The sequence below is a fragment of the Rhinolophus ferrumequinum genome, chromosome 6 (assembly GCF_004115265.2).
Source record: "Rhinolophus ferrumequinum isolate MPI-CBG mRhiFer1 chromosome 6, mRhiFer1_v1.p, whole genome shotgun sequence".
Taxonomy (NCBI): domain Eukaryota; kingdom Metazoa; phylum Chordata; class Mammalia; order Chiroptera; family Rhinolophidae; genus Rhinolophus; species Rhinolophus ferrumequinum.
The window spans coordinates 71,532,742-71,671,611 of record NC_046289.1 but is presented as its reverse complement, the minus strand read 5'-3'; the positions used below and the strand labels follow the sequence as shown (position 1 = coordinate 71,671,611).

At 44.3% G+C, this 138,870-nt stretch overlaps 9 protein-coding genes, 1 long non-coding RNA gene and 1 pseudogene across 18 annotated transcripts; 6 read left to right on the top strand and 5 right to left on the bottom strand.

Moving 5' to 3' along the window:
• Positions 1-645: 645 nt before the first annotated feature.
• On the bottom strand, positions 646-1,293 carry RNASE10 (ribonuclease A family member 10 (inactive)). Its single transcript, XM_033106900.1, has one exon. It carries the CDS (start codon positions 1,291-1,293, stop codon positions 646-648), a length of 648 nt encoding a protein of 215 aa, XP_032962791.1.
• Positions 1,294-3,418: 2,125 nt separating this feature from the next.
• On the top strand, positions 3,419-3,985 carry LOC117024005 (cytochrome b5-like; annotated as a pseudogene).
• An 18,685-nt stretch (positions 3,986-22,670) lies between these two features.
• Positions 22,671-28,723, bottom strand: LOC117023342 (purine nucleoside phosphorylase). Of its 2 annotated transcripts, none has more exons than XM_033107931.1 (6): positions 28,566-28,723; positions 26,528-26,697; positions 24,586-24,689; positions 24,216-24,391; positions 23,913-24,103; positions 22,671-23,341 (listed from the first exon to the last, which is right to left on the bottom strand). In XM_033107931.1, exons 1-6 carry the CDS (start codon positions 28,574-28,576, stop codon positions 23,130-23,132), a joined length of 864 nt encoding a protein of 287 aa, XP_032963822.1. In that variant the 5' UTR covers positions 28,577-28,723; the 3' UTR covers positions 22,671-23,129. The 2 variants fall into 2 exon arrangements, with proteins under 2 accessions (XP_032963822.1, XP_032963823.1); XM_033107932.1 differs by lacking the exon at positions 28,566-28,723 and adding an exon at positions 28,391-28,528.
• Positions 28,724-33,305: 4,582 nt separating this feature from the next.
• LOC117023343 (purine nucleoside phosphorylase) lies at positions 33,306-39,132 on the bottom strand. The gene is made up of 6 exons (XM_033107933.1): positions 38,997-39,132; positions 36,978-37,147; positions 35,020-35,123; positions 34,650-34,825; positions 34,347-34,537; positions 33,306-33,775 (listed from the first exon to the last, which is right to left on the bottom strand). The coding sequence occupies exons 1-6, from the start codon at positions 39,005-39,007 to the stop codon at positions 33,564-33,566; spliced, it is 864 nt and encodes a 287-aa protein (XP_032963824.1). The 5' UTR covers positions 39,008-39,132; the 3' UTR covers positions 33,306-33,563.
• On the top strand, positions 37,622-41,921 carry LOC117023344 (uncharacterized). Of its 2 annotated transcripts, XR_004423194.1 has the most exons (4): positions 37,622-38,107; positions 38,959-39,377; positions 41,018-41,128; positions 41,813-41,921. It is a non-coding gene; the product is annotated as an uncharacterized LOC117023344 (long non-coding RNA). The 2 variants fall into 2 exon arrangements; XR_004423193.1 differs by having other exon boundaries at positions 41,018-41,921.
• Positions 41,922-46,825: 4,904 nt separating this feature from the next.
• PIP4P1 (phosphatidylinositol-4,5-bisphosphate 4-phosphatase 1) lies at positions 46,826-50,531 on the top strand. 3 transcript variants are annotated; one of them, XM_033108168.1, is made up of 7 exons: positions 46,826-47,241; positions 47,564-47,754; positions 48,124-48,230; positions 48,664-48,769; positions 48,967-49,019; positions 49,124-49,214; positions 49,690-50,531. In XM_033108168.1, exons 1-7 carry the CDS (start codon positions 47,079-47,081, stop codon positions 49,831-49,833), a joined length of 855 nt encoding a protein of 284 aa, XP_032964059.1. In that variant the 5' UTR covers positions 46,826-47,078; the 3' UTR covers positions 49,834-50,531. The 3 variants fall into 3 exon arrangements, with proteins under 3 accessions (XP_032964059.1, XP_032964061.1, XP_032964060.1); XM_033108170.1 differs by having other exon boundaries at positions 46,826-47,220; positions 49,690-50,526; XM_033108169.1 differs by lacking the exon at positions 48,967-49,019 and having other exon boundaries at positions 46,940-47,241; positions 49,690-50,516.
• Positions 50,532-50,605: 74 nt separating this feature from the next.
• Positions 50,606-53,375, bottom strand: APEX1 (apurinic/apyrimidinic endodeoxyribonuclease 1). Of its 4 annotated transcripts, none has more exons than XM_033108164.1 (5): positions 53,219-53,375; positions 52,784-52,903; positions 52,401-52,585; positions 51,553-51,745; positions 50,606-51,406 (listed from the first exon to the last, which is right to left on the bottom strand). In XM_033108164.1, exons 2-5 carry the CDS (start codon positions 52,839-52,841, stop codon positions 50,889-50,891), a joined length of 954 nt encoding a protein of 317 aa, XP_032964055.1. In that variant the 5' UTR covers positions 52,842-52,903; positions 53,219-53,375; the 3' UTR covers positions 50,606-50,888. The 4 variants fall into 4 exon arrangements, with proteins under 4 accessions (XP_032964055.1, XP_032964057.1, XP_032964058.1 ...); XM_033108166.1 differs by having other exon boundaries at positions 53,192-53,245; XM_033108167.1 differs by having other exon boundaries at positions 53,188-53,234.
• A 195-nt stretch (positions 53,376-53,570) lies between these two features.
• On the top strand, positions 53,571-60,260 carry OSGEP (O-sialoglycoprotein endopeptidase). The gene is made up of 11 exons (XM_033108163.1): positions 53,571-53,940; positions 55,865-55,984; positions 56,168-56,343; positions 58,049-58,144; positions 58,282-58,331; positions 58,475-58,553; positions 59,126-59,191; positions 59,336-59,426; positions 59,656-59,731; positions 59,830-59,928; positions 60,075-60,260. The coding sequence occupies exons 1-11, from the start codon at positions 53,826-53,828 to the stop codon at positions 60,112-60,114; spliced, it is 1,008 nt and encodes a 335-aa protein (XP_032964054.1). The 5' UTR covers positions 53,571-53,825; the 3' UTR covers positions 60,115-60,260.
• Positions 60,261-68,474: 8,214 nt separating this feature from the next.
• On the top strand, positions 68,475-76,999 carry KLHL33 (kelch like family member 33). Of its 2 annotated transcripts, none has more exons than XM_033109349.1 (5): positions 68,475-68,659; positions 68,994-69,764; positions 73,195-74,119; positions 74,217-74,384; positions 74,501-76,999. In XM_033109349.1, exons 2-5 carry the CDS (start codon positions 69,014-69,016, stop codon positions 75,051-75,053), a joined length of 2,397 nt encoding a protein of 798 aa, XP_032965240.1. In that variant the 5' UTR covers positions 68,475-68,659; positions 68,994-69,013; the 3' UTR covers positions 75,054-76,999. The 2 variants fall into 2 exon arrangements, with proteins under 2 accessions (XP_032965240.1, XP_032965239.1); XM_033109348.1 differs by having other exon boundaries at positions 68,475-68,667.
• A 7,886-nt stretch (positions 77,000-84,885) lies between these two features.
• Positions 84,886-121,137, top strand: TEP1 (telomerase associated protein 1). The gene is given in 58 exon segments (XM_033108989.1): positions 84,886-85,017; positions 88,450-89,039; positions 90,161-90,343; positions 90,649-90,783; positions 91,527-91,688; positions 92,102-92,266; positions 92,576-92,653; positions 93,806-93,847; positions 93,849-93,905; positions 93,907-93,932; positions 94,151-94,308; positions 96,831-96,893; positions 96,896-96,939; positions 97,471-97,561; positions 97,790-97,979; positions 100,537-100,705; positions 101,198-101,356; positions 101,527-101,604; positions 102,386-102,516; positions 102,841-102,900; positions 103,790-103,948; positions 104,627-104,803; positions 105,016-105,136; positions 105,704-105,828; positions 106,108-106,221; positions 106,305-106,422; positions 106,555-106,749; positions 106,877-107,052; positions 107,152-107,308; positions 107,424-107,603; positions 108,067-108,159; positions 108,454-108,586; positions 108,741-108,891; positions 109,147-109,280; positions 109,489-109,577; positions 109,831-109,945; positions 110,367-110,607; positions 110,803-110,926; positions 111,807-111,931; positions 112,057-112,156; positions 112,359-112,514; positions 112,660-112,872; positions 113,122-113,275; positions 113,383-113,595; positions 114,226-114,386; positions 114,656-114,769; positions 115,822-115,929; positions 116,293-116,425; positions 116,519-116,595; positions 116,688-116,820; positions 116,965-117,101; positions 117,270-117,394; positions 118,672-118,818; positions 118,969-119,065; positions 119,998-120,103; positions 120,210-120,415; positions 120,543-120,647; positions 120,908-121,137. Coding segments are annotated over 57 exon segments (7,893 nt in total). The 5' UTR covers positions 84,886-85,017; positions 88,450-88,472; the 3' UTR covers positions 121,031-121,137.
• A 7,587-nt stretch (positions 121,138-128,724) lies between these two features.
• PARP2 (poly(ADP-ribose) polymerase 2) lies at positions 128,725-137,798 on the bottom strand. Its single transcript, XM_033108506.1, has 16 exons — positions 137,651-137,798; positions 136,576-136,737; positions 136,195-136,265; positions 135,550-135,600; positions 134,103-134,199; positions 133,611-133,686; positions 132,903-133,005; positions 132,010-132,172; positions 131,627-131,765; positions 130,720-130,783; positions 130,505-130,639; positions 130,105-130,232; positions 129,850-129,949; positions 129,416-129,514; positions 129,053-129,177; positions 128,725-128,934 (listed from the first exon to the last, which is right to left on the bottom strand). The coding sequence occupies exons 1-16, from the start codon at positions 137,694-137,696 to the stop codon at positions 128,775-128,777; spliced, it is 1,719 nt and encodes a 572-aa protein (XP_032964397.1). The 5' UTR covers positions 137,697-137,798; the 3' UTR covers positions 128,725-128,774.
• Between the last annotated feature and the right edge of the window lie 1,072 nt (positions 137,799-138,870).

Below are 138,870 nucleotides of genomic sequence, written 5' to 3'. Positions count from 1 at the left end.
AAGAAGCAAAGTGAAGAGCAGGTAGTAAAAGATGAGATGAAAGAGAAAAGAGTACAGAAGGATCAAGAAAAAGAGGGTTGTCCTTGCCCCGACACAAGTTCTATCTTGGTCTGTACCACTAGAGAACCTTACCAGCTGACCCCTAAATCTAGACCCTATATTTTTTCAGACTCAAGAAACCCGTTCTGCAGGTGCAGTCACAGATGCAATCACTTTAATTTGCATCTGCAGTGGAGAAGCGCTGTGTGCAAAGTCCAGGAGGCTTACGTAATTGTCCTAGACTCTCATGATGGGTAGCAGGGAAGAATATGGGTAAAAGAACCATTAAACTCTTGTAATCTACACCCAAAGAACAAACTGATGACCAAGACCACAGGAGAGCCGTTCTTCATTTATCTCTTCAAAGGGCAGGAGATAGGGTCCAGAAAGGAAGAACCTAGAGAATCTAGATATCATTAACCTATTTTGCCACCTTTAATCTCAGGAACAACAGGCAAGTTAGGTGAACCCTCAGGCAAAGAAGAATTAAATTTTCAGGGGAGAATGATAAAGAATAAACCAGCTTCTCTTCCCAGAACCTTCTTTGCAGAATGAGAAAGAGGAAGTGGAAAGAAAGAAAGAAGGTTAAGACGATAAGTTGCTTCATTATCCAGACGTTACCTGGACTTTCATGTCATTACAGGATATAATAACGAACTTTTCAAAAATGAAAGTTACGTAATGGCAGTGAGGAGTGACTTGGCCTGGTTTGGATAACTTGCAGAATGTCAAATCAAAAGGACGGGAGCTTTTGTGACATTTGCCTCCTTTGAGATCACAGGCAACAACAGGACTTTTACAGACAGCTTTGACTGCATCTAGCTCCTCATGGATGAATGTGTACTGGGTTATGCATGTGTGGTTGTGCTCCTTCATCTTGTGTGCCATCATGGCATTGCATTCCCGGGCCATCAGGTCCAGCCTGGGATAGTCTTTGTTGCTCTGAAAGAGAGCCTCAGCTCTGAGCATCTTGTTTCCTCCAACTTCATCTTCATTGAGGATGGTCTCTTCTGGCCAGCCGGGTTGCACCACTCCTTTGTTGCTAAGCAGCAGGATTTCTGTTGTTCGGATGCCCTCTCCCTCCTTAGTGGCCGCAGCCTTGTCCTGTGAGTCACTGGACCAAAACTCATTCAGTGACTGATCACTGTCCTCCAGGACTGCTGCGGCCATCTGAAGCCCCAACCCCAGGCCCACCCCCAGGCCCAGCAACAGCAGCAGCATCATGAAAAAGATCTGCGCCAGAGTCAGCTTCATTTTGCCTGGAGGGGAGGAGGGAAAAGGAAGGACTGATTTGAGATGAAACTTGGAGACTCTAGACTCCTTACACCCTGTCAGCAGAATCTCTGGGGTCTCCTCTCCCTTCTCCACATTACTTTATTCCCCTGAAGACAGAGATCTTTTCTCATTCTTTTCCCATTTCTCCTGTCCCTCTGTCCTTGCCCACCCCTCTGTCCTTCCCTGAGTCTGGGTAATAATGTGTGGATCCTGCAGAACCGGAAAAACCAGGGAAAGCAGTTTTGAAACTTGACCTCAACTGACTCTTAAACAGAAGTTAGTTCCAAGTAACACAAAAGAACAATTGAGAAGATAAACAAGTATAGTGTCAAACTTTCCTTGAGAGAAATTCTTGTAGTCAGCTTTATTCTCAGTAAAGGACTAGAATTACTATAGGAGACCATCTCTATTTTTATCCCAAATTTATTTTGCTCATTCAAGTATTTATTACTTTCCTTGCTAACCACCCTCCCCAAAAACGATCAAAAGGAATAGAAAAAGTACAATAGTCCATTCTCGTTCCTAAAGTGAGGTGAGGCAGGGAAGTGTGTGAGTGTGTGTGTGTGTGTGTGTGTGTGTGTGTCCATTTTCACATCTCAGGACCTTGCTAAAACTACACCTTGTCATGCCACATCTCTTCTATTTACTGAAGGTCTCTTAGCACTTGAGTATTTCCTGCTGATTCCTTTTGTACACTTAGGGGAAAATAGAATGACAATGAAACAGAAGAAAACCAAGCAACTGACCTGCTGGGGTTCCTAAACTAAAAAATACACTAATGAGAGCTGAGAGAAGAGGCACACATTTTTGTCCTGCTAGGCCAGTCTCAGCCCCCATCAAAAAGAGAACTTCCCTACTAGAAAAAAAAAAAAATGCTATAGTTTGTTGAGTGGGTATGAGTATTATATCAATATTTGATATAATGAATTTGAAAATTGTCCTATGATTATTTAAGAGACTATCTTTGTTCTTAGAAAATGAACCCTGAAATACTAAGGAGCAAAGGGTCATGGAGTATGCAAACTATTCTCAAACCTCAAACGGTTCAAAATATAGATTATATGTATGTATGTATATGTGTGTTAAGAGAGAAAGAAAGAAAATGATTTTTAAAAGTGGGAAAACATTTTTTGTTTTTTTAAATAATATATCTGGATAAAGGGTATTCAGGAGTTTCTTGTGCTATTATTGTAACTTTTCTTTAAAGCTGAAAATACTTCAAAAATTTAAAAAAATTTTAAAAGAGAGAATCACTCATGTTGTTCCCCGGGGCACCCAACACTACTGTGACTTACCTATACACCTAAGTAGCTTCGAAGATTCTTGTTTGCGCTTTTTTAAGAAGTTCTTCCCTCCCAGGATTTTCTTCCCTCTGAGAAGTGTCTTAGATGCTAGTCTTCAGAAAAATGGTTATCTCCTTGTGGTCCATGTGCTCTTAAACTCAGATTTTTCCCTAAACCCACCCTCCTCCCACTCCCCAACCCAGCACTAAATAAACACACTCAGCCAATTCTTCTTTCTGCTCCCACAGACACTTTGAAGTAAGGCTATTTGGGCATTGAGATAGACCCAGACACCCAAGACAGGAAATGTCTCAGCCTGGGAAACTGCAGTTTGATTCTGTCAGTAATTTGTTCCACTCTTGAGTTACACCCACTCTCCTAGAGTTCATAGCAGCCTGCTCTTGACCATGAATTTCAAACCAAGTCATTTCCTTATATTTTCCATATGTACTTCCTTTAAGTCTTTCCTGTCATTTTAGGAATGTCAAGATCTTTGGCCTTTATTTGGGTCATCTCTCCAACATGGTTATATTGTTTTTCACATTTTAGAATGGTATCATGACTTCACTTGAAGATTTGGAATATTTGAGTCAGTCATGAATTTTCACATCTTTCCTATGAAGCCCATTCCAACTTTCCACTCTCCACTCCCTCTTTCCAACCCTCAACCAATAACCGCATTCCCTGAAGAATACTCAGATTTATTCTCTGTGGCGCTGGCTGTACAACCCCAGGCGTGAGGCCAGATGCAGTGAATGTCCCTGGCCTGGCTTGTTGAGACTGCTCACTCTGCTCCACCCAGATCTGCTGGTGTCTGCATGGCCTGAGGCTCTCCGGGTTCCAACATGGCTGAACAGTGGGACAAGGACATTAAGTACTTCACCCTGGAAGAGGTCCAGAAGCACAACCACAGCCAAGCACCTGATTGGTGCTGCACCACAAGGTGTATGATTTGACCAAATTTTTGGAGGAGCATACTGGTAGGTAAGAAGTCTTAAGGGAACAAGCTGGAGGTGATACTACTGAAAACTTTGAGGATGTTGGGTACTCTAAGATGCTAGAGAATTGTCCAAAACATAAATCATTGGGGAGCTTCATCCAGATGCTTGATCAAAGATAACCAAGCCTTCAGAAATTCTTATTACTACTATTGACTCTAATTCCAGCTAGTGGACCAATTGGGTGATCCCAGCCACACAGCACTGGTCGTAGCCCTGATGTATCATCTCTACACAGTGGAAGACTAAATACATCCTCAGAAGCCAATGAAAGAAAAAACTGCTTTGGATCAAGGAAAAAGAAGCCAATGTAACTGCTCCCACTGACAGAAAACTTCACCTGAAAAGTAATTGTAATACACCTCTTTTCCTTTCCTACTATGTTAGAAACAAAACGAACCGAAAAAGAACTTATGTTCTCTCTACTCTTGAACTTCTGCGGTGTGCCTTTTTATTCATCAGCTTTATTTTGATGTTCCATGACTACATAACTTACTTATCATAGGCATGAACTTTTAAAAATATATCTGGCTTAAAAAAGAACAAAATACCCAGATTTTGCAAACCTGATAATTTACCTCTAGATAAGAGAATATCCAAAGCAGCAGCATCATTATCAGTCCATATAGCCTGGGAGAGTAAAACTGGAAGGGTTACAATGTTGACTCTAGTCACTTCTTTAGCTAAAAGTGCCATCATGATATAATATTTTTTAAAACACTCTGGAAATCATTAAAGCACTGTAAAAACCCTCTCTAAACATAAGCAAGCCCTTTATAGGAAGATATTTTATTTTGTCATTTAGGCAGAAGTTTTCAAGCGGTGGTCTGGGAGTCACTTCCGTGATCTGCAAAGTCTAGCAGACTGAAATTTTGCAGTGCTGATGTTGAGAAGTTTACAATAATAATAACAACAACTAATCAATATTGAGCGCTTGCTTCACTCTAGGCATTTATTGCATTTTGCCCTCAAAATATGCTTGTGCTATCCCTCTTTGGTGTCCATTTTACCCACTCAGTGTTGTGAGGTCTATTTGCAACAGGAAGAGGGAATAAAGAATCCTCTGCTGAACCTAGGAGCTGCCTAGAGTCAACAGGGATGATATATTCAACTACACACATCACTTGCTTCTTTATACTTGGGGTGTTACTATTAGAAATGATTTTAAATTAACCCTTGATTAAATATGAAGAAAGGACCGAGGTGTGTGGTCTCAGTATAACCTTTAGATTGAACAGGTTTTTATTTTTGTTTTTTCCTCTTCTAGGTTACAATTTTCTCATCTTCTAAATTTGAATAATAATAGCCCTTATCTCATAGGGATGTGGTGAATATTATAGAAGACACTACATGTAAAAAGATAAATGTATTAGCTATTGCTGTTATTGTTATTGCTGGTACATAGCAGTTACCAACACATGCTCATTATTCTAGCAATGCCATTTTCCTATTTAGAAATAACATGCTTAGGACTGCAACTACCGACATTGCTCACTGCTTCTAGAAGAAGTCAATATCCTACAATCTCACAGTAGGAATTAAGTCTTCTATTGACCGACGCTCATTTTATAAATACAGAAAGTGACTCAAAGAAGTTAATGTCTCAGATGCTGTAGATAAATAATGGCAGCTCTGATAGAACTCCTGACTTTTAGTTAAGCAAAATGTATGATGATAGATTAGGTAGGTAGACAGATAGATAGATATAGAGATAAATAGATAGATAGATACAGAGATAGATAGATATAGAGATAGAACAGATACCCTGATTAGAAAATTGACAAATGAATCCACCTAAGACTTATGTTCTAAGCATAAGCACTATTTCCCAGTGTAAATTAATCTGAAATATGAACTTCCACTTGTCGTTGAGATGGAATAACAGTGACTGGAATTTGCTTGCAAAAACTCCTAGATTGGGATTCCAAGGAGGCCGACACAGCTAGTTTACAGGGCAGAGCGCAAGAGGAGACCAGACTGCAGAAGAAGAACTCCAGAGTTCTGCAGTCGGGAGATGTCACTAAACATTCATTAGAATGGCTAACATAAAAAAAAAAAAAAAAGTGACACTATCAAACACTGATAAGGATGCAGAGAAACTGGATCTTTCATACGTTACTGGTGGGAATTTAAAATGGTACAGTCATCCTGGGAAATAATTTGGCAGACTCTTAAAATACTAAATATACACTTATATAACCCAGCAATCACACTCCTGGGCATTTATCTCAGAGAAACAAAAACATGTCCACACAAAAACCTGTACATGGATGTTAACAGCAGTTTTATATAGATTAGTCAAAAACTTGCAACAGCCCAAGTCTCCTTCAATAGGTGAAGGGCTTCACAAAGTGTGGTACATGTAGACCATGGAATATCACATTCAGCAATAAAGAGGAATGAGCTACTGATACAACAGCCCGGATGGATCCCAAGGGCATTATGCTAAATGAAAAATATAATAGTATCAAATGGTCACGTACTGTATGATTTCATTTATGTGATATGGAGAACATAGTAGTGGTCCAGGGATTAGGATGGTGGAGATAGAGATACAGCGGTGACTATAAAGTGGCACCACAGGGAGATCTTTGTGGTGATAAAATAATTTCGTATCTTGATTGCAGTGGTGGTTACGTGAATCTACACATGAAATGAAATGACAGAACTACATACACATGTACACACACACACACACACACACACAAACACACACACGCAATATGCTAATGCCAATTTCCTGCTTTTGTTAGGTAAAATGTAATCACTAGGGCAAACTGGGTGAAGGATACATAGGCCTGTTAGGCAGATTTAGGCCAGGAACAGGAATCTTCTTATCCTAAAAGCCATCTTGTCTTGCTTTGTACTTTGTACTTGGCAGCTGGTTTTTGTCTTAGGACTGGAGAAGCCGCAGGGAATGTAGAAACCATCTTATCCTGTCTTGCTTTGTACTTTGTTTGTCTCCTAGGGGCTTGTGATCAGAGCGGGCCTGGGATGGAGGCCTGGGGGCCAGGGTGTAGGGCCCGAGGGCTTGGTCATGTCCCAAAACCCTTGGTTGCTAGAGACAATGCGACAAAAACCCCCTGAAGCATTGAAGGGAGAGCAACCTCATTTACCCCCCTTCCTATAAAACTCCATACCCGTTTTTGCTCGGGGAGGTTATGGTCTTTTCTAGCCTGACCTCCCACAGCTCAAACACCCCAAATAAATTCTAATAGACCAATTTTGGTCTCTTGCGACTCATTCCTCTGGTTGTGCAACTTCCTCTGAATCAATATATTTCAAAATAAAAAAAAAGTTTTTAAAGTGTTAATGCTCTTTATAGAAGTTTTACATAATGATATAGAGAAACACACACAAGACCCTCATCAAGACTATTATTTATATTTTGGTGTAGTTCCTTTCAGTTTTCTCCCACGCCACTCAACCCTGTGTTGATGTTAAGTTCAACATGCCTACTAAAACCACAAATTGAAATGTCAAATGGCAGTTGAACAGAATGAATATAGGAGTCTGGAGTTCAGAAGATTATGAACTCCAGGTACAAATTTGGACGACATCACCATATGGTGAGGTATCTAAAGTCATGAGATGGAATGAGAGTGAGTGCAAGAGAAGGTTGATTTTTCATTTTGTTGTATTTTTTTCAAGATGAGAAAAATAAAAGCTTGTTTATTGATAATAAAGATCAAATAGAGATGAAAATTTGATAATGCTGGAGAGAATTGTTGGAGCAATGATTTTGTATGTTCAGTCTCTGAAAATGGATTGCCTGGGTTTGTGTGTGTAACTGTGTTATTTTATCTATGAATTACACTCAGGGTACTAAAGGGGACATATAACATGTTTGCTGTAAAAGGTTGGATCTGGTGACATGGTTGAGAAACACTGGTTTAAAAGAATTAGTAGTTTTCTGGCAGCCGCAGCCATGAAGGTCAAGCTGTGCAGTTTCAGCGGGTACAAGATCCACACCTGACACGGGAGGTGCTAAGCCAGGACCAATGGGAAGGTTTTCCAATTTCTTAATGCAAAATGCGAGTCGACATTCCTTTCCAAGAGGAATCCTCGACAGATAAACTGGACTGTCCTCTATAGAAGAAAGCACAAAAAAGGGCAGTTGGGAGAAATTCAGAAGAAAAGAACCCCCCGAGCGGTCAAATTCCAGAGGGCAATCACTGGTGCGTCTCTGGCTGATATAACGGCCAAGAGGAATCAGAAACCTGAAGTTAGGAAGGCTCAAGGAGCACAAGCTCTCAGGGCTGCCAAGGAAGCAAAAAAGGCTAAGCAAGCATCTAAAAAGACAGCAATGGCTGCTGCTAAGGCTCCCACGAAGGCAGCACCTAAGCAAAAGATTGTGAAGCCTGTGAAGGTTTCTGCTCCCCGAGTTGGTGGAAAATGCTAAGTTGGCAGATGAAAATGTTCAATAATGATCTGACTATTAAAAAAAAAGTAACAAACGAAAAAGAAATAGTAGTCAGGGGTCTTGGTACATGAGAGCTTTTCCTTCATCCTGCAGTTGCAGCTACTTCTTCCTAGCGACCGTTGGCTGTCTATGAGAATCCAGCTCAGCTTTGGGCTGAGGCTTTCCAGCTGTGAAGAGTTTCTTAGTGTGGAAGACATGGAAAAAACAGAAAGGAGAGGATGCTGAACAATGTTTTACTAATAAGGAATCTAACTGTGCTGTGGGTCCCAAATAAACCATTGGCTTTTTCTCCCAGGGTTTTTGTCACTTCCATGCCCACCAGATACACAAAAGTCCAGGGTAGGGGCAGCCAGAGGGGGGCGGGATGCATTTTTTCACATATTATTTGAGATGGTGTCTAAATACTGACCTCCATTAGGATCCCAATGTGCTCAATTGTGTGCAGAGCATAGCATCGGTTTACCTTGACCCACCAAAGCAAAGGGATCTAGCCTGTTAAAGATATTCAGTAAACATCTTAACAGTGAACAGCTCTTTATGAAAATATATAGTGTAATTCTTCTTACAGAAACAGTTCTGAGGGTTATGCTCCGCTCAAGCACGGCCAGCCAAGCGGGTAAGTAGAGACTGAAACCTAACTCATGCTCTGCTCACCAAATTATACAAACTGGTACAGAATTGACCTCACCCAGAAAAGGGGCTTTTCCTCCAAATCTATACAAAAGTATTGTTTAGGCTTTCTAGGGACCTATATAGATTGCTTTACATTTTAGTTTATTTTCATGTAAATGACCTCATATGACCCTCACAACTGTCCACCAGGCAAGAACTAGAATTATTTCTTTTGCTTTACCATAAACTTGAGGCCTTGAGATGTTAAGTGACTTGCCTAAGGCCAGAACAGAAATTGGACACTGACCTACTGACTCCCACCGTTGTTCCTTCTCTTACACTGTCTGCTTTGCCCCTGACAGTGTGTTCAGTTGAAGTCATTTCCTCATGGGTCTAGAGAACAATTGGTTACCATTGATGCCAAAAATAATCTTGCTTAATTAAGATGGATATTTTTAGTTATTATTAAGAATCAGAACAATTCACATTTGTAAGATGAACTCACACAAACCCGCTCACAATCCACAGAACCCAGTCCTTCTAACTTCTGCCAGATCTTTCGCTGTTATAATCCTTTTATCCCCTTTACCTGTCCAGGTCCTGCATAGCCTGGTTGATGATCCTCTGGGGGAGTTATCACACTATGTCTTTTTGTTTCTAATTGAGTGATTTTGGCAGCATCGGTAAAGGTAGAGTTTTGTTAATAACATAATGATCAATAAAACAGACCACAACCATCCCACACTGGTGCAACAGGAAGTTCTAGACTCCAACAAAGTCTACAGAAGGAAATTCTCCAAACCACATCTAACCTATGAATCCCTTTTACCAAGTTCTCTGTCGTCTCACAGCCTACACCTTTGCTAGGAAAGATGCCATCTCACTGATCTTCTGGATTGTATCCTCAGTAAAAGTTATGTTCATCCATTTTTATGAATTGGCATAAGTAACATTCATTGACTTCTTTGAAATAGGCTTAATAATTCTCTTTAGAGATATTTTGTCTAAAAATATTTTTGAAATGGCTTAATTCGCTGGTTTTGCATGCCGAAAAAACAAGCAAATTTCCCTGTAAGTTGCATTATTCTTATTATGATTCTTCGTAACCTTTCACATTGGAAAGTTATCAGATATAAATTAAGTACGGGCATTTTAAGGCTCTGTCACCTACACATAGTTTTTGTTTCACTCTAACGTTTGCCTACAGGCTCTGCTATAAACTACAGGCCAGAATTTGTGTCTTCAACAAAGAAGTTCAGTCTCATAGCCTCATGAAAAGACTGTACTAGATACTTGAAACTATTGATGCTTTGAAGCATAGACTCAGCTACATTTGTTAAGTTACAATTATTTCTTTTGCTTAGACTGAGATGAGATAACAAAGGCATCCAGAAAAACCAGATGGCCACCCAGGAAGGGCTTCAGGAGGTAGAAGCAGCACAATTACCCAAGCCACACTGAGTCCTGTTCTCAACTCCACACGTCATTTTGTCTCTGCATCCCAACTCACAGGATGGACTCACACCAATCAATCCCAAAATAATACTGTAAATTTTCAGTAAAGAGCTACATTGAAAATACGTGCATTCGGAAATAAACCTGCCCCACACATTCTTTCCCTGACTTAAGTGGGAGGCCAACCCATGGAGATGTTTTGCCTGCTGAGCAGAGCTGGTGAGTAATGTTCACTTAGGCCAGGATTAGGGTGGGGAAACATTTCTGACTCAGAATTAAGGACCGAGTCAGCATTTTGTCCCTGAACAGTGGTGGTTTATAAGGAAGCAATGCTGAAAATTTAGAATTTCCCTTTCTAATCTCCAAGCTACCCAATCTCCTTCTTAAAATATATTAGCATGCTTGTTGGTTTGTATTCTTTCGTATTCCACCTTGTTCCAAGATAGGATTAAAGGGAGCTTGCAAAACTATCTGTGATAAATGATAACAAATCAAATTAAGGTTAAGAGAAAAGAGTCAGGATACAGTTTGATTAATTGATTTTCAGTTGTGAGGATGCCAGAATCGCTATTCTTCCCTAAGCCTGAATTTTGGTCCCCAAAACTAGGAAGTGTGGGTTCTTTGTGCTCTTCCACTCTGGTGATACATTAGGAGTTTTAGTTAGCATGTTGTAGTCTTATTCAGAGTAAATTTGTGGTTTTCATTAAGATTTCTAAAATGTTAAAATTAACTCAGAGACCTCCAAGTTTACATTCTTACATCTAGGAATAATCTTGAAAGAATAGCCAACAATGGCCTCAAACAAAAATAAATAAACAAAGCTTACATCAAGAAAGTAGACACAGGTGCCCCTCAATCTGCAAATAAGATATTTTCCTGCACAAAAATCATCCCATGGGAGAGAAATTAAGCTAAAATTTTAAGGTATAGGGGCTTGCTTTCTCTTCATGAAACTGTGTCTGGTGCTCTGGTCAGGTAATGATGATAATTAGGGCAACTAGCAGTCTAAGAAGTAGAGCTTTTTTCTCTGTGAGAAGTCCATATTCCCCAGTAAGGTCACCAGATGGACAAGCCAGTCCTATGGACATGATGCTCCTAAAGGCAGGTTACAGAGTCAAGAAAAGGCATCACTCATCAAGGAGAAACTGTCTTTTCTGTACTTTCTTGAGATCAGAGATCAAGTTCACTTGAGTCAGCAGACCCTGGTGCAGAAGTTAGCTTTTTGTGAAGTGCAAATAATATTGATTAGCCCATAGAAGATTTGGTGAAAGAGAGAAGAAGGGAGGAAAGGAGAGCAAGAAGGAGGGAGGGAGGGACTGCAAAACAAAGCACTAGCCCATAGCCAGGAGAGCAGCTGAGATGAGCTCAGGGGAAAGAAAGAATCCTGGACTCTGAGAGAGGCCCTTCTGACAGGCTCCTGCATGCCCACGCTCCTGGCCAGTTTCTTTTTTACCTTCTCCAGTATAGAGTTGCCTTGGTCTAGCTGGCCAGGTAAAATGATTGAGGTTCTGCCTTCAAAGATGAAAGCTGGAGAAATAAGAAAAGAAAAAGTACTTATAATCTGTGGTGAGACATATGCAGATGTTAATGAATTAATATTAATCTTCTTAACTGAGATCATGGTAATGTTATGTAGGAGAATGTCCTTATTCTTAGAGATGCATGCCAATGTATTTAAAAGTGAACTGACATGATGTCTGCAATAACTTACTTTCAAATGACTCAGGAAAAAGAAGGAAGCGTGCATGTGGCAAAATATTAACAATTGATGACTTAGGTAGAAAGTATGTATGAGTTATGATAAAAAAATACGATGAATATTTAAATTTAAAAAAATTGTTACAGTAAAACATACATTGCCATTAATCCCCCTCACTTCAAACACACTTATCCCATTGTTCTTGCCACTTTCTGAAGCAGTTCTGGAAACCCTTTCTCGTGAGTGTCTTTATTTCATCCTCCATCCATGACAACACTCTGTGTCACACATCACTTCTGGTACGGCAATTTCTGTCACATAAAAACATTACAGTGTGTTCTCATCCACTTTATTTACCGGATATGGGACTGTGCGACTTCTGGCTCTTTCCTAAAGTCAAAATGGCCATGAAAGGAAAACATTTTGAATCAATTCAGGACATCGAAGCAGCCATGGCAGTGCAACTAAAGACACTCATGAAAGAGGACTTCCAGAACTGCTTCAGAAAGTGGCAAGAATGGTGGGATACGTGTGTTTGAAGTGAGCGGGAGTATTTTGAGGAGGATTGATGGCAATGTGTCTTTTACTGTAATAATTTTTTAAATTTAAATATTCACCGTATTTGTTGATCACACCTTGTATACTAGTGTTCATCATACTATTCTTTCAACTTTTTTATAAGCTTGAAAATTTTCAAAGTAAAAAGTTGAGGACAAAGCAGACATAAAAAGTTTCCAAAACATATCAAATCCATAGTAAGTACACCAAACTGGTAACAGTGAGGGGACAAAGGCCCTCTTTTTTTTTGTTCTATTTTTGTTGCTGTTCTTTATATTGTCCAATTGTTCTACTTTAATATGTATTGTTTTATAATCATAAGATTTTAATTTAAAATTTATATATATATTTGAATATATGTATAGTTGTTCTTTATATTGTCCAATTGTTCTACTTTAATATGTATTGTTTTATTTTATTTTTATTTTTTATTTTTTTATTGGGGAATATTGGGGAACAGTGTGTTTTTCCAGGACCCATCAGCTCCAAGTCAAGTCGTTGTTTTCACTCTAGTTGTGGAGGGCACAGCTCACTGGTTCATGTGGAAATGGAACCGTCAACCTCGGTGTTATAAGCACTGCACTCCAACCACTGAGCGAACCGGCCACCAAATATGTATTGTTTTCTAATCATAAGATTTTAATTTAAAATTTGTGTATATATATTTGAGTATATATAGTTGTTCTTTATATTGTCCAATTGTTCTACTTTAATATGTATTGTTTTCTAATCATAAGATTTTAATTATATATATGTACATATATGTGTGTGTATGTATATATACATACATATAAAATATACATATATATACATATATACATATAAAAATATATATATATTTGAAAGGCCACAACAAGGACTCTTCCTTTTGCTCCTATGGCCTCTCTCACTGTACAAAACACCTCCCTCATCACCCCACAAAACAAACCCCCTACAAACCGCATTTCTCAACAAGCACTCCTGTGTTTATCACTAGCCCCATGAACTTCTCCCTGACAAACACTTTACTCATAAACTACTGTCCACACAAAACATACTCCTTCTAAACTGCTCTCCCAGAACAAATGGCTTTCACCACCGAATGAATCTCTGGGAAAGGCTTCTAACCATAAACCACTTCTTCCTCAAAGTTCCTGTGTAATCCTTCCCCCTCCCATCCTCTCTGAGACACTGCTTCAGTCTCCTGGTGAATTCCTCCCAGTATGCTGCTGCAGATTTCTCAATTGCTGAACTAAAGGGTTGCCCTTCCTGCTTGTGAATTGCTGCCACTTTTGTCTGGGGTCAGTCATAGTTCCCTACTCTCCCTAACCTAGCCACCCTCCGCCCCCATCCTGCCTCCAACTCCTCCCCTCATTGAGGTTCTGGGAAGGAAGGAGAACGTTCCCTGTAATATCTTTGAAGTGTATATAACAGTCATCATTATCTTGAAGAGACCAATTTGCCAAGCAATTTCTTTATTTCCTAGCTCTGCTACCCTCTGATGGACCACTATCAAGTCAAAGCTAAGCTCCCAATGTGGATTCACTTCCTTTCGTTGTCAAGTGTCCTTATCACACAGCACAGCTGTAACTGAACAATAAGCAAGACTTAGGGTACTTTATCAATATCAATTAAAGTTGTCCCATTTAACTTCCATCTTCTCTCCTCCTTCATATCACACCCAAGTCCTAGCTGGTTCCTTTCCATTTAAAAATGTTTTCCATCAAAAAAGTAAAAATAAATGTCCCTTCCCTTGATTCCACATCCTTCCTCCAGCCACCATTTCCCATGTAGCAAACATTTCTCAAGAGGGTTTTTTGTACATGCTGTCTCTACTTCCTTATCGCTCATTTTTTTGGTGTCCATTCCAATCAAAGTATCATCCTTGTTGCTGCACTGAGACAACTTGTGAAGGTCAGCAAGGACTTTCCAAACTTAGCAGCTGTAAAAGCAAACTCTTGATCATCTGCCAAAACTGCTCCTCCCTTAAGGGTCTCATCTCAGGAAATGGCAACTCCATTCACCTCATATGCCAGGCCAAAAACTTAGGAATATTCTCGATTCTTCTTTTTCCCATACCCTATTTCCAAGTCATATCTGCTATACCTTCAAAATATCTCCAGAATCTGACCTCTTCTCACCACCTCCATCACTACCACTGGTCCAAGCCAAAGCCAACTTTCAACCTGGTCTACTGCAGTGGTCTCCTATTTGATCTCCCTACTTCCATTTTTGCCTCATACTGTTGATTTTCTACAAAGCAGTGAGGCTTTCTTTTTTTGGTTAAGGTAAATCAGTTAAAAATCCTTTCAACGGCCTCCTTTCATGCTCAAAATAAAACTCAATGTTCTTACTATGACCTACAACACCTGCCTACATTGCCAACCTTACGTCCCGCCACTATTCCCGCTCCCTCTACTCTAATAACATTCGTCTTCTTTCTGTTGCTAAATTCCTAAGTTCCTCTCAGAACCTTTATGCTACCTGTACCTTCTGTTTGAACACTCTTCCATAATCATTGCATTGCTCACTCCCTCATTTAGTCAGGCCTCTGTTCAAATGCTAGCTCCTCAGGACAGCCTTCCCTGACAGCCTATTTGAAATCACCCACTCCTTTATTATTTTCTTTTTAATTGCCTTACTGAGGTATATTTTATGTATCATAAAATTCACCTGTTTCAAATGGACAATTCAATGATTTTTAGTAACTTTACTCAGTGTTGCAACAATTACCATAGATCAGTTTGGGAACATTTTCACCCCCCACCCCAAATAAGATCCCTTATGCCCCTTTACATTGATCTCCATTTGCACCCTGAGCCCCTGGAAACCAGTAATCTTCTTTCTATAAGTTTGCTTCTTCTGGACATTTCATATAAATAGAATCATAGGATACACATTCTTTCATATCTAGATTATTTTACTTAGCATGATTTTGAAGTTAAGCCATGACATAGCACGTATCAGTATTTTGTCCCCTTTTGTTGCTGAACAGTATTCCATTGTATGGATATACCTTTGTCTATCCATTCACCAGTTGTTTCCAGTTTGGCATTATTATGAGTAATGTTGCCGTGAACATTTGTGTGTGTATCTTTGTGTGGATATGTTGTGATTTCTCTTGGTAGATACCTAAAAGTGGAATTGCTGGGTCATATAGTAATATTATGCTTCACTTATTGAGAAACCACCAAACTGTTTTCCAAAGTGGCTACACCATTTTACATTCCCACCAGCAATGGGTGTGGGTTCTTATTCCTCTGTGTCCTTGCCAACATTTGTTAATGATTGTTTTATCTGTTATAGACATTCCAGTGAGTGTGAAATGGTATCTCATTGTCGTTTTAACTTGCTTTTCTTTCCTCTATTACTTTCCATTCCTTTACTTTGATTATTTTTTCTTAACACTTATTACCATAGCAGGTTTTTTTTTTACATTTATATTTATTTGTAGTCTGACTCCGTTAATTTAATGTAAACCTTATCATGTAGGGAACCTTACCATGTTATCATGTTCTTCTCTGTATCTCCAATCTCTAGAACAGTTGTTAAGTAAACAGATAAACACAACTTCCTCATGTGTTCATTTCTCTTTGCTCAGCAGCCTAGAAATATACACTTGACAGGTGTCTTATCTGAGACATTGAAAAGCTTCAAGCTTCCTCAAGGTTTCATAGGCAGACAAGAGTTTAAAAGTTGATAATTTTGGTTTTTGCATTGTATATGTATACGCACACCAAATACACACAAAACATCAGCATTTCTATTTAAGTCTTAATATATCTGATTAACAAAAGGACAAAATTCAAAATAAATGGAGAAAAAATGGACAGAGATAATTGCGATGCAAGGTTGTCAAGTAAATGTTATGGCAATCTGAGTGGACACCATATTGAAAACCGTAAATATTAAGTACAGATTGATGGCAACACCTGACATAGACATCACTTGAATAAATCAAACAGGGCTGTTTGTCTGAAAAGGACAGAATAAAGTCAGTTCACTCAGAGAGATGAACAAATTTTCCAATTCACACAGAAATACAAACATCTTGACTCCAACACCTGCATTGTTACTGAAAACTCTAAATAAGTGACAGCCATATTAGACTCCATGCAAATATAACAGTGTCTCTCAGTCTGTCCTAGTTGTACTCATAAGCAAATACAGAGCCCCTCCTTGAGCAGAGGCACCTCACGTGTCTAAGGGTTATACAATGCACAATACTACTGCAGGATACAGTTAGGTTCTCTTAGGCACCTCTTTTATTCTGTCCAGGCTAGTATATTCTGGTCTGGGAACATTACTAAACCCAGTATTGTAGAAACATAACAAAGATCAGTTTCCTAGATCCTTGGGAGTCCTGCTAACAAGTCCGTACACCAGCCATAGAGTAATCCTAAAGTGAAGTGTCAGTAGATAGAAAATATTTTGGAAGCTGGACATCCGGAAAGAATGGAAGATTTAGGGAAAGGGAAAAAAAAAAAAAAAAGAAGATTGGCAGAAAATCACTATTACCACAATCCCATCTTTGTTTTTTGTGTCTTTAAATGAGTGGTTTTTATACATTTGTGAGGAAGGAGGTAGAGTTGGTAGAGTGAGCATCCAAGGAAACCTAATAACTTTCTCCTATCCCTGAAAATTCAGACACACATATACTCTTGTGTTTCAGGGGCTTCACAGGATCCATTGAAGCCCCTGAACATCCTATCTATGAATGTCCAGAGTGAGAACCATCCCAGCTCCAAAACAAACATACCTAAAACAACCACTGTGCCAAATATCAACTTTATCCCCTATGGAAATTAAATTATTTTCATACTTTGATGGATTTGGTGGGATACTAACAATGGTGGTAGCTATATGTTATTATTATTTGGGGGAGGAGGAGGCAGAGCAGTGGGGATTAACACTGTGAACTTGAATTGACCTTAGACAACCTTTGATGGGTAAAACGGACACTTGATAGAACTAGAACAGGTTGGGCTACATGTAAAGTAGTATTATATTCCTACTACTCTTTTATTATAAAATTATAGCAGGAGCTTAGGTAGAAACAGTTCAAAATAAAATAGGAAAAGGAAAGACTAAGGTTGAAATCAAGTAGCTGACAAGAAAACGGCAAAAAAACATGAATAACAGAAGCAGAGAAAGAGAACAAGAAGAAAAGAGACTGGCAAGCACGATAAAGAAAGCTTCCTAAAATGAACAAACTCAGAAGGGAAGTAAAAGTGAAAGCCAGGGGGAACAGTGCAGGTTCTTTGACCTAAAACAAGAGAATAAAAGCAGATTAATCCCAAACAATATCAAATCAAATTTAGTCCAAAATTTTAAATGTGGCAAAAAAAAGTTACAGACAGCAAATTTTTCCTTTTTATTAAAATCCAAATTTACAATGACAGAAAAACCAGGCAGTTAGCCAATGTTTGTTCAAAGGTGTCTCTTAGAAACAAAAAGTAATAATGAAAAGCAGAGGCCTATTTACAAGAAAAAAGGCAATGCAAATCTAAGTCAAATAAATTTAGACAGAAAGCAAAGCACAGAATGAACAGTTCTATTCTCCCCATCTTGCTTTAAAGAGGGCAGCAAGTGACATGATCTCTGTCTCTATTTCTATTAGTAATCAACAAACAAAATGGGAATTGGCTGAAAAATATTTGAAGACCATGTTCTTCCTTTGCTTCTGAAAAATCTGAGGTGACAGACATGTATCCATGTATCCTGGAAAGCATTGATCTAATTCATCAAGAAAGCACACTAATTTATTGATGTGAAAAGATTTCTAAGATATATCAAGATAAAATAAAATAGCAAGATGCAGAACAGTACATATAACATGATAACTTCTGTGTATAATAATAAGAGGAGAAAAAAATAAGAATATGTACTTTTATGTGTTTATATATTTTTAAATCCTAGAAGAACACACAAGAAACTAATGAAAGTGGTTACCAGTGTGGTGGGGAAGAAAAGCAAATGGAAGACAGGATGAAGGCAAAATTTCTCACTGTATACATTTAATGTTGCTTAAGTTTTTAGCTACGTGATTATATCACCTATTCAAAATTTTATCTAAACAAAGAGAAAACTACTAATTTGACTTAAATATATATTTTCACTTCTAAATTCTTTCACTTTTGACTTTACATTTTATTTTATAACAGCATATTCTTTTAAACACTACAAAAGACCTCCACCTGGTTAACAAATAAGTACTTGCCATCAATTATGCTATTGTATACAGATATTTGGGGGTGAAAGTAATTCTACCATCAAAACAAGCCTTCCTACTTCTAGTTAAACTTCAATCCATCAAAACATTACCATCAAAACATAAAAGCCTTCGATGGCTGGCCATCTGGCCTCGAGAATAAGATTCTTACTCTTCAGCCTGGAATCAGAGCCCAAAACAATCTGGTCCCTCTGCACCTTACCTCCCACTGCTCCCATTCATGATTTCTTCAATTTAACCATTTCAATCTTTAAATGATTAAACATTTCCTGAATCTGCCTGCATGTAGTGCCTTCTGCCTCTTCCTCTTCACCTCTCTTTCCTGTAAAACTTAACTCAAGTCTCACCAATCCCTTTCCCACTCCCCATCCTGTGTTGGTTCTCTCCTCTGAATTCCTATAGCACAAGCCATCATTGGCACTTAAGCATATGTGACTTTTCACACATTATTGTAGTCCTTTTCCAAAAAGTCCCTCTTGCAGTTCAGTGGAGAAAGCCAATTCTAAACAATGACAATATAACATATAAAAAGATTAAAAGTAGGCCTAGAGGGCACAACTAATTCAGCCTTGTTTTTCCTTTTATGCATATATCCTGTCTCCCATCTAGATTGCAAGCATTTTGTCTTATTACCAATTTATGGTATGGTTTTTAGGACAGTGTTCTATTCGAAGTACATGATTAATAAACATTATTGATGTTAATAGAGATGACCGTGACAGGGTCAGGGAAGAAAGCCTAACTTGATGGAAAGTGTGTTTTGACACCTATCATGAGATTCAGGAAAAACAATCCATTTTGCAGGCATTCTGCAGGCCCCTCTGGAGAACAGTGTCATCACAGTCTCATCTGGAGAACTAGCCTTCTCTAGGTGGCCCTCCCAGACCTATCTCCCTGGACTTTGTGCTTTTCTTCTCAGGCTCACCTAAACTGATACATTCAGTTTAGGCTGGGTTGCTTGGCACTTTGAAATTGGACATATTTGACAAACAAAATGTGGTGTATCCATACACGGGAATATTATTTGGTCATACAAAGGAAGTACGGATACATGCTACATCTTGGATGAAACTTGAAAACACTATGCTAAGGGAAAGAAACCAGTAACAAAAGTCCACGTGATTCCATGTATTTTTCCATTCATATGAAAGTCCAAAATAATTCAATCTATAGAGACAGAAAGTAGATTAGTGGTTGGTTGGGCTGTTGGGGGAAGCAGAATGACAGCTAAAATGTACAAGATTTCCTTTTGATATGATGAAAATGTTCTAAAATTGACGGTGGTGGTGATTGCACTTATCTGTGAATATACTCAACATCATTGAATTACACACTTTAAATGTGTACATTTTATTATATGTGAATTGTATCTCAGTAAAGCTGTTTTTTGTTTTTTCTTTCTTTATAGTATAGCAAAGCTATTTTTAAAAAGAAACTGCAGACACTTACTGTGTTCAAGTTTTCTCTCCACATTCCATACTCCCTCAAACCTAGGATTCTAGTGAATTAACTTTGAATTAATACTGATCACCTATAATTAAATGACTATTACTTACCCATAGCTACTTTCCTTGTTACGCCTCTTGGTTTGTATTATAAAGAATGTACAATTTTCTTTCATCACCATGGGGGTATATTTAATGCTCTAATATGAATATAGTAATATATACACTTGATATATGTATATACACATAAAGTAGGTAAGTCCTACCTTTTCTACTTTAATTTAGAACCAAGGAAGTAGACTACCGAATTAGGACATCAAAGGCATAATCTCCATGAAGCTACTTGTAGGGTTCTATCATGAAACTCAACACCCTCTGCAAAGGAAATGTGCAAACCCATTTACTAAATCTAAAAATGCCCTTAAATATTCAAGTCCCTGTCCGATGTTTTTCAGGTGGCACCATTCTGATTCCTGATCCATCTCACCAAGAGGCAACTCGGGGGTAAGAAATCGAGGCACCAAATGCAGTCCTCCATTGACCTCCAAATAGCTGTCTGCCCATGTCTCATTGGAACCCTCCATGTCCTCTGTTCTGGTCACACCTGTTGTAACAATGACCCACGAACATGCCTGGTACTTTTCATAGCTCTGTGCTTTTCTCGCCCTGATATGAAACCCTCTTCCTCCCTTCCATCCTTTAAGGCCAAGCGCAAAGTTTTCTATAAAACTTCACCTAAACAACCAATCCTCATGGTCCATGTATACAATCGGTTCGTCCTTTGGGCTCCTATCACATGTGACTTGTACCTATTTTATACCGCATTATACTAATAGATAATGGTTTTACAAATGTTTCTCTCTTAAGATTGCAGGGCACTTGACAAAATACCATGTTTAGACTCTCAGTTCAACATTATTATCTTAGGCAAAGTGTTATATAGACATTCAATAACTTGATTAAAAAGAAATGTCTATAAGCTACCTCATTAGATGAACAAGTTATAGTTGAGTATATATCTAAAAGATGTACGGCACTTTCCTCTACACCAGCTCTCTGAGAGACAAATGACAGGTGTTACAGACTGCCTAAAGGGCCAGGTAGGGTTTTAGAGCTGGGTGGAGGTACAAGAACTCATGAAAGGAAGAGTGGTGACAGGGCCATTCCAGGATGCTTTTTCTGTGTGGTGGGCTCAGCTAACATAGGTCAGTTATCAAGGATGATTTGAAAGATTTCAAAAGCTTTCCATCCAAAATGCCTCTTCCGTATTATACTACTAATAATTGAAATGTCACCTCTCCTAGAGGTTCATCCAGTACTACCCTTTCTACAAAGGCAAATAGGCCTGAGAGGGTAGTGTGGTTTTCAAACATGCCAGCCTGCTGAATGCAAGTTGAGCCCAAATAGTGCAGAAAGCCAAAAAAGGGCCCTGTTGGCTGCTGCATCACAGGGAAGTTCTGACCAAGCAAAAGTGAAAGGAAGACTAGAACCAGAACAGAAGCAACAGGGGGAAAGGAACTGTTCTAAGAGAAGAAGCTTGAGTAGGAGCCAATTACACAGGTTGCTTGGGGTGGCAGGACTCTAGTCAACAGTGAAGTGGCTGGCAGCAGATAAAGGGGTATTGGCCACTGCACTGTCAGGATGGAGTGAAGGAGAGTATAAGTTCTGACAATTAAGTTCAAGAACTTGTTGCAATGATGTTGCTAACTTTTTTTGGTATCAAAGAGATTATTCATTATGAATTTGCACCAACTAGAGAAACAGTTAACCAAGTTTACTATTTGGAAGTGTTGAAAAGACTGCGTGAAAAAGTTAGACAAACTGAATTTTTCACCAGCAATTCATGGCTCTTGCATCACAATACACCAGCTCACACGGCACTGTCTGTGAGGGAGTTTTTAGCCAGTAAATACATAACTGTACTGGAACACGCTCCCTACTCAACTGATCTGGACCCCAATGACTTCTTTCCTTACCTAAAGAAAAAGGAAATATGGAAAGGAAGACATTTTAATGACATTAAGGGCATCAGGGTACTATGATGACAACTCTGATGGTCATCCCAGAAAAAGAGTTCCCATATTGCTTTGAAGAGTGGATTAGGCACAGACGTCGATGCATAGCTACCCAAGGAGAGTACTTAGAAAGTGACCATAGTGATATTCAGCAATGAGGTATGTAGCACTTTTTCTAGGATGAGTTCGCAAATTTAATTGTCAGACCTTGTATAGTTGCCATCAATTATGGAAGACGTTATAGTGGAGAGAGGGAAATCAAGAGGAAATATAATTAGGGCTCAAGAAGGAACTAGCAACAATGGAATAGAAGGAACAGAAATGAAGATCCATGAACTGATTCAGATATTCAGGAGAGAGTAGACAGGGAGCAAAACAATCAGAAGGCAAAGGACAGAGAAAGACAAGACTGGTCTGAGGGAAGCGGCCATCACGTGCCCGAAGTTAGCCCTTCCTTCCTTATCATCTTGTAACATCTGTATCTTTTATCATCTTATCTTTCCTTCATTCTTTCCTGCATTCACACATGACCTCATCTCAGTTCTTAGCTACTTGTCTGGGAAGCAGATAGTCACACAAGACTATGGTCTCGCAGTCTTTTTTGCCAATCACGGCTTATAACCCGGCCTTCACCCAAATAGTAAAAAAATGAAGAAATTATTTCATTTTTCTCTTTATTCTAAAAATACAGGTATGATAATATCAAAGTACAAGAAATATTGGGGTGGTCCTTGTGTGGTTACTTATACTTTGGGGAGGTTGAACTGAACCCCCCGGAATGTGAGAGCATTATCTCAAAAAGCTGGCAGAAACTACTAATGGGTCAAGAACACATCAAATGCTGTGAATATCATGGATGTGAAGTAGGGCTTGGTTTGGGCTCCGGCTCCTGTGAAAGAACGGCAGTGGAAACTGTTTGGAGAAGACAATTGAGCAAGAGGACTCAGCACCAGAAAAGTGTGGTGGGAAAAGTCGGTGGAAGGTGAAGAACAGGAATTTTCCTCTTTTCTGCTACTAGCTGAGGGCAGAGGCACGTGACCGCAGCAAGGGGCCAAAGTAGACAGCAAGCAGCTGCTTGGATCCCATAAAGGAGAGGCCAGACCATCCCAGGGCTGGTTAACAAGCAGGGTCAGGAATGCTAGCCATCAGAATGGAGACAAACTGTTCCAGTTTCTGCGCAGCTTGCTTCCCGGCCTCTAGCACTTCCAAGTGGTTGGCTTTCTCTCGGCTTTCATAATCTGTGACGACCTTGTTAGTGATGAGGGAGAAGCCAAAGACTCGAAGTCCACAGTGCCTTGCCACTATAACTTCTGGTACTGTACTCATGCCTGGTGGGGAGAAAGAGGAAACCAAGGGTCAGCATCCTCAAATGGCTCTTTTCCTCACCCCTTAGCCAATCGCTATTCATCACCTCGTTGACAATTTGGCATCTCAGAAAACAACCAAAGAAGCAGATAAATTAGTGTAGAGCTTAGACTGTTCTATATTGCTTAAAAGAGTAGGGCTTCAGCGGGCCTTACACATTTCCTGTAAATATTACCATTGCCATGCTTTATTTCCATATCTGATTGTGGTAATTTTGAAGTCAGTTCTAATGATGTAGTTCCATTTCCAGCCAGAGGTACAGAAGGTGGCTATGATGTTTGGTAGAATAATCCTTAGACACAGTTATCAAATGATGGATAGGACATCAGCAGGACACCTGTTAAAGTCCTTGACGCTACAACACACCAAACCTCACCACCGTGATATCTTTCTAGAAATAAGTTAATTTAGTCTTCCCTTATGTCCGATCCTCTCTCAACCCCCTATCACGCCGGCAATCTTTTACTCCTTCCATCTCTGTTTTACCAGATCCCTCCCGCTTCAAGCCTCCCTCTGGCACTTTCCCCTTCTCACCGACAGCATCTGCACCCAGCATTTTCAGCATACGACACTCTGCCACAGTCTCAAAGTTGGGGCCTGCCAACACAACGTAGGTGCCTTCCTGTAGCTCTCGCTGCTCCTTCATTTGTTTCCAGACACTGTGAGCCTTCTCCCTCATCTCCCGGTCGTAGGCGTCAGACATGGCAGGAAAACGAACTCCAAACCTAGGTCACAGGTTGGCTTATCTCAGAAGAATCGAATACAATGAGCCCACTCCTAACTCCCAAACAAGCCTTTAAACCCCCCTGTCTATAAACAAAGGAGCAAAACACATACCTCTCATCATTGGGCCCTATCAGAGCGTTCTCACCCCCAAAACCAGGTAGGTTGATGTGATCGCGGATCAACATGATGTCTCCAACCTCAAACTTGGGGTTGAGCCCTCCAGCTGCATTGGTGACCACCAGGGTGTGCACACCCAGAAGGTGGAAAACCCTCACTGGGAAGGTCACCTTAGAAGCAAACGATGAAAGATCAGAAAGTGTTCTTTGAAATTTCACCAGTCCAGCACGCAGATATGCATGATCTGCATCATGAAAGGAGGAGACCAAAAATCTACATAGCCCAGGTAGTTTGGCAATAAAGTAGGAGAGCTCGCTGCCATCCCACTTCTTCCACATGCAACCAGGCTTATGCCCCCATTTACCTTCCAGAGTGGGTAGCCTTCATACATGTGGAACCGGCCCTGCATCATCACACAGACTTTGCCATTCAGGACCCCAAACACCAGTCGACCAGCATGACCTGGCACTGAATACAAAGAAAGAAAGGGAAATAAATGGCATGATGTTTTCATATAACATACACCCATTGAGAACTTACTGTGAGCCAGCTCACTATGCTTAACGTGTGAGGGTGTCATTAGGCAAAAGAAGACATTATTATCTCCACTTTCAGCAAGTTTAAGTCTGGTGGATACAGAAATTTATCATAAACTTACAAGTAAATGTATAAGTACATCCTGAGATTAGAGCGATGGGGGTAAAGATGTTGAAAGTGAACATATATAAAAGGAAGGAAGGAAAGGCTTTCTAAAGTCATTTCAAATGAATGAGAGGCCATACTGCAAGAGCTCAAAGTAAAAAAAGTATGGAGTGAGCGAGTACTAACGAATGCAGTAATTATAGACCCTTTTGCAGACTTTCCAAAATTCTCAAAATGTGTATTCTTATCTATTACCCTAACTAAACTGTATGCGTTCTCACTCCCGAAAGGGAGTTCATGGTCTATTCTGCTTCCTAAAGAGGCTGCTGAACAAGGGAAAGGGGCTGAGTTTGGAGCCATACAAGGCTCCTCCAGTATGACCCACAAAACAGTCCTGTGGGAATACACACCCGAGATGGGGCACGCAGGGGCATGGGAGTGCAACGGTGACTCCCCGCAGACATTACCATCATTACCATTTGTCTTCTCTGGTATTTCTACTCTGAATGACATGGCCAACCTAGCCTGCAAGGAATGGAGGCTCTGGCAAAGGGACCAAGAGGAAGAGCTGAGAGATATTCAGAGACATAGGAATTTATTTAAAATAAAAAATTACTAGTAATAGTAACACAGTTTGGGAACCTAAATAGAGTAAAAACAATAAGTTGATAAAGTGCAAAAAAATTAATTTGCTCTCACTTAGTGTAGAGCCCTTCTCATTGGGGCTACAAGTGCAGGTGCAGCTGATATCACTGCTATCTCCCTTAGAAAATTTGGCTCTCCTTCTCTCTTTTCAGTATTTCCTTCTCCAACCCTCATTCAGCACCTCCCTGCTCTGGCGTCCCAGTCTTGCTTAGAAGAAACTGAAAAAAAACTGAAAAAGTCATAACTCTCCAGGGAAAAGACGAAGGAAAGTAGAAGTCCAAAGATGTATACAATTAACCAAGGGAAGTTTATTATCTGAGAAATTAATAGGTAAAGCAAATAAACTACCCTTGCCACTGTGTCACTGGCCCTTTTCCAAACTTTCTCTGTAGAGCTTTCCAGCTGTTATTGGGATGCTGGATACATCATCCTCAGAGCTCCACTGTGCCTCGGGGTCATCTGCCCTTTGCCCGCTACGAAGGGTCAGTGTACAGGTTTGTGTATTGGTGCATTATCTGCAAGAACATGGTAGTCTGTATGTTCATATGTTGCTGTGCACTAGCGTGGGCCTTATCCTAGGATGGAGCTAGAGCAGGGGAGACTGGAAATGGCAGGAGGACGTAGGTCAGGGGAGGCCCGACTTTGTCATGGGAGGTTACAGACACTGCTTTTTCCTTTAAGCTGCAGAGTCATAGTAATGAGATGGGTGTGTGAGAGTGTAGTGACCCTGGTGTGTATGGGGGAGGCATTATAGAGGTTGAAGGAGCCCTGAGTATTAAAGCATAAGAAATATGATATCAAATAATACCACTGAGGCACACAGGCCCTGTGTATCACTAAATTCTAGAAGGGGAATTTCCTTAAGTCATTTGGTTGGCACTGGTCTTTTTCCCTCTCTTATGACAGTTGTCTTTAATCTAGTGCTACAGAGGATAACCAGGCCTGGGCATAGAAGCTCTGCCCTCCTTCAGAATCCCATCAGTAGCCCTCAGTCCACCCCTCTCCCCTCCTGCCAGTACCTGTACTTTGGGGAAAGTTTGGTATCTCACTGTAGTCAAAGGCTTGCGCCTGAGTTAATTGATTGGTCAGGCCTCCTAACCCAGAACCACAGATCACTGCCACTTGAGGTCGGTGCTTGGTGTGGGACAGGAGCCACTCTGCAGTGTTCTTACAATCTTCATATGTGAATCTAGGAAAAAGAACAGTCACGGTGAGTCTTACTCCCATCCCAAGGGCATCATAGACTAATGACCTTTAGTGCAGACAGGCTGGCAGGTATTCCGAGGTGGCAGGGGATGGAGAAGCTGGCCAACGACCTGCCCCAGAGGGAGGTTCCTCTCTCTCAGGAGAGGCCACACTAAGCTCGCCCACCCACTCCTCTGTCTGAATCAGACCCATTGAAAGTCTGTTATGAAATTCTTTCCAGCTATTCCAAAACCGACAAGGCCTGTATACCTATGAATTGATACTAAACTCAGAACCTCCTTCCCCAAAATATTTATTCCAGAGCCTGACAAAGTTAATGACGTCTATGTTTTCACCACCAGCCCCAACTAGTTCTGCTACCACTGTCAGAGTTGATGGCTGTCCTTATGACAAAGATTTAGAGAGGAAGGGGCCACAGAGTCTACAGAAGTACAGTTGAAATAATCAAAAAAAAGAAGGTAAAGAACCCCCCTATCTTATAGGCTTAGTTTGAAAATTATTTAAAAACTTGCTTCTGCTAAGGTTCAAAGTCCTATGACTCATGGACTTTGATTCATCATGGTTCATTTAGCCCCACAGCTCTTGAGTCTTTCTTTCACTTTCCCCTCTGCTGTGTTCTCCCTGCCTTCTCCCATCTTCCCTTCTCTTCAAGGTTCTTTGCCCTCCAGAGACCTAAGGACGTGCACATGCCCAGAACCTATATATCCCCAAAAAGAAACCTAGAATTTTTCTCACAAGTCCAGACCAATTCTCTCAAACTCATCTGGAAAGACCAAAGATTGAAGGGGGAAAAAATTGAGAACTGCAACTGGAGTTGTGACAGAGCTGAACACAACTACCCAGCCTCCAGAGGAAATCCCCTCTTTCAAAAGCTGAGCTTTTGAAACCAGATGACTCTACAATACAATACAGTGGGTTATCTTCAGGAAACTAGCTGGGTAAGGGACAAGGGTGGGGGCCACAGAGCTGGGGCCACGGGACATGGAGAAGAGAAGCAACAAAGTGGAAAGAAAAGTTAATCAAATATCATCCCCAAAGACGTGCAAAGGAAATGAAAGCAGTGTGAAGCCTTGGACACCGAGCATATCCAGCCACAGCTCATATGACGTCCTCGTTGGCCATCAGTTCCCCCGGAACACCCTGGATCCCTGGGCATGCAAAAGCCAGTGATCCCCACATAGGACACATGGCTGCAATGTCCTGGACCAACGCAGAGAGAAGGGTTTTCAAAACTGTGAAGTGGGGGTGAAGGGGAGGAGTGGGCAGTGTCTGTTGCTCAGTTCACTGAATAAGGATGGATTGCCTTTTCTCCTTGGACACTCCAGCCCAAATTGATTGGACCTCCAATTTGGAGGCGAGAGGTGTTGACCCGGACGTGAGCAACCTCTTTTCTGAAGGAGGGACTCTAGATCTGGGCACCAAAGTACCTCAGGGCTTTACCAAGGCTCTAGAATGGGAATCTGTGAAGAGCTATGGGGTGGGAAGACCCTGTGTGTGTGTGTTGGGGGGGTGGCGTATGTCTCCTGCTACACGCACCCCAAACACGCCCGCGCGAACATACACACATACCGGTTCCTTTTTAGCGTAAGTAGACTACACTGTACTATCCCGTCCCTGTCCTGCTCCGGTGGCGCCACCCCAACTGGATTCCCACTTGCGCCCCTGCCGGCGCTGACCGCACCATTGTCGTGCCGCCTTGTCCCAGACACCGGGCTCCGCGCCAGGCCTTTCTGCATCTTCAGGGCACTCGCTCCCTCACCCGCCCATAACGCCAGGTTTCCAGGTCTCGGTGACAGCCATTTCCGCTCCCCAGGGGCCTCCGGGATTCCCCAACCCTGGAGGCCGCCTCACCGGTTCTCCATGGTCCCGCTGACGCCCTCTCGATGAGCCGGCCCTTCTCCGCGAGGTTCTGCTCGGGTGACTTGAGCTGCTGTCGCCGAGGCTGGTCCGCACCGTTAGAGCGCTATTTGACGAGTGCAATGTCTTTCCCCAGCCCGGGAGTCCCCAGCCAATGGTAGCCGAGCACGCGGGCCCGCCCCATCTCCACAGTGACACACCCCTTTCCCTTCGCGGGAGGCTGGGCTCTAAACCCAATCTGAGTTCTTGCCAGCGCCAGGTCCTTTCCCGTATCCCACACACCAACCCCGACACAGGCACGGGTAAGGAGGGCATCCAGCATTTCTTCCCTGCACCCATTCCGGTCCACAGATCCCGGTTTTCAGGCAAGGAAGCCTCTGTGGGAAGAGGACTAGAAGTGGGAGGGAACCGCCCCCATCTCCACCCATCTGTCTGCAACCCCGTTTCCGGGTTGTGTGTGCAGCAAACCCTGAGGTTTAAAAAGAGAAAATGTTAAACTGTAGATCGTGCAACCCCAGAATAAAATTAAGCCTGTGTCTGAGTTGTTTCCTGGACAAAGGAAACAGGGTCAACCCTCGCAACACTGCTGACCTGGAGGTTACAGGACGGGAGAACATAACGGGTCTAGATCTAGGCCCAGAATGGGGGAAGAAGAAAATGCTCAGGGGCCGGCCTGGTGGTTCAGGCGGTTAGAGCTCCGTGCTCCTAACTCCTAAGGCTGACGGTTGGATTCCCACACATGGGCCAGTGGGCTCTCAACCACAAGGTTGCCAGTTCAATTCCTCGAGTCCCGCAAGGGATGGTGGGCAGCGCCCCCTGCAACTAAGATTGAACACGGCACCTTGAGCTGCCGCTGAGCTGCTGCTGAGCTCCCAGATGGCTCAGTTGGTTGGAGCGTGGGCTCTCAACCGCCAGGTTGCCAGTTCCTCTCCCTCAAGGGATGGTGGGCTGTGCCCCCACAACTAGCAATGGCAACTGGACCTGGAGCTGAGCTGCGCCCTCCATAATTAAGACTGAAACAACAATAACTTGAAGCTGAACAGCACCCTCCACAACTAAGATTGAAAGGACAACAACTTGACTTGGGAAAAAAAAAAGTCCTGGAAGTACACACTGTTCCCCAATTAAGTCCTGTTCCCCTTCCCCAATAAAATCTTTGAAAAAAGAAAAAAGAAAAAAAAGAAAATGCTCAGGCCCATAGAATTTGTGGATTCTCCACACTGACAAGAGGTGGGGATGAGACTGGAAAACACAGACACTCCCTTGTTTTCAATACTGGATCAAAATAATTCCCGGATCCAAGCAATTCCGGTAACCAGAAGGTCTCCAGCCAAGATGAAAATTCCTGGAAACAGAATTACATTATGTGATGTTTTTGTAATAGCTCAGCTATTTCCTCTCCCTGCTTTTACCAGCTTAACCTTTCTGTAACAGAATGACACTGTATAATGTTTTTGTATACATTCAGCTATTACCTCTCCTCACTTTTACAAGTTTAACCAGCCTCACAGTAATATCGCAAATCAATGGCCCTTGGTTAGCTATTGGAATCCTCTACTTGTTTTCATTCTCCTAAACTCTAATTTTCCTGATTGCCATTTTACCCCTTACCATGACCCAACCTCTCTTTCCCAACCTGTTTCTATCTCACTTATGTAAGAAATGTTTATTGAGGATTCACTATGTACCAGAACTGTACTAGTGCGAGGGACATAACAGTAAAGACAGTGTACATAAAGAAAAAAGTAATATATATATATAAAGCACGAAAACCAGTGCCAAATAAATGCTTTATTCTATCATCCATATTGTTATTGTTGATATTATTATTATTACTATCCTTATTCATCCGTATTTGTAGCAAAGATAACAACAGGGTGAACTAAAGTAAATCTTAGTGATCTTGGTAATGAAGACTGTGAACAACTGCAACATCGAAAGCATGATTTTAAGTGATGGGTAAGATCAGTCAGGTAAAAATCAGCCCAAGGAAATACCTAGCCAAATTTATTGCTGAAAGCCTTGTTTTTCTAACACCCCAAATGCAATCCAGTTTACACAAACGTCAACATTAGAACATCATTATATCTAAGAAAGTACAAACAGTTAGTAATTTCAATGGACTGTGTAAAGTAAGTGTATGCAAACCAAAAGAAGATGATCTGCAATATATCTACAAATTATGCGACAGGCAAGGACAGTGTACAGACACTCCCTACCTTAGTCAGGGTGACAAGCTTCAGAACTACAAGGCAGACTTTATTCTGAATTCAAGCTCAGCAGCCAAGGTTCTGCATAATCACGTGAACCCCCAGTCGCTTTAATCTCACCAATGGCCCAGAGAGGAGTCTGTCCTGCCAGGCTCAACAGGCCTCCTCAGACCACAGCATTATCTTGTGATCTGTTCAACAAGAGGGCCCAGGCTCTAGGTTGCATTAAACCCTGCCTGGGGTCCTGTCCTGCCCCTCACCTTGGTTTGTTTACATCGCTTTCTGCTTTCCTCACAGGTTTTGACCTGCAAAGGGTACAGACCCAGGAGCTATGTGTGTGTGCATCTGCTGCACTTGTGAGCACTGGTACACAGCACGTACCTAATGGTCAAAAATATAAAATGTCTAGTAAGTGTGTATTATATCTCTCTGGGTCACGTTAACTTAAAAATAAAAGGCCCAAGTGAGAGGAGACAAACAAGTGTTTGAAACCAAAAAAAAGGAGCTATTCAGGAAGCACTGATTCAGGCAGAAATCCAAATTCAAAATGAAGGGAAGGGATATTTATGAGAAACGGAAGGGGAACAATTACATGAATAGAAAGAATTTCATTAGATGCAGATAAGCTAATATAATGATGCTAATTTAAAAGAATGTTTTAAATTTTCAGTCCTGTAGTCATAATGTATGCTTTCTTGTTATCTTTGGAAACAGTTGTTTGGGATACAATGCTGCCTTAGGCCCAGTCTAAAGGTAATTTTGCCTAGTTTTAAGATTTAAAGGGTTTGAGGAATAAGACATGCAAGGCAGTTCCTCTGGCATGGCAACTCCAATTCTATTTTAAAGTGGCTCCATTTATATTGCTTCTTCCAGCCATCTCAATCCAAGTTCCCATACTCTATTCCTTTATGACCATTTTGATCTTCGATCTGTTTTCAGCGCCCAGTCTAGAGGTTCCCAATTTCTTATAGTATACTTACTATCTCAGCAATTTTTTTACAGCACCCCTAGATCAAAAGAAATACCTAACAGTTTTCCTTTTCAAGTAGTTGGTTCAACTCTTAGCAACTTAGTTAACCATTATTAAAACAATATGTACAAGTTAAAAGAAATTTTTTCTTAAGAAGCCACAAATAGTTACTAATGGAATATATGTGCCTATTGGGCAAAGCAAAAATTCTCAGAATTTGGAATCAAATACTGCTACCCCCATTTCCTATCTGGGTTGATTTTCACAAGGTACTTATTTTTGTTTTTTTTAAGGAGGGTGCAGCTCAGCGTGGCCCATCTGGGAATCGAACTGTCATCTTTAGTGTTATCAGCACCACTCTCTAACCAACTAGTTAATCGGCCACTCCCAGTGCTTACCTTTATATCGCAGGCATCTCCTAAAATCCAGCTTCACAAAGATATTTCAAAATCAAGGAATGTAGCACAATCTAATGTTCAAATTGTGAATTACATCAAGCTAAGCAGTTTTGCATGGTTTAGAAGAAATGTGGACATTGCTGTGTTTCCTTTAAAAGTTTTAAATGTTCCGTGGTGCCTCTGTAAATTTGTACTTTGGCACAGAATTTCGGAACGCAAGCTGATAAGCACCAATAGTGAGGTGAGCCAAAAAAAAGCCATGTTGGATGATGTATCACAGGGAAGTTCTGACTAAGCAAGAGTGAAGAGAAAGGCTAGAACCAAAACAGAAGCAATAGGGGAAAAGGAAGTGCTCCAAGAGAAGAAGCAGAGTAGGAGTCAATTTCACAGGTTGCCTGGGGTTGGCAGGACCCTACTCAGCAGTGAAGTGGCTGGCAGCAGATAAAAGGGTATTTGCCACTGCACTATCAGAGATACAGAACGTGGCTATGATGTTTGGTATAGTTACCATTAATTATAGAAGACGTTACAGTAGTGGAGAGAGGGAAATCAAGAGGAAATATAATTAGGGCTCAAGAAGGAACTAGCAACAATGGAATAGAAGGAACAGAAGTGAAGATCCATGGACTACTTCAGATATTCAGGAGAGAGTAGACAGGGAGCAAAACAATCAGAAGGCAAAGGACAGAGAAAGACAAGACTGGTCTGAGGGAAGCGGCCATCACGTGCCCGAAGTTAGCCCTTCCTTCCTTATCATCTTGTAACATCTGTATCATTTATCATCTTGTCTTTTCTTCATTCTTTCCTCCATTCACACATGACCTCATCTCAGTTCTTAGCTACTTGTCTGGGAAGCAGATAGTTACACAAGACTATGGTCTCGCAGCTTTTCATGCCAATCGAGGCCTATAAGCGGCCTTCTGCCAAATAACACAAAAATGAAGAAATATTTCATCTTTCTCTTTATTCTAAAAATACAAGTATGATAGTATCAAAGTACAAGAAATATTGGGCTGGTCCTTGTATGGTTTCTCATACTTTGGCGGAGGCAGAACTGAGCCACCTGGAATGTGAGAGCATTATCTCAAAAAGCTAACAGAAACTACTAATGTGTCAAGTTCAACAGCACACATGAAATCCTGTGAATATCATGGATGTGAAGTAGGGCTTGGTTTGGGCTCCGGCTCCTGTGAAAGAACGGCAGTGGAAACTGTTTGGAGAAGACAATTGAGCAAGAGGACTCAGCACCAGAAAAGTGTGGTGGGAGAAGTCGGTGGAAGGTGAAGAACAGGAATTTTCCTCTTTTCTGCTACTAGCTGAGGGCAGAGGCACGTGACCGCAGCAAGGGGCCAAAGTAGACAGCAAGCAGCTGCTTGGATCCCATAAAGGAGAGGCCAGACCATCCCAGGGCTGGTTAACAAGCAGGGTCAGGAATGCTAGCCATCAGAATGGAGACAAACTGTTCCAGTTTCTGCGCAGCTTGCTTCCCGGCCTCTAGCACTTCCAAGTGGTTGGCTTTCTCTCGGCTTTCATAATCCGTGACGACCTTGTTAGTGATGAGGGAGAAGCCAAAGACTCGAAGTCCACAGTGCCTTGCCACTATAACTTCTGGTACTGTACTCATGCCTGGTGGGGAGAAAGAGGAAACCAAGGGTCAGCATCCTCAAATGGCTCTTTTCCTCACCCCTTAGCCAATCGCTATTCATCACCTCGTTGACAATTTGGCATCTCAGAAAACAACCAAAGAAGCAGATAAATTAGTGTAGAGCTTAGACTGTTCTATATTGCTTAAAAGAGTAGGGCTTCAGCGGGCCTTACACATTTCCTGTAAATATTACCATTGCCATGCTTTATTTCCATATCTGATTGTGGTAATTTTGAAGTCAGTTCTAATGATGTAGTTCCATTTCCAGCCAGAGGTACAGAAGGTGGCTATGATGTTTGGTAGAACAATCCTTAGACAAAGTTATCAAATGACGGATAGGACATCAGCAGGACACCTGTTAAAGTCCTTGACGCTACAACACACCAAACCTCACCACCGTGATATCTTTCTAGAAATAAGTTAATTTAGTCTTCCCTTATGTCCGATCCTCTCTCAACCCACTATCACGCCGGCAATCTTTTACTCCTTCCATCTCTGTTTTACCAGATCCCTCCCGCTTCAAGCCTCCCTCTGGCACTTTCCCCTTCTCACCGACAGCATCTGCACCCAGCATTTTCAGCATACGACACTCTGCCACAGTCTCAAAGTTGGGGCCTGCCAACACAACGTAGGTGCCTTCCTGTAGCTCTCGCTGCTCCTTCATTTGTTTCCAGACACTGTGAGCCTTCTCCCTCATCTCCCGGTCGTAGGCGTCAGACATGGCAGGAAAACGAACTCCAAACCTAGGTCACAGGTTGGCTTATCTCAGAAGAATCGAATACAATGAGCCCACTCCTAACTCCCAAACAAGCCTTTAAACCCCCCTGTCTATAAACAAAGGAGCAAAACACATACCTCTCATCATTGGGCCCTATCAGAGCGTTCTCACCCCCAAAACCAGGTAGGTTGATGTGATCGCGGATCAACATGATGTCTCCAACCTCAAACTTGGGGTTGAGCCCTCCAGCTGCATTGGTGACCACCAGGGTGTGCACACCCAGAAGGTGGAAAACCCTCACTGGGAAGGTCACCTTAGAAGCAAACGATGAAAGATCAGAAAGTGTTCTTTGAAATTTTACCAATCCACCATGCACACATAGATGATCTGCATCATGAAAGGAGGGGACCAAAAATCTACACAGCCCAGGTAGTTCGGCAATAAAGTAGGAGAGCTCGCTGACCCCTCTCTTCTTCCACATGCAACCAGGCTTATGCCCCCATTTACCTTCCAGAGTGGGTAGCCTTCATACATGTGGAACCGGCCCTGCATCATCACACAGACTTTGCCATTCAGGATCCCAAACACCAGTCGACCAGCGTGACCTGGCACTGAATACAAAGAAAGAAAGGGAAATAAATGGCATGATGTTTTCATATAACATACACCCATTGAGAACTTACTGTGAGCCAGCTCACTATGCTTAACGTGTGAGGGTGTCATTAGGCAAAAGAAGACATTATTATCTCCACTTTCAGCAAGTTTAAGTCTGGTGGAAACAGAAATTTATCATAAACTTACAAGTAAGTTTATAAGTACATCCTGAGATTAGAGCGATGGGGGTAGATGTTGAAAGTGAACATATATAAAAGGAAGGAAGGAAAGGCTTTCTAAAGTCATTTCAAATGAATGAGAGGCCATACTGCAAGAGCTCAAAGTAAAAAAAGTATGGAGTGAGCGAGTATTAACGAATGCAGTAATTATAGACCCTTTTGCAGACTTTCCAAAATTCTCAAAATGTGTATTCTTATCTATTACCCTAACTAAACTGTATGCGTTCTCACTCCCGAAAGGGAGTTCATGGTCTATTCTGCTTCCTAAAGAGGCTGCTGAACAAGGGAAAGGGGCTGAGTTTGGAGCCATACAAGGCTCCTCCAGTATGACCCACAAAACAGTCCTGTGGGAATACACACCCGAGATGGGGCACGCAGGGGCATGGGAGTGCAACGGTGACTCCCCGCAGACATTACCATCATTACCATTTGTCTTCTCTGGTATTTCTACTCTGAATGACATGGCCAACCTAGCCTGCAAGGAATGGAGGCTCTGGCAAAGGGACCAAGAGGAAGAGCTGAGAGATACTCAGAGATAGAGGAGTTTATTTAAAATAAAAAATTACCAGTAATAGAGCAGAGGTGACACAGTTTGGCAACCTAAATAGAGTACAAATAATAAGTTGATAAAGCTTAAAAAAATTAATTTGCTATCACTTAGTGTAGAGTCCTTCTCATCGGGGGTACAAGTGGTAGGTGGAGCTGATATCACTGTTATCTCCCTTAGAAAATTTGGCTCTCCCTCTCTCTTTTCAGTATTTCCTTCTCCATCCCCTATTCCACCTCCCTGCTCTGGCCTCCCAATCTTTCTTCGAAGAAAATAAAAAAACTGTGGAAAGTCATAACACTCCAGGGAAAAGAGGAAGGAATGTAGAAGTCCAAAGATGTATAAAATTAACCAAGGTAAGTTTATTATCTGAGAAATTAATAAGTAATCCAAATAAACTACCCTTGTCCTTTACTTGTCCATGTGTCACTGGCCCTTTTCCAAACTTTAAATGTAGAGCTTTCCAGCTGCTATTGGGATGCTGGATACATCATCCTCAGAGCTCCACTGTGCCTTGGGGACATCTGCCCTTTACCCGCTACGAAGGGTCAGTGTATCAGGTTTGTGTATTCGTGCGTTATCTGCAAGAACATGGTAGTCTGTATGTTCATATGTTGCTGTGCACTAGCGTGGGCCTTATCCTAAGATGGAACTAGAGCAGGGGAGATTGGAAATGGCAGGAGGACGTAGGTCAGGGGAGGCCCGACTTTGTCATGGGAGGTTACAGACACTGCTTTTTCCTTTAAGCTGCAGAGTCATAGTAATGAGATGGGTGTGTGAGAGTGTAGTGACCCTGGTGTGTATGGGGGAGGCATTATAGAGGTTGAAGGAGCCCTGAGTATTAAAGCATAAGAAATATGATATCAAATAATACCACTGAGGCACACAGGCCCTGTGTATCACTAAATTCTAGAAGGGGAATTTCCTTAAGTCATTTGGTTGGCACTGGTCTTTTTCCCTCTCTTATGACAGTTGTCTTTAATCTAGTGCTACAGAGGATAACCAGGCCTGGGCATAGAAGCTCTGCCCTCCTTCAGAATCCCATCAGTAGCCCTCAGTCCACCCCTCTCCCCTCCTGCCAGTACCTGTACTTTGGGGAAAGTTTGGTATCTCACTGTAGTCAAAGGCTTGCGCCTGAGTTAATTGATTAGTCAGGCCTCCTAACCCAGAACCACAGATCACTGCCACTTGAGGTCGGTGCTTGGTGTGGGACAGGAGCCACTCTGCAGTGTTCTTACAATCTTCATATGTGAATCTAGGAAAAAGAACAGTCACGGTGAGTCTTACTCCCATCCCAAGGGCATCATAGACTAATGACCTTTAGTGCAGACAGGCTGGCAGGTATTCCAAGGTGGCAGGGGATGGAGAAGCTGGCCAACGACCTGCCCCAGAGGGGAGGTTCCTCTCTCTCAGGAGAGGCCACACTAAGCTCGCCCATCCACTCCTCTGTCTGAATCAGACCCATTGAAAGTCTGTTATGAAATTCTTTCCAGCTATTCCAAAACATCACTGACAAGGCCTGTATACCTATGAATTGATACTAAACTCAGAACCTCCTTCCCCAAAATATTTATTCCAGAGCCTGACAAAGTTAATGACGTCTATGTTTCCACCACCAGCCCCAACTAGTTCTGCTACCACTGTCAGAGTTGATAGCTGTCCTTATGACAAAGATTTAGAGAGGAAGGGGCCACAGAGTCTACAGAAGTACAGTTGAAATAATCAAAAAAAGAAGGTAAAGAGCCCCCCTATCTTATAGGCTTAGTTTGAAAATTATTTAAAAACTTGCTTCTGCTAAGGTTCAAAGTCCTATGACTCATGGACTTTGATTCATCATGGTTCATTTAGCCCCACAGCTCTTGAGTCTTTCTTTCACTTTCCCCTCTGCTGTGTTCTCCCTGCCTTCTCCCATCTTCCCTTCTCTTCAAGGTTCTTTGCCCTCCAGAGACCTAAGGACGTGCACATGCCCAGAACCTATATATCCCCAAAAAGAAACCTAGACTTTTTCTCACAAGTCCAGACCAATTCTCTCAAACTCATCTGGAAAGACCAAAGATTGAAGTGGGAAAAAATTGAGAACTGCAACTGGAGTTGTGACAGAGCTGAACTCAACTACCCAGCCTCCAGAGGAAATCTTTACCTTCAAAAGCAGAGCTGTTGGAAGGAGATGAGTCTACAGTACAATACAGTGGGCTACCCTCAGGAAACTAGCTGGGTAAGGGACAAGGGTGGGGCCACGGGACATGGAGAAGAGAAGCAATAAAGTGGTAAGAAAAGTTAATCAAATAGCATCCCCAAAGATGTGCAAAGGAAATGAAAGCAGTGTGAAGCCCTGGACACCGAGCACATCTAGTCACAGTCCCCGGGGAAAACCCTGGATCCCCGGGCATGCAAAAGCTAGTGATCCCCAAGGCAGAGAGTTGGACTGAGATTTCCAGGACAAACGCAGAGAGAAGGGTTTTCAAAGCTGTGAGGTAAGGGCGGGTTGCGGGAGGGCGGGTAGGAGTGGGCCGGGTTTTTGCTCAACTCACTGAATAAGGATTTCCTTGTCTCCTTGGACACTCCAGCCCAAGTTTATTGGACTTCCAATTTGGAGGGAAGGATGGTGTTGCCCGGGACGTGAACAATCTCTTTTCTGAAGGAGGGACTCCAGTTTGGGCACCAAAGTACCTCATGGCTTTACCAAGATTCTAGAATGGGAATCTGTGACCAGCTATAGGGTGGGAAAACCCTGTTTATGTTGGGGAGTGGGGGGAAGAATTTGCCTCTCTCTACACACTTAACACCGGAAACGCGCGTGCGCGTACATACGCACAGATCGGCTCCTTTTTCGAGTAGACTACACTGTACTATCCCGTCCCTGTCCTGCTCCGGTGGCGCCACCCCAACTGGATTCCCACTTGCGCCCCTGCAGGCGCTGGCCACCCCATTGCTATGCCGCCTTGTTCCAGACACTGGGCACTGTGCCAGGTTTCTGCATCTCCAGGGCACTGGCTCCCTCTCCCGGCCCGTTCGTGGCCGAGTGCCTGGCTTCCAGGTCTCGGTGACAGCTATTTCCCCTGCCAGGTGCCTCCGGGATTCCCCGAGTCTGGTGCCTGGCTCACCGGTTCTCCATGGTCCCGCCGACGCCCTCTCGATGAGCCGGCCCTTCTCAGCTCGTTTCTGCTCGGAGGAGTTGAACTGCCGTCGCCGGGGCTGGTCCGCACGGTTAGTGCCTTCTGTGTTGAGTGCTGGCTTATATCCCCGTCCCGGGAGTCCCCAGCCAGTGGCAGCCGAGCACACAGGCCCGCCCCATCTCCATGGCGACAAATCCTTTTTCAATAATCGCCGAGGCTGGGCTGTAAACCTAATCTGAGTTCTTCGGAGCGCAGGATCCTTTCCCACGTCCCACACACTACTCCAGACCCGCGGGTGGAGGGGGTGGTAAGGAGGGCATCCGGCATTTCTTTCCTGAACCCATTCCCGTCCGCAGATCCGGTTTTCAGGTAAGGAAACCTATGTGGGAAGAGGGCTAGAATCCAGGAGGCGCCCCCCCATCTATCTGCAACCCCCTTTCCGGGTTGTGTCTGCTGCAAACCCTGAGAGATTTAAAAACAGAAAATTTTAAACCTTAGATCGTGCAACCCCAGAATTAAATTAAGCCTGTGTGTGTCTGAATTGCTTCCTGGACAAAGGAAACAGAGTCGATCCTAGCAACGCTCCTGACCTGGAGGTTACAGGACTGGGGAGAACATAACGGGTCTAGATCTAGGCCCAGATGGGGAGAAGAAAGAAATTCTAGGTGAGAGAATTACTGGATCCCCCACACAGACAAGGGGGTGGGGATAAGACTGGAAAATGCAGACACTCCCTTGGTTTATGCAATATTGGATCCAAGCAATAATGGTAAAGCGTGAAGGACTCCTCTCAGGATGATAGTTTTGGAAACAGAATTACAAAATGTGATGTTTTTATAAGAATTCAGCTATTTCCTCTTACCACTTTTACAAGTTTAAAATTCCTGTAACAGAAATATACAATATAACATTTTTGTAAAAATTCAGCTATTTCTTCTCCCTACTTTTACAAGTTAACCAGCCTCACATAAAATCACAAATCGGTGGCCCTTGCTTAGCTATTGGAATCCTCCAGCTGTTTTCATTCTCCTAAACTCTAATTTTCCTGATTGCATTTTACCCCTTACCATGGCCCCAAGCCACCCTTTCCCAACCTGTTCTATCTCATTTATGTAAGAAATGTTTATTGAGGATCAACTATGTACCAGAGCTGTTCTAGTGCAAGGGACCTAAGAGTAAAGAGGTGTACATAAAGAAAAAAGATATATATATATATATATATATATATATATATATATATACACACATGCAAAGATAACAGGGTGAACTAAAGTAAATCTTAGTGATCTTGGTAATGAAGACTGTGAACAACTGCAACATCAAAAGCATGATTTTAAGTGATGGGTAAGATCAGTCATAGGTAAAAATCAGCTCAAGGAAATATCTAGCCAAGTTGATTGCTGAAAGCCTTATTTTTCTAACACCCCAAATGCAATCCAGTTTACACAAACGTCAACATTAGAACATCATTATATCTAAGAAAGTGCAAACAGTTAGTAATTTCAATGGACTGTGTAAAGTAAGCATATGCAAACCAAATATGCAAACCAAAAGAAGATGAGCTGCAATATATCTACAAAATGAAAATTGGGCGACAGACTCAATCTTCTGTAGTATTTCTCCAGCACCATATGGGGAAGAGTCTGCAGTATATATAAACATTCCTGTCACCAAAGAAATGTACTGTTATGCGACAGGCAAGGACAGTTTACAGATTCTCCCTATCTTTGGGTGACAAGCTTCAGAACTACAAGGCAGACTTTATTCTGAATTCAAGCTCAGCAGCCAAGGTTCTGCATAATCACGTGAACCCCCAGTCGCTTTAATCTCACCAATGGCCCAGAGAGGAGTCTGTCCTGCCAGGCTCAACAGGCCTCCTCAGACCACAACATTATCTTGTGATCTGTTCAACAAGAGGGCCCAGGCTCTAGGTTGCATTAAACCCTGCCTGGGGTCCTGTCCTGCCCCTCACCTTGGTTTGTTTACATCGCTTTCTGCTTTCCTCACAGGTTTTGACCTGCAAAGAGTACAGACCCAGGAGCTATGTGTGTGTGCATCTGCTGCACTTGTGAGCACTGGTACACAGCACGTACCTAATGGTCAAAAATATAAAATGTCTAGTAAGTGAGTATTATATCTCTCTGGGTCACGTTAACCTATACATAAAAGGCCAAAGTGAGAGGAGACAAACAAGTGTTTGAAACCCAAAAGAAGAGATATTCAGGAAGCACTGAACAAGGAGAAATCCAAATAGGAGGTGCTGATTTTCACACAGTACTTACTTTTTTATCAGAGGGATTCCCCTATAACCCAGCTTCACAAAGATATTTTGAAATCAAAAGGAATGTAGCACAATTTAATGTTCAATTAGCTTGCATTGTATACAGTAAATGTTGTCTATTGCTGTGTTTCATTTAAAAATTTTAAATAACCCACGGTACCTCTGTGAATTTGACTCTTGGCACAGAATTTGGGAAGTATGACCCTATCTCTCCATGCTACCTGGTTATCTTGAATCTGTGCAGTGTAAATAAGTGGACTCTGTAATCAAACTATCTGTGTATGAATTCTATCTCCACCCCTTACTTGCCAGCTGTGTGAACCAAGGCAAGTCAATTTCTCACTATGCCTCAGTTTTCTCAGTTGTAAAATTTTGATAATAATAGGTTTTACTGTTGTTTCAAGGATTATGCTAAATGCTTGTTAAGTATTTAGATAAATTCCTGGAATTACAGTAAACATACAGTAAATTTTGGCTCTTATTATCATTCCCCATTGTCCTTTTTACTTTTTGATTTCTCTAGATCCACCTAACCATGAATTGGATCAGAAGAAAAACTAGAGCCCATCAACACCGTTTCTTATCCTGTACTGATTATAGCCCATTACCGCCTTAGTACCATTTCTTCTATTTTCTGAGTTAACTCTCTCTGCATATTACCAAAAACATTCTTTACTCTGGATGTGGAGTAAGGGACTGTATTGTTTTTACACAGGTGGTAAATTACCCCTTATGAAAGGGGAAAGAAAAAATAGGGAATGTGGAAATAAATAAATAAAATTGAGACACCGTGGGTCACATAAGCCAGGCAGATGTTTCCCACCCCATTCTGTGCCCATCCATGCTGCGTGCTGGTTACCACTTAATTGGAAGCCTGAAGAAAAAATGCTTCCAAATCTTTACAGTTTCTTTATATATTCATGTTATGGACTGTCCCCTCAAAATTCATATGATGAAACCCTACCTAACCCCTTAACTGCAATGTGACTATATTTTGGAGATAGGGCCCTTTAAAAGGTAATTCAAGCTAAATAAGTCTTAAGGGGCCCTAATCCAATATGACTGGTGTCCTTATAAAAAGTAGAAGAGACATCAGGGATGTGTGCTCACAGAGAAAAGGCCATATGAGGACACAGAGGAGAAGGCAGCTAACTGCTAGCCAAGGAGAGATGCGTGCTGACCCCTTGACCTTGACTTTAAGCCTCCAGAACTGTGAGAAAATAAATTTCAGTTGTTTAAGCCACCCAGTCTATGGTATTCTTTATGGCAGCACTATCAAACTAATACACCTCCGTGGCCTGATTTTTCTCATTCTAAGTGAGAAGACCTCATTCCATAAATAAGATACCTAATATTGGGGGTAATAATGAAATGATGTATCTATATAATACAAGTACCAACCAATCAAAACCAATGTCAGCCATAAAAAACTGATGCCAGCTGCACTACATTGCCCTGGCTGACTATCCACCCTGCTTGGGACTGCAGCTGACAATATTACTTAGTATACAAATTTACCTCAAGACGGGCCTTAAGTTGATTAGTTGATTCATAGCCATTTATCAAGCAGCTCCTACCTGCCAGGCATTGAGCATAAAATGGCTCCATCCTAAATACCGTACATTCTACCACCTCTGTGCTGCTGCCCTTTTCAGTCTGCCTAGCAGAGGATGTGAGTGCAAAAGCATTAAACCATGGTCAGAAGACTTGAAATTTAGTCCCATTTCAATCTCTCACTTAGCTTAAATGACTCTAACTCACAGAGCCTCAGTTTCCATATCTGTAAAACATAGTCTTATCTTGTCTGTCCACCTCATAGTGGGTTTTGAAATAAATGAATATGGATATAAAAGTGTTTCATAAACTATGAGAAAATTACAGCTATAATCATTACTTTTTGCATTTTTCTACCAATTGGGTTACTTAAGACAGAGCTCAACTCCAAGTTATCATGCATGACAATAGAACAATCCTTCTTAATGTTTTTAAAGTTTTCTCTGGCAGCTCTGGCTAGAAGTGATTTCTTCTTTCCCTGAACCTGTACTATACTGTTTAATTCATTTGTTATGAAGCATGTATTGCATCATGAATTTCTAGTATTGGTTTTTTTCCCCATGTAATAAAAGATTATTAGTGCTGATACTTAATACTGTGAATTTTTACATTATTGTATCTTCCTACTCGGAGTGTAAGTTTCTTAAGGAGTGTCTTTCACAAACAGTAGATATTTAACAAATATTTATAGATATATTATTGATTGCTGAAATTGTACCATTTATAATAGGTTGGAAAACATGGTCACAATATTTTGCAGCTCCTCCCACCAAGATTTGAAGTCCATTTCCCCACACATTGAATCTGTGTAGGTCTTGAGATTTGCTATGACCACTATAATGTGGTAGGAATGAAGGCCTAAAGATGACTTTCAGCTTCTCCTTTCACGCTCTTGGACCATCTCTCTAAGGACCACCTGCTATAAAGAAGCCTAGCCACGCCAACAAATATAACTACCCGACATGTGAGTGAGACCCTCCTGGACCATTCAGTTTTTTTCTAATTACCTCTCACTGCATACTCATGAATGAGCTCAGAGCAGACCAGTAAAAGAACCATCCAGCCAACTCACAGAACCTTGAGAAAAACACATCATTTTTGGGGGGTGTTGTTCATTAGGCAGAAATAGATAACTGAAGACTAGAAGAAGTATTTCTCTCCTCCATGCCGATAGGGTTTTTTTTTTTTTTTCTACCTCTTTTATGGCCCTTCTCACAAATTACCTTGCTTTCTGGGCATGCATCTTCTGACCACTACCAGATTGTAATGTCACTGAGGGTGAGATAGTATTTATTGATCTTAGTTCTCTCTTAAAGTACTGTGTCCAGAACTGTTGGTAGAAAGTGATGAGTGCATTTGCAGAATAAGTAATGGCTCCTTCCAAGGGAGTCTTGGAACTCAAATCCCAAAGGAATTTATTATATTATTTAAATGAATGTATTATTTATTATAAGGCAGTTTCATCATGAGAGCACTTAGGGAGCCATTGTCCTTTCCTTAACCCTGTCCCACACCTATATGGGTGGAGGTTAGTCAGCCATTAAAAAGGGTCTATTACAGGACATATTCAGGGGTTATTCCATCACACTTTTCCTTCAGTGCCTACATACCTGTCAGAGAGAACATTCTTCCCATTGTTAACACTTAATTCTCCATTTACTTCTCTAGCCACATGTCCTTATATTTCACCTATAAGAGCCCAAACTACTAAAAAATATAAGCCATTCTATTAACCTAACCCTACAGGATCCTTGGTACTGCATCCAATTCTCCATCTCTCCCACATTTTTATACAGGTAAAACTAGATTTAAATGAACATCAAATATGGCTTTGGTGAGGGTGGGGAAAGTCACAAAAGGACAGGTTTTGGAATGTATGTGTAACCAAGGTGCAAATAATGAACCTACTCCACCCTAGAGTGAACACTAGAGCATCTGTGTGCCAGAAACAGCAGAAAGAGCAGCAGACTGTCCTGCCCCACTGCAGAGCTACAACCCCTTCCCTATTTTGTATCCAGAGGTTTCTTAGTTCTTTAAGTGTCTATGGAACCTAACTATTGGAAGGATACTGGCTTCTAAGCAGAAGCTGACCGGGGAAAGCTGTGTCTAAAAGTCAGAACCCAGGTAAAGTCTCTAGTCCCTGTAGCAGCCCTAAAGCCTGGGACAGCAACAGTACCTTTATTCTTAAATCTTTGGGGTGGGCTACATTTTCCTCAATGTTAGGCTCAGCGGAGAGGCTTCTAGCTAAACTGGTCATGTACCTTAAAGTTGTTTTTCAATTCCTTGTTGCCTCTCAGATGTAAAGCACTCACAACTTGGGTTGTGACGTGGGGGAAACCTGGTGTGGTTCAAGCTCCCATAAAGGCCACATGAGGTTGGGGAAGGTGGCTGGTGAGGCACTATCCCTAAAGGTTGGGTTCGGAGGTTACTGATAGACTCTCAGGGTTCTGCTTTGGTTTCTGGGAAGGGGTAAGATAGAACTCTCATCTGAGCGGTTCTCCAGAAAAAGGTAGCCATCCCAGCATTACTCTCAGTCAAAGGGCCCCTACACTCAATAGACTTGAAAATATGCCCATTCATAGCAATCAGATATTTTCCAAGAGCTGGAGCTGGAACCATTTTCCTTTGACCTCTTGGTACTCCCTTCTTCTATGACAATAGGGCCCTTCTTATCCTGGACTAACTTAAAAAAATGACTTCAGTAACACTATAACACAAAGATTCTTGAAGGTAACTCACTTTTATTCCATCATTCACCATCAATCCCAGAGCAATAGCCTACTCATCCTACACTTACATACTTAAGGAAATCCTAATATTTTCTCTCTATAACAAGGAACTCTTCACCTTGACTGCTTGTCCCCGCTCTACCCTGAAACACCCAACAAAATTGGAACAACAAAGAAAAAAAAAGTTCCTTTCAGCCAAGGGGGAGGGGTACCTACTCATTTCATCTGCCTGGGTGCCTATTTAGTAGAGCACCTTAGGGTTTGAAAAGAAGTCTTAGTTGCTGTGCAAGTTTAGTATGGACAATTCTGGATGAATAAGGGAGTGGGTAGGTGGATTGGCTGTGTGTTTAACTGCCTGCGCTGCTTAAAATCTTTTCCAATACTTGTCAGAGCAACCTCCATTGCAGTCTCGTGGCTGGAGGCAAAGTTGAGTCTTCAGAAAGTAGACTGTCTCATCTGCCAAACAAGGTAAGACGAAAATATCCTTTGAATTGATTGATTAACTCAATCAAAAAACACATCGTGCGTATGTGTTTAGGATGGGGGGGAGTGTCATAAAAATGAGCACTTGACGTTGAGATCTCCTTGAAGCGGCAGAGACAGATTCATTAAAAAATAATTTCACAATTTAAACAGGGATGGGGGAAGGGTGGAGTCTGCAGTGCCGCTTCCTCGAGAAACCAGTCGTGTTTTGTTCCAGATGTGATTCCAGCAAGAAAGACTGGGGTGATAACCGTAACGTTTTAATCCATTTTCTCTTGCTGCAGCTTTTCCCTGACTTTTCACAGGTATTTCTTTGAGTATCTAAGTGCTGTCAACCGTTCCTCCTCACGCTGCTCAGAACAGCCCAAGCTTCGGGACTGTTTCACTGCCGGCTCCTTGAGCCACGCTTCCCGGATCCTGGCGCTAAGTTCGGGCCAATAAAATTGCGCTCGAAGGATCACAGGACAAGGAAAGGGAATCCTCCAGCCAATAGGAGGCAAATTATAACCGCCAAGAGTGACAAGTCTTATAGTGGTGTCTTTGGACCAATGAGGAGGAAAGACTACGCGCTAGCTCTGGGCGCGTAGCAGAGGACGCCCAGCTTCCTGAAACACGTGACCAGTGAGCCGTAGCAGCCCAGCCCCACCTCCTGATCTGGAGGTAGCGCGATGGCCCACGCTTCCAATGGCTCGCTGAGCCTCTCATCACGTGCAGTTTTTGCAAGCCCAGCGGCCTTCCGGAAGGTTATGTGACAGTTGACGGTATTGCGACACTCCCCAATGGGAAAGAAGAGCTGCCTTCACAGGACCAGGAATTGGTTTCTCTCCACGAATAATAGCCCGGCGGGGGCGGGGATAGCTTGTCACGTGCTGAGGGGCGGACCGGGGCGGGGCAGGCCACTGGTTGCGGGGCGAGCTGGGCGCGAGGCGCGCAGGCGCCCTGGGGACCCGGTAGCGGCGGTGGCTGTGGCTGCGGCGACGGGAACCGGATCCTTGGCCGAAGCTGAAGGCGGTGGGGGCAGCCATGGCGGCCGATGGCGAGCGATCCCCGCTGCTCTCCGAGCCCATCGACGGTGGCGCGGGCGGCAATGGATTAGTGGGGCCAGGTGGGAGTGGAGCTGGGCCCGGGGGAGGCCTGACCCCCTCCGCACCACCGTACGGAGCCGGTAAACATACCCCGCCCCAGGGTAAGCCGGGGCGGGTCCGAAGTGTTCCAGGGGGCACTCTTGAGAGGTGGGAGGGGGCGGAGCCGCGGGCGGAGGCGGGGCCCACGCGCCAGGTGCGCAGCTGTTGCACCTGTGACTGGGTGAGTCTTCCTTTTCTCCGCAATCGCGACCGGAGCTTGAGAACGGAAGGGGGTTCTGAGGAAGCTGATCGAAGCACGGATTATAAGAAGCCCGCCTAGTTTGGTCAAAGGGTTGAGACCCAGAAAGAGTTCCCTGATCCAGTGGAGCATCAGTGGCGGTGTCTGCAAGTGATGCCAGCCCTTCTTTTTACCTTCCTTTCTAGCATTTCCCCCGTTCCCTGAGGGACACCCAGCGGTGTTGCCTGGGGAGGACCCACCCCCCTACTCACCCTTAACCAGCCCGGACAGTGGGAGTGCCCCCATGATCACCTGCCGAGTCTGCCAGTCTCTCATCAACGTGGAAGGCAAGATGCATCAGCATGTAGTCAAATGTGGCGTCTGCAATGAAGCCACTGTGAGTTACACGTATCAATGAAATGGGCCCTGTTTCCTGGATCCTCTTTCTGATTCCTTGATTCTAGACTCCGACCATCAGCTAAGTGCTCATCACGAAACCTGGGTTTCAGGTCCAGGAGTTTCACATAGCCGTTTCCCCAGAAGCCACTCACTAAATAAACCTGATGTTTACCATCCCTCAACTTCATACCTATCTGGGATACCTTAGCCTAGTTTTCATTTGCCAACCTCGTGGTGTATGCCTTTCTTTCATTTCTCTGTCCTCGCTAAAACCTCATCTATCTGATTTCTCCTCAGAGTGTTTTTTGGGGAAATGAAAGGGTTGGGGATTAGAGGTTTGCTTACCAATATCCCTATTATTCTCTAGCCAATCAAGAATGCACCCCCAGGGAAAAAATATGTTCGATGCCCCTGTAACTGTCTCCTTATCTGTAAAGTGACTTCACAGCGGATTGCCTGCCCTCGACCCTACTGGTAAGAGGCATAAGGTGGGGAAGGGCATCAGTGGGGAAAATCGGAAAGCCAGAAAAGGATGACTGTTTATAGTGAATGTCAAGATGAGAGAGCCTGGTGTTTAGAAAGAAAAGGCTAAGGAGTATTATGCATCTCGAATGTTATAGCTATCTTTTTCATCTCTCTGTAAAAAGAATGGGATGAAATGGTGTCCTTTAGGATAATGGAGAGTTTTGGACATTGTATCAATTATCCTGAGATAAAAAGAGACCTATAGTTTAAGGAGTGCTCTTCCTCAAGGAGTCTCTGGGGTAGAGTTGGGGGGGCAGAGTATCTTAAATGTATAGAGAAGTAGAGGAACTGAGTGAGACAGAGGGTGGGGGCTAAGAAGGAGGCACAGTGTAGGGATCCTTAGGATTAAAAACTTTTTAAATATAGTTTTTTCCTTGTACAGCAAAAGAATCATCAACCTGGGGCCTGTGCACCCAGGACCTCTGAGTCCAGAACCACAACCTGTGGGTGTCAGGGTCATCTGTGGACATTGCAAGAATACTTTTCTGGTGAGGAGGGGTTTTGGGAAGCCCTGGGGAAAAAAACCAGGAGGAAAGATAAATATACTTTTTGATTTATGATCATGAATCCTGAACAGGCCTGTTCTAAGAGGACCCATTTCCCACCCTCTCCTGCCCCAGGACTCTCATTGAAGATGACCCTTCTTGTACTATTAGTTGGTTTCTCCCTTTTTCTTTCTCCATAGTGGACAGAGTTCACAGACCGAACTTTGGCCCGTTGCCCTCACTGCAGGAAAGTGTAAGTGATTAGAGAGTGGCATCATTGAGCTAGTAATCGGGTAACGTGTCGAATAAAAATTACAGAGCCATTGCAGGCATCCATTTCTGTTTGCCTCCACACAGGTCATCTATTGGGCGCAGATATCCACGAAAGAGATGTATCTGCTGCTTCTTGCTTGGCTTGCTCTTGGCAGTCACTGCCACTGGCCTTGCTGTGAGTAACTATGATCCGACCCCTTTCATTCTCCAGCCTCATCTCTATAGGCTAAGATTTGGAAATGGCTACCTTAAAAGAAGTGAAAGAAATCAAGGGGGTTTTGTTTATTTTGTGTTTTAATGTATAGATGAGCTGAAGTTGAAGGTAACTGATAAACAGTTTTCATTGTTACTATAGGAGTAAAGAACAGCCATCTTCTTTATGCAGAGGATAGGACAATGGAATAGTGCTTAAATTAGGAGTTGCTATTAGAAAACCTGGTGTTATTGTAAGACATTAAGAAAAACTGACATGTTTGGGATTGTATGAGTATGTTCCTTCCTAGGGGGAGCTGAACTGGGCCTTTAAGCAGGTTCCTGAAGGTGGCTACACAGGGATAGGGAACAGGGACCCAGAGTTCTATGTTGCTGTTACTAGGGCTCCAAGAAAGGGGTGAGAGAGCCACAGTAACCTCCTCTTTCTTTTTTGTCAGTTTGGGACATGGAAGTATGCACGGCGATATGGAGGCATCTATGCAGCCTGGGCATTTGTCATCCTGTTGGCTGTGCTGTGTTTGGGGCGGGCCCTCTATTGGGCCTGTATGAAGGTCAGCCACCCTGTCCAGAACTTCTCCTGAGCCCCACGATGAACCACAGACTGTGCCTGACCCCTCCCTGGTGGGGACAGTGACACTACAAAGGGAGCCATGATAAAAGGCTCCCTGGGCTTCTCGAAGTGGAGCCAAGCAGCTGCCTTCCTTTTCCCTGGGGAGAGGTAGGAAAGAACCAGGCCCTCACCTCGGTTTGGAGGGGTAGGTAAGACCACTGCTGGCCATCTGCTTTCCTCCCAGGGTTGCCGTGTTTAGGGTGAAGTAGGCGAAATGTTGCCCCTAAACCTGGGTCCTAAAAGACGGTTCTAGCCTTGTCCTTCCTATAAGCTCCCTGAGAGCCATTCCTGTCCCTTATACATTCCAGGGCAGGGTGGGGGTGGGTAGCCCTGGGGGTTTCCCTCCCTCTTGTGTACCATTAGGACCTGCTGCTGCTATTGCACTTCTCCAGGGGCTGGCTCTGGCCTCAGTACCCTCAGTCTCCTCTCCCCCCATTCCGTGTCCTATGGGGGTGGGGTCAGCCGCTGCTCTGTACAGAACCACAGGAACTGATATGTATATAACTATTTAATGTGGGGTACGTTCCCCTAGTCCTGTGTTTCCCTTAATTCCTCCTGCCAACCTTACACCCCAGTTGTAGCATTTAACTGGGCTGGGTAGGGTTGCTGTCTTGGGGGAGGGGAGGGATTCATCCTGTGCTTGTAAATAAATGTGGTGACTCTACCCTTTTCCAGTTGTTAATCTGTTATGAAAGGAGGGAAATTTATGGTCTCACAAAGGAGTAGAATAGAAAGACAGGAAGTTTGAAATTATGGCTCTTTATTTTCATATGGACAGTTCAAAGGAAGTCATCAGTAGCTTTTGTTTAATGTAAAAAAAGAAAAAACCCACCCACACACAAAAACCAAAACCTTGGGCTTAAAGGAAACCCATATGTAACTAGGAGCCTGGTTGAAGGATTCACATTTTTAGAAGGGAAATACAGTGCAGAGTTCTCTAGAGAGCAGTTTTAGAGTTGGGGAGCAGGATGTTAAAGCTAGTATAGGGAGTTTATTTCCCAGGCTCAGGGTGATCTGGGGGAGGTATCACAGTGCTAGGTATAGGGTGATGGGACAGTGGTCACTGCCCAGGGCCTTGGAACGGATCTTGCTGTCACACAAAGCAGGTAACAAAGAGTGAGACACCAAAAAGTAATCAAGGCGCCAACCAACGTTTTTGGATCGAGCATTCATCATATAGGTCCAAAAGGTGTAGGCATAAGCCGTGCTGGGGTAGAGGTGCCGGAAACTGTCAGTCAGTGGCACAGCCTGCAGCAATTCCCCAAAGCCTTGACGCTCTTCTGGAGTGAAGCCAGCATTCTTTTTGTTTCCCTTGGGGTTTCGAAGGTCAATTTCTTCATGAGCCACATTGAGGTCCCCACATAGCACAAGAGGCTTGCGGGAAGCCAAGCCCTTCAGGAACTTGCGAAAAGCTTCATCCCAGCGCTGCCGGTACTCCAGGCGCACCAGACCTCGGCCTGCATTAGGTACATAGGCTGTTACCAGCACAAATGTGTCAAATTCAGCCACAATCACTCGGCCTTCCTGATCATGTTCCTCCTCGCCTACAGAAATGATGAAACAGTATCAATATAAAGAAGCATAAGAAAAGGGAAAGTAGAGAATAAAGGAATCAAGAATTGGGGTTGGAGTGGAGCACTAGCAATTGGTTTGGAAGAACTCAGTCCATAGGAAATCAATAGAGTCTTACCAATGCCATAGGAGACTTTGAGTGGGCACTGGCGGGAGAGTAGGCCCACACCACTGTACCCTTCCTTATCTGAAGGAGCTGACCAATACTGATGGGACAGTCCAGGAAGCTCTTGAAGTTCAGCTGGTAGTTTATTCTCTGAACATTTGGTCTCTTGCAGGCACAGGATATCTGGGGCTTCTTCCTTTACCCACTGTGAGTGAAATAAGTATAAAAAGTATCAATTCAGCAGACATTTATTGAGGAATCTGTGTTAAGTACTAGAGATACACAGTCCCTGTGCATAAGGAGTTGAACAGTTTAGCAGCACAATATTTAAACAATTCTGTAACTGGTAACTAATGGAAGGAGGTAAGACTGACACATGCAACACTAAGGAGATTGTTTTTCCTATAGGCAGTGGATAGCTAAGATTTTCAAGTACTAGTTATTTTTAATTTTTTTAAACTTTATTAAATTTATTAGGATGACACAGGTTAATAAGATTGTTTCAAGTGTAGAATTCTATAATGCATCATCTGTATACTACACAGTGTAAACACCAGTTATTGAAATAGAGGACATGCTGGAGATAAAATGGAGCAAGTTCAGTAACAAGGTTTTTTCAACATGCTGGGGAAGAGAGGAGGACATTAAGAGTTTAAGACAATGGCAATGGAACTGAAGGAATGGATGTGCAGGAAACAGGTGGCATGACTTGAAGCCTCTTCTTGTACCTCTCCCACAAGAAAACTACCTACAAGGGAACAATAAAACCTACATGCTGGGGACTAAAATAGGAGAGGGTGATTAAACCCCAAGATCAATACCAAAGATTGTCTCTTCCCCCCTCCTTGAATTCCACTTACATCTAAACCTTTCTTCTTAATCCAGGCTCGAAGCCCATCCACATTCCAGGAGCAGATCTTGAGTGTGGCTGATTTGCCACTGGGTGAGGTTTTCTTATCTGGGGGGTCCTCATACAGGACTGGCCCCTCTCCTGCCTCTTTTTCGTTTTTCTTTGCTCCCGCCTTGCTCTTCTTGGCCTCTGGCTCTATAAAATAAGTAATACATAGTGATAAAAGTTGGCGGCATCCAACTTTCATCGAGTTAACTATAGACCCACTGAAAGCCTGCAGTTCCCGCGACTTCTTCACAAACTGCAAAAATGGAGTGCGTCGGTCCGTACTTCCTGTTTATTCAGGAAATTAGAAGCAGCCTCTAGGGAGAAGGGTTCATTTCATTCTCTTACCAGTCTTAGGCTCTTCCCCATCTTCTACCACTGCTGCCTTTTTCCCACGCTTCGGCATCACTGTAACGAACGCCCTCCTGCACCACGTCGCCCAACGAAGCAGTATTTTTACCGCGTTGCCTACAAACGCAAATAAGTGGTGAAACCAGCTAAGGCTGGGGATAAAAGATTCTACCTTCGCGCGGCCCGTTATTATCTTTGAATTCTTTCCCCGCCTCCGTGCGCCATAGGCCCTTCAGCCCCTCACCCACAACACTAGATCATTTCGGTGCCTTGTACCCTCTTCATGAGATCTGTCCTCAGGCCAATTAGCGCCTTAATTAAGGGTCCTGGCTTAGGCTAGCCGATCAGACGTCTAGAGAAGCCCCTCTGATGGGCAAAAAAGAACAGCAACTCCATCTGACCTACTTGAGTCCCAGCCTGGCACCTCCTTACCCGAGCACAAAGAAGGGAGCACGCTGAGCCCCCACGTGGGTAACTGGCGTGGTCACGTCGTCTGAGACACCACGTGGCAGACAAACGTGGGTGATTAGTCTGTCTGGCACCACGTGACCGAGAACCTCCGCCTTCCCTTGCATCTCCAGAGTATCCGGGGGACTAAAGGCCCCCACCCTCCATTCTCGGACTGTTTATCCGTGTGCCAGATGCACGATTTCTTGTGCCACCCTGACCGAAGATTCCAACGCTGTGCAAGACGGAAAAAAAACAGTGGGGAAGGCAAGGATGGGCCACCGGAGAGAAGCAGAGCAAAGGATGGGAATGTAAGGAGTAGATGCCGGCTCAGCGTCCCTGGCAGTTAGGAGGACAGGTCCTGGAAGGGGCCTTGACCGGTCGCCGTGACGACGGGGGCGTGGCCAGCGCGGTCAAGTCACCCGCCGGCGGTTTTCGGAGTGTGTCTGGTTGCGCGCTGCCACTTAGCAGTTGCGGGCTCTCTTCCTCTTCCTCTGCGCTCGGGAATCTGAGGCTCAGCAAGGACTGGTGAGGGTTCCACCGCTGCAGTGGTAGCTAGGAACCCTGCCGGCGTTTACTCCCAGGCTCAGCCATGCCGGCGGTGCTAGGTTTTGAAGGTAGCGCCAACAAGATTGGCGTGGGAGTAGTGCGGGATGGCAAGGTGTTGGCGAACCCGCGGCGGACTTACGTCACGCCTCCCGGCACAGGTGAGTAGGGAACTTAGAGTTTGCAGCGCGCTTCTCCGCACACCATCACCTTCCATCTTCTAAACACTAGTGAAGAGCGCATGGTCCCGTCATAGAGCTTTTGATCTGAGTCTCCGATGTTATGTGACAGTATTAAAATCACAAGGCTGGCTGATGGATAGAAAAGTCACAGGCATTTGGACCTGGATCTTCAGGGTTCGTTAAGCTTTTATTTAACATCTTTTATATGCTAATTGTCAGTTTGCTGCAGGATACAAAAATAGATGTTATGAGCCTGCTGTGGAGTTGGATATGTAAACAACTTTATATTGTAGTATGATAAATAATGCAGATGCAATAAAAATATTCTAGAATGAAAAGGAGTGTAGACTCCCAGGTTAGGTGTCAGACAGAAGTGACGGGCTTTGCAGTCAGTACTCATATTCAGTATTTGTTTTTGGATTTCTTTACTCTTAAAATGGGAATAATACCTGTATCATTGGGTCATTGCATTGGGTCTTGAGAATTAAATAAAAGCACCAGACACATTACAACTTTTAATAGGTGTTATTTGTAAGTTATGTTATATCTTGCCTACCCTCCCCCAAAACACCTGTTTATATAGGAGAGGGCAACTGATTTGCATATACCTGAAAAGCCTCCTTGAACAGGTGACGTGACAGGCTACTCGTTAGAAAGATACGTATGTTTAGCATTTTGGCACTAGGAATACAGAGGTGCATAAAATAGCCAGTGTTTTGAGATGCTCATGATTAAACTGGGGAAACTACAGGTAATTATAATACTATAATTGTTACATGTTAAATACAGTTCTAGATATTTTTGCTACATTTTCACCGCATAACTAACTGACCATAAGCCAATTTCACTCTAAAAAGATATAAAATAACTGGTTGACTGTTTGGTTTACATTTGTCATACGTAATGCATGTAATAAGCTAGTTGACAGTTTGGTTTCATTTCTTCATTGAGGGAGTTCTTGTAGTTACTCCCGTTTTTATATTATGTAAATTGTAGCTCTCATAATAGTCTCTACAGTGATGAGTAGACGTGATGACCTTGAAATAGTGGATGATAACAGCTACGTGTAAAGCCAGATTACATACTGTACTGGAAAACCACATCAGTTTCCAAATCCTTCGGTGAGCACAGTCTTCCCTCCCACCTGTCAAACCTTAAAGTTTACCTAGCTATGGCAAATATAAGAGGCTCCTAATTCACAACAGTCTTCAAGAGCATTCATTATCGATTTTTTTAGTTGAAACTAATACCTCTCTTACCAAAGGAAGAAATTATAGCAAAAAAGAAAAAAGGCAATGCTGAACAAGGAGACAAATCAGCAAGCAAAAAAAAAAAGTATGATACTATGAACAAAAGACTTTGAAGACAATGTATTTTCGTTTTTTACAATAAAGTTTTTGAAAATTTTGTTACTAATTTTTCATGTTTCAATGTCCCTCTTTTATTTTCTGCTATTTTATCTTTTACTGTGAAATTGCCTTAGGACCAATTAGTTGTGCCATGAAAATGTTTACGGAAGAAATGCTTGCAGCAAAGATGTTACAGCAAACAGGCTTATGACAAAAATACCAGACATATTTAAATACAGTATGTTGAATACAATGCTATGATCGTGCACAGAGTTTGTAGGGTCACAGAGAAGATCACCGCAGGGTATAACATAGATATCACTTGACATGAGTCCTGAAGGCTGAGTAGGAGTTGGGTATGAAGAAGGGCATTTCTGAGAGGCTGTTCAGCCTAGCTGAGCAGGCTGGAAGTAATATATCTGAGCACCTGGAAGACAGGTTTCTTGAAGAGAATGAAAGGGACTCTTCCTACACTACTAAAAGCCTGTTTTTGACTTCTACCTACCTATGCTACAGAAAAACCCTATGATCTCTGACCTGTGTTCATCTCCTAGGATTTCTTCCAGGTGATACTGCCAGGCACCACCGAGCTGTTATCCTGGACCTGCTGCAGGAGGCACTAACAGAGGCTGGATTAACCTCCCAGGATATTGACTGCATTGCCTACACCAAAGGTATGGCTGGGTGAGTGGCTGACAGTGGAAGAATATCCTTGGAGCTTGGCCATGTCAAAATAGCCTATAGCTTGCCTCTGCTACCACCACTACCCTGACTCCACCTCTCACATCCCTTCCTTCCCTCAGCTCTGTTTTTTTCCATTCTCTGTAGGATTCTAACTCCCGTTTCTATCTCCCTAGGCCCTGGCATGGGTGCCCCACTAGTTTCTGTGGCCGTTGTGGCCCGTACTGTGGCCCAACTGTGGAATAAGCCATTGCTGGGTGTGAACCACTGTATAGGCCACATTGAGATGGGCCGTCTCATCACTGGAGCCACCAACCCAACTGTGCTTTATGTCAGCGGTGGAAATACACAGGTATTGAGAGTACGCCACCATTCCTTCTTAGTTTCTGATGCACTGTACTGGCCACTTTTGTGTTCTATCTGAGTGGCAGGAACTGCAAGAACAAAGCTGAGCTTGTCTGAACCTAAAATGTGATACACTAGAAAATCCACAACAAAGTTTGTAACATTGCAAATTGGAGAGAGCATTAAGTGACTTTTGTGTATGTGGTTATAAAGATGAAGAATTTCCAATTTAAAAAAGGAAAGAATGGTAGGGATTGAAGCCTTCAAAATAATGAAAGGATTTTCACTTTAATTGTTTTGAAGCTTATTTTTTTTTCTATGAACGTTAGAAATTATAACTAAGAGGCACTACCCAATTTGTTTCTTTATAGTAGTTACATGTTTTGTTTTACGCTATTGGTGATAAATATATGGAAGTTGTTATCCTAAGAGTGTGAAAGTGTAAATAATTTTTAAAACACTTTATAAATGGTAGAAGATATTTTAAGTTTATAGGTGAAGCCAAAGTTGTTTGGGATATCTTATGAGACCTTTCTTAGATTGGGATTGGAGATCTCCAGCCTTCCTTTGCCACAGAACACCTGATAGAGTTATTGTCAGAAATAGTCATTGTCCCGCCTATGAAAGGCTTTCACACAACTTCACTGTGTGAAATAGTTATTAAAGGTGAAGCACACATTCCCATGAAAATGATGTGGGAACTCTGACAGGTAAAGGGCAAGTAGCTGCTTGGGACCTGTCGGGTGGTATACAAGGTGAGGGCCTTGGGGTGTGGAATTAGCAATGGAGGCTGAAAAGATTTAAGAGGAGCAGTGATCGAGTCTTGAGTCTTCTCTTTTCCTCTTCCCTTTTGAAGCCTGCTTTGGTGTAAAAAATAAGGAAGATGATTTGGGTGGAGAGGAGTAGATGATAGAAGAAGAAAGGCAGGGGTTTTTCCTTCCCCTTTTGTCACCAGCCTTTTGACAACAGAGTAAGACCTATGAAAGGCTTTCACACAACTTCACTGTGTGAAATAGTTATTAAAGGTGAAGCACACATTCCCATGAAATCCTGATTGAATTTCTTTCCATCAGAATGGAAAGAAATCCCTAGCAGAAGGGAAAGAATTCCCTTCCCTAGCAGGAAGGGAAAGGGACTTCTTATGGTCTCTAGGAAGCACTCACTGTCGGAAGTATGAAGGATATGTGTCAGTGGGTAAATATTCTCTGTGCTAGAAGTTCAAGTTGATTGCCAGTGCTGAATTGGGTGGGCCATTAGTCCAACCCAATATGGGGTTTTTGAGTTTTCAACTCTACTTATTCTCTTGTTTGCAAATATTACTGCCCTGGAGAGATACTCTAAAAGGACTCTACTTCCCTCCCTCCAAGCAGCAAAGCCTGTTCCCTAGTCTACACTGTCAGTACAGCTTTTAAGGGATATATGAGTATAAGGAGCCTCCAAGCTAGAAATTAGCATTTGAAAGGCAGTTTGCTTCTGCCCTGACCTAGACTATCTTCTTTAGGAATCTGCTCTGGGAATCCTCAAGGTAGGTATGTGTGAGCTTCTTCTAAGATAAGAGCTATAAAAAATCCCACTCAGGCTTTGGCAAAGTGGTTTTTTTCCATTTCTTGGATGCTCTAGTGGCCATGTTGATCCTCTGCTATATTCTTCCCCAAAGCCAAATACTCCTCTTTACAGACTTGAGCTTTCATGGACATCCTCATCACCCTTAGGTGATTGCATATTCAGAACACCGTTACCGCATCTTTGGGGAAACCATCGATATTGCTGTGGGTAATTGTCTGGATCGTTTTGCTCGAGTGCTGAAGGTAAGCCATTGGGTTGCAGAGAACATAAGATGTGGCTGAATTTTGGGGGAGTCATGGAAATGGAGGGAGAAAGCAGTAAATTAGCTTCTTAAACGCTTCCTGGATACCTGACTTCATCCTCTTTTTCTATCTGATAGATTTCCAATGACCCAAGTCCGGGCTACAACATTGAACAGATGGCCAAGCGGTAAGGGACCATAAGGTGGAAGGAGGCTGACTGGTGGGATGCAGGGATTTCCCTGTATGTATATTAATGCAGTTTGGGAGGGGCATGGAGGATGAGCAGCCAGCTGACTACAGGCTTAATACCTCATATTCACTCCCACATAGAGGCAAGAAACTAGTTGAGCTGCCATACACTGTAAAGGGGATGGACGTCTCATTCTCGGGGATCCTGTCTTTCATTGAGGTAAGTGTGAGAGGGGTGGCGTGAGGAGATAGGCACTTGGCATACTTTTTAATGAAGCATGTCTATTTTGCTCACCATTGTATTTCCTGCGTATAGCATGGTACTGGCCCATATTAGTTGCTGAATATATTCATTTAGCAAATATTTATTGAATATCTTCTGTGTGCCAGTCAGTCTCCTAAATAATAGTGATAAATAGCATGGAGCAAAACAAAAAATCCCTTCCTCTTGGAATTTGCATTCTAACGGGGAAACAGATAAAGAAACAAAAAAGAAGAAGAAAGAGGAGGAAGTAATAAAATATAAAGGGTTAGATGATGGTAAGTGCTGTGGAGAAAACACCAGGGTAAGGGGTGGGGCTGCCAGGGCCAGCATTCATAATGATTGAATCTTGAATGAATGCTGCTCGTTCTGTAGCTTGGCGTCAGTGACGGGCAAAGTGTGACATGGGATGTCCTGGTCAGTTGAATTGTGACACACGGTGATCCTCCAAGTGTACTAATTCTTGCTCTCATGGCATTCCCGAAGCATTATTCATTGTTGTATCTGTTTGTTTTCCCCTTTAATTGTAGGATGTAGCCCAGAGGATGCTGGTCACAGGCGAGTGTACCCCTGAGGATCTATGTTTCTCCCTGCAGGTAATGGATTCAAAAGCTGGGACAGAAAGGTGGGGCTAGAAGAGTTTTTATATAGTTTTATATATATATGCACACACACACACATATATATATGAGCTAATTTTGGGTAGCCTCTGATGTTTTCACCTTGTCTGTCCCCCACAGGAGACTGTGTTCGCAATGCTGGTAGAGATCACAGAGCGGGCCATGGCACATTGTGGCTCCCAGGAGGCTCTCATCGTGGGAGGTGTGGGGTGTATGTATCACTGGACTCTGCTCTTTCCAGTTCTGGGGCATGTGCATCTTTCTACTAGTCTAAATCGCTAAAGGCTTGAGGAAATTGCTAGTTTCATTTCTTGGCCTTGCTTCCCAGTCGTTGGCCCTAGGACACTTTCGTTTTCCTAAGTAAATGCACATGAGGTGTACAGCTAGAGTGTGGAGAAATGGGTAAAATTAAGCCCATCCTACACCCTGCCTCGTCATAGGTAATATGAGGCTGCAGGAAATGATGGAGACAATGTGCCAGGAACGTGGAGCCAGGCTTTTTGCCACAGATGAGAGGTAAAGGCCCTTTCCCTTTTCTTGATTTTGTTTGTTTCTCCAATTACTGTGATTTTCCACTCTTAGATCCCAAATTTCATACCTCTTTTTCTTCCCAGATTCTGCATTGACAATGGAGCCATGATAGCCCAGGCTGGCTGGGAGATGTTTCGGGCTGGACACAGGACCCCCCTCAGTGATTCTGGGGTCACACAGAGGTGAGTACCCCTTGGAGGAGGTGGATAGGATTATATGGGAGGTAGGCAAAAATCAACAGGAAAGAGGGTCCAGAATCATGAGGGCAGAAAAGAACGGAAGGTGATGAGGGATAGCCAACCACCAAGTTTTTCCTATTTTTTCACAGGTATCGGACAGATGAAGTAGAAGTGACCTGGAGGGACTGACAAAGTTAACAGGATCAGAGTAGATGGTGCCCTAAGTGGAACCCACAATCTTTATCCTAACATGGCATCCCTGGCAAGGTTATGGTCTCCCCTCCCATCATTTGAACCTCACGATGACTCAGCAATAAAATAGTTTTGGTTTTGTATGTTCGTGATCAGCTTGGGTTTGTTGTTCAGTAACGGTATAGAGATGGCACTGACTAAACTGTTGTGGGTGGAGTGAATGGAGGAGGAGGCAGTGTCAGAGCAAGACCTGGCTTTCTGTGCAGGTAACCTTGGGGTTCCTGCTCTGGAGCTAGGATTGAGGGGATATCTTAGGTATTCTAATATCTCCTTAACAATGGTATACCTAATTTTAGTATCAGGCCTTGTGCTGCTTTTACATTCATTGTCTCATTTAAATTCTTTGAAGTAGATATACAGGACTTCCCTCAAAATAGTCTGGAGCCAGGTCTAATTTCATACTAATTTTTAACTCAAGAATAAAACTCCCTCCTTCATACATTTATTCCTACATGCATTTTTTTTTAAACTTTTTTTTATTTAAGTGTGTTTTTCCAGGGTCCATCAGCTCCAAGTCAAGTAGTTGTTTCAATCTAGTTGTGGAGGGTGCAGCTCACAGTGGCCCATGTAGGGATCGAACCAGCAACTTTATTGTTAAGACCACCTTGCTCTGGGGCGGCCGGATGGCTCAGTTGGTTAGAGATCGAGCTCTCAACAGCAAGGTTGCCAGTTCAATTCCTGCATGGGATGGTGGGCTGCGTCCCCTGCAACTAGAGATTGAAAACAGCAACTGTACTTGGAACTGAGCTGCTCCTTCCACAAGTAGATTGAAGGGTGACTTGGAGCTGATGGGCCCTGGAGAAACACCCTGTTCCTCAATATTCCCCAATAAAAATTAAAAAGCAAAAAAACAAAAAAACAAACACTTTGCTCTAAGCAGCTGCCCCCACTACATGCACTTCTGTTGGCAGGCTTGAAGGGGGGGCCCCAGACCACACCCACCGGAATTAATCTCATCATGCCCTTTATCTTGTTTATGTCAGTCACCGAGAATTCCCAAACTACCAAGTCACCTCTCGTCTTTTACACTCTAATAATCATCACTCTTCATTCCCTTTTTTCCCCCCATCTACCTACCTCTTCCAACTCCTGGAATTCTTTCGTGCTCTTCTGAACAATATGTATCTTCAACTTCTTTTCTGAATGTTCCCTGTACATTCCAGCTCTGAGCCCTCGGTTCTCCTGAGGACTCTGCTTCTGCTATCACCTTAAGTAACTGTTTTCTCTCACACCATGGTACCACTGTGTCTAGAGGCGGTGCAGGTTTCCTCATTTTTCCTTACACCATTTTTAGACTATTCTTTCTCATCCCTAACACACTTCAGCTTTGAAATAATGTTAGACTATACCACGTCAATACCACTCCTGTCACAAATCTTGATGATTTCAATATCCATGTAGAGTAACTTTCTGATACTCCAGTCTCTCTCAGTTCTTTGCTCCTCCACCCCTACTTCAGCCACTCATTCCCTTGGTCATAGACCTACAGCTATTCCGTATCACATTCTCAAACATCCCTCTCTCCCAGCATTACCTATCTTTCCCGTTCATTGCCTTCAGTGCACTGAGTCCAACAACTCATCCCTTCACCAGGACCTACAATCCATTGATCTTCCTTTCCACTGACTGTATTCCCTCCCCCCACCCCCATGTCTTCATTTCCCTCCTCCAGCTAAACAGTGCTTTGTTACTTTGTCGTAAACACCTCACTTCATGCCTCTCTCTTGGTTTTGTCATACCCAGCTCTTCACCTGCTTTACCCCTAGGCCCATGCAGCTGAAAGGGCTAGCAAAAAACCAGCTGACTTGTCTTACTTTAAACTCATCACCATGAAACTTAATTGGGTCCTCTGTGTTACCTAGCAATATACTCTAGTCCTTTCACTTGCCCTCTTTTTGATAACTGGTACCTTCTGACCCCTCAAATCTCCAACATCTCCCCCCATTCTCACTGTTACTTTGGTTCCTATTTCAATGAGAACATAGAAACCATCAGAAAATACAAGCTCTCACCACTACATCTAACCACCTTCCAGCATTTATACCCATATATTCTGCTTTCCCTCTTGCTTTCCCATATACCAGTGGTTCTCAACTGGGACTGACTTTTGTACCCCAGAGGACATTTAATGGTTGTCACACCTGGGAGGCAGTGCTACTGGCCAGTGGCCAGGGATGCTGCAAAATATCCTACAATGCACAGAACAGTCCCCCACAACAGAATGGGCTAAAATGTCATTGGTGTAAAGGTTGAGAAACCCTGCTATAAAAAATCTGTGCTCCTGTCTAAATACTTGTGCAGTAGATCCCATCTTCAAGCTTTTAAGGACGTCTCTCAACAATTTTTCTTCTTTTTCTGTAGAGTCAGTCTTTCCCTTTTCTTTCCTGGATCTTCCTATCAGCACACAAATATGCTATCATTTTCCTCATCTTACAAATACATGAACCCGTCGACCTCATTTCCACTTCCAGTTGCTTCCTAGTTTTCTGACCCATTTCACAATAAAACATCTTAAAAGAGTTGTCTCCAATTCCTCTCCGCCAGTTCCCTATTTAGTCCGCTCCATCAATACTGTTCTTATCACAGTCACCGATGGCTTGCACAAACCCAGATCTAATGGTATGTTCTGCTTCTTCCTACATAAGCTGTCAGCAGCGTTTGACACTCCCTCTTGTGAAACATTTTCTTTGCTTGGCTTTAGGACATACTCTCTAGTTTGCCTCCTGGCTTCCTGACTGCTCTTTCTTAGTCTCCTTTGCTGGTTTCTCCTCATCTCTATAACTTACTAACTTTCCCTGAGTTCAGTCCTTGGACTGCTTCTCTACACACATACCTGTAGTGATTCCACCCAGTGTTAAAACCATTTTAATATGGATGACTCCCAATTGTTTACCTCCAACCTGGACTTCTGTCCTGAATATGTAGCTGCCCTTTGGCATCTGGACTTGGATGGCATCTCAAATTGACCATGACAAAGTTGAACTTATTTTCTCCTGAACTCACTGTGGTACTATTTCTTTCTTCTTTTTTTTTTTTTTTAAGATTTTATTGGGGAAGGGGAACAGTGTATTTCCAGGACTTTATTTGGGAACAGTGTGTTTTTCCCAGGACCCATCAACTCCAAGTCAACTTGTCCTTCAATCTTAGTTGTGGAGGGCGCAGCTCAGCTCCAAGTCCAGTCGCCGTTTCTAGTTGCAGGGGTGCAACCCACCATCCCAAGCGGGAATTGAACCAGCAACCTTGTTATTAAGAGCTTGCGCTCTAACCAACTGAGGCATCCGGCCTCCCCAGTCTTTCCTTTTTCAATTAATGACAACTCTGTCCTAGATGTTCATGTCATATCACCTTGGTATTATCTTTGACACCTCTCTTTCATCTCTTCCAATTTATCAAATGTGGACTTTACCTTGAGGATATATCCAGAATCCCCTTTCTCCTCATTTCCCCTGCTGCCGCCCTAGACCGAGCCACAATTACCTATCTACAATATTATTGCAGTAGCTGGTCTAGTGGCTTCTACCATTGCCCACTTACAGTCAATTCTCAACACAGCAGCCAGAGTGAATAGTGTTAACATGGAAGCCATATTATGTCACTCCTGCTCAAAACCATCCGTGTTTTCCTATATTTGAGTAAAAACCAGAGTCCTTTAAAGCCTGTGAGACCCTCCATGAGCTGTCCCACTGTCATGCAGGGTGTCATGCGGGATCTCAGCTCCTGCTCCCCACATAAGAACACAGGATAGGGTGAGGCCACAAAGGAACACCCACGGAGCCATAGATAGGGGAGTCATACCACTATATTCTCGCTGGCGGCTGGGTTGGAGACACAGGAAGCAGGACTATCCCCAACCTGCCGTCCACTTCTCTCTGCCAACTAACCTCACTTGCTATCTGCAATCTGCCGTGCTAACTGCAATCCGCTCTTGCTTGCTCAGCCACCATCTTCTTGCTAGCCCCCATTTTCTGCTAATGTAGCCAGGGCAGTTATATTAGTGGCCAATGGCTCACTGGTTACAGCTGACGGCCAACTAGCCACAGCTGATGGCCAGCCAATCACAGTTGATGGCCATTTACTACCCGAGCCAGCAGCTTTCCACGTGAGGCCGAGAGCCTGGAAACTGCACTCCTGGCTCTGTCCCCACACCCACCCTTCCCCACTGACTGCTTTGACCTTATTTCCTGCTACTCACTTTGTTCACTCTGCTCCAGCAACATTGGCCTTAAGCACTGAAGGTGTACTGACCCTTCAGGGTCTTTATACTTGTTGCTCCCTCTGCCTGGAAAGCTTTGCCTCCAGGTATAGCTCACTCCATCATAGTCTTAAGTCTTTAATCAACTTTTTTTTCTTTTTTATTAGTGAGGACTTCCTGACAACCGTACTTAGAATTGCATGCCTCCAGCACTTTCTAGTTCCTTTCCTGTTTTTTTTCCTCATCATAGCACTTATCACTTTCTAATTTAATAGTTTTATTTATTATCATTGTTTGTCTCCTCCCATTAGAATATAAAGTTTCAGGTGATCACTTCATAAGGTAAATGTCTAATCACTATGTTGTACATTTGAAGCTAATATAATGTGTATCAACTGTAATTGAAAAATAAATTTTAAAAAGAATATAAACTCCAATAGAGGAGGGGCTTTTTATCTAGTTTATTCATTGCCATATCAACTCCTAGTACTTGGAATTGGGTCTGGCACGTAGTGGACATTCAGTCAGTATTTGCTGAGTGAATGAATAGGTTGACGGAGAAGTAAACCAGAGAAATAATCAAAGGACTATAAAGTAAGAGTTGGGCCAAAAGATGAAAAGAATTAGGATTATACGAGTTTGGGAAAAGAGTAACTTTCTGATTACTTACTAAGTAGAAAGTGGTGAAAACACATTTTCATTTACAAAGGATAGACACACAAATAGGTTGAAAATGCACTAAGACATAGAAGTTTAAAATGAGAAACTTTGGGATCAAAGACAGAGTGGGATGCAAGCAGAAAGAAGATAAATTCCTCTTCTTGGATATATTTAGGGACAGGACTGAACCCTGCCACTCTAGGCTTTGGCAATTAATTTTATAAATGGGAATCAGGTATGTTTTTACACATTAGCCTTGGGTAGTTATTTGTAAATTTTTATTAATATCATGGGGTGGAATGGATCTTGAAGGGAGGACCTTCTTTGGCACTGTTGCCTCAGTTGGTGATGCTTAGTAGGGGAGTTCTTTCCTTAGCGCGCATTGGGCTCTTGCCTGAAGCTTCCCAAGGATAGCTCAAAGTTTGTGGAGCCAAGAGATCAAAATCATGGCTCTGTGAGTCCTAAACTGGGCTCCTCCTCCTAGTTAAGTCTCCTGAGTCTCTTAGAGGTTCAGCATGTCCTGCTGATTCCCACGTATGAAGGCAGTGGGGGATGTTTTGCCCTGGACAGCATCTCCATGTATAGGGCCGCAGGGCCGGCTGACCGAGGGATCACAGGTAGGCTCCTGTGAGGAGTGGAACCTGTCCTCAGCGTGTCTAGCCATGGGACTAACCCCACCCTTGGCGTCTATGTATGCCCTGCAGTTTGGAATTTTCCCAGTCACATGACTATGAGGACAGTATCCTGAGAATACTGTCATAGGACTTCATGAGGACACATGCCACTCTGACTACATGGTTAGGAAGAATGAGCAGAGGACAAGGTGAGCACCCTTGTCAGTCCTCCTCTGGGACAACTGCCCCACTTCCTGGCCCTGTTCCTATATACCTGCTCTTGGTTTGCCTGCAGGTCTTGCTCAGTGATGTAGCCTGAAGGAGCAGGAGTGCTGAGAGGTACATTCCAGGTCCTCCTTTGGTGGCGGCTTCTGCAGCCGGTATAAAGTCACCAAGTCTTCAAAAGACTTGGCGGCAGAGAAGGGAAACCCAGATTTAGCAAGGAGCAGAGAGTATCTGTCATCCCTGAAATTTCTGTCCTTGGGGATTTAGGAATAATAGGGCTTCTTTACTGTTCAATTTTTCTGTTTTGCTGCCGAAACTTCTTGCTTTCTTCCAAAATGGAAACCATAAACCCATTTGGATATAGATAGAGACTACAGCTACTGTTTCCCCACAGCCAGTACTCCCCACTGCAGTCCTCTTTCCCTTTTGCTTGCCAGATGCCAGAATATTCAGTTAAGTTATAACTTGTCAGACACTTGCTCCTTTAGGTTCTTAACTGTGAAGAAGTTCTTGATGTGGTTCTGCACAGTGGTCAGGCTCACTGCGTGGGACAGTGCCTTGTGGTAGGTGTTCAGATGGACCGAGGAGCCCAGTTCACATCTGTGCAGAGGAAGGGGGCAGTGCAGAGTGATTAGAGGTGGGGCCTCACTTCTCACGTAAGAGAGGAAATGGAGATTTACTGTTGGTAGGTCAGGGCTTCTTATGGGGGTCAGCCTCTTGCTGTCTCTCACTCCCTTACCCACCTACCCACTTACTCACCAGGTTTCTTGTGGAATGGACAGAAGGATAAACAACACAGCAGTGAGTGCTGCCCACCAAGTAAAGATGAACATGAGCAGGCAGAGCTAGTGGAAGGAAGGGTGCCAGCCGGCAGGGGCGAGGAATGCAGCCCACCCCTTGTCCACGCCTCAGTACCATCCACCTTGTACCCCAAGGATGCTCCTCTAACTCTCCCAGGTCCTCCCAGCCCTGGGCCTAATGCCAACACCTGCCCATACTAGCCAGGCGACTGCCTAAGGGGGCGTGGAAACAGCCCGAGTTGATGAGGGCATCGGAGCAGAGGAAAAAGTTAGAGATGATGGGAGCGATGGTGTTCAGACCAGCTTTGGGGCACATGAAAGGTCAGGGTCAGTCTGCAAACGAGTTAGGGATCTAGGTCGGGAGAGTCAAGGGCATCTTCTGGCTTCCCTTTCCTTGTACTCCCTATTCCCTACTCCCCACACACACCACCCCCACCACCACCAAGTTAGCAGACATTTTCTTCCACTTTAAGGACTAGAGAGAGAGAAAAGAAGCTATAGGGTCAGGCCCTAAAACCCAGATGTGGGGTGGTGGGGGGCATGAAGAGAAAGGCAATTAATGAAGCCAGGTGGGAGGGGGGCTGGAGGAGTACTCACCAATAAGGGTGAAACCGACAGCAATGAGGAAGGTGAACAGATAGCCTCGCAGAGATTCATTGTTCTTGCCATAGCCTTTCCCTGAAAAGCCAATGACGGGGTGCAGTTTATCTTGGCACAGCCGCTATAAGAAGGAATGGTGACTATTAGAGGAGAGTGCCAGGAAGAAGGAGAATGATAGCTTCCCACTCTTCTAAAGAGGCAGGAGGGAGTATGGAGCACAGAGGGAAGAGGTGAGGAAGCTTAGGGATCTTAACAGGAAGGAAGGATAGAAGGAGGAGAGTGTGGGGAGATCTCTGGGAATGTGCAATGGGAAAAACAGAGGAGGCAATGGAAGAGTGACGCCGTCCCCAAATGTTGCCTTGATTTATGAGCAGACTTTGAATTTTGCTATGTGAGCTTGGATCATCTCTGATAGACCAGCCAACCACAGTCATCACCACCTAACTCCTGGTTGCTGAGACAAAGCCCTCTTTTGCTCTTCCTCCTGAAAAAATTAGACTCCTAGGATGGCCCTGTCTACTTACATTCTTCTAAAATTGAATATGCCCTGAAACTTATGGGAAAACTAGGTGAAAATGTGGGTGGAAGGCATTGTTTCTGGAATGCACTGATTCTGCCTCTGCCTGTCCTTCTCATGTCATGAGCATGGTGTTTGCCTTCAGTCGCCTGATGTCTGCAGGAATCATCAGTGCTACCCTGTCTTCTGCTTTGTTTCAGTCCTCAAATTCTACCTAGGTACCTTAGCAAGAGATACCTAGAATTAGTTGGTACCTTAGCAAGAGACTTCTGAAGACACAGGGTTGGGTTTCGTATCTCACCACCGACCCCACCTCGGGAGATGGAGGAAACCCCGCACTGGGGGTAGGTCACCTAGGGTCCCCCGTCCCTTCACCTCCCCTTCCCCTCCGCCCTTTACCGACTCACCCGGGTTATGTTGGCGTTTCACGTCAGTATTGTTTGCTCCAAGGGTCTCAGCTTTACTGTACACGGAAAAATCAACAGTCATAGCCCAGGATTGACCCAAAACACGCTTTGCTCCTCTTGCCCCACTTTGCCGCGGGACTGCGCGGTGCAGACTCTTTTCACCCGCCCTCCTCCGCCCCGCAGCCCCGTCGGGTGAGCGCAGCCTTTTCGTCCTGGCTCACTGAACCCGATCCCACATCCTCATTGGCATCCGAATTTGCCTCGCTCAGCACCAGGACATGACCTACAGGTGGAAGGAGAAGGAGGTCACCTCGGGTCGGGGCCCAGGGGATTGGATGTCGGAGTCTGGGCACCCGGAGCCCAGGTCCAAGCCCGCCAGCGCAGGCTATAATTAGCCGGGTGCGACTGCTGACCCGGATGCCCAGCGAGTTCCCTCTGCCACGCTGCCCGAAGCAGATCAGGCGCAAGTGAGAGGGCAAGTGGAACCCCGGTGTCTCGGGAGGGCGACTATCTAAATGGGGGCAAGACGGGAGGGGTATGGCCCCGGGTAGTGGATCTTTACACAGGCTTCTTGCACGCTTTGCTGCAGCTCGCGACACCCATAGTTGGGCGGTATAGCCTGGCTGCTCAAGCCTTGGAGTGGAGTGCGGGGGGTTTGGGGCAGCAGATGGGGGAGGGGGTGGTTGAAGGGTTTGAAGTAGGGAGAGGGACAGACTCGTCGCCGGGCTGGAGGCAGGGATTCCTCCAGCCTCTCTGGGTCAAGTTCTGACCCCCTCCTCTCTTCTCTCTGCTCACCTCCAGCAATCCAGCGAACCTGGGCCATGAGCGTGTCGGAGTCGGCACCTCGTCCTTCCAACCCGGGGCGCGTCTCTCTTCCCGTACAGAAGGACGGCTTTGGCTTGCCTTCGCCGGGCCTGAGAACCCCCTCCTGGCCTCGGACCCCGGACGAGGATCCAGGTTTGCCCCCCTTTCCTCTGGAAGAGCCTGGCCCCAGGTCCATGCCCCAAGGGAACCTTCCCTCTCCAGCCTTGTCCCTAGAGGAAGAGGAGGACGAAGAGGATGAGGATGGAGGAGACGCGGCGGAGCCTGAGGGGCTGCGCAGTGAGGAACACCTGAGCCAGTTTTTCGCGGAGGCACAGCGGCTGCGGGAGCAGAGGTTGTTGCTGGATGAAGAAGTGTCCGTCGGGGGACGAGTATACGGGGTGCATCGAGTGATCCTGGCAGCAGTTAGCAGCCTCTTTCGAGACAGGCTGAGCGGCGATGGTCCGCGATCTCCTTTCAGCCTCGACGTGGCCCCCGGGGCCTGGGAGGCCGTGCTGACCTTTGCCTATGAGGGGGTGCTGGGTCCCGCCCCGCTGGAGGATGTGTTGATCGCTGCTGAGGCCCTGGGAGCGCCCAGGGTGAAGGCCGCGGCCCAATGGAAACGCGAGAGGGCTGGAAGCGCCCAGAAGGATGAACAGCAGCCCAGCCAGGCAGAGGAGCTGAGGGAGAACCTGCGCAGCATCGAGCTCCTATACCAAGAGGGCGTCGGGTGTGACCTGGAGCTAGAGGCGGGCGGCTGCCGGCTGTGGGGTGAGGGCCTGTGGGGCATTATGTTACTGCGGGTGCAAATGCTACGGGAATGGTGTGTGCAAGCAGCAGACGGTTTGATCGCTACCATAGTGATTTTGATCCCTGCTGCAGACAGAATTTCCCTGGGGAGGCTTTTGGTGCCTTTCCTGACTCACTGAGGGTGGGGCATGCGCAGTTAAGTTGTTTTCCTAGGAGCTCTGACAGATTTAAGCTCAGTCTCCACACTGTAGCTCTTCCTGTGCCCAGTAACAAGGAATTTCCAGCCAACTGGCTGAAGCTAAGGGTGTAGCACATGCCAGTAGAACAAGCAGAAAGTGACTGACTCACACAGGCACGAACCAAAGGCCCTTTTTGGCATCTTCTATTTAGAACACAGGAAAAACCAGGGGAATATCATGGAAAAACTTAGTGTGTCCTTTCACCTAAGTGTGCTTGACACCATGGCAGATGTGATCCTACAGATAATGAGCAAGGTCTGGTACTATTTTGCCAGAATCTTAAGGCTACCGGGCCATGGCACTTTGAAGTTAACTCTGTTCATCACCAAGAAAGCTAAGGAGGCTTGAATAAGTTGAGTATTATTTAGATTCTACTAACATAGTGAGGTTACCATAGTGAAGTACCACCGGGTACCATAGTGAGGTACCCCTGGGTACCATGAATTGTTATGTATGCCATCTCTTTTAATTCCCACTGAAAACTAGTGAGACAGGTACCATAATCCCTAGGTGCAGAGAAAGAATATTAAACTCAGAGATATTAACTGGTGAGAACCAGGATACAAGCCCACATCCAGTAGCCGAGTCAGCTTTCACTAGGCCATGCATTGCCTCCTATGCAGCCAAACCAAAGGTTCATAGGAACTGGCAAGTAGAGTTGGGATGCAGACACACAGAGTTTCAAATTAAAAGGGATGAGTTTAGAGATTATCTAGTTCAGCTCTTACACTTTATTGATAAAGAAATCAGACTTCAAGAAATGTCCAATGTCACATAGCTACTGCTCATTAAAGGAATGACTGGGACCCAAAGAGCTTCTGGGACTCCCAGAAGGAAAAGCATCTGTCTAAGCTTGGGCTGCTGTGATAAAAATACCATAGACTGGGTGGTTTAGCAACGGAAATTTATTTTTCAATTCTGGAGACTGTAAATCCAAGATAAGGGTGCCAGCATGGTCAGGTTCTGCTTAGGGCCTCTTCCTGGTTTGCAGAGAGCCACCTTCTCACTGTATTTTCACTCGGGGGTTGGGAGAGAGAGAGAGAGAGAGAGAATATTTCTCTCATGTCTCTTTATAAGTGCACTAATCCCATTCATGAGTATACCACTCTCATACCTAATTACCTCCCAAAGGCACCACCTACAAATCTGAAAACACCATCCCATTGGAACTTCATCACGTGAATTTGGGGGGACACAAACATTCAATACACAGCAGATCTCTAAAGTGTTCGTTATCATTTCTGATAGTACTAGATGGAGGGGGCAGGATTTAAAATTTCATGGTTATAAAATTCTCACTAGGGTTTGGAACTTAAACATGTTTATATCACTGTTTTCATTTTTCTAAGAAACATTCCAACTTAATGGTGGGAACCTGTCACTTAAAATTCTAGGGACTAATGATGAGTAAGAGGGGCAATATAGGTGGTTGTGAGCCCTTTCACAGTTGGCTCTGAGCTATAGGTGGATTGATGATATGATATGGAAGATGAGATGGCTTACCTCCTTTGAGAAAGGCAGATTCTTCAGGCAATAGGTGTTTGAAAGCTGTTACCGATGTTTACCACTTGGGAGGCACCGAGCCACTACCTACTACTTACAAAAGCAGTGGAAAGCCATACCAACATCACCTGCCTTTTGAGACAGGTGAACGTGCCACAAATGGTCAAAGCACCCCGCGGTTCATAAGCCTCACTGGGAGCTTGGCCCTGTGTCATCTGCCTGAGAGGACTTCTAGCAGCACTTCCGCCTTGTATTATGAAGCATTTCAAACACAAAGCAAAGAGACCAGTAAGATGTATACCCAGACACCCATCACCCACATTTAACAATTAACATTCTAATATATTTATTTCATCTCTTTATTTAATTTATTTTTTGCTGAAGTTTAGGGTAAATCTGTGACATTTTACTCATAAATACTTGGGCTTGTGTCTCTTTAAACGAGGACATTTTTCTCATATAACCATAATACCTTTATCATTTCTAACACAATTAACAATAATTCCTTCATATCATCTAGTCCACATTGAAATTTTCTCACTTGTCCAAAAAATGTCTTTTAGAGCTGGTTTGTCAATTCAGGGGCTAATCAAGGACTATGTTGTACTCAGACATATGTCTCTTAACATTCCTTTACTCTGGTACAACTCTCCCTTTCTTGTGACTTGACTTATTGAAGAAACACAGCTAGTTATCTTATAAAATGCTCCATCTGTATGTGTTTTCCCTCATGGTTTTGTTTAACTTGTTCCTTTAGCCCCAAAATTTCCTATAAACTTCAATTTAGATCTAAAGGCTTGATTAGATTTTAGGTTAAACATTTCTGTCAGAATACGTTATGGCTGATACCACGCGTGCACATGAGTTACATTAGGAAGCATATGAGATTTAGTTGTTTAACAGCATTTGTTAATAGAACAATTTCCGTGTCATGAGGGCCATGCTGACAAGCAGGATATCGGCACACAGATATGCTCATTGCAGCCTGACGTCAGTGACAGTGGATGGTGAAGATATGCCCAAACAGGCCCTGCATGGAAATAGAAAATAAATCACTTCCTTTCTCTAGGACTCAGTTTCCTTATCTTAAAAGTAGATGATTTTGAAGGTTTCCAGTTTAAAATCTCATGATTCCATGCATTATACCAAGGTGAGGAGGGAGTGTGCAGAGGAAAGCTAGAACACATGAAAAATTTTACACAAGATCTTGGACAAGAGGAGATGGCAGTCAGAGTAGGTTGGGTCACAGTCATTCCTGAGTGTGGAACCACTTTCTTAGTAAAATCTGATAACAGAATTGTTGGTGTCAGTCAGTGGCTCTTACAATTGTAAAGAACTTCATTCTGTGCACAATATAGAAAGACCTGTGTAATTTAACCATAGGTTGTTGAGGTTGATTTTGTGCCCCCCTTTAGCAAGTGCTGTTTATGGCATCTTCTCAACTTGATCTATCAAGACTCTTTTTCTAATTGACCTGTATCAGAAAGACTCCATCCAGATCCAGACCATCCATCCAGACCTCCTGAATCAGAATCTCCAGGGGTGGGTTCCTGAAATCTGCATTTTAACGAGCACCCCTTGGTATTCTGAGGCCCATCTCAGTTTGACCTGTGGCCTTGGGTGGTTGGTCCAAAGTTGGGATTGTGAAGTTGGGATATTGCTTAGCACTTTGCAACACTCTGGATCCCCTCTGCTTCTTCCTCCTGCAGTGCACCGAGCAGCCCTGGCCTGTGGCAGCGAGTTCTTTGGGGCCATGCTCCTGAGTGGAATGAGGGAATCCCAGGGCACAGAGGTGTCTCTACACACCATGTCTGCCCAGGACCTGCGACTCCTCGTCTCTTTTGCCTATTCTGGGGTTGTGCGGGCAAGGTGGCCAGGACTGCTGAGAGCTGCCCAGGCTGCTCTGCAGTACCAGAGTGCCTCCTGCCTGGCTCTGTGCCAGAGAGCCTTGGCACGGGGCCTCAGTCCTGCCCGTTGCCTCGCCCTGTTCCCCATGGCTGAAGCCCCCGGATTGGAGAGGCTCTGGAGCAAAGCCCGTCACTACCTCCTCACCCACCTGCCTGCAGTGGTTTTGTGCCCTGCTTTCCCTTCTTTACCGGCTGCCTGGCTGGCTGAGCTCCTGGATTGTGATGAGCTACACATGCAGGAGGAGTTAGAGGCCTTTGTGGCTGCACGGTGTTGGCTAGCTGCCAACCCTGAGACCCAGGAGTCAGAGGCCAAGGCCCTGCTTCGATGTGTCCGCTTTGGCCGTATGTCTACTAGGGAGCTGCGGAAAGTACGGGCAGCGGGGCTGCCTCCACCCCTGTCTCAGGAATTGCTGCATCAGCTGATAGTGGAGTCTGAGATTCCAGGTCAACAGAGGCGGAGGGAGCCTGACCAGGCTCTGGTAGTGATTGGTGGGGACGGGCTCAGCTCAAACATGGCCGTAAGACAGCCATCCCGAGGAGTGTGGTGGGCCCGGGCCTTCTGCTGTGGCATGGGACTGGTTCGAACTGTGGAGTGGGGGCGGCTGCCTGCCCTGCCAGCCCCAGGGCGCTTCCGGCATGGGGCTGCGAGCCTGGCAGGAAGTGAACTCTACGTGTGTGGGGGACAGGATTTCTACAGCCACTCCAACATCCTGGCTTCGACTCTCAGGTATGGCCCCAAAGTAGACAGCTGAGGGAAATTGCTGGCCCAGCCAACCATAGACTCCCAGGGTCACTCTTCCCGTCTCTTGTCACACTGTGTCTAGGTGGGACCCCAGTCAAGAGGACTGGGAAGAGATGGCACCTTTGTGCCAGGCTCGGAGTTTTTTCCCCCTCGTGGCACTGGATGGACTCCTTTATGCCCTGGGTGGACGAGCCAATGGTGTTGCCCTCAACTCTGTGGAGACCTATAACCCTGAGCTCAATGTCTGGAGGTGAGCAGGGAAGGGGGAGGGGCTGTTTCTAGGCATCAAGGAGAGACTCAGGGACTTGGAAGAGAAGGAGAGATGAGGATGATTGTTGCCTGATCATGTGCCCTGTTCTCTCTCAGGCCAGCACCTGCACTTCCAGCACCTCGTTTTGCCCATGCAGCTGCTGTTTTGGAGGGTCGGTTGTACATCAGCGGTGGCTGCAACAGGTCTCACCAATGCCTTGCCTCATTGCTGCACTATGACCCCAAACTCGAGAAGCCGGGGACACTTTTGAGCCCTATGGGGGTGCCTCGGGCTGGCCATGTCATGGCTGCTCTGAGTGGGCGGTTGTACGTAGCGGGTGGGCTAGGTGAGACTGGGGACCTGCTGAGCTTTGAGTCCTATGAACCAAGGACTGATAGCTGGACTCACCTAACACCCCTGCCCTCCCCCCACGTGGGGGCTGCATGTGCTGTGCTGCAAGGGGAACTCCTGGTGCTGGGGGGCTACAGCCACCGTACTTACGCCCTCTCCCACCTTATCCATGCTTACTGTCCTGGCCTGGGCCGATGGCTCTGCCTGGGAACGCTGCCAAGGCCTCGTGCTGAGATGCCTGCCTGTATCCTGACACTGCCAACTGTGCAGCACACAGCTTTGGGTCCCACACGGCACCAAACCAAACCTGCTGGGTGAGGCGGGAGCAACAGTGGATGGGGGGGAGCAGGGATAGGACACATCAGAAAAGAAGGGCAGAGATTATTTAGGGGGAGAAAGATAGTATTTATTCTAGCACAGTGCTTTATAACTCAAACTGCTTTTGAACATATGATCTTTACTGAGGAAAAAGTAGTTTCAAAATTCCTGGGGAAAGAGCATTGGGGAAGGGGAGGCAGCTGAATACCTAGGTTAGGAGAGCAGACCCAGAAGCAACTCTACAAGGTTTAGGGACCCTGGTATGAGTCTTGGCGGGGAAAGTACATCTAGCTGGGAAGACAGTCGAGAAGCTCCAGTAGCTAAGGTGTCGGGGCCATGAGAGGACAGTTAGAAAAATGATTCTGACCAATGGATCAAGAAGAAGAATGTGGAAAGTCCATCCATGAATGAGTTTGAGGAGTTGCGGGGGAAGGGCTGTAATTGCTGAGCCCTTCCCTTTTCCAGGACTTGCTCCTCTCTCCAACACATGGGACACCTGAACCTGCCTGACAATATTCTTTCTCACGTAACTTGTAGGCCCAGTCTAGCATTTCCTCAGCCCAGACACTGCAGGCTGCCCTTAAGAACCTCTTGGTTTTCAATCTGAGGTGTAAGTTCCCATCTGGACAACACAGGGGCTTGAGAAGCCAGGGCGTTAAGGTGGGAGTGCTGCCCGTGGGGCAGATGAGGAGGGCAGAGGCAAAGTGGGGAGGCACCACGGTGGGAAAGGCATGATACGAGGTTTGAGGGAACGGGGCAGAAGAAGTCAGAAGGCTGACTGGCTTCTTTCCTTCTCTTTGGGGTGAATTGAGGGATCAGGAGTGAAAAGAGGATAGTTGTGGTGTAAGAGGAAATGGTAGAGGGAACTGTGAGAGGCAAACAAGACCGTGAAAATTGGTTTTCCCTCTTTCTGTCTCTTTCCTCCAAAGTTTTTGAATCCATTCCCCATCCCCTTTTTGAGTCAGATGCTTTCTCTCTCCCTTCTTCCACCCTGCTCGTCTTTCTTTTTTTCTTTCTTCTTTGTTTTCTCTTCTCCTTTTCTCCATCACAGTTATTAAGTTACCTACTATGTGCCAGGCTGTATTCAAGACACTAAGGATACAAAAGTCAGAGAACTCCTGACCAGCAGACAGACTTGTAAACAAATACAAGTTTTGCAGTGGACTTAGAGGTGCGGACACTTACCTCATACTTCATGAGGTATGAGTGCCCGGAGGATAGAGGAGTGAACTCTGCCCAGGGAAGGCTTCTGTTAGGGAAGGCATCACCATCAGATGGGTGTAGTTTGAACTGGATCTTGAAGGCCTCCTGACTCACAAGTTGGAGACGGAGGAAGACATTCCAGTCAGAGAAGGGAAGCAAGTGGGAAACGTAGGACCCTGTGTCTCCATACTAAAGGGAATGTCAGAATTCCAACAGTTCTTCAGAGAATCCTGCTGCTGTGGCCAGCCTACTCTTTCCTCTGGAGCTTTCTGAAGACAATGGCTTTCGCTTAGTGATTGTATGTTCCCTCCATCCACAACTCCCTGAAATCTTTCTTGTCTGGAATTTTCCATTTCTGACCCTTGAGCAGCTTAGGGCAAGGAAGGGCCAGTTCTTTTTGCCTAAATCAATTTTCTATTACCATTGTTTATTACGATTCTCATGCTCCTAAGGGTGAGATGAAGGAGACTCCCTTGCATCTTTTTACATCCTGGCCCTGGAGGTACTTGACATGTTTTTGTGGGTTTTTTTTTTTCTCAAGATTTCATTATTTTATTAAGGTTATTTTTCTATATCTCTGTTTAGGAACGTAGGTGAAAATGAGGAGGGGTAAGTAGGATATATAAAAGAGAAAAAGAATTAAAGAAGACAGGGAAGAAGGAAATTGGAGGCATTGAAAAACTATGAGGATTGGGTCTTTAGGGTAAACTGTGAACATGTTCTTTATGATTTGTACAAGAAGACAGGCTTAAATAAAGGTTTCCCCATGATTAAATCATTCTTGTCTGAGTTTCTTTATTATGAAAAACATTCAGTTTCCCCTGTAATTTGGTTTCTATCTCTACCACACTACTGAAACTACTCTCATTGTCACCGTGACCTACTTCTCGTCAAATGAAACAGTCTAGACCATCCTCATTCTCCATCTTTCTGCAGAAATTGACTGGCTTGAAAACTGGCTCTTACTGTAAAATTTTTTCCGTCCCTGGCTCCAGAGATAGCACACTCCCCTGAGCCTTCTCTTGTTTCTCCAATCCAGAGAGGGGTCAGAAAGCCAAATCATAGTGCCCTAAGAGGGCCTAGCTCCATCCCAGTGGAGCTGACAGCAAAGAGATCAAAAGTATGCACATGGGAGTTGTTAGTGGCAGAAGTCTCCAGGTTTCATGTTCTAAGTCTGATTTTTTTTCAGCAGCTCCTCTTGGATGTACGACTATAATGAGTTCCAGCTCATCATGCTTTGTTGCCACCATCATTTTCCCTTATTCCTAGACATGAATCTTGGTAATTATTTTGAGATTTTTTTTTCCCCTTATCTTTTTATCTTTTTTATTTTTATTGGGGAACAGTGTGTTTTTCCTGGGCCTATCAGCTCCAAGTTGTGTCCTTCAATCTAGTTGTGGAGGGCACAGCTCATCTCCAAATCTAGTCGCCATTTTCAATCTTTAGTTGCAGGGGGCACAGTCCACCATTCCATGTGGGAATTGAACTGGCAACCTTGTTAAGAGCTCGCGCTCTAACCAACTGAGCCATTCAGCTATGCCCCCCACCCTGCCCCTATCTTTTTTATTCACTTGACTCATCATGTAATTCTGAACTATTGAAATAGAAACCTAATTGAACTGTTCTCCCAATATTTTGTCTATCAAATTCACTATATATATTATGTCCTGGACACCTGGAAAACTGATAAGAGACAAGGTTTAAAAATGGGGAGAAAAAAAAAAAGGAGGATAAAAATGTCACATGAAAACACCCTATTAGCTGCAAAACTAACAACCATTATTTATCCAGACAGACAGTCTGGGCTGTAGAAGCAACAATGTCCAACCAAAAGAATAAAAAGCTGCACAGAAAGATTATTTAATAGAATCATAGAATGAAGAGATTTTAGAGATCATGTAATTCAAACCCTTCTTTATATAGTGTAGGATGCCAAGGCATGTGGCACAGTCTGAGTTATGAAAAGGAAGGTTTTCATGAGAGCAGTTTCCAGGTGACATAGTTGTACATAAGGACTGAGAGGCGGACTGGGATAAACATCACAATTTAGGTCTACAGGCAAGACAGTCAAAATTGCTCTTTCAGTGCCATAGACTACATTAAAATCCTGGCTAACTCTTGATATCAAGGGGTCATAGGTAGAAGAGTGTGAATTTATAACACAGCTCCTGTATATATATATATGTGTATATATATATATGTGTATATATATATATACATATATATATATATATATATATATATACCGTGTTTCCCCGAAAATAAGACCTAGCCAGACAATCAGTTCTAATGCATCTTTTAGAGCAAAAATTAATGTAAGACCCAGTCTTATTTTACTATTATATATATATATGTATATATATATGTGTATATATATGTATATATGTGTGTGTGTGTGTATATATATATATATATATATACACACACACACACACATATATATACATGGTCTGACAATTAAGTTTGTGAACTTGTTGCAACAATGTTGCAAACCTTTTTTGATATCAAAGGCATTATTCATTATGAATTTGTACCAAGTGGACAAACAGTTAACCAACTTTACTATTTGGAAGTACTAAAAAGGCTACGTGAAAAAGTTGGATGACCTGAACTTTTTGCCGACAATTCATGGCTCTTGCATCATGACAATGCACCAGCTCACACAGCACTGTCTGTGAGGGAGTTTTTAGCCAGTAAACAAATAACTGTATTGGAACACCCTCCCTACTCATCTGATCTGGCCCCCAGTGACTTCTTTCTTTACCCAAAGATAAAGAAAATATTTAAAGAAAGACATTTTGATGACTTTCAGGACATTAAGGATATTATGACAACAATTCTGATGGCCATTCCAGAAAAAGAGTTCCGAAATTGCTTTGAAGGATGGACTAGGCGCTGGCGTCAGTGCATAGCTTCCCAAGGGGAGTACTTCAGAGGTGACCATAGTGATATTCAGCAATGAGGTATGTAGGACTTTTTCTAGGATGCGTTTGCGAACTTAATTGTCAGACCTCATATATATATGCATATAAGATATGCATATATATCTTATATGCATATAAGATATAATAATCTGCATTTCTGATTAGAATAATGAAATATATATATATAGGCTGAAAGTATACTAAATTAGAATCAGTAACTTGGGTTCAAGGCCCAAAACAGTTGCTGTTTTGGTAATGATGAGAAAGGTCTTAATCACTTTGAATGCCAGTATCTTAATCCATAAACTAGGGATAATACTGGTACTATACACGTCATAGTGTTATTATAGGTATGAGCCCCAGAGCTTGGGATAGTCTTAAGTACCTCTAGTCACATTTGGAAAAGGGTGCCCTGGTAGTCTGTAAATCAAGTTCTCAAGCCACATCCTTTAGATCAGTGAGCTAGATGATGCCAAACAAGGTGGCCAGTGTGCTGTAGTGACAAGCCCCTGAGACGATGAGGGCCATACAGACGGTTACAAGGTTTATCTCCATCTACTGCAGCCTCATATTGCTCCTGACATAGGGATATGGGTTCATTTGGACTCCAGCTGCCACCAAAGCATTTAAGAGGCTAGAGTTCTTCTAACTATATACCAGTGTGACTCACTACCATAGTGCCTACTTTTCAAGCAAATTGTCACTGATGAAAGCTAACTCTCTCTTAACAGAATAAGAGCTGCTTGCGTTAGATTATAGCTAACATTGTTTCAGTGCTTGCTATGTGCCAGGCTATGTGCTAATTGCTTTGCATACATGATCTCATTTCAATGCCTATACAACCTATAAAAAGAGGGTGCTATTTTATCCACATTTTACAGATAAGAAAACTGAAGCTTCGAGGAGTAAATTTACTCACGTAACGTCACACAGTTTGTAAATGTTGAGCATGTATTTAAACTTAAGTAGAAGGACTTCGGAGCCAGCTTTCTTTTTATGCCTCCTCTCCATGTATCTCCACCTCCATGGAGGGGCAGGCTTTATTCATGAAACTCATACAAGTGGGAGAAATTGAAGGCTATAAATGGCATTGGAAGCTTAGAGACATGGTTTCGAGGCGTCTAACCCCCAACTTCTATCACATTCTAGCTGTGAATTTCCAAGAAACTCAGCCAGAGTAAAGTGTTCTCACTTTCAATAGTTTGTTTCATTTATTAGGATGTGTTGAATGAGGGATTATTATGAGTATGATACACGAGATGAAACTTTTCAAATGAAGGACCTTGGCTGACCCCTTTACCATTCCAGCATCACTGGATTTTACTGCAGACTCAGGACCAGTCTCTTGTTCTGTTTAGGGTTATGAGATTACCTACCTTATGTTTTCTGCAGCTTAGCTTTACACAGCTCATCAATAGCAGAGCAGGATTTAAACACAGGTCTCTTGGACTCCAGAGTGCATGGTTAATGATCATGCTATATTATACCATCTCCACCCCCATCTTGGATTACTCACATGGTAGCCAAGTGTTCCAGTTCTCCTGGGACTATCCTAATCCCCATATTTTGTTTCATTATTCCTACAAGCAATTAAAATGTTTCCCTACGTCCACTATTTTGACATACAAAGTTTACTTCGAAATGCCCTCTCCACCCAGAGGCAGCACTCAAATCCTATGCGAGATCAGGTATCCGATCATGTTTTTAATATGATTACTTTTTTGATATGAGTCTGTACTGCTCAGGCAGGCCCTATCTTCCAACACTTGTGAACTGCTGACGTACTCTGTTTATGTGTTCATGAAAAAAGCCGCCAGGGCAATAGTTCATTTAACAGGTGGCCTTCCGCAGGCAGTCATGCTGAAAAAACTGTCAAAGGGAGAAGGCACTACTATGGCCAAGTACTGGACTGGGAATCAAGAGATTAGCTCTGTCTCTGACCAGCTTTTGAACCTGGTCAGAGACAGAGCTAGTCCTTTTGACATTTTTTTCAGCATGATTGCCTGCAGAAGGCCACCTGCTAAAATGAACTATTGCCCTGGCGGCTTTTTTCTTGAACACATGGAAAGAGTATGTCATTTGAATCCTTTGAACTAATTGTCCAGTGAGAAGTGAATGAGCAGTTAGGGAAGTGATAACCATCGGTCTCCAACTGCTAAAATGGGGCTAGCAAACAATGGGCAGGATTGTTCAGGCTGTTTAGAGCCTCTAGAATCACTAGTCCATAGCATGGAACTCCTCTTGCCAGGCCCTCACAAGAAGCAGTGCTAAGGGATTATCTGATTGTAATATGTGTTCTAGTCCCTTCTCTATAGACTACCTGCTCTTTATGGATTTACCAAAAACTAAAGTTACAATGCCAGCCCCTCATCATCTAAATGCCCAGGTCCAGCAGTTCTCACAGCAGCCTCCAGAGCATACCTAGAAAGAGAGCTAGATACCTAGAGGCTAGGACTCTGATAATGAGGTTGGCTAGAGTGCCTGTCTATAATAACTTCTGTAGTTAATTTGGGTAAATTTCTATTGTGGCTACTAATCTAGAATGTTGCCATCCAAAATGGCCTCTGACCACTTTGCTCAAACATGTGTTTGCTAATATTCAAAGAGCAAGTGCTAAAATTACCTGTTTACTGAATTTTAGACAGCAGGGGTTATTAAGTGCTAATACTTTTAACAAATATCCCAATGGGGAATGGAAGTTGATATTAAATTTTTATGCAAAACAGAAGAATATAAGAGAACAATATATTAAATCTGTTCATTGTCTTGTGTCAAGGCTTCTTCCCAATACCTCTGTAGGCTGAGGAACAGGGCCATTTCTCTCATTACAAAAACCAGATACCAGTGCCCCAGAATGGGAGGGAGTACTGAATTTTATAGGTCGCCACAGTGTTTCTTTGTACTTGTTGACCCTCACCTGGGGCTGTGCAACTATCAGGGAAATGTGACTTCACTGAATACAACCCAGGGGTTGGTTTGGATGTTGATTAATTTGATGATACTAATTAATAAATATTTGTTGAATGAATGAGGGAGTGTAACCAATCCCGTGGATTTGAGTCTCCTTGTCCAGGCAGATACATATGCCACAGAGGTTGGCATCTATCTCAGCAACCTACTTCCCAAGATGAGCAATTCTACTACCTGAAACTATTGCACAGTTATATCATGTTAGGAATTGGGTGATTTAGAAAGTTTAAGGAGAGTAGGATGACAACAATGTAATCTGATGTAAACTAGCCTTAAACATTGCAGGTTTGGTGTTCCAGTCATCTAATGCTGCTTAACAAAATGGCCCCAAACCTAGTGACTTCAAACAACAACCATTTTACTATATTTCTCATGATCTTATGTGCATTGGTTTCACTTAAATTTAGGCAGGATTCAGCTAGATGATTCTTCTGTTCCATATTTTTGATGGAAATTACTTGGTTGTATTCAACTGGTAGATGGGCTGGTCTGGAGGGCCCAATACAGCTTTGTTCACATATCTGGTGCCCTGGTGAGGTTGGCTGGAAAGCCGAGCTCAGCTGAGATGGTTAAGTGCAACACCTATACATGGCCTCTTCAGCATGGCAGTCTAAGGGTATGTTAATTGGACTTGACAGTTCAGGGATCCGAGATGGAATAGTCCAGAGTCCTGAGTGGAAGGTGCAAGAAGGTTCTTTGATCTTGCCTCAGAAGCTCCAGAATGTCACTTCTGCCACATATACTGGTCAAGCAAGTCACTAAGTCAGTACAGATTCAAGAAATGAGAAATCAGACCCCACTCCTCAATGGGAGTAGAAGAAAAGAATTTGTGGCTCACTTCAATCTATCGTTTCTGATAAGGGAGACTAGTCAGGGCAGGATGGCTCACAGTGGGAAAGAGCTTGAAGAAAGATGTTAGTAAATGTCAACAGACCAGAGACCAAATGTGGGGGTGTTCTGAGCCAGAGGAATCAGAAGGGAGAAGGCCCTGAAGCTCACGTAACCTGCTGATTGGCTTCTGCAGCTTTCAGATGGCCCAGAAGGGCTCTTCTGGGATGTCAGGTGCTACCAAGTAAGTGCTTGCCCATATAGCATAACTTGTGTGATGCTTTGAAGTTGGCAGTGGTTAGACTGAACAGAAACACAAGCTGTGACTCTAAAGCTGTGAATTATTCAAAGGGGAAAAAAATCTGGTGGAACCAATTGTCTTTATATTCCTCAGACTCTCACTCCCTTCTCCATTTCTTATCAGAAGACTGCCCTTCCCAGTTCAAAGTCTGTCCCCTCCAGGAAGCCGCTCAAGGTCCCTCCCTCACATAACCCTGTAGTTCATTCCTTAGTGGAACATAGCACTTCTCATAATCCACCTTGCATTTTTGTGACTTCTGCATATGTCTGTCTCCTTCATGATAAGAAGCCTTCAGAAGAAGGCATGTTTTATATATTTTACACACTATCCTTCACACTTGATAGGTGCTTAGCAAATGTTTGTTGAATCAAAGTGGGGGAGGACAAGAAGTGTGCAAGGAAACTGATCAGAAGAGGTGAGCAATTTTAATAGCTGGTAAGGCCCTTAAGAGAAACTTCTAAGGGCTGAGGGGATGGCACTCCTTTGCCCCCAGAAAGGAATCAGTCTTGAACACTGAACTCATCAGTTGGACAATGCAGCTCAATGCCACTGATCAACAATTAGAGGTGTAGGCTGTATATGGAGGAGAAAGTGAGCCATCCTTTAAGAACTTAGAAATAAGAAAAATAAGATAACTCCATGAGAGTTATCCCAGTGGGGAAAAGGATGCCTCCTCAGCTCTGGTATAGTTATTTGTTTGGCAAAACTCCTCTGGTTTAATCAGACAGTAGTCTGAAGAAAAATTTCTTAAACTCAAGAGAGCGGCTAGTTTAGAAAAGTAGTACTCAAAGAAACAAATATTGGCAATATGCATTTAGCACTGTCCCTGGGAAAGAAAAGCTGAATTTGGAGTTTGTAAATATCTTGTCAGTTGAGAGATTTTTCAGTATTACAAGACAGAGGTGGTTTATCTGGATATTTTCCAGAAGACAGATAATCTGTTTTATACGAGGTAAACATATTTCTTCTGCTATCTCTTTGACCCTGCTCTTTTACGAAATAGCACTAGCATTACTATCCTGAAGGTCACTAGTCTCTTCCCTCAGCCTGATCCCACCTTCGGGGAAATAGTTCTGCCTTAACCATTCAGCATGGCTCCAAACAGATTTTTTGTAATCCACGGATTTCCCCCAGAAGTTGTATGGGCTGCTCTCAGTTCTCCCTGCCTTAATTGTTCCATATCTACACCTAGTTACAGGCCATTACTTTAGACTGTCTCCTTTTAATTGTATTTTCAGAAAGTAACTTTAGGATGCATTAAGAGTCCAATATCTTTGACACTAGGAAAAAGGTGTTCAGATAAGCAGCGAACATGCTAAAATCCTTTTCAAGAACCTGCGTTCCAAGATGTAACAGGAGAAAGGAGAGGAAATTTAGTAAAAAGGGAGACTTTGGTAGAGGGGGAAGCCTGAGGGGCAGGAGAAAGGAAAACCAGGTTGAGAAAAAACAAGGGGTACCAAACACAGGCCCCAGAAAAGGCTACAATATCCTCGGCCTTCGCACCGCCAGCCCAGCACGGGCCCTGCCCGCCGACGGCCCGGGCCCCAGCAGCGGCGGGGCCCAGCCCGCATCTCCGCCGCCGAGCAGTCCTCGCCCCACGCCCCGCCCGGCTCCTCCTCCCGCTCCCGCTCTTCCCAGCAGCCGAGCCCAGAGCCCGCCTCCTGCTTCCTGCCCCGGAGAACCGAGAAGGGCCGCGTCAGACAACCCTCTTCTCCAGCCCCGGAGTGTCCGAGCGCAGGTAGAAACATCCCTGGCCCGGGGTCGGGGGCCCTGCGCTCGGCAGCCGAGAGCCGGTGGGAAGGGCCGCGTGCGGCCGAGACTCAGGCGGGACGAACGCCGGGGGGTCTGTCAGCCCGGCTCCTGCCTGTAGCTCCTGGAGCATGTGTGTGTGTGTGCGTGGAAGGAAAACGGAGCAGGGCAGATGAGAAAGCCAGCGGAGAAGGAGGGGGCAGGGCGTGGAAGGACACCGGAAGGGGAAGGGAGAGACCAAGTGAGAATGAGTCTCTTACTTCCCTGGTGTGTGTGCTCCTTAGGGGAGAGGAGCTGCCACAAACAGCGGTGGTCTGAGCGCTGTTTGTAGTCAGGAAACCCGAGTTGTGCTTAACACAATAGAGTATCAACAGCCACTTAAAAGTGATGGTGGGGATTAATGTGTCAATTTGGCAAGGTCTTCAAGACATACTAAGTGCAGAGCAGTGTCTAAAGTAATGACCCTCTTCGTGTAAAGCGAAGTACAGAAAAGGTGGTGGTGGAAGAGACATATACATTTATTTGTATATGCATAGAAAGTGTCTGAAACTGTTCAATGTAAAACTGTTAGCAGTGGTTATCCCTGGAGAATGGAGCTAGAGATGTGGGGCGGGGACTTTTTGTTTGTAGTTTGCAGGTGAATCTCCCTCACAAACTCCAGAGTGCAAAAAAATATTTAACTGTATTTTTCTGTTAACTTAATTTTTGTTCTGAGATTAAAAAACAAAATCTTGAGTTAATTCTGAGATTTCCCCACTCTTTCCTCTGGTGGCTTATATAGTGCAAAGACATGAAAGAAGTGTGCAGGGCACAGAGGTCCATCATTCTCTTTTTGTTGTTTTCTCTTTCTTAAGTTTACTGGGGAATATTGGGGAACAGTGTGTTTCTCCAGGGCCCATCAGCTCCAAGTTGTTGTCCTTCAAACTAGTTGTGGAGGGCGCAGCTCAGCTCCAAATCCAGTTGCCAGTTTTTCAATGGGTGGGAGGGGGGGTGCAGCCCACCATCCCATGCGGGAATTGAACCAGCGACCTTGTTGTTCAGAGCTCGCTCTAACCAACTGAGCCATGTGGACACGTGGGTTGTCAGTCCATTCAGGTTTTCTTGAAAGTATTCTACATCCCTGTCCACAAGCTGTTTGCATTAAGGTTTAAAGTGATTGATTTAACAACATCCTTATTCCTAAAATACTTAAATGTAAATAGGAAATAAGCATTTGCCCAAATAATAAGTAAATACATTCCTAATGATATAAGTTCAAGAACTCTGTCAGGCAGAGTTTCTTAATTTGCAGTTAATGGAGATTCTGAGATCCATGGATGGACTCCCTGGAAAATGGAGTGCAAAACAGTATATACTCATGTTTTCTGAGTAAAAAGCTCAACAGCTTTCACTAGATTCCCAAAAGCCTCTAAAACCCACCTCTGTAAAAACAGTAGTGAACAAGGCCAGAAGGGTCTCTGTCCCAGGAACTTAATGGGATGAAAGACAAATAAACAGGCAGTTATAATACAGACAATGTGTCCTATGATAGAGAAGATACGGGGTTTGAGAACATAGGGCTACCTAAACTAGACTGGCGCCGGGTGTCAGCAAAGGTTCCTTGAGGCCTGCAGAGTGAGAGGAAAGTAGAATTTGGCCTGGTAAAGGAGGTGGTCTTGGTACAAGGACGAGTGTTTCCAGGCATCTGCCTGTGCAAAGATCCAGAGTCGAGAGCTACCTTGGCAGTTCATAAGCCTGAAAAGAGTTGGATAGTTTGAAGCTTAGATTTAGATGGGAGTGGCAGTAGATGAGGCTGGGAGGTGATCAGAAGCCAGGTTATGTGTGTGGTGCTGATCATACAGAGGCAAACAGGACAAAGGAACCCTGACCCACAGGTAGTTCTGTTTTAGTAAGGAGAAACAGTGAACAGGTCAGCAAATAAGCAAACAAGAAATTTTTTATCACGACAAACATGATGTAGCAAGTGGTGGCTGGGGGTATGTATTGGGGAGCTCCTTTAGATAGATCTACATACTGCATGCATATGCATTGGAGGGGTTCAACAAAGGTGATGGCAGGCAGAATGGAGAGAATTGGATAGATTAGAGAGACACTGTCGATAGGATTTGCTCCTTTACTGGGTGATAACAACTAGCAATAGATTCCATTTATTGAACACTTACTAAGCTCCAGGCACTGCTCTAAGTGCTTAATATATTTTCTCTCATTTATTCCTATAACAACTCTGGGCGGGGAGACATTTATTTCAGTTTTGTAGATGAGGAAACTGAGGCACAAAGAGTTTACGTAACTAGCCCAAGGTCCCAGGTGGATTCAGGGTCCCGACGATTTAACTCAAATCTATTTCACTTCAAATCCCTGTAAGTAGAGGGGGCAAAAGAGGAGGGAGGGATTTGGGGAAGATGTAGGAGTGGGAGAAAGATGACACATTTGGGATGTATGGAGTTTCGCGTACCTTTGAATCATCCAAATGGAGATGTCCAACAGGAAAATGGATAAATGAGTATGAAGTTCAGACAAGATCTACGTCAAGCAATAAATTTGTGAGTTGCCAGCGGTAGAAATGTTATTCGGAGCCGCAGAATAGGTGAGACTATGCTGGGAAGGTATGTAGAATGATTAGAAGAGAACTCTTAAGGAGCATTAATATTCAAAGAATGGCAGAGAAGGAACCATCAAGAAGGTGTGGTCAGAACTGTAAGAGGAAATCCAGGGGAGTAGCACCATGGAAGCCAAAGGAAAAGAGAGTTTCAGTGAGAGAGTGATCAACAATATCATATTCTACTTGAGAGATGAAGTATGATAAGGGCCCAGGCATTTCTCTTTTTGTAGAAGTAAGAATTCCATTAGTAATCTAAGAGGAACAGGCTTGGAGGAATAGTGGGCACAGAATCCCATTGAGTTGGTTGAAGAGTGAGTAGGAGCAAGGAAGTTGAGGTGGTGAATGTAGACAGCTTGATCAAAATGTTTGTTTCTCTGGAGCTAAGAATCCAGAGTCTAGGTTACAAGTGAGGCTCCTGTACTAAGTTGGGGTCACACCTGTGGTCCTGGGGGGCTCCTTTACCCCTTCATGAGAAGACCCTTCCTTGCTTCCTTCCTTCCTCCCTCCCTTCCTCCTCCTCCTCTCCTCCTCCTCCTCCTCCTTCTTCTCTCTCTCTCTCTCTCTCTCTCTCTCTCTTTAACTTCTCTTAAGCTTTTGCCTTATCTTTCCCTACTCTCTCCTTTAGAATACTCCCTGTATTCTCTGTAGAACACTCCCTGAATACATCCTTATAATGAACCTAGTCTTGGAAAAAGAAACACTGGTTCTCTGCCTGCAGGTCACTGGCATTACCAGGGGGCTCTGGGAAAGATATACTCCCTGTGTAAATGCGCTCCCAGTGCAGCCAAGTGCTCATCATCTGTCTTTCTCTCCTTCTAGGATATATTGGTTGGGCTCCAGCCATGGAAAAACTCCATGGGCGTGTGTCTGCCCACCTGGACATTCTCTCCTTGGAGAACCGGTGCTTGGCCGCACTTCCTGACCTGAAGATTGTGGAGAAACCACATGAGCATGCGTCTGCCCACCAGGACATCCTCTCCTTGGAGAACCGGTGCCTGGCCACACTTCCTGACCTTAAGACCATGGAGAAACCACATGGGCACACGTCTGCCCACCTGGACATCCTCTCCTTGGAGAACCGGTGCTTGGCCACACTTCCTGACCTGAAGACCATGGAGAAACCACATGGGCACGCATCTGCCCACCTGGACATCCTCTCCTTGGAGAACCGGTGCCTGGCCACACTCCCCGTTCTAAAGAGCACTGTGTCTGCCAGCCCCTTGCTCCCGTGTCTCCAGTTACCTCACCTGGTGCAAGCCGATCTGTGCAGCCTGAACACCAGCAACTACCTGTTCTCTGGGCCACCAACCTGGAGGGCTCAGAGCCTCTCTGAGGGACTAGGCCTTCTGACCTGCCCCAGGGCCCTGAAACCCACCTTTGCCACAGAGAGAGCTCAGGAAACAGCTTTGGTAATAGCTCCAGGCATTTGTCTTGACTCCAGTCATGTCTGTCGGATGCTCTAGTCCCTAACGTTCAGTGCCATAGCGTCTCTCTGTGCTGCTCTGTGTCTTGTACCTTCTCTCCTCAAATCCTCTTCCCGAGGTGCCCTTTACTTCAGGGCTGTCTTCATCAGCACATTACTCTTATTGCATATCTGATTCAGAGGTTCTGGACAATAGAGCAAAATTAGCCCCTGTCCTTAGAAAGCCTCTGCAGGAGGAAAGCCAGCAGGCTATTGCAGTAGCAGAGTTTATCAAGTACTTTGAAATCTTGCATCAGGCAGGAGACACATCTGCTGTACCCTGGCCCACTCTCCTATATGTTCTTGTACAAACACATGTCCTTATACACACATGTCCTTATACACACATATATGAGCACATGTAGGATACAGGTCAGAGTTGGAGACAAACACACCTCGGGATTTGGACTGAAGTAAAGGCTAATCTGAGCTCTGTACTGTCTCTGCCAATTACAAGCCATACAACCTTGGGCAAGACTCTTAAACTTATGAAGCTTTAATTTCCTCACATTTGAAAGGAGGTCAGTGAAAGTCTACCTCACAGGGTCATTGTCAGGATTACAGCTACTGCCATCTTACATTTATTAGGGCTTTGCAATTTGCTAAGACTCATACATGTACTATCCCATTTAGTCTTCTAACGGCCCCATCAGGTAGGTGGTGGGGAATGAGGAAGCTGCGGTTCAGAGGTTAAGCAGCCCAAGGTTGCTGGGGGATTCACCTGGGATGTGGCCCTTTTTCTTCTGACTCCAAAGTATTTTAATAGCATCATAGGAGGTGTGTTATGGGGGGCGCCAGGCTCCTAGGCTGTGATGTCAACAAAGAGATGAAAAGCAAGGGGAAGATCATGAAGCATCTGAGCAAAGGTTGTGTCAGGAAAGATGGTGTGTGTGACGGTAAGATCCCTACATCAGACAGGATAGATCAGTACTGGGTGTGAAGGGAAAGGAGTTTAGGTGCTAGAAGACAGATGTGGACTCTTCCTCCACCTGGGAGCTGCCTTCAGATCTGTCTGTATTTGAGGGGCTGTAGGCGCATGCTGTGATTAATAACTGCCACTATCCCCAGGGTCACCGGTCCTCTTCAGAAAAGAAAAAGCCAGAAGAGAAGGAATGGGCAGAGGCTCAGATGCCTTTTTATAGTCTAAGCTTGGGAGAGGAGGAGATGGAGGAGGAGCTGGCCCTGAAGCTCACCCATGGGGACTCTGAATCTTGTCCTGAGCTCACTGACCAGGTCCTTCAGGAAAAGAAGGTAAAAGTTCCAGAGTGGGGGAGAGGTGATGGTGGTGGAGGGAAGGGTGTCGGGTGGGTGGGAGGAGTGGTGCCCAAAGGCTGAGCCAGATCCCCTCCACAGACAGAAGGGGAAGGAAGGGGCATTACCCAGCTCTTATTTCTCACTCCCTAGTGCCCTTTTCCAACTTCTCAGTTGGACAAACATCTTCCTGAATTGGGGTCCATTCTCTCTGTCCTTGATTTTGTAAGTTGGCCTGAGTAGATGCTGAAGTTGGTCCTTATTAGCTCTTTTCTCGTTCCTTCCCTCTCTTTCCTAATTCCCAGATGGCTCTAATGAGCTTGCTGTGCTCTACTGTGGCATCAAAGGTAAACATGAAAGATGCAGCCGACCCTACCAAGACTTCCCTCCTGGAAGTCTGTAATGAACTTGGTCCCTTGGAGCCTGAGTTTATCCTCAAGGTATTGTGGCATGAAGGAGGGGATGAGAGTGGGAAGCTAGGGAATGTGCTTATGGTATGTGAGGGGATGGTGACTAGATTCATGCTGCAGGTAGAAGGAGCTTCAGTTAGGAAGGCAGTAGGGTGCCCAGGTGAGTCTGTGGCTTGGTCCCTGCTCCCTTTGAGGAGTGGGGAAGGTGGGATTTGGAAGGAGTATACCAAGGTTTGCTTGTTTAGCAAGTGCACAGCTAAGTATACAGTGCTAGGCCTTGGGCGTCATACCCACAGAGAACGAAACATCATGTGGCTCTTTAAGGAGCTTATGGTATTGTTAATTCAGCAAAACACTCCCAAGTATTATGTAAATGCAAAGGGTATAGTAGGTAGTAAATGTTTCAGAAGCAAAGAAGAGGGGATAAATGTTTTCTATGAGGCTTTGAAAGATGGCAGGTTTAATTAGCACTTTGAACCCTGGGTTGGTCTTGATAGATGTTGGTGGTAGGAGGTCTTCCAAAGAGGAAAGGGCCTGGTTGACTTGGGAGGTGATCAGTAGACTCAGGAGAAGACATGGTGCAAAGATGGATACGGGCTGGATTATGGAGGACTTAGAATGCAAAGCCAAGAGGCTTAGACTTTATAGTTTACAGGCAATATGGAGGGCTCAGGAAAGGTTTTATGCAGGTGGGCTAGATAAGAAGTTAGTTTAGGGCGTGAAGCTCTGGGAGAAGTGGCTGAGATGCCAACGCTCCCCACCTTGTGCCCTAGGCATCTCTGTATGCCAGGCAGCAGCTGAATGTCCGGGATGTGGCCAACCAGGTCTTGGCCATTGCTGCCTTCTTGCCAGTCTGCCGTCCCCACCTGCGACGATATTTCTGTGCCATTGTTCAGCTACCTTCTGACTGGATCCAGGTAGCCGAGTTCTACCAGGTATGGCACCCACTTCCCTGGGCTTTGGCCCTCACTTGGTTCCCTCTCCTTTGCTCACTGCATCCCTGGAGGAAATTCTAAGTTTGGTTCCCCCCAGCTGTCCTCAACCTTGGTGCCCAGACAGGATAGCATCTCACTGTACCAGTCTGGGTTGCCCAAAGGGGAGAATACGATTGAGAAGAACACAGTTTGAGAAAAATCGGTCTTATTCTGTACCTCGTATTTACAGTGAAGCAAACAGAACCATAGAGGTCTACTGACTAACCTGGTATCGCAGAAACTATCATTTTAGAGCTGGGGCTGGGAACTCGCCTCCTATTCTATGCTCTCATTCACCCCATGAAGGGTCTTGTTTTGTTTTGGAGCATTCGTTTGGAATTTCTCTCCTGGTGGTCTCTTCTGTCTCTCTGCAGAGCCTGGCTGAAAGAGAGGAGAACAAGCTGGTACCCCTGTCCTGCCTGCCTGCGTGCTGCTATGACGGACAAATTTGCCCCAGTTTGATGAGTACCAGCTGGCCAAGTACAACCCTCGGAAGCACCGGGCCAAGAAGCCGCGTCCGCCGGTCCCCTCGCCCTCCAGTCAGTCCCTGCCTCAACCCTGATCGTTTACAGCCCAGGTCCCTTTTCTCTGGAAAGGGAGGGACAAAGGAATATGCTGACGCTGGGGTATCCCACACCAAGCGTCTGGCATGTGTCTACTACCAGGAAAAAAAGAAGTCAGAAAAATACAAAGGAGCTGGATAGAGCTCAGGGAGCAGAGAGGGCAGGGCTGCTTCTTTCCTGTCTGGCTTCCTTTTTGGTAGAGATGGGCCTTTGGGGCTCTCGGAATGGATCTCTCCAGGGACAACCTCCTTTCCCTTTTTGAAACTGCTTCTCTTGTCCCTACAGAGGACGAAGCGTCCATTTTCTAAGACACAGCGATATTTGCCAAAGTACCTTCAACATCTTAAAGATGAACAGAAGAAGGTGAGTGCCTTGTTCTGGGGTTCTATACTTGCATGTACGATTTTTTCTCAACTGATATTTAGAAATGGAATTCCCATTTGGTTTAGAATATTACTAATAATGAGTGTGGTAGGGCACATGCCAATTTCCCCTCTAGGGAATCTCAGCTGTGGTTATGGGGTCAGGTTTTGAGAACACTGGGAAAGGCTCTCTTTTTTTTTTCCATTTCACTCTCCTTGGTATTACTTTACTGACAGATGGCGTGTCCAGCTGGATAAATGAGTTAAAGACATGAAATATCTACCTTCCATAGGAAGTTTTAAAAACAAATTTAACACGTTGTTTTTACATTAATGACAAATAAGGCATTGAATTAAGTGGTTAAGAGCATAGAATCTGCATTCAGACCACTTGGGTTTGAATCCCACCGCCACCAGCACTTTGGGGGCTATGTAACTTTGGCCAAATGATTGATCCTATCTTGCCTGAGTTTCCTCAGATATAAAATGAGGATAATACCAGTACCTACTTCATTGGGTTTTTGTGAAGCTTAAATCAGTTATTGTATTTCAAGTATTTCTAACAATACCGGGCACTAAGTGATAGCTATCACCATCATATCATTAAAATAGATTATTAGGAAAATATATATTAGCATGACAAGAAATACATTCTAAGTTGGTCAGGTGATCTTTTCATTCTATGAATATGTCCTGAACTTAGCTCTTCTGCCATAGAAGATTCTGGAAGCCAACTTGTTTAGTTTTTTAACTCCTCACAGCCTGCATTGTTCTGATGCCTCCATTGACTTGTTCCAAGTCTCAGAGATCTAAATAAGAGCTGCTTTTCTCTTTCCTTTCCTCTAAGAACAGATGTTCTCTGTTCATTCTACCCCTATCTTGTTTTTCACAAGCCAATGATCCCATTTACCATGGATAGTTTAATCTTGTGTAAATGAAACACAGTGACCCAAAAACACTGCTATTTTATGCTCACCACAGGAACTCTTGTTGCTAGAGATTTTCACCCCCGATGCCCACTCTTTGCCCAGATCCACTTTGGAGAAAGAAAATGACCTCATATGTGTAGAGTGATCTTAGGTTCAGCCTTCTGAAGAAAGTGACCATGGTTGTAGGTTAATGACCCATGTGGGGATTTGGGGATATTCCACAGTTCGAGAAGACCTATAATGCGGTGCCAGAGAAAAAAGAACCAACCAAGGTTCACCCTGAAGAAGTTGGTACAGCGACTGCATATCCAGGAGCCTGCCCAAGCACGTCCAGGCCCTGCTGGGCTACAAGTGAGAAGATACACCCTGAATGTACATTCCATCTGGGCAACCCCAGGACTTTTTCAACATCCATGGCCCCAATCTCTGTAGTTCTGACCCCAGCAACGTTAGTTTGGGCAGCCATGGCTTGTAAACATTGACTGAATGACTTCGACTGACTCACCTATTCTTTCCTGAGTTATTTGCACCTGGGTTTGAAATGATAAACTTTTCCTCCTCTGTTCCAGATACCCCTCCAACCTACAGGCCTTTTCTCGAAGTCGCCTCCCTGGGCCATGGGATTCTAATAGAGCTGGGAAGCGGATGAAGCTGTCTCGGCCAGACACCTGGGAACGGGAGCTGAGCTTGCGGGGGAACAAAGCTTCCGTCTGGGAGGAACTCATTGGTAGAGTAACCTTGACTATCTCACTCCCTTCCGCATTTATGCCTCTCCATTTTGGGCCCTTAGTAGAAGATTTCAATGGCATGATGCACTTATTCTCTTGCTTGGTAGTTGCATCACTGAAAATGATTTGACTTGCAAAGTTTGCTATTGTCCACCTAAGTGGACAGTGGTTCCTGCTTTGAGAAGCATTGGCATCATAGATAGGTTATTATGCCAGATGTGGTTAGGTGATATACAAGGCTTTATCAACACACAACAAAAGTGGCACCTTCCTTCTCTCTAATTATAATTTTATCAGTATCTGTGTAACTCATCCAAACAAAGTAGAATTGACTGGCATATGGCATAGTAGAATCTCCACAAATTCTGTATTTGAGACATGGACATTTTAGGTAATTTGTTTACATTCATTTAAAAAAGTTCAACTCGGGGAGTATCAACTTACTTTCAATCTCCTCTTTCTCTTTCTCTGTTTTTTTTTTGTTGTTAGTTTATTTTTATCTATAGAAGGCTCTTTCTATTCCATTTTGATTTCTTTTACTTCCTCTTTCATCTTTGAAAATGTAAAGTCAACTTCTTTCTGTTGAGAAACATCTAACTTTTGACTGCTTGAGGTTTGTAGACTTCATATTTTGAAGCTTCAGAAGCCCAAGTTGGCTTTTGCCTTATTTCTTTGTGAAATGCTGTTCATAGATTGTACTCAGGGGAGCCTGAATTGCTCAGCTGCTTAGCACTCCTCTCACTTTGTGGTTGTCACTGGTGGTGTACACATCAGAATCACATGGGGATTAAAGTACACACACGTGCACACAGATTCCCGACAATATCCCTCTTCCCCAATATTGATTCAACTTTGGGTGAGTAGAATAAAGAAAACTTTCACTTCCTCCTTCTGCCCCTGAAATTAAAAACTGCGATATTTTTCTTGGCTGAGACTAATGCCCATAGCCTAATCACTGGTTTCCAGGGTTTTTTTTATCATATATTGCAAAAAAATTTTTGGAATATATATATATATGTATTGTTTTTAATTTTGTACATGTACAAATAAATAATGTACTTTAAAAAAAATACATAAAATATAATTAATATATAGATATGAAAGTAAATATAAATAAATAATAGAAAATATTAAAATATATAAATATAAGTATGAAATATAAGATAAAATGTAATTAGATATGCAGACCCCTCTTTGGAGACCGCAGGCTCCTTAACTAAAAACTTTTTGTAATGAACAGTGAATTTCTCAATTTATAGGACAAATACTCAGGTTATTTTCTAGATCATAAATATGATATTGGACTTAAGTTCTTATCAAAATGATCTAAAAAAAACCTTTCATACATAGCAAAAGTTGAGAGATGACTTTACAAAGGATACAATAGTTCATCAGTTGTTATGCATCATTCATACTGTGTATACAACCTAATTTTTCTCCTCTCCTGATGAAAGCTGCTGATAATGCATGTGATGCTTGGTATATGGGTGTAGGGGCCGACAGGCCTGGCTTCTAAAGTGGTCTTAATGTACCTCTGGTACTTAGGAAAAATATCACACCTCCTACTTATGCTTACATTTATCTAAAAGATAAGAGGAAATTTTCGAATATTTATTATATGGATTGAACCCCCTCGCCTCTTATCTCATATGGTGTGTGGTTATGTGTCACACATGACACTTGAGGTTTACTGAGGAAAAGGAGGTCCACAATATGAGGGCATTGATGGTGCTCCCTCGCTTTTTTTGGTCTTACAATCATGTAACATTGCAACTTATCTTTGAATCATGATGGATTTAGAATTATTATTCAGTAGTAAGCAAACTACCCTCTAAAATTGGCATAAGCCTTAAAAGATTATGATTAAGAAACTATGTAGAAGATAATACTAATATCACAGGACAAAGGAACAATAAGAAAGTGACAGGTGAAATTGTGCTTCGTTGCAAGTCTTTTTCACCTATTCTTAAGTGAAAAATGATTAATCAGATCTTACAAGAAGTTTGGCCAGAAAACTTAAAAAGTATCAAGAAGACTATTTGAAATATGGATTTACACTCACTGTTATTAATGGTGAACCTTAAGTGTATATTGTTGCCTTGAAATATTACTAATGATTATACTACATGTATACAATTTATAAATAAACAGACGTGCCACTAGGAAGGATTTCTCTTCAGCCATCTAAAAGTTTGGAAATCATCACTCCAGATTAGAGAATACATTTTGCCAAAATTGAGCCCCAATCTCAGGGCTGGAGCCAACAGACCAAAGTGATAACATAAGTTGTTTTATTGAAACAGCCACCCAATAAACAGTGTTGTATAAATTTTCTCCAGACTCAGGCCAACCTTTTTTTTTTTTCCTTTCTAGAACTTAAACATTTGAGTGAGATAGGTCATATCTTGCCTCACTCCCTCCATCATGAATTTTCTACATGACCTCTGAACTCCTTGCTCTGTGTTTCTGACCTCTCATTCATCTTCATTGGTTTTCTCCCCCTATGCCCGACCTTCTGCAGACAATGGGAAGCTCCCATTCATGGCCATGCTTCGGAATCTGTGCAACCTGCTGCGGGTTGGAATCAGTCCCACCATCACGAGCTCGTACTGCAGAGACTCCAGCATGTGGTATGTGTGAGGGCAGGGAGCTGCATGGCCCAGCCACTGGGGGTGGGTGTGGAGATGCTGCTGCAGCTTTGGAAGCCAGGCTTTTTCTAGTGGCTGGGGAAGGTCATGGCCACCAAGCTATTTCCTTGTGGCCTATAAATAGGTATGGAGATACAGGTTAGGTTGGGGGAGATAGTTCTGGGGAATTCATCAACACTTGGAGAACTTAGAGTATAAGAATTTTCCTTTTTCTTTTCTGAGATCAGTGATTTACAGGAAGAGGCACTTCGGGTGATTTAAACTGACTTCAGAGGGAGTCTGACAGAAGAGAAGCAGCTCTCCTGTTACTTCCTCGCCTCTTTATCTACTTCTCATATTCTCATATGACGACTTTCTCTTTTCTTTAATCTCTCCTCCCTTTCTCTGTGTCTCTCTCTAATATCCGTCTTGTCTTTCCTCACCTCCCCACAAACCTAGAGTGGTTGTCTTGTACTCCTGGTCACTGAGGCCCCGAATGCCCCACACGCTCATGACCCCTCCCTTGCTTTCCAGAAATCTGTGATCCATAGTCGGCAATTTCCATTCAGGTTCCTTAATGCCCATGATTCCATCAATGACCTTGAGGCTCAACTTAAAAATAAAGGTATTATCTCTCTTCTTCCAACTCTTGTTTGTCTCTTATGTTGGAGAATAGATGAGGCAGCATGACTGTTAACTTTTAGCCTCTTGCCTTCTAGTCTCACGGTGTGGGATGGGTAGAGGTCAGACGCTTGCTAGTCACAAGGGTTGGGGTACAGGACAGGTATTGATGGGAAAAAAAGATGAGGGGATAGAAGCTGCTTGACTCAGATACTTACCTGTCACCACACAGCATTGCCATTTCCTTGCAACACACAACTGATGAGGCGGATAATGATTAGAAATTCAAGAAATGGCAAGAGGCGAGCCAAATGGCAGAGAGAGCTCTGCAACTTAAGTCGTCGGGAACTTCGGGCAGCAATGATGATGCCTGTGATGTATGAGCAACTCAAGCGGGAGAAGCTGAAAATACACAGGACCAGGTGTGTGTGCGCGCGTGCGCGTGCTACCTGGGAGCAAAGAGTGGGCATCAAGAGGTACCCTGACAGGGTTTGGGAGCCATCTGGGAACCTCAACTTTTATTCTGTAAAGACATGTTTGTCAGTCATCCCAATGGCTCAGACTTGTCTGGTTGCAATCGTCTCTTTCACAGCAAACCTTATCTTTAACATTGTCTTATAGAGAGAGCATGAAACAAAATCTGTGTTTGGGTCTCTGCTCTATTCTCTGTGATTGTTTTATTGGTTTCCGTGGATTCCGGGACTTTGTGTAGCATCTCCCTTTCTCTTTGTGCATGTTAGTGTTTTCTCTGCTTCTGCTCTGGTTCATGGTTTTCTTTCTTTTTCTTCTCTGTGATAATGTTTGTTTTTGTTTTTCTCTCTCTGTATTTTCTGACCCATTTACTTTCCTTTTTTCTTTTGACTCATGTAGTTATCAAGTAGGTTCAAACACAGACAAAACCTGTTCTGTAAGCTTAATGAAGGCCCAGCACCCTGTCCTTTCAGATGCTTCAACAGTATCTTCATTCATTTTCATTCAAGGCAAAGGCAGGGCTCATCTGACTTTCTGGTAGACCTCAGTGGCCAGGAATGTCCTGAATCAGAGATCAGTGGCTGAACACAGGGCAATTAAGAATCAAGCCTAAGCTATAGTCCAAACAGTACGCCTTTGCTGGCCAGTAAGGTAGCTAGCCACCAGCCACATGTGGCTGCCTAGCACTTGAAATGTGGCTGAGATATGCTGGATTTAAGCACAGCATGAAAAAGCATCTCATTCATAATTTAAAATATATCATTTATAATTTTGTATTAATTGAATGTTAAAATGAAAATATTTTTATATATTAGATTAAAAGTAATATTAAATTAATTTCCTGTTTCTTTTTACTTTTATTTAATTTTTATTTTTTAAAACTTTTATTTATTTAAGTGTGTTTTTCCAGGACTCATCAGCTCCAAGTCAAGTAGTTTTTTCAATCTAGTTGTGGAGGGCGTAGCTCAGTGGCCCATGTGGGGATTGAACCGGCAACCTTGTTGTTAAGAGCACCGAGCTCTAACCAACTGAGCTAACTGGCCACCCTCTTTCTACTTCTACTGTGGCTACCAGAATATTTTAAATTACATGTGTAATTTTAATTTAATTTCATTAATTGTATTTTAATTCTGTTGGGTAGCACTGATTGAAATTACTGAATTCTGTAGATTAAAAATTATGAAAAATAGTATAATGGACTCCCATGAGACTGTTAGCCATATTCAGTGATTATCTACATTTTACCACACTTCCTTTTCTGATCCCTTTCTTCTTTTTCTTTTTCCTTTTTTTGAAGATGTTTTTCAAAGCAAATGTCAAATAACATGACACATTTTATTTTACTTCTCAGGTGTCTCTTGAAACAGACATTTTCTTATATAATCAGAATGTCAATATACTTAACAAAACCTGAAAAAAAATTCCTTGGTGTTATCATTTATTATCTGGTTCATATTAAAAATTTTCATCTTTCTCAAAAATACTATTTCACAGTTTTATTCAAATCAGGATCGAAACTAGGCATCCACATTACATTTGGTTATTAAGTCTCTTAAATCTCTTTTAATCTTTTAATTGTTTTCATCTCCATTGACTTGCTATGGAAACCAGGTTCAAGGGCCCCATATTGAACCAAGTTCAAGGGCCCCAAATGTCCCATATTCTAGATTTGTCTACTTCCCTGTGGTGTCATCTAACTTATTTCTCTATTGCATGAACCCTAGGCATTAAACCCAAAGGCTTAAATAATTCAGATTTAACTTTTTTTTCTAAGAATATTTCATAGGTGATCCTTTGTACACTAGGAGTGAGACCATCAGACTTTTTTGCTTCCTGATAAGAGACAGGATCAGAAGGCCCAACAAGTCTGGTAGTCTCAATCCTACTGATGATAAGATTGATTAGTGCTCTTTGGGGATGACAGCTTGATCTCTCCACTGTACACTTAATGGTTCATCCATTGATGATCTTTCTCTGAACCAATTGTTTCATTAGCAATTGCAGAATGGGGATTTTCTGTCATACCCCATGTTTATTAGCTGGAATTCTAAAAAAGAACCTCTCTCATCAACTAAAGCTATTTAGTTACCCTGTAATAGAGATTGTACTGGAAAGGTGGGATGAATGCTCAGTTCTTTTCTCGTTAATGGCCAGTTTTCAGAGTAAGGAAGTAGTACTTTTTCTTTAAAATACATTTTAAATATGTGTAGCAGTTAAATTTTACCTCATGAAGCAAATATGGATTGATGTGTTAAGCATGGCAAGTGATGTCAGAGAGTGGGTGTACAGATGACTTCTCTCCTGCCGTGAGAATGGATTAGGAGGCTCCTGTAGAATTCAGGCCAAGGGAAGCTCTGCCCCAGTCTTCTCTACTGGCCTTGGAGGCAGGGTGTGGGAGGGGGGTGAAGACTCACTACTTAAGTGGCAAGTTCTCATATTTCTATCTACCTTAAAGTGGCAAACAGAGAAGCCCCTGAGCCCTTTTGTCTGTGTCTTTCCTGCCTGCAGACAGTGGAAATACGACAGTGAGATGCTGGCTCGGTATCGACAGGCGCTGGAGATAGCCGTGGACCTCTCTGTGAAGCACAGCCTGCCCCCACTGCCGGGCCGCACCCTCTTGGTCTATCTGACAGATGCAAATGCAGACAAGCTGTGTCCCAAGAGCAACCCAGAAGGGGTAAAAAAATAAAAAGTGGGAGGTTGGTAGGATGCTGGGGATCCTGAGAGGCATCCTCTTTGTAGATTGGTTCTCACAAGCAAGCATGTGCAAGCAAGCAAGCAGCTGAAGTAAATGACATGTTTTGCTTCCCAGTAGCAGACCTTGGTCCCTAGGGACATTTCCTAGACTGTGGCCTCAAGTCTGTTCATGGATGATAATACTAGCATTTCACATTTGGCTGGTACTAAGTCTTCTTTAAATTTCCATCACCAAAATAATTCAATTTTATCTCCCTACATCTCAGTGCTGAATTTGGGCAGGGATTCGGGCCACTCTCCACCTCCCTCTCCTGCAGCTTCTTCCTAAGGGCTGCTGAAGCTGTCCCATCCTAACTGGGGATTTTGTCCCTTTTCCCCAACCTGTGGAGGTATTTGGCCTTCCCGGGTGGATAGGCAAGAGTGGATTTGAAAGTAGGGGAGACTTATTTCACCCTGATGCTTGTCCAATCAGCCTCCCTTGAACTATGTGCTGCTGTTGATTGGAATGATGATTGCGCGGGCAGAGCACGTGGATCTCTTGCTCTGTGGCAGAGACGCTCTGAAGACTGCCGTGATTAAGGCAGAAGCAGGTATCTTGAAGACTGCCATCGAACTCCAGGCTCAAGTCCAGGTCAGTCACCCACCCCCACCATGCAAAAATAATGAAGGGACACAGACCTGGGAACAGCCTGCAGAATCAGGAAAGGCTTGGATAGACACAGTTCTGAAGATTTCCCAAGCACACTATGGTGTTTGTTAACTTACCCAGGCAACCACATAACATGAGCCTCTTTCCTTTAGGAGTTGGATGAAAAGTACGAAGACCCCCTATATACTTTTGGGAAGTACTTGCTGTCTCTGGCTGTCCAACGAGTTCCCGTGAGTACTTCCCAGTCCCTGAGAAACCCTCCCCTCCCCCACATTTTCCTCCACAACTGATGTATCTCATTTTTCAAGGCTAACCTTTCAAACTATGTATAGTACACAGATCAGCTCCCTGCTGACTGCACCCTCCTGCCCAGTACTGTGCTAGTGAATGTTCAACAACCAGCAATCTGGGAAAACAAGTCTCAGTTAAAAGCATTTGGTAGTTTCCATGGTGTAAACGCTCCTTCCATGTCTGATTTCAAGCTGATTTCATGATGTCAGTGAACGCAGAGTTGGGAAGAGATGCACCATATCACATCATTGTATAGTCTTTCCACAACACAGATCAAGTAGATGTAAGAGCAGGACTAGATAATGGTAAAATGTTGTAAAATAATTAGAAAGTGAGGAGTTTTGAGTATTTATTATCTTTGTTTTTAATATAATTTATTTAATTGTAAGTTTATACAATTTAATATTTAATAGTGGCCATGTTTAACAACTGGCTCACGAAATTCCTAAAAATTTGACAGTCAGCTCTTGGGAGCCTGAATGAGTCAACTACAGCACACCACTGCCTCTACCCCAACCTCCGCTTTGCTGCCCCTCCATCTAAGTCATGTGTAATGGCTGCCTCGTCCTAAGTGCTCTCAGGAGAGGCAGTTTCCATCTTGCTCAGAATTGTCCTAATTCTCCAACCCTCAGAGATCTTTTCTCTTGATGTCCTGAGCTCTTTAGCGTCTCTTTTCTCCCTCTGTTCCCTGGTCTCGACCCCTCCCCTTTTATCTTACAGGTGGACAGAGTCATCCTCTTTGGCGAGACTATGAATAACCCACTGATAAATGAGGCTAAACAGCTTTTCTGGCAGCATGTGAATTCCAAGTGCCTCTTTGTTGGTGTTCTCCTGAGAAGGACAGGTTGCATGTAAGGATGCTCAGACTCCTTGCCCAGTGCCAGAAGAGAGTAATCCATAGTTTCTATCCACCCAAAAGCTTGGGACCCTCCCACTCACCAGGCACCTCCCCATGTCTGCTTCATACTTCTGTTGCACTTCAGGTGCTAGAAACTTCTGTGATGTCTTCAGCCTAGCTCATACCCCTTTGTGAGAGTCTATCCCAGCCCTAGCTTAATACATAACTCTATTTAAAGTACAGAGGTGGGGTGTCCCTCCTAGGGTGTTAGGGGGGCAGTAATTCTGTGTTCCTAGCACTGTTTCTAATGGGCAGTGGTTTCTTCTTCCTTTGCCAGATTACAAGATTTGAATCCCAATGATGTGACACTTTCAGGTTGTACTGACGGGATACTGAAGTGAGTACAGGATGGTTACTGAAGGGGTTGGGGTCTTTGTTAGAGCATCTTTCAGGCATTACCTGTGGTCTCTACTCCATTTACTTCTTTTTTAAAGCAAGATAGTATTCCTCTTTTACAGCTGTCTAGACATAACAGCAACACAGTGTTACAGAGACCCAGGCACTTTCTATCTTATCGCTCCACCATTTTCAAATACTCTGCTTCTGTCTCTTGGTTCAAGATGGCTGCTCTAGCTCCAGCCATTATTTTTGTATTACATCTAGTAGGAAAGAAGAAAAGGGGACATGAGAGATTGCACTGTTTACTTTTAAGTGAACAACTCAAGAGTTGGTCATATCACTTCTATTCGCTCCATTCTTGATCCAGAGGCAATGCCATGCTAAATTTATTTATTTATAGCCAGATTTACAGAAATCTTTTTCCTTTGTATTTTCCCCCATGCTTAGCCTTCTTATTTACATGTTTTCTTCCCTGCCTTTTCCTTTGGATGCCATCCATTGCCCCAACTCCTATTAGGAAGCCTCATACACATTCCTCCTTCTCCAGGGAGCTTTCATGGCTGGTACAGAGCTGATCAGGCCCAGACTGGGATGGCCTTAATCTTTACACCTTCGTCCACCCCAACTGCCCCTGGCCCAGCAGAAAGCATATGATAACCATGCACAGCAGGGGGTGGCTAGAACGGGGTTCTTTTTCTTCATACCTGTGGTTCTGCATCCTCGTTTATTTTTAAGTTACATTTATTGCTTATGGTCATCTTCTTAAGGAGCTCCAGTTAACTGAGTGACCTAACCTAGCCATATCTTTGTCCCCTGCTCCCGTGGAAGACCTTCCTGATTCTGATTCTGGTATTCTGCTCTTATTTATTTTGTCACTTTTATGTCAGGTTCATTGCAGAGCGTGGGGCCTCGCGTCTTCTAGAACATGTGGGCCAAATGGACAAAATATTCAAGATTCCACCACCACCAGGAAAGACAGGGGCCCTGTCTCTCCGGCCCCTGGAAGAGAATACTCCAAGCCCTTTGTCTCCGATTTCCCAGCCTGGGTCAGTCTATGTTTCTATGCCTTGGTGAATTAATTGGGAGGGGCTGCCGTCAAAACCTGGAGAAACTCAGGTGACTGAAATTCTAGTTGTTGAGATACTGCTTGCTCTCTTCACTGAGGCATGCTTCCACTTTCCCAGGCAGGGGTTTCTCTAACACAGGAAATTGTTAGATTGTGAGCATGCCCTTTCTCTACTGGGGAAACGGGACTCAGAATGTGAGGCAGGCAGCGTACAGCCAGGGTTTAGGCAGACGGCTCAGGAGCACAGTCTCTGGTTTTCTCATCTCAGCTTTCCTAAATAGTAGCTTGAATCCTGAGCTAGTTGCTTAATTTCTTAAGCTGTAGTTTCTTGGACAGTAAAATGGAGATAATGATTGTGCTTCCCTTGCAGTGTTGTCGGGAGCCTTCCCTGGGTGAATAGTAAGTGCATAGTAATTGTTAGCTGACAAAAGAGGGGTGCATGAGAAATGGCAAGTGGGGTTTCATTTCCAGGGTTTTGTAGTTCGGGCTACGGGCAGGTTATTCTCTGGAGACCTGCTGGATACCCTCCTGCTGTCTATTATACCAGGCTCGTGCTCTGTGCTAAATGGTGATCACAGCTTTGTCTGTGGAATTAGGTTGTGGGGCTGATCCCTGGGGCTCATCCCTAGACTGAGCCCGGCCCTCTGCTTATCCTCAGATGGCGCAACGTCCGGCTTTTCATTTCCTCCACTTTCCGGGACATGCATGGGGAGCGGGACCTGCTGCTGAGGTCCGTGTTGCCAGCATTGCAGGCCCGAGTGGCCCCACATCGCATCAACCTTCACGCCATTGACCTGCGCTGGGGTGTCACTGAAGAGGAGACTCGTAGGAATAGGTGTGGGGACCACAGAGAAGAGAGGCTGGGTGAGGGGCTTGAGTGGTGGAACAGAGGGGGCAGGCTTGGGGCTGCAAGGAAGGCTGAGGGCTGAGGACAGTGGGTGCTAACAAGAACAGCCTGCCTTCATGTTGCTCAGTTGTGAGCCAGGGCCCTGGCTCCCCATTTGTGCCTGTGTTCCCTGATATGACGCCCCATAACCATGCCTGCAGACAACTGGAAGTGTGCCTCGGGGAGGTGGAGAACTCGCATCTGTTTGTGGGAATTCTGGGCTCCCGCTATGGCTACGTTCCCCCCACCTACAACCTTCCTGACCATCCTCACTTCCGCTGGGTAAGGCAAACAATGTTGGAGCAGGGCCTGGGGAGGAAACAAAGGTTGGGCAGGGGTCGGGAGAAGTCATGGTTTGTTGAGAACCCTATATACAGGTAGGTCCTTAACCCTTGAAACACAGGTGGAAGGTTCTGTGAGTGGCCAAGTCCTAGATGAGGGAATTTCTTTGAGAAGTACCTCTGGGTTAACCAGGGATAGGAGAGTTAAGAGGGCAGGTCTGTTTAGGTTTTGCCATCAGATGGATCTGAGTTCTGATCTCCCTTCTGTCATTTTGCAGCGTTGTGGGAAATAGCTTATGCTAATCTGGTCTCAATTTCCCCATATATTAAAGAGAAACAGTGACATCTCCATTGCAGGGTTATTAGGAGAATTAGAAATCTATAAAAAACGCTCAACACATGACAGGCATTCAACAAATGTTAGCTGTAAGCTCTATTTTATTGGCTTGTGTCTGGAGGGAGGGAGACATGTTACAGAGATGAAGGAGCCCTGGCGTGTTGGCAGGTTTCAGGGGAGGGGTTAGATGATGTAGGACTGAACCCGCCTGCTGTCTGCCCTCTTCCTCAGGCCCGGCAGTACCCTTCAGGTCGCTCTGTGACAGAGATGGAGGTGATGCAGTTCCTGAATCGGGGCCTCCGCCTGCAGCCCTCTGCCCAAGCGCTCATCTACTTCCGGGACTCCAGCTTCCTCAGGTACCTTCTGTGGCCTTCGGGCTTCGGCCTCCACAGAAGGCCAGACAAGGCCAGAGGCCATGTCTTCTCTCCCCACAGTCAGAGTATGGGAGAGGGAGCTAGAAGAGAGAATTAGGGCTCAGAGGGCTTGCCTTTGTAGACCAGATCAGCCTTGGAGCTGAAATTGGGAGATCTGCATTTGAGGGATTTCAGGGAACCACAGCGAGGTCTGGTGGTTGGGGGTACAGAGATGCGAGGGTCAGAGTCCAGCATCACTCTTGGGGTGTTTTTGGTGGTCAGCTCTGTGCCAGAGGCCTGGAAACCTGACTTTATTTCTGAGTCTGAAGAGGCTGTACGTCGGATCTCAGAACTGAAGAGCTACCTGAACAAACATAAAGGGATCACCTGTCGCAGGTGAGCTGGGGGAGGTGGATGGAGAGATGTGGTGAGGGGAGCCAGGCCTGCTCTGACTCTGCTTGTGCTCCTTCTGCCCACAGATACTCCTGTGAGTGGGGGGGCGTGGCAGCTGGCCAGCCCTATGTTGCGGGGCTGGACGAATTTGGGCAGTTGGTCCTGCAGGATGTGTGGAATATGATCCAGAAGCTTTACGTACAGGTCAGCAGGAGAGCTGGTGGCCAGGGGAGTGGAGAGGGGGTAGGGTGGGAAGTAACTTGGTGGGGACTCTGAGTTTTAGGCCTGAGGTCCTGAGGAGTGTGGAAACATAGTCAGTGCCCCATGTGCCCTCAGCCCGAGGCCCAGCTGGAGCAGCCAGTGTCCATCCCAGAAGATGACTTGGTCCAAGCCACCTTTCAGCAGCTGCAGAGCCCCCCAAGTCCTGCCCGACCTCGCCTTCTTCAGGACACAGTGCAGCAGCTGCTGCTGCACCGAGGGAAACTGAGCCTCGTGACCGGGCAGCCGGGACAAGGGAAGACCGCCTTCCTGGTACAATCTCAGAGGCCTGGGCAGGAGGGAGGGAGGGCTGTGTGGGCTAAGGAGGGCTGAGGAGGTGGGGCACAGGGAGCTTGTGCATGTAAAATGTGACCATGTTTTCGGTTCCCTTCCCATACAGGCGTCCCTTGTGTCAGCCCTGCAGGCTCCTAATGGGGCCAAGGTGGCCCCCGTGGTCTTCTTCCACTTTTCAGGGGCCCGCCCTGACCAGGGTCTTGCCCTCACCCTGCTCAGACGCCTTTGTGCCTATCTGCATAGTCAATTTCAAGAGCCGAGCTCCCTCCCCAGCACCTACCGGTGTGTATCCCCACCACTAGCCCTGCCTTGTTGATGCTGCAGGATGCTACCCCTGCGTCTCCCTCTCCGCTGACCCCGGTCCTTCCCCTCCGCGTACAGGGGCCTGGTGTGGGAGCTGCAGCAGAGACTGCTGCCCAAGTCTGCTCAGTCCCTGCAATCTGGCCAGACCCTGGTGCTGATCATCGATGGGGCTGACCGGTTGGTGGACCAGCATGGGCAGCTGATCTCAGACTGGATCCCAAAGACCCTTCCCCCGGTGAGTGGGAGAAGGAGGTGGTGGGGCTGGATGCAGCAGGGAGGAGAGGGGCCTCTCCAACATTGTTCTCCTCTTTTTCCTTCCACCTCCATACCCTTTTGCCCAAATACCACAGCGGGTGCACCTGGTGCTGAGTGTGTCTAGTGATGCAAGCCTTGGGGAGACCCTTGAACAGAGCCAGGATGCCCGTGTGGTGGCCCTGGGGCCTCTGGAGCCATCTGCCCGGGCCCGATTGGTGAGAGAAGAGCTGGCTCTGTATGGCAAGCGGCTGGAGGAGTCCCCTTTTAACAACCAGGTGGATGGAGGCCAGGGCTGGTGGGTGTGTGGGGTGAATGTGGGAGCTGAAAGGAGCAGGGTGCTGAGGCTGCTAGCTGCCCCACACAGACCAGCTGCCCCTTCGTTTTCTCAGGAACTCTGTGCCAGGGGACGTTGTTAATAAGATAACTGATTGCTTATAATATCACCTAGCCTTTTCCCCTGCTGAATGGCTCCTCCAGGCCCCATCCAGGTGAGGGGAGGAGGAAAGCTGTGGTTATCAGGTGGGGTCGGCTGAGCCACAGGGAATTCCTTGAAAAGCGACTGGCTGGGCAGAGCAGCATAGGGAAGGGATGGCTGTGCCCCTAGGTGATGCCCTTTCCACTGCTGGGGACTCGCAGAGGAGGAGCTAGTGGGCTTTGTGCTGGACCAGAGGACGGGGCCAGAGGGCAGTCTGTGGGCAGGCTCTCGGGTCCCCATGCTGAGTCCTCTGATCTTGTCAGATGCGGCTGCTGCTGGTGAAGCGGGGCTCAGCCCTGCCGCTCTATCTACGCTTGGTCACTGATCACCTGAGGCTCTTCACGCTCTATGAGCAGGTCTGTTGAGGATGTCAGCCCCTGCCCCTCATTGTCTAAGTCCGAATCCCACCTGCCACTCTCCATTCAGCTTCTTGCTTCCCCATCCTTAGCCTGCTCCCACCCTCATCTTTTACCATCTTTGATCACCCATTCCCCTCCTGACCTCGCCTCCAACCCCACTTTTCTCCCACTTGTTTCTCTTTCCTTTTCATCCTTTCCCATGGTTTCGCCTGCTGCCCCCTCCTCTCCCTACAACCAAAGCTACCTCTTCCTCTCCCCCAACTGACTGAAGCCCTGTCTCTCTTCGCCCAGTTGTCTGAGAGACTCCGGACCCTGCCTGCCACCATGCCCCTGCTGCTGCAACACATCCTGGGCACGCTTGAGCAAGAGCATGGCCCTGAGGTCCTTCCCCAGGCCTTGGCCACCCTTCAGGTCACACGTAGCGGTCAGTGCTTGGGGTGGGTTGGGAGGCAGAGGCTCAGGGCTTGGATGACCTTGGTTCCGCGGGGGTTTCAGTGAGCGGTGCAAGGAGGGGCTAGGTGTGCTGGGGACGAGAAAGCTGTGTGGTTTGGTGAGGGCCTCAGGAGCTTCCTTTTCAGGTCTGACTGTGGACCAGGTGCATGGAGTGCTGAGTGCATGGCGGCTACTTCCCAGGGGGACCAAGACCTGGGAAGAAGTGGTGGCTGCTGGTAACAGTGGGGACCCTTACCCCATGGGCCCATTTGCCTACCTCGTCCAGAGTCTGCGCAGGTACGAGTATCCCCAGCTGAGTTCCCGCTGACCTCCTGGGTCTTTCCTGATTTGAGCCAGAGCCCTATCCGATCCTTTCTTCACCCCGCGCTTCTCTTGGCATAGCCCCTGACACCTGTGTCCCAGACTCTGAATAGCTGCCACTCAAGTTACCACTGTTTGAGGGGGGAATGGGAGCCCATATCTGCGCCAGGATGCTCAGTGGTGGGCCTCCTCCCTCCCTTCTCCTTCCTTCTCTTCCTTACACGACGACAGTTTGCTGGGGGAGGGCCCCCTGGAGCGGCCCGGCTCCCGTCTCTGCCTCCCTGATGGGCCCCTGCGAACAGCAGCTAAATGTCGCTATGGGAAGAGGCCGGGGCTGGAGAGCACAGCACACGTCCTCATTGCAGGTGATTGCAGCCCAAGTCAGCTTGGGGCACTGGGGATGGGGCTGGGCCTGGAGGCCAGGAGCATTCACTGGTGCTCCCCGTTGGCTGGCCATCTCCTGCCACCCCCCCAGGAGGAGGGCTTACTATACATAGCCTGACGGAGGGGATCTTTGGAGATGCTTCAGGGCGGAGCCCATCTCAAGTCTGTTCCTGTGACCCACACCTGCAGCTCAGCTCTGGAAGACCTGTGACCCTGATGCCTCAGGCACCTTCCGAAGTTGCCCTCCTGAAGCTCTGGGAGACCTACCGTACCACCTGGTTAGTCCCCACATCCCATAGCCACCTTCTCCCAAGCAATTGCTTTGGCTGTTCTAAGACCCCTCTCACCTTGACCACCACTCCCATCACCACTGCCATTACCCCTCCCAGACTCCCTCTGCCTTTCTCCTTTTGGTGTTCCTGCCCTTCTCCGTCGGGTCCTTTGTCCCAGCTCCTAGGCTAGGTCCTAGCTGCACTAGGCCCTCCTTGCAGCCTCTTCATGCCCCTAACGAATCCACTCTGGCCCTCCCAGCTCCAGAGCGGAAACCGTGGCCTTCTTGCAGAGTTCCTCACCAGTCTCCATGTGGTGGCCGCACACCTGGAACTGGGTCTGATCTCTCAGCTCCTGGAGGCCCATGCCCTCTATGGTGAGATGAGTCACTGGGGGACTTCTTCTCTTCTCTAAGATTTGGGGTTCTGGGGGCCTCCTCAGAGGGAGATGTAATGGAAAAAACAATCTAATTTCCTTTCCAAGTTGAAAATGCTACGAGGTAAGTGAGTCTTGGGAGACCTTTTGCCTAGATCTCTTAGACCAGAGGTTCTCAAACTAGTGAGCATAAAAGAAGCTGGGAAACTTGTTCAGACTGTAGATCTCTAGGTTCCTAGATTCTGGCTGGCTAGGTCTAGAGTGCGCCCTAAAATGTGTACTTTTAACATGTGTTCCTGACGTGGGGCCAGAGGGCCACACTGTGAGACTTACCATGTTAGATACATGTATGATTGTATTTTGTGCTGGGGTTCATGGAGGTCCAGGCTGGCTCCCAGTGACGCCCTCCATCTGTTCCATAGCTTCCTCAGTCCCTGAAGAGGAACAGAAGCTTCCTGAGGCTGACGTTGCTGTCTTTCACACCTTCTTGAAGCAGCAGGCTCCAGTCCTCAGCCAGTACCCCCTGCTCCTGCCCCAGCAGGCAGCCAATCAGCCTCTGGACTCGCCCCTTTGCCGCCAGGCCCCCCAGCTTGCCCAGCGATGGCACCTCCAGCGCATGCTGCGGTGGCTTAATAAACCCAAAACCATGAAGGGCCAGCAGAGGTAAGACCCTTGACCCCAGACCCTGGTAAGCCCGTCAACGAGCAGGCTGCAGCCCTTTCTGAAACTGGAGAATGAAGGACAGACCAGAGTCGCCATGGAGAAGGGGATTCAGGCCCAGAAATGCAGAAATGAATTTTTGTTTACTCCCTTCCCTTCATTCCTCATTTCTTGCCTTTCTTCCTGCTCTTTCTCTAGCTCCAGCCTGTCCCTGGCAGTTTCCTCATCCCCCACAGCTGTGGCCTTCTCCCCCAGTGGGCAAAGAGCTGCTGTAGGCACTGCCAGTGGGACAGTTTACCTGTTGGACCTGAGAACCTGGCAGGTATGACACTCAAGGCGGGGCAATTTACCTTCATAAAAGCCTCACAGATTGCCCTGGGGCCCCAGATAAGGCAAGTCCACCTGCCATCACCCTGTTTCAGTCAGCAACTTTACTTTCCTCTTAACAGCTCAAAAGGGCTTGGTCCAAAGATCAGTCACACAGACAGCAAACATTTGCCACACACCTTCCATTCAAGGCACTGTACTAAGCATTGCAAGGAACACAGGGCTTAGGACCTTGCCTTTGCCTACCAAGTGGTCGGTTTTGTTGAAATATAAGGTCTAGAAGGTAAAAAGAAACCGAAACATAACCATGCCCCATAGATTAGAGCTGAGTGCGTTGTACGGTGACTGGATAGAGGACAAAGACGGCCAGGCCTTCCGGGTAGAGTAAGGAGCCTGAGCAAAGATGTGGGAGGAGAATGTTTCCTGTGTATTGCTGGGAATGGTTGCAGCAGAGGGTGCTAAAGGAGGGTGATGACAGATTAGGCTGGAGAGTTGGGTCTCTCCTCTTCCCACCCATATCATTCCCCCATATGCACTGCTCGTATGCGTGCGTGTCATGTCATTCCCACTCAGACCCATCAGAGTCTTCTGTGAACTGGGGATATGTCTAGGGTTCGGAGTGGGGGAGAACATGTGCCGCCACTTGGATTACGAGGCTTCACGTGAACGTGAGCTTGGCCTTGGGCTGGAATGGAACCAAAGGTTGTACTTTGGCCCCACATCGGGAATACTTGTTCAAAGAGGGCCACGCTTTGAGACCTCCATAAAGGATGTAGATACCTGTTGTGGCCTCCTTTTTGGTTGGGGCTTGGAGGGGCTGGACAAGGGGGGGTCAAAGGAGGATCCTGAACGTGCTTTCCTGCTCTCTCTCACAGGAGGAGAAGTCTGTGGTGAGTGGCTGTGATGGGGTCTCCTCTTGTTCATTCCTCTCGGACAATGCCCTCTTTATTACTGCCTTTGACGGGCTCCTGGAGCTCTGGGACCTGCAGCATGGCTGCCGGTAAGGGCTCCCCCGTGTCTCGGAGTGACGGCCTTTCCTGTTTGTGGGAAGCCCAGGGGCAGGGAATGAGGAGGGAGCCTGTGGCCAGGAGGCCCCAGGGGCCTGACGCTGTCTCCCTGGGATAGGGTGGTCCAGACCAAGGCTCACCAGTACGAAATCACCGGCTGCTGCCTGAGCCCAGACCGCCGGTGGCTGGCTACCGTGTGCCTGGGGGGATGCCTAAAGGTAATGACTGGGGGCTGTAGTAGTTAAAATGGCCCTAGCTGCTGGGTCAGCCTATGAGGTTGTTCTGTCAGTGTGGCAGAGTCTGCCAACCGCCTTCCCTGCTGCGGGCGGGGACTGGACAAGGTGGTCCCTGGACCTCTAGGATGAAGGTGCTCAGGCATCTGTCTTCAGCCCCTGATGCTTCCCCTTCTCCCTCCTCCAGCTGTGGGACACAGTCCGTGGGCAGCTGGCCTTCCAGCACACCTGTCCCAAGCCCCTGAACTGCATTGCTTTCCACCCAGAGGGGCAGGTAATGGCCATAGGCAGCTGGGCCGGCAGCTTCAGCTTCTTCCAGGTGGACGGGCTGAAAGTCACCAAGGTGAGAAGGTCCTCTGTCGCCCTGGGGGAGGAACACAGAAGGTTGGGAGTGGAAGGCGGGGAATGACACACATCCACATTTTGTGTCACTTTGGGCTTGTGTTGCGAGCAGGCCCTGACATTTCCATTTCTACCTCCCCATGTAGGAGCTGGGGGCCCCCGGAGCCTCTGTCCGTTCCTTGGCCTTCAATGCGCCTGGGCGGGTTGTGGCTGTGGGCCGGCTGGACGGGATGGTGGAGCTGTGGTCATGGCAGGAGGGGGCACGGCTGGCTGCCTTCCCTGCCCATGGTGGCTTTGTGGCTGCTGCCCTTTTCCTGCGTGCTGGCTGCCAGTTACTGACGGCCGGAGAGGATGGCAAGGTCAGGTTACAGAGGGCTTGGGGTGGGTTATGGGGAGTGGGTAGCAAAGGCAGGCAATATTTGGGTGAGGGTAGGCCTTTGTTGAGAAGACTATGGAGGAGCTTGGCTGGTGCGAGTGTCAGGGAGTGGGGTGCGAGTGTGTGTACTGATAGCTCTCAGGAGAAAAGTCTCTAGAGGGAGAATTGAATGGGGTGGTTGTAACTCCGGGGTGCAAGTGGAATATCTTTAAGCCCTTTTATCGGCCCTCAGGTTCAGGTGTGGTCCGGGTCTCTGGGTCGTCCCCGTGGGTGCCTAGGTTCCCTTTCTCTCTCTCCTGCCCTCTCTGTGGCTCTCAGTCCACATGGTGATCTGGTGGCTGTTGGGTACCGAGCAGATGGCATCAGGATCTATGAAACTTCTTCAGGTACTGAAGGGAGAAGGGATGGGGCATTTGAGCCTTTGGAGGGAGGTCCCCCCATCCTGATCCCCTTTCCAAGTGTTTTCTCTCATTTGGTTTCTCTCATTTTCTAGGTTCACAGGGGGCTCTGTGTCAAGCACTAGATGTGGCAGTGTCCGCACTGGTCTGGCTAAGCCCTAAGGTGTTGGTGAGTGGCGCAGAAGATGGGTCCCTGCAGGGCTGGGCACTCAAGGAAAGCTCCCTTCAGTCCCTCTGGCTCCTGTCCAGATACCAGAAGCCCGTGCTGGGACTGGCAGCCTCTCAGGAACTCTTGGCTTCTGCTTCAGGTAGTACTGGGCTCTGGGCAGGGTTGTGAAACATTGTTCCTTTTAAACATGCTAATACCTTTCTTCAATTTATATGTATATGTGTGCATGAAAAGACACACACATACAATTGTTTTTACAACTTTCAAGATGCTCTAAATGCATTTATTTTGCATAATCAGTCTAGACTACGTCTTCTTGTTCCCTAACCCTGATTCTGGGACCTCTTTGCAATCCCTGTGATGCTTTGATTTTCTGCCCAGCGGGAGACTGCTGTATAAAGGGATGGGTTTCCCTGAGGAGGTGAGAGAGGTGTGGAGGTGAAAATGCAGAGTGGCCTTAGTTCTCACTAGGGAGGAGGCTTGGTCCAAGTGACCCCGGGCACTTGAGACGGGGAGGGTTTGGAGGTGCAGTGGGGAGTTAGGGGGAGACAGCAGCTGCAGAGCCGGCTCTGGGAGTACCTGGCGTCCTGTGCTGTGTACTTACATGGTGACCGGCCTTCTCTGCAGCCTGCAGCTCCCTGCATCCCTCCCTCGGAGCTTTGCCCTGAGACCTCACCCTCAGCCCCCACGAAGGCTTTTGTCTTTGGCCTCCGGACCTGTGTTCCTTCCCCTTTCAGGGAATCTTATTCTCTCCCTCTTTCCAATGCAGAGGATTTCACAGTGCGGCTGTGGCCAAAGCAGTTGCTGACACTGCCACAAAAGGCAGAAGACTTTCCCTGTGGCACTGAACTCCTGGGACATAAGGGCCCCGTAAACTGCTGTAGCTTCAGCACTGATGGAGACAGCCTGGCCACTGGAGGAAGGGATCGGGTGAGCCACAGAAGGATGCAACCCCTGGCCCCTGCTCCCCCTGGGTCCCCAGGCTCCCTTGGCCCCACAGCCCCTCTGGTTCCTGGATTCCTGAATGGCCCAATTGCCATTGCTTCCTCTGGCTATTTGCTTTGCCAGACCTGTGCTGGATCTGCCCACGCTTCCTTCCTTGATACTCTGTTTCCTTGAAACTTCTTTCCCGAAATGGCCCTTGTGTTCCTACCACCCTCCTGTGGTCCTAACTGCTCCATCTTTTGGGACCTATCCAGAGTCTCCTCTGCTGGGATGTGAGGACACCCACAGCTCCTGTTCTGACTTGCTCCTTTTCTGCCTGTCACCGTGACTGGATCACTGGCTGTGCTTGGACCAAAGACAACCTACTGGTGAGTGAAGGGGAGGAGTGGTGCAAAGCTCAGCAGGCTTCCTGGGGGAGGACGACACTCCCCATCTCATCCTTTTCTGACCCCCACCCCATTTATAATAGTAATTGCTACAATTTATTGAGCACTTAGGACATGCCAGGCACTGGACTCAGTTCTTTGCATATATTGCCTCATTTAATCTTTGCAGCACCCTGTAAAGTAGATACTGCTATTATCTCTAGGGTACAGACAAGGATATTGAGCTCAGATAGATTCAAGAACATTTCCAAGGCCATGTAAGTGATGCAGTCTTCAATGCATCTGGGTGGATTGTGGCTGTGGGCCAGCTGGCCAGGATGGGAAAGCTCAGGCTCTTCAGAAGAGCACAGAACTGTCTCCCCAAGGCTTTAGGATGCCCCATTCCTGCCCGTGGAGTACTGCTGTGATTTCTTTGTCTGGAGGCAAAAATCAGTCTTGCCTTATGCACTCGAGGTTTCAGAGTGTGTTTAAATGCATCCAGCTTGCATAAGCAGGCTCTGCAGCCATGTCTAACTCCCTGTCACACCCCAGCCCCGCCCCCACCCCATCTCACCCCACCCCAGTGTCACTTGGGCCAAGCCTCTAGCAAAGCCTAGTTATTCAATGTAGAATCCCCATGTTGTTCTTAAAAAGAGATGAGAAAGGAGTGAGTGTCAGTTGAATAGACTTTTCCCCTTTGTCTGGGTTTGTTGATTGACATTATGTTAGTGAGAAGGACAGTCGGTACTATTTATTCAGCGCTCACTGTGTACCAGGCAGCGGGCTAAGTCCTTTGTGTAGATGCATCAGCCCCACAGCAACCATATCAGACAGGTGCACTGTCATTATCCTGGTTGAATCGATGAGAAACCTAAGTCTCAAAGAGACGAACTTGCCCCAAGTCACAAAGTAATGAATGGTGGAGGTAGGATTTGAACCCAGGACAGCCCATGCTCTTAATCACAAGACTTACTGCCCTCCACCCGACATTATAAGCACACAGAAATGCTGGAGGGATGCTGCTAATCCCACTCCTCTGACCTTTGACTCTGCAGATCTCCTGCTCTAGTGATGGCTCTGTGGGGCTGTGGGACCCAGAGTCGAGACAGCAGTTGGGTCAGTTCTTGGGTCATCAGAGTGCCGTGAGCGCCGTGGCGGCTATGGTGAGAGGCAATGGAGAGTTTACGGGGGTCTCTGCGAGGCTAAGGGGGCTTCGGGAGGCTGGATGAATTGGGTAGCGAATCCCAAAGGCAAAGAAGTAGAAAGAATGAGATGCCTGGGCCTGGATTAGGGTGTGGAGACTGAGGGTGGGCGTGTGAGGAGAGAGGGCATGAAAACACAGCAGTTTAGATTCGTGACCTTGTGGGAGGACTGCAGCCCTGAGCCCCCAGCTTCACGTCCCGAGTTCTCCACACTGTGACAGTAAGCCCCTAATTCTCAGCCCACACCTAATGCTCTGTGGTGGGAGTCGTGCTTCCCATATCCTGCACAGCGTAACTCTTCTCTGATCCTGTGCTCTGGAGCAGGAGGAGCACGTAGTGTCTGTGGGCCGGGATGGGACCTTGAAAGTGTGGGACCATCAGGGTGTGGAGCTGACCAGCATCCCTGCTCACTCAGGACCCATCAGCCACTGTGCAGCTGCTCTGGAGCCCCGTGCAGGTGAGGAAACATCAGCCACCTTCCCTTCCCCACTGCCTCTTCTTTCTCCCCTGCGTCTCCCCTTCTTCTCACTCAGTATCTATGTCTTAACAGCTGGCCAGCCTGGCTCAGAGCTTCTGGTGGTGACTGTTGGACTGGATGGGGTCACACGGTTGTGGCATCCACTCTTGGTGAGTTTACTGAAAGGACTGAGGTGGAAAAGATACAGTGGGATAACCTTCTGTGTGTCAACGCCTTATTGTCCCATCTCTGTCCTTCCTAGGTGTTTCAGACACATACCCTCCTGGGACACAGTGGCCCAGTCAGTGCAGCTGCTGTTTCAGAGGCCTCAGGCCTCCTGCTGACCACCTCAGAGGATGGTTCCATACGGCTCTGGGAGGTACCTAAGGAAGCAGGTGAGTGAGGTTTGGAGAGAGGCAAGGTAAGACAGAGCGGTTTGTAACTGGGACCAAGAAGGTCAAGGGTAGCCTGATAGCTCCTTCTGTATCCCAGCAGTGGCAGTGGTCCAGCTCCTAATGATTCACTTCTCTCTTCTCCAGATGACACAAATATACCCAGGAGTCCTGCAGCCATCACTGCTGTGGCCTGGGCCCCAGATGGTTCTCTGGCTGTGTCTGGGGATCAAGCTGGGGAACTAACCTTATGGCAGGAGGCTCAGGCTGTGGCCACAGCACAGGTGAGTTGGGGCAACCCCAGTGCTTTGTCTATGTGAATTCTGCTCCGGCTCTGTATCTAATGGTACGTGCTGGGGTTGGAGGTTGCATAGATGGCTGGGAGAGGAAAGAGGGTTAATCTTAATCCTGGTTTCTCAGAAGTACTGAAGTGAACTTGTTGTATACACCAGGCTCCAGGCCGCATCAGTGCTCTACTCTGGTACTCGGCAAACACCTTGGTTGTTGTCAGTGCTGATGAAAAAATCAGCGAGTGGCGAGTGGAACTGCGGAAGGGTTCAACAACCAGAAATTTCAGGTGAAATGAGGCATCTGGGTTAAGGTGATAGTAACAATAGTCTCCTTACACCCAGGATTTTACTCAAATCACACCACCTCTACTTCTGAAGTAGGTCAACAGGAGGTTAGTTATTAGGCAGAAAAAAGTCCCCGGGAAACCGTTTTCTACTCCTTGTCATGTCAACTTAAATAATAATTATTAAGTGCCTACTTTATGCTAAGTTTTGGGCCAGCCAGTGTGAACCAGGTTGAAATTTATTTTTTAATTTAAAAAGCTCCCAGTAGAGGAATGTGCATATAAGTAAATCATCGACAATGTTCAGAGTGATTAGTGCTATAGTAAAGGTCTATATACCGGCGGTGCCAAAAAAATGTGTATAAGTGGACACTTTGGTCAAGCAGTAGTTCGCCATGATCAGAAGTGTCTGGACGCTGATGGTAACCACTTTGAGCACCTCTTGTAATTGCAGAAGTCATACATGACTTGTAGTCATCTTTTGTTACCGGTACATATTATTACAATTTTAATAGTTTTTTCCTTCCTTAAAACGTGTATACATTTTTTTGGCACCATACACACACACACACACACACACACACACACACAAACACACACATTTCCTAGGGCTGCAGAATTTGTGAAATTTACAGTTGCTATTTGAGGTGGGGCTTAAAGGGTGCATAGGAGATTTCTGGACCAGGAAGGGAAGGCCATGGGTAGGAAGAGGAAGTAGTAACGTTAACAAAAGGCATGGAGGCATGAGAGTACATGGTGTATTCTGAGTAGATATAACCAAGTTTTGGGGCTCTTGGTGGGAGTTGGGGGGAGTTTGGGTTGAGAATATAAACTGGGGCCAGGCTGCAGAGGGCACAGTGCTAAGAATTTTGAGCAGAATAATTATCTGAATTTTAGAAAGAGAAGTCGGATCACAGTATGGAAGACGGATAGTAGTAGAGAGATACTAAAGTTCAGGAGACCACCTTTATAGCTGCTGCTATAGTCCAGGGAAGACAGGGATAAGGAGGAGAGATACAGATTTAGGGACTGTTTCAAGTAAGAGCCACAGTGCTTATTGATCAGTGGGAGGTCAGGAGGGAAGGAAGTGACAAGAATGTTAGAGATACCTGAGCAAGTAAGGGGATGGTGGTGATGAATATTGATGGAAGAAAAACAGAAAGGAACAGAATTTTGTTTTATACTTTACTCCTGAGGAATTCATGGGGGCACTGAGCAGCCTGAGAGAGGTGGACTAAAGTAGGATCTTTCTCTGTCCATGTGCCATTTTTGAGCTACAGTCTTCACCTGAACCAAGTTCTACAGGAGGACTTAGGATTCCTGGCAGGTGTGGGCCTGGCCCCTGATGGTCATTCCCTCATCTTGGCCAACGCGGATTTGCAGTTACTGCACATGAAGAAGGCAAAGGATGCTCCCTCTGTCATCTGGTAAGATCCACAATGCTGTTTCCTCCCAGGCAGGAGAAAGAGGAAAAGTGGGTTAGGGCTTACCCTGAGGTTGGGTCTAACTTAGAACAAACCCTGGGGTCTTACAGAGAGGTTTTCCAGGGCTCATCCTCTTTCTTTCTTATAAACCAGGAACAGGTATACGGAGCATCCTATAATGTTGTCTACCCACCAGGAGTTTGGTGTGTTTGTCCTGCAGCCAATGGCCCCTGGAATTCTTTCTGTCTTAGTAAGTCCTGTTTGGGTGTGTGTTCAAACAAACATTTGTCCAGAACCATTATTTTAATACCTCGTGGGTATGACGGAGGATAAGAGGGAGGGAAAAGCAGTTGGTTCCAAATCCCCTTCTCTTCCTTCAACTGGAGCAGCTCTACTTAAGAGCATTATACATTGGGGTTTCCCTCTAAGATTTCACTGATACAAAAAAGGATTCTAGTGTTTAAAAACAATCACGGGAAACCATAAATCTAGGAGTTTTGTTTTGTTTTGTTTTGTTATTTTTTTTAAGTGTTTTTCCAGGACCCATCAGCTCCAAGTCAAGTAGTTGTTTCAATCTAGTTGTGGAGGGCGCAGCTCACACTGGCCCATGTGGGGATTGAACCGGCAACCTTGTTGTTAAGAGCACCACGCTCTGACCAACTGAGCTAACCGGCGGCCCCTAGGAGTTTTCTTAATTGCACTCCCCCCAATCCCCCATGTCCCGATTTCTCTTGTCTTGCCACTGTGAGTATGAGCAGTGTCTGGAACAATACTGGCATATCTCATAGACATTATGTTGGGCTAAAGAAGCCAGACACAAAGGAGTACATATTACATGAATTCACTTAAATGAAGTTCAAGAACAAGCAAAATGAGTTTATAGTGACAGAAGGCAGAATATTGTTTGCTCTGGGGGTGGTAATGTGCTGGTATGACTGGGAAGCGCAGTCATGTAGGCAACTTTCCAGGGTGATGGAAATATTCTACATCTCCATCTGGCTGGTGATTATATGGATGTATACATGTGTAAAAACCCATGGAGATGCACAGTTAAGATTTGTGTAATTTATTGTATCTAGGTTACAGTTAAAAAATAAAAATCCAGAGCAGAAAACAGTTGCTTTGTCTGGGCACAGTTCAAGGATACAAGTAGGCTAAACAAAATGCTCCATCCTTTCACAGAGGCAAAAGGAATCCGGAGAGTTTGAAGAGAGCCTGGACTTTGATCTGAACTTAGAGAATCCTAGTGGGACCCTAATATCAGTCACTCAGGCCAAACCTGAATCTGGTGAGTGGCGATGGGAGGACTCAAGGAGTCCAGAGGGGACCTAGAGGAGGATGGTGGATCCTTCAGTGCCTGAGACCTGGATCTAACTCTGCCCTCCAAATGGCAGAGTCTTCATTTTTGTGTGCCAGCTCTGATGGGATGCTATGGAACCTAGCCAAATGTACCCTTGAAGGAGAATGGACCCCAGGAAACATCTGGCAGAAAACAGTAAAAATGCCTGAAACCCAAACTCCAGAGACAGACGCACCTATGTTTAGTGACATGCATAGCTGGCCAACAAATCCACATCTAAAGACACAGCAGCGTAGAAAAGTGAGTTTGAGGGAAGGGTCACAAATACAGGGGAAGAGGCTCTAGGTCTCACCCCAGCAGACTGATGCTTTCTTGACTGAGGAGGGTCCCCTGAAAACTCACCATACATTTCTCCTTCTTCTCTGAGATTCACTCGGGCTCTGTCACCGCCCTCCATGTGCTGCCTGAGTTGCTGGTGACAGCTTCAAAAGACAAAGATGTTAAGCTGTGGGAGAGACCCAGTATGCACCTGGTAAGTGTGTGTGTGTGTGTGTGTGTGTGTGTGTGTGTACACGCACATACACAAGGCGTACTGAAGGGATGTCACAAGAGAGCAAAGTTGGCCTAGGAGAGTACAAAAAATCAAACGTCTATTCTCTTCTATCCTTTTTGCAATAATGTGTGACTAACGTGTTCTAAATAAAAGGCATTATTAATGTGAGAGAAAAATAAGTTAGTAAAGAGGTCCTAGGCTTGTAGCCCTCATCTCCCTCGTTTTTGTTCCCATTCTAGCTGGGCCTGTTCCGGTGCGAAGGGGCAGTGAGCTGCCTGGAACCTTGGCTGGGGCCTAACTCTACCCTGCAGCTCGCAGTGGGAGACACACAAGGCAATGTATACTTTTTGTCCTGGGAATGAAGACGCACTCTTCAGGGCAAAGATGGCATTTGTGCTAGAGATGCAAAGACTGCAGATTCTAGTGGCTACTGTTTTGGTAAAATTATAAAAATAAAGTATCTGAAAATCTCAAATGCAGTCCTCCCTACCTGTCTTCTCATGTGGGTTTGGACCAAGAAGGAAAAAAATGGATGTTATAATGTTTCTTTTCTAATTTAACATTATTTTTTACTAGAACTGCAAAACAGTAACCAGACGTTTAGCAGATATTCGTTGAAACTAGGCTTTAGGAATCTTGTATCATTTGCTGGGCCCAGGACCCGAAGATACCATTCCTGCCAAAAGGGATGAAAGTGATATTGGCCAGCACTTAGTTTACATAGAGAGCTGGAGACTCTCATGTGGTCAAGAAAGAATAAGGGGAGGAACAATGAGCCAATAGTGCCCCAAGTCAGGACATTTAGAAAGAACAGGAGTAGAACTAGGACAACACGAGTTTCCTCTTACAGAAACAGCGCCATCTACTCAGAACTAACTGCCCAGATGGGAGGCGAGAAGCCAGGGCACTGAAAGCAGACGGAGTCGTCTGGCTTTCACCACTTGGAGAGCAGCAGCCACTTGACTCGGAAGCACAAGTCATACAGTAATTTACATTCTTGGAAGAGATCACAAGTCTCTCTCCAAGTGAAGCTCACAAAGATTGAGAGGAGTTGAAAGGTGGAATAGTCTTACTGACCAGCGTACCAAAGTCCAGCATCCTCTTAAAGGTTCTACAGCCTTATTTTCCCATAATTCTATCTTATGGGAGAGGACATTACCTGAAGCCCTTTCTGTGTAAGGGTTAAGGGTCTCCTGTGTGTAAGAATTCAAGGACTTGTATGTGATAAATCAAGGCTATTACAGGATGTTGTCCTGGGTCGATAGGGCTCTCTCAGAGAAGTACCATTTCACTCTGGTCTAGAAGTGAGTTTTGAGGATTTGGGGAGTTGAGGGGTACTGAGTTTTGTTCTTACTTCACCCCGATTCCAGATTGTACATGGAGAAATCACCTGAGGGACTTTACCTTATCTCCCAATGCCTCATGGTCTCCCTCAGTCAGGATAAAGACATAGGAATGCCATCCGCTGATAAGGCTTAATCACAGGTCATGCTTCCGTCTTTTCTCCTGTGCCTCATGCTAGGGCTTTAAATATACCTTCTAGACCACCCCCTCCACAGGTACCTTGTGACTAGAAGTCCAAGTTACGGTAATTTGAAATTTATGATTTATAATCCTACCTAGAATGCTACAGTGAATCACGGCATGGCATCATCCTAAAAGTCGCTGGTCTCAGACTGTTGCCTTTTACTCCTCTGAAAGCATGGGCCAAGGAGGAAGCCCAAATGTCTGTCTTCCACACTCTAAGAGTTCTATAAAAACACCCCAGCTACGGCTAGAGGAATGGGATAGAGAAAATGAAGCAAAAGCTAACTTGCTCAATAGACTCAGCCTTGTTGCCCAGGTCCATTTGAAGCGTTTCCTTCTGTCTTTCTTATTGTGGAGATAAATATATAGCCAGGTCATAGTATAATTGCTATGAGTGAAGACAAGAAAGGACTCTAGGTAACAGTAAATAAGTACCCAAGGGAGTTGAAGGGAAAATCAATTTAGGTTTTACATTAAATATCTTCTGCGTCCTTATCATTAAACAGGATTTCGGTGTCTCCCAGTGTCTGGACAAGTTCCACAATTATAGCCACTGGATTGTAGGATCATAGGACATTGGAACAGTTTTATCTTCTCTTACCCATCCATACAGGCAACTTTTGCATATGCCCAAATTTTATACATGCTTTTACACATCTGCACAATCTGTTTTTGAAATCTAGAGTAGATCTACTCAAAGTTTGGTTTGTGGACTAGTGCCAGTCCACAGATTATTAATGGTTCACAATGACGTAGGTGTAGAAGTTGAGAGTAAGCATTTAGAAACTTACAGGAATTTGAAGTGATCTTATATCTGACAAATTTAATAAAATTAAGGCTTGTATCTTGTATGATTTTTGTTTCATTTTCCTAATAACTCATTTTTATTATATTTACAAAAGTATTGGTCCGTGACAGATCAGACATTAAAACAAAGAAACAAACAACTGTTCATCACAGACGGTTTGAGAAGCACTACTCTAGAGAGAGTGGGTAACAAAGTGGCTAAAAGCATGGACTTGGAACAAGACTGCCTGAGTTCATGCTTCCCTTTCCCATCTTTAGAACAGGCACAAGAATGGTGCCTATTTCATGGGGCTATTGTGAGGATTAAATAAGTTAAGATGTGTAAAACCCTTAGAACAGTAGCTGACGCTTTTGTGGTAAGTGTTCAGTAAGTGCCAGCTTGACTAATCTTTTACTCATCCAGTGGTGCAAGTTTCACCTCGTTATTCCTCAAAAATGTTTCGGTTATTGTATAGATTTAACTGATATTCTCTCAGATACCTCATGTTTCTATCCAGGACAAGGGCACGTTTTGTATCACTTAGGATATTGAGGTTACGGTGTGGTAACAACCCCAGAATCTTGAAGTAGCAAAGGTTTATTTCTTACTCATGCCATTTCTCAGTGAGGGGGCTCTGCTCTACTTTGCTCACACTTAAGAGATCTATGCTTCACTGACTCCAAAGGCAAGAAACAGGAAATGTGGCAAAAACCCTTTTGGCTCTAAATCTTCCACCTAGAAATAAAATATATTATAAATATGAGCAAAGTAAGTCACGTGGCCCTACCGATTGTCAAAGGAGAGGGAAGTATCATCCTACCATGTATCTGGAAGGAGAACCAGGAACCAGATACAGTTACAGCACTAAAGAACCTGTCTGTGTTGATGCTTCTCCAGTGGAGTGGCTCTTAATTCTTCTTTTAAAAAATCATTTAAGAGTTACATAAGAGTTGCAAAGATAGTACAGAGTATACCTGTGTACCCTTCATCCAGCTTCCTCTAATGTTAACATCTTATATAACCATGCTATAGTTATCAAAACTAAGAAATTAACTGGCACAGTATTAACTACAGACATGATTTGTCCACTGATGTCTTTATGTTGTTTCAGGGTCCAATCTAGAATACTACATTGCCTTTAGTCATCATGTCTCCCCAGTCTCCAATTGTGAGAGTTTTTCAGTCTTTCCATAACCTTGGCACTTTTGAAGGGTGCTGATCAGGTGTTTTGTACAATGTCCCTCAGTTAGGCTTTGTCTACGGTTTCCTCATGGATAGACTGAGATCACGGATTTCAGGGAGGAATACAAGAGATGACGTGCTCGTCTTGTTACATCATATCAGAGGCACATGTATCAACATGACTTACTTTTTATCACTAGTGACGTTAATCTTGATCACTTTTAAGCTTTAGTTGATGTTTGCCAGGTTTTTTCTAGTATACCTTTTCCATACTTTGTTACAGGCAAGTCACTAAGTCCAGCTCACACTCAAGGCGAGGGGTACTAAAGCTCCAGGAGGGAGAGGTATCACAGAATCTGTGGTGGTGTGTTAAAATCCCCGCAGTACTCAGTGCATTCCGAGGTAGGTTTTTGGAGACAATGCAAACGTCCTGTTTCACGGGCTACTTTTGGCATCCATCCATTGGTTTGACTGCAGCGGTTACTTTATAGTCTTCCAATGATTTTCTATTGCCCTAAACCTTCAACATTAACTGAAATTCTTCTGCAAGGAATGTTTATCCCTTCCCCATTTTTTTAATCTATTGGGTCATTCACTTTATCTGTTTTACTCTTTGGGAGCCTCTGAATTTTGATACTCAAACTTCATAGTATGTACTATGCAACATGTCAATGCAACATTTTTTTGGCCAATATTTATACAGGATAAAATATATCACAAAAATTCAGAATAATTTTTATTAAGATATAATTTATTTTTACCTTTTAAAGTGTAGAGTTCTGTGGTTTTTAGTATATTCCAATATTGTGCAATTCCACTAATTCCAGAACATTTTCATCATCCCAACAAGAAACACTGTACCCATTAAGCAGTCACTTCCCTCTCACACATTCCTCCAGCCACTGGCAATCACTACTCCACTTTTTTTACTGTCTGGATTTGCCTATTTAATACATTTCATACAAATGGAATCATACAATATGTGGCCTTTTGTGTGGCTTCTTTCACTTATTATTATGTTTTCAAGGTTCATCCATGTTGTAGCATGTATCAGTACTTTATTCCATTTTATAGCTGAATAATATTCCATTTTATAGATATATTTTGTTTGTCCATTTATCAGTTGAGGGACATTCTGGTGGTTTCCATTTTTTGGCTATTATAACATTGCTATCAACATACATGTACAAGTTTTTGTGTAAACATTTCTTTTCAATTCTCTTTGTTATATACCTAGGAGTAGAATTGTAGGTCCAATGGTAACACTACGTTTAACTATTTGAGGAACTGCCAAATTATTCTCCAAAGCAGCTGTACTATTTTACATTCTCATGTAATATATGAAAGTTATAATTCATCCACATCTTCACCAACACTTGCGGTTGGTCTTTATTATTATAGCCCTGCTAGTGGGTGTCAAGTGGAATCTCATTGTGGTTTGGATTTGTTTTCCTACTATCTAATAATGCTGAGCATCTTTTCATGTACTTATTGGCATTTGTATTTCTTCTTTGGAGAAATGTCTATTCAAATCCTTTGCTTGGTTTTTAATTGTATTTGTCTTTTTATTGTTAAATTAGAAGAATCTTTATATATTCTGGATACTAGATCCTCATCAGATTATGATTTGCAAATATGTTCTCCCGTTCTTCAGGTTGTCTTTTTACTTTCTTAATAGTGTCCTGATGGACAAAAGTTGTTTTTTTGTTTGTTTGTTTGTTTTTCTGGTCTTAAAGAATATCTATTTATCATCTTATGAGACAGCTCGATTGATCTGTACCTACTGTGGCCACTTTCTGACCCAAATTCAGGGTTTGTATGGAAAATTGCAGTCAGTTTGATTGATGAAATCCAAAGATCTCCAACTATGCAGATTCCAACCAAGGGCTTCAATGTTGGCATTGTTCATTGGAGGTGCATGCTTGGAGGCTGCTCTGACCTGCTTCCGCCACTCTTGATTATTTTATACATTTCTTAGAAATACACTTAAAAACAAGTTGAAATTTTGTATCCTACTGCACCCTTTTAGAAATGATTGGACAAAAGTTTTAAATTGTGATGAGGACTAATTTATCTATTTTCTTTTGTTGCTTGTGCTATTGCTATTGTATCTCAGAAACTATTGCCTAATCCAAGGTCACAATGATTTCCCTCTGTATTTTCTAAGCTTATAGTTTTAGCTCTTCATTTAGGTCTTTGATACATTTTGAGTTAATTTTTGCATGTAGTATGAGGTAGTGTTCCAAACTGATTACTTTGCATGTGGATATCCAAGCACCATTTATTGAAAAGACTATTCTTTCACCCATTTAATAGTCCTGGCATCGTTGTTAAAAAAAAATTCACCATAGATGCATGGGTCTATTTCTTGACTCTCAATTTTATTGATCTATGTGTCATCTTTATGCCAGTGCCACAGTCTTGATTACTATAGCGTTGGTAGTAAGTTTTGAAATCAGGAAGTGTGAGTCCTCCAACTTTGTTGTTTTCCAAGATTGTTTTGGCTATTTGAGATCCCTTTGCAATTATATATATGAATTTTAGGTTTGTCTTTTCCACTTGTGCAAAAAAAGCTGTTGGAAGTTTTATAGGAATTCATTGAATCTATAGATTGCTTTGGGGATCTTTGGGGAGTATTGCCATCTTAATAATAGTCTTCCAATCCACGAACAGAGCATCTTTCCATTTGTTTAAGTCTTCTTAAATTTCTTTCAACAACGTACTGTAGTTTTCAGTGTACAAGTTTTGTGCTTTGGTTAAATCTATTCCTAATTATTTTTTGATGCTGTTGTAAGTGGAATTATTTTCTTAACTTCCTTTTCAGATTATTCATTGCGTGTACAGAAATACAATTTTATTTTTGTAAATTGACTGTGTCCTGCAACCTTGTTGAACTTGTTTATTATTTCTAATTTCTTTTTGTATGTATTCTTTTGGCTTTTTATATATTAGATCATATAACATTCAAATATAGTTTTACTTCTTCCTTTTCAATCTGGATGTCTTTTTATTCTTTTTCTTGTCTAATTACTATGGCTAGAACCCTGTACAAGACTGAATGGAAATGGTGAACGTAGACATTCTGGTCTTGTTCTTGATCTTAGGAACGCTTTCAGTGTTTCTGTGGGTTTTTCGTAGAAGTCCTTTAAGTTGAAAAAGTTCCCTTCCATTCTCAGTTTGTTGAATGTTTATCATGAAAAGGTGTTGGATTTTGCCAAATGCTCTTTCTGGTCATGTGATTTTTATCCTACATGAGTTGATTTTGATATGTTGAACCAACCTTGTATTCCTGTAATAAATCTCACTTGGTCATGGTGTGTAATCCTCTTTATAAGTTGCTGGTTTACGCTTGGAAGTATTTTATTTTTGCATCTATATTCTTCAGGCATATTGGTTTATAGTTTGCTTTTCTTGTGATATCTATCTGGTTTTGGTTTTATACTGCCTTGTAGAATGGGTTGGGGAGTATTCTCTTCCCTTCTATTTTTTAGAAAAGTGTAGTTTATTCAGTTTTAACAGTAGCATACTATTTCAGTGAGTGAGTATATTTAAGTAGTTCCTTATCTATGGATCTTTTTGCATATAACAATGCTGCAGTGACATCATCTATGTAATCATGTAAATCTATAATTTTTACAGGGTGTATACATTTTAAATTTGGATAGATATTGGCAGTTTTATCTCTAAAAAGTCATAAGCTATTGTTTCATTTACATAAACTTCATTGTTATCTAGTGAAGCGTATTGTGCGTGTGTGTATCTTTGGTTGCATGTCTTTACAAATAATCAGAAGGTCTTTGGATCCTTGGACTTTGGTACTTCTTAGATGGAGCAAGATATATCAAAACTCATTCTACTTCTCTCCTTTCCTTCCCAAGATGTATTTAGACTTAGTAATAGTCATCCAAGTGCTTTCCCAATTTTTGGACATCTGCTGAGTCCTAAGATGCTAAGTGCTGGGAGACCTGGCCTGCAGTTGGTAAATGGGGAAAAGGCAAGATTGGAAAAAAGGGACCAATTCAGCCTTTGCTGCCTCTTCTCTTCCTGTAATAACAAACCAGTTCCAGTTTGTAGAAAAATTGAATTAAATGGGAAAAAGCTAGCCTCAATTAGTATTCCTCAATGCACAGAGACTATTCTGCTGTTAAAGAACAGGATTCCACAGGATGCAATGTACAACATAGGGAATAGTCAATAGTATCACAGTAACTTTGTACAGTGACAGATGGTTACTAGATTTATTACAGTGATTACTTCGTAACATATATAAATGTTGAATAACTATGTTGTACATTTGAAACTCATATAATGTTGTATGTATGTCAACTCTAATTTAATAACAAAACAAATAAACAAACAAAAAAGCCCCAGGATCCTGAGTAACCTGCAGCTAGCAGTGAGAGACACAGAGCAATTATACTTTCTGTCATGGAAATGAAGATACACTAACATCAGAAGAAATATGTGCTTGCAGAAGTAAAGCCCAAAAAAGCCAGTAGTAGATTTGTACTATTTTTATTACATAAAATGCAAGAAAATTCAAAAGTACTACATTGACTATTTTCTTAAAGATCATTTATTTATCTTCTCTGGTTTGTTTAATATCAACATTACCACAGTTGCAGGAAATTAAATCGAACCTTTAGAAGGTATCGCATACGGACCTGGTTGGGATTATAGACAATAAATTCATTGTAGTTGAGGGTGTAACCCTCCGGATTCAGAATTCCTGTGTCATGTGCTGGTCCTAAGGGCACTGTACTCCCATTCCTGCCAAATAGAGGAAAGTGTGTCAACCACTACCTCTGGTTCAGAAATTGGAATAGAGAAAGTAGAGTCTTATCTGGCCAAAAGGAGTTTTCTGGCCATCAGGACTCTGAGTACTTACAGGGTGATGAAGCTTGCAGGATTGGGAGCCATCTTGCCCAGCCCCTTGGTGCTGTGTTTGCCCTGAAGTAATCCTTCTGCCTCTGGATTGGCCTCTAGTAGCTCATTACACTGACCTAGAGCTACCTGCAAAGCAAACGATCTTTGAACACCCACATCCTACTGAGAATTGGATGGCTCTAAAGCCAACAGAAAATCCCACCAGTACTTTCTTCCCATATTCCAGTAGAGGAATTCAATGCAATAGAAGTTGTATTTGGCTCCCCTCTCAAATTATCCCAGGTGAACCTCTTGGTTCTGTGGTCAAACTTTTCTTTGGAATAGGAACTAATAATAAACTAGGGATCACGTGTTCCTGCCTTACCTCTGATAAGAGCAGTAGTCCAATATCCTTTAGACGAGAGGCAAAGCAGTAATTGGCACTCTTGGAAGACATGTCAGCAAAGTAGATTCCTTTTCCAAACTGAAATATATACACACCAAGGTCAGCTGCTTAACCTATTGTGTTAGAAGGGCAGTTTGTACCACTGACCCTGTGTTCCTAAACACAACAGAGACCCTGTTCCATTTCCCCTCACAATTATGTTCCAGAGAAGCTAGAAGCACTGGTCAATCTCTGGTTTTTTGGGGAAAAGATGGATATATTTAGGAATTTAAATAAAGAAGGATATAATAAAAAGTGAGCTTGGAAGGGTACCACCTAATTCTAATCTAGAAAACAAGGGGGGAGGGGAAGGACTGAGAAAATGATTGCATCCTTTGCCCTGTGCCTCCTTCCAGGGTTCAATTTCTACTCACCATGTAACCTGTGATGGGAGCCTCAGAAGGGGCAATTCGAAGCCCGTGGCTCAGGATTCCCACCCAGTTACTCAGCCTGGAACCGTGCCATAGCAGCATCCTAAGGAAAAGCCATTATTATTGTATCCTCTGTTGCTCTCCTGCAAACATAGGCCATAAGCATAAAAATGCCAACAAAGCCTTCCTTCTCTGTAAATTCCATAACTGCACTGCAGGTAAGGGAATGTTTTATCAAACCCAAAGCTAAACTGAGACCTGTTTTGAAGGTCCTCTCTGAAGGCTTCTTTCTCATCCTCCTTCTCTACTTCAAAAACATCCAGCAAGGTCATGGTGTAGTCACTGTGTGTGGGAGCATGGGTAGACTGCAGGTACTGAGAAATCACCTGTGAAAAAGAATGAAAGAAATGGTCGATGTGGACTCTTTATAAAAGACCAGGCTGAACTGAAGAACTTCAGGGCCTCTGATATACACTGGCAGACCTCTCTGCTCCCAAATGGTCTCATAAGGCAGTTCGAAAGAGCTTTACCTTCCCAAATTCCTAGTAAAGAGAAATTCTGCCCCATATGAAAGTTTGCTCTTAAATCGAAGTAGCCAGAAAATGTGTGTGGGGGGGTGGGTCTTAAAAGTATGAAAATAAGTGGTCATTTTTCTTACTTTGAACTCATAACTTTCATGGTCTAAAGGGCTCAAGGCACAATGTAGTTTTCTATAGTGTTGGTCCAGTGGGTGTTCTGGGCTTTGCAGCTCTGTCTTCACCAACTTAATGGCAATTTCGATGTCTCCCAAAGCCTGACAAGATGAGATATAGAATCAGTGTGGGAGGAACCCAGGACAAGAGATTTAATACTTCCAATCTACACATCTCTTACCTCTAGTAGTTGTACTTTTTCTGACAGTTCTTTTTTTGTCCGGATTAATGGAGGGGTACGGAGTCTAAGGACAGAGATACAACCCATAGTAAGTCTCTGATAAGTGGCACATGACTAAAAATAACAGACTAAAGATAGGTCCTTTAGAAAAAGGTATAAGAAACTGGGGTTTTCCATTTGAGAGAGAGAGATTAAAGAGATTTTAACTTCCAAATATATAGAGATATGATATATATGCTCTGAGTAGGATAAAACAAAATACATAGTTTGATAAACTGTATAGTTTGATAAAACAAACTATATAGATTTTGACATTTGAGACTAGACTTGAAATTCATTTTCATGGGATCTTTTTTTTTTTTTTTAAATAAGATATATCACCATCAATAAGGAACAGTTGGGATATAGTTCTGTCTAGAAGCAGTAGACCACTCAAAGTTATTTCTAGGTCACAGAGCTCTATAAAGCAACAGAAAGAATAAAATAAGCGCGAGAATACAGAATCAACTGTATTTAGATAAATGTATACAGCATCAACATGTATCAAGATAAACGCATTTTATATACCTAATATCATTTGAGTTCATAGAAATGGTGTTGGTGTGGTTACAGTCACCTTAAAGAATAGGAAATAGAGGGTATTATGCCTGAAGGTGTTTTACTTTTTGGTTGGATAATAAACCCATTTTCTCTTGAGTTGGTAACTTCCACTTGGTCAGAGAATATGGTTGTAATCAGGCCAGGAGACTGCATCCCATACTTGCAAGCAGATTAATTGGCTATGTATAAATTATTTTGGCTCTATCTATTCAAGATGATCATTTCCTTAGAAATGGAAGATTAAAAAGATTACAGTTGCTGGAGTGATGCAGCAGATATGGTTGGGTAATAATTGCACAGGCCTTACCCAAAGTCATGTGGGATCCTGGTGTAGAATTCATTGCATGCTTCCATGAGAGCTCGTCCATGCTGGCCAGCCTGAATACAACCCTCAATCTTCTTAAGAGACTGGTAACCTGCCTTGATTTGCGCCACTGTCAGCTTCCCTGCAGGCCCAGCCAGAGATGAGACTCCACAACTAAGGTCCTATCCTATAAATTGTATTTATGTCCCTGCCCAACAAAGACTCACCTTTCAACTTTGAAAATAGTCCCTCCTCCCTCCACACAACCCCTCGCCACATCGCTCCTTCCTCATTAACATCAGAAAGCTTTCAATCATGATGGTGAAAAAATATCCCATTAAAGGAAACAGGAAAAAGAGAATGGGGGATAGAATGTGAAGTCCTACCAAGTGGGGCTTTCTTGGTATCATATTTCATTTCTATCATCATCTCTTCCATGGCCTGGACATTACAGATCAACTTTATCAGCTCCTGTACACGACTATCTAGCTGTGACTCTGGTTTCAAGGGGAATTTAAGAGATTCCTCTTTCTTTGTTTCCTCTTCATTCTATAGCAAAAAAAGAAAAGAAAAAGAAAAAATCATAAAATCTGTAAGGATCTATTTTAAGCTCCCTGCAAGGAGTGACTCTACAGTATCTCTGGCAGGTGAACACCAGCCTCTGCTTGAACACAGGCCCATGCCAGTATTCACCTCGTCAGAGTATTCAGTGTGACTCCACCTTCTAGTTCTGCTCTGCTTTTTCACAGTGAAACACCCAGAATAAGCCTAACAGGCCTTCCTAACACGATGTCATTAAGTATATAAAAACAGCTATTATGTCTCAGATCTTCTCATCTTGAAAAAAACGAAGATTTCTCCAGGACAGTTTTCAGCATCCTGGTTGCACTTCAGTCTGGCAAAGTTATTATTATTTTTTTTTTACTGTGGTATATAACTCAGTAAGTGAAGACAACTTTAAATGTAGTTTTATCTGACTCTTACTCCTCTCTTGATACATAACATTAAACTTCTGGAAATGGGACCTAAGATTTTTCAAGAACCTTAGTAAATAACAGACTAGAAAAGCACATTCTATCCTCATTGTACAAACCCTTCAAGGCTACCAAGATGAGTGAAAGTTACCCCTGAGGGAACTGTCATCTTTTCTTAGGTGGGAAACAGCAAGACTCAAAATACCCTGGCTTGTTGTGGTCTAGTACCTAATCTAAGCCATTCTACTGGACTTCACCTTGGTTAAGAAGAAATAGTATTTTCCCTAAACATACAGTCAGTTTACCTGAGTATTGGTGGTATAGTCCATTTGTAGGATATCATATTTTCCAGGTACCTTCTCAAACTTCCCACGATCCTCCCAATTGTTTTTTGTTTTGTCAAGGAATCTGCCGAGTCCAAGGTGGTGAGAAAGAAATAAGGGTCTACTATTATGGATGGGCTTGCAATTGTTTCCTTACAATATCTCCAAACTTTATTTCCCACAACAGAGCTCTATTACACATCAATTGGATTCTAAATTAGGACCCTGAATAAAGAGTAAAGCTCTGGAAACAAAGGTAACAACAAATGGGGAAAAAAGGACACGGGTTTCTCTAAGGCCCTGAAACACCACAAAAGTCATTGAGATTTAAGACAAAAGATCCCTATCCAATCCCTTTCTCTGACAGAAATGTTCCCAGAGACTCCAAGAAGTTCTTCATATCATAGTAAAATAATTTTTTAAACTCTAGATGGACACTCTCATCCCACTTTTCCCAAATTTCCTAAATTGTTGGTTCTGTGCTAAATATATTAAATCTTCTGTTTTTAGTCAATTTCAAGGTTCCAGGTGATATCATCACTAACTAAGGATGAAGTTTAGTGCTCTAATCACAGAATGTCATTGTGGAAATACATTAACATTTAAGCCAAATCACACTTATCATAGAATTCTTAAAGAAGATACATCCAAGAAGAAGGGTAGTTTTTGTACTCATTTCTTAGCACTCACTTCTTTTGAAAGATTTCCTTGGCCTTGCTGAGGTCCCCTGAACAAGACACCAAGTTGTGTTGCCCCATTTTCCCAACTGCAAAGTAAATGCCACACATAAGATGGTTCCCTGTCCCCTAACGCAAGAAGAGTTCTCTAATAGTAACAAGCCAGCTCTCTAAGGTCTCTGCTTAGCATCTGACCAATGGGCGCGGGGAGGAGGGGAGCAGGAGAAGATGAAAGGGCTTAGGGAACTGATCCTGCTGATTCGTCACCTGCTAACTGCCATAGTTGAGGGAGAACTGGCGGCTCATACTTTTTCCAACGGGAACTTCCTAATGAGGATGCCTCCCATTCCCCAGTTTCAAAAAGCACAATTTGACTCCGGAGCCCCTCCCAGGTTACAAAGCCTCAATTCCACCAATTTAAACCCAGAGGATCCTGTGGCCACTCACTAAGGTGCTTCTGGCATTCTGAGTGACAACTCAGAAAATCCGTGATAAAAGTCATTACCTCGGCCCCATCTCATCCAAACACTGAAGTTCCTCTGGGCATCATCTTCTAATAGCTGAATCAGATAGTACTTGTTGTTGTTGAACTGGAGATTGGTCTACGAGTGAAACAAATATGAACCAAAAGAGGTTTGTAAACAGAGGCTGCATAAACCAATGACTGACTCTTCCTTGATCAGAGGTGCCAGTAATTGCAGTAAGGAAAAGGCTAGCATGGGGCAAGAAAATCAGATTCTTGTGAGACTAAGGATTTAAGGAAGGGTTTCTATATTAAACTTTAGATTCCTAGGAATTAAAGCTGGAGCCTGGAAGCTTCCTAAAACTTTCTATTCAACCTCAAATATCCTATATTGTTTGGTTCCTTCTGTTTTTTTCCTGTCATAGCTCCCTCCATAAGTACTTCCTAAGCTATATGTGTTTTCCAGCTCCCAACAATTTTGATGCCCCAAAGGTCTGTAGCTATTGTGCTTATTTGTTTAGATAACTTACTCTTTAATAGTTCGAATTACAGCTGTGTTTTGTCAGCTGCAGCAATTTGACAATGAATTGAGCGCAGGAAAATGTCAGGAGGGGATAGAAGAAAGGGAGAAACCACTGCCACATCTGTCCCATACCTAACCTGAGCCGACTGGGAAACATTCAGATAGAATGTGACTAGTATCTTAAAAGAGGCGTACTGTGAATACTTACTCAGAGTGAGGACAGGGAGTGTATGAGAAGGAACAGCAGCTTGTGCTATAAGGTTGAGCCCTGGTTATCCAGGCACTCTTCTTGTTAAGTGTGCTGCCCCTCCCTACCCCCTACTGCTCACATTACAGACTCATAGGATGTTAGGACAAAAAGGGGCCTTCAATTGTTTTTATTTGCTCATGATATTGTAAGTGAAAGAAGCAGTAACAAAGGAATGCTAGGTAGCTATATACGATGATTCAAATATGAAGAGATATTCAGGAAATATATTAACCAGGCAAATGTATTATCTCTTTGAAACAACAAAAATAATCAAAAGGAAAAATGTTCAAAAAAAAAAAGAGAACAATTTAGCATAAAAATTTTAAACTTTAGTAAGGGCAAAAAGTATGCCATAAAGAAAATCAAAAGGCAAATGACAAATTTGGAAAACATATAAGCAATTTATATTATAGACGAAAGTCTATTCTCCATATTATATAAAGTTTCTCGAAGCCAGTAAGAAGAAGCCCAACAACCTCTTAGGAAATGTGCAAAATGATATGAACAGAGAGTTCATAGGTTCAATAAAAGAAATCTGCAGAGATCTGCTTCATATCGAGGACTCCACATCAGGTAGACTGCACTAGGGTCATGTACTTGGGAGTATGAAGCACTAGTGGCTAGTATAAGGGGCTCCAGAATTAAACTGGGCACTGAGACACTGTCATCAGTTAACAAGAAGAAATTCCCATACATAGAATGGCTCCTCCCCTTACCTGATTTAGCATGACATCATACACATCATTCCCCTCACAGTAAACGTGGGCCTGGAAAGAAAAGAAAAAATCTGACATTTATATAGTCTCAGCCTTGATGAGATCCTAAGTGAGGCTCTAAATTTTCTTATCCCTCAAGTTGTCATTCTCCAGCACTACCAATATCCATCTTTCAGGGAAAGAAATACAAAAGTACGTTCTTTCACAACTAAGATGTTATTCCTATAATGAAAACATGTTGGCTTTTGGTAATTATAGAAACAAATGATTCTAATTCAGTTAAAGGAAAGCTGCTCCAGAGAGAGCCTTTTTTATGGATTCTTCAAATTTTTTCCCCATTCATCAGTAACTCATGCCATACTAGGGCACAGTTTCTCATTTCTTCCTTGATAATGACATAATTTTCTAATTGAGAAAGAAAATGAGGTGTGGAAAGTTGATGACAACCCCAGAAGTTAGCCATGTTAAAATCACTGAGTATTGACCCCAAACCTCATCACTCCCATCTCTTAGCCTTGGAGAAAATTAATCACTAGTAATATTTTGGAGAGGATGCGTAAAATGAAAACTAGCAATATTCCGGTTGGGAATCCCAATAACAGAACACTGCTCTCTCAGAAATCAGTGGGCCAAGGAGTCTCTTACCTTCCCCACCTTGGGGGTGCACTCTGGGTCCACGGGAACTTTGCCCTTTAACAGCAAGGTCTTCACAGACTCTGAAGAAAGAAAGATTTGTACTATGGTTACTTGTATGAGAATCGTGGTTAGACAGAAACCTGTCATAATTAATTTTGCCCTTCCTAAGCAATCCTGATCTGCCCCGCCTCAATCTGTCTTAAATACATGAAACTGAAGTTTACAAGAAAGTAGATGAGTCCTGTGCTATGCCCCACAGATAGAAAGTTTATTATATCTTCAAGAAAGTAAGAGATAAGAGTTGAAAGAACAAGATATCCCCCACTCTCACTCCTCCCAGAGACCTCCTGGCTGCCTCATGTCCTCTCTGGCCTACAACATGAAGCTGACCTTTTGTATCTTCTGTTCTGTCCTTATCCACCTTCTCTCCAGTCACAGGCTCCTTTTTCACCCCCTGCCTTTGGCATCTTCTAGTTTTCTTGGCAGGAGGAGAGTCTTCTGTAGCTGTGTTGCCATTATTAACTCTTTGAGTTTCATTTGCTGCTATAGAAGCTAAGGGCAAGAAGAATGGCAGAAAAAGATGCAAAAGAAAGAATGAGTACACATTGAATACAGTCCTTCTTCGAAAAAAACACCATCTTTTTAAAGAGATGGTTTAGGATGGTTTTATAAGTTTACAAAGAAATAATAACAACTCTTGGTAACAGTCTGAATAATTGCTTCCTAAATTGCTATTCTAGCCAAATAAAATAAAATAAAATACTAAAAATCAAATGGAGCCATACGGTTCTTGTGAGTTCATAGCCCGATGCATGAATCTCACAGCCTGCTTATGGCTTCTGTTTACTTGTGTCCAAATATCTATCCTTAAACTACCTTTGGTAGTATGAGATAATGGTTACTAGAGTGCTCTGGAGTCTGTGTGGACCTTAGAGCCTAGCTCTGACTCTTTTAGCTGTAGAAGCTAGCAGTAGTTATTTCATCTCTGTACCTCAGTTCCCCCAACTGTAAAATTCGGAGGATGACAACAGTATTGAATCTGTAGGATGGCCCTATGCATTTATGAACATATTACACAAAGTAGAGACCTCATCGATTCTAAGACTTGAATTTTACTACTTCTGAACCTGGGATGCCTCTTACAATGGAAGTGAATCATATTTTAACTGGAAGCGTTTTTCCTTTCCTAGTGGTACATAAAATAACACCTTACAATTAATTTCTCCTAATTGTATGGCATTAGATATTTACAATAGTGCTGGCACTACGTTAGTTGCTATAGGTCCACAATTCTGTCATCCAGAAAGCTCTAAAAGCCGAAATATTAACAGTTTAGCACAAAAACTAGTTTGGTGGCCAGGAGCAGGTCAGGAGGTGACGGAAGGGGTAGGAGCTAGGGGGCGCCATTTCTTTTCCGACTTCCCGCCCCGCAGCATTCTACCCCTCTCCCCAACAACAAACTCACAACTTCGCATCCGGCTGCTGCTAGTCCCCCGACGCCGAGCAGCCATGAAGCCCGAATGTTGACGTAATCAATCCTTTCCCGGGACTCGCCGACCTAAAGCCAGAAGGCGGGAAAACGCAGCGCGCGTGCGTCCTAGCGAGAAGACGCCCACAGGGGCCAGGGGAGACACACCCTCTATTTGCATGTCGCTATGTGTTGTGGGAAGTCACCCTACCCTTGAAATGTCTTTAGGTACAGGAGTCTTATATAATCTGCGAGCAGCGTATTTTACGCGTAGGGCGGAGGGAAGCTCATCGGTGGGGCTACGAGCTGAGTGCTGTACGTCACTCTACCCCATGTCCCTTGGGAAGGTCTGAGACAAGGGCCAGTAGCGGCCCTAGCAGGGCCCTCCCTGAGCTTCGGGGAGGTGAGTTCCCAGAGAACGGGGCTCCGCGCGAGGGCAGACTGGGCAGGAGATGCCGTAGATCCCGCCCGCGGGCAGGGACTCGGTGGATGCCTCCTTAGCCGGAGCTTGGAAAAGACTCACGGCCAGCGAAGTGAGTTCAATGGCTGAGGTGAGGTACCCCCCGGGGGCCTCATAACCCAATTCAGACTACTCTCCCCCGTCCTCTTTTGAGGAAAAAAACATCCACAATGCTGGGACAAGTACTAAATCGTTCTACACTGTAACTGCTGCATCGGGACAGTTGTTTGCTATAGGGAAGAGGCAGAAACTGCAGAGCCCTGTCGGGAAACGAGATGCAAACTAGGAGAATGCGTATCAACTCGCAGAGAAACCTAATCATCTGGATTTTAGAAAGGTAGTGAATACTTGGTGACATTAGGTCAAGGGCTCTCAAATGTTTGGGTCGGGACAGGGAGCGCACGTAAACAGATCTCTAATTCTTCATCCTAGACTCTGAATCAACAACAGACATTTTTAACAAGAACACCAGATAATTTTGGTATTAGTGATTTTCATTATATAAATATAAATGTATATACTCATTACATCAACAAATATTTATTGGACATCCTGTTGGGTCCTTGGGATACAATAGTCTAGCCAAAATAGAGATATTTAGTTTCTTCATGGAGCTTATAGTCTAGCTGGGGACAGATATTAGCGAAGTAATCACACAACCCAAAGTAAACCAACAAATGCTATAAGAAGAAGCATATGATATGTACGAAGGGCATATCACTAAGGAATGACAGCAGTTGAGCTGTATCGGAAGAAT

Bases quoted from the DNA above. Each gene is read 5' to 3' on its own strand.
- RNASE10 (XM_033106900.1), bottom strand. From the start codon at position 1,293: ATGAAGCTGACTCTGGCGCAGATCTTTTTCATGATGCTGCTGCTGTTG.
- LOC117023342 (XM_033107931.1), bottom strand. The intron at 24,690-26,527 runs GTACTGGCAGGA...CTTTGTATTCAG, and splicing joins AAACTTTCCCCAAAGTACAG to TGCCAGGTCATGCTGGTCGA. The intron at 24,104-24,215 runs GTATGTGTTTTG...CCTGTGACCTAG, and splicing joins ATAGGGCCCAATGATGAGAG to GTTTGGAGTTCGTTTTCCTG.
- LOC117023343 (XM_033107933.1), bottom strand. The intron at 34,826-35,019 runs GTAAATGGGGGC...TTTGCTTCTAAG, and splicing joins AAGGCTACCCACTCTGGAAG to GTGACCTTCCCAGTGAGGGT. The intron at 33,776-34,346 runs GTGAGAAGGGGA...TCTCCCCACCAG, and splicing joins GCTGGGTGCAGATGCTGTCG to GCATGAGTACAGTACCAGAA.
- PIP4P1 (XM_033108168.1), top strand. From the start codon at position 47,079: ATGGCGGCCGATGGCGAGCGATCCCCGCTGCTCTCCGAGCCCATCGAC. The intron at 48,231-48,663 runs GTAAGAGGCATA...TTCCTTGTACAG, and splicing joins GCCTGCCCTCGACCCTACTG to CAAAAGAATCATCAACCTGG. The intron at 49,020-49,123 runs GTAAGTGATTAG...GCCTCCACACAG, and splicing joins TGCCCTCACTGCAGGAAAGT to GTCATCTATTGGGCGCAGAT.
- APEX1 (XM_033108164.1), bottom strand. From the start codon at position 52,841: ATGCCGAAGCGTGGGAAAAAGGCAGCAGTGGTAGAAGATGGGGAAGAG. The intron at 52,586-52,783 runs GTAAGAGAATGA...CTTATTTTATAG, and splicing joins TGGGGAAGAGCCTAAGACTG to AGCCAGAGGCCAAGAAGAGC. The intron at 51,407-51,552 runs GTAAGACTCTAT...TCATTTCTGTAG, and splicing joins CAAAGTCTCCTATGGCATTG to GCGAGGAGGAACATGATCAG.
- OSGEP (XM_033108163.1), top strand. From the start codon at position 53,826: ATGCCGGCGGTGCTAGGTTTTGAAGGTAGCGCCAACAAGATTGGCGTG. The intron at 59,192-59,335 runs GTAATGGATTCA...TGTCCCCCACAG, and splicing joins ATCTATGTTTCTCCCTGCAG to GAGACTGTGTTCGCAATGCT. The intron at 59,732-59,829 runs GTAAAGGCCCTT...TTTTCTTCCCAG, and splicing joins CTTTTTGCCACAGATGAGAG to ATTCTGCATTGACAATGGAG.
- KLHL33 (XM_033109349.1), top strand. From the start codon at position 69,014: ATGAGCGTGTCGGAGTCGGCACCTCGTCCTTCCAACCCGGGGCGCGTC. The intron at 69,765-73,194 runs GTGAGGGCCTGT...TTCCTCCTGCAG, and splicing joins GGGCGGCTGCCGGCTGTGGG to TGCACCGAGCAGCCCTGGCC. The intron at 74,385-74,500 runs GTGAGCAGGGAA...GTTCTCTCTCAG, and splicing joins CCTGAGCTCAATGTCTGGAG to GCCAGCACCTGCACTTCCAG.
- PARP2 (XM_033108506.1), bottom strand. From the start codon at position 137,696: ATGGCTGCTCGGCGTCGGGGGACTAGCAGCAGCCGGATGCGAAGTT. The intron at 130,784-131,626 runs GTAAGGCCTGTG...CTCTGTCCTTAG, and splicing joins AGGATCCCACATGACTTTGG to ACTCCGTACCCCTCCATTAA. The intron at 130,640-130,719 runs GTAAGAGATGTG...TCATCTTGTCAG, and splicing joins AAAAAGTACAACTACTAGAG to GCTTTGGGAGACATCGAAAT.